At 43.2% G+C, this 144,179-nt stretch overlaps 1 protein-coding gene across 2 annotated transcripts; it reads left to right on the forward strand.

The window, feature by feature from the left end:
* The first annotated feature begins 7,728 nt into the window (after nucleotides 1–7,728).
* Nucleotides 7,729–111,873, forward strand: LOC147438400 (Methylthiotransferase). 2 transcript variants are annotated; one of them, XM_086487698.1, is made up of 11 exons: nucleotides 7,729–7,907; nucleotides 7,983–8,021; nucleotides 109,214–109,305; nucleotides 109,382–109,631; nucleotides 109,702–109,821; nucleotides 109,899–109,974; nucleotides 110,050–110,258; nucleotides 110,378–110,486; nucleotides 110,616–110,708; nucleotides 110,787–110,947; nucleotides 111,025–111,873. In XM_086487698.1, the coding sequence occupies exons 1-11, from the start codon at nucleotides 7,773–7,775 to the stop codon at nucleotides 111,631–111,633; spliced, it is 1,893 nt and encodes a 630-aa protein (XP_086343824.1). In that variant the 5' UTR covers nucleotides 7,729–7,772; the 3' UTR covers nucleotides 111,634–111,873. The 2 variants fall into 2 exon arrangements, with proteins under 2 accessions (XP_086343824.1, XP_086343825.1); XM_086487699.1 differs by lacking the exons at nucleotides 7,729–7,907; nucleotides 7,983–8,021 and having other exon boundaries at nucleotides 109,211–109,305; nucleotides 109,377–109,631.
* The last annotated feature ends 32,306 nt before the right edge of the window (nucleotides 111,874–144,179 follow it).

Genomic DNA, 144,179 nt, shown 5'->3' on the forward strand with positions numbered 1-144,179 from the left:
ATGTGGTGCACGCAAGCTAGACTCATGTATATGGAGGTGCTAAACTCAATGTAATCAATCCAGAAAGGGGAGTTAGACTAAAGCCTCACTAAAGCTTTGCGAAAAAGCTTTGAACTTATCATGAGGCAAAGCTTTTGTGACATAATGATAATGTACCTTAATGAGCTTTTTGTGAGTATGGAACATTTGGTTCCTCACAATTGCCAAAGCACTCTGACTGTTAGTGTAAGTAGTGGTGGTAAACTACCGTCCAACACCCAAGTCAGTCTAAAGGCGTATGAGCCAAACACACTCAACCATAGCAGTGAAAGTTTCCTTGTACTCAGCTTGTACTCAATTTGAAATAGCCAATATAAGCTGCTTCTTACTCAATCAAGATATGCATGAGCTAATGAGCATGATAAAAAACCAATATTGGACACGTGTGTCATCGCAACTAGTCCAATCTAGGTCTAAAAAAGCATGTAAATCTGCTAGTAATGAACCCCCCTTTGGGATAAAACAACCCAAGATGTATAGTGCCATGCAAATAGCAAAAGATCCGCCTAATTGCCTTCCAATGTGTAGACTCTAAGCTATGTATAGATCTAGTCAGTTGTGCGACTACAACTGACATTTGCCCTTGCAATGCATATATAGACGAGGCAATCAATAACCTGCTATAGAGTCTGATCGAGGAATATAGAAATGTTTTTGCTTGGTCATACCAAGACCTTAAGGCAGTGGATCCTGACATTTGTCAAAATACAATTTCCCTTAATACGACGATCGATGCTAGACCAAGTAGATAATGCCCCTATAGTTATCATGAGTCACGTGCTAGAAAAATCAAGGAGAAAATAGACAAACCAAAAGAAGCAGAGTTCATCTATGAGATAAAACATGCTAATTGAATCTTGTCAATTATGGTTGTGCCCAAGAAAAACAAAATATTAAGAGTATGTGTCAACCTCAAGAAGGTGAATTTTGTAATCACCTAAGACAATTATCCTCTTCCTATAATTAACATACCAAAAAGAGTGGTTCGTAAAGAAGCTTATAGCTTCTTAGATGGCTTCTCAAGATACAATTAGTTGGCAATCAAACCTGAGGATCAACATAAAATAGCTTTTGCAATTGAATGGGGTATATATGCCTATGGAGTCATGCCACTTGACTTGACTAATGTATCAGCTACCATTCACGGATTGATAAGCCACGCATTCAAAGAATATCTATAGATATTCTTAGAGATGTACATGGATGACCTATGCATTCATTCTTTGTTAAGAAAAGACCAATATCTTTTAAATGTGTTTGAAAATTACAAAATTTACATTATTTGTCTGAACCTTGAAAATTGTGTCTTCATTGGTTGTTTAGTCTCTAAGAACCAAATTTCCCACAGACTTTGAGAAAATTAAGGTGATTGTAGAATTACCTAAGTCTATGAGAGTGAAAGAGGTACATGTCTTTATGCGCCATTGTGGATATTATTGATGATTCATATACATGTATGCAATAGTTTCAATATCTCTTTACCAATTGATTACAATTTTTTATTGGACAGAAGAATGTGAAAAATCTTTGTTCCAAGTTAATAAATTCTTGACTTTTCCTCCAATTTTGAAATCTCCTAATTGGACAAAGATTTTTCATGAAACCTGTTTATTTAGCTCAAGTGCATATCCAAAACACTGTTCTCTAATGGGAAAGTGCATACCCCTAATGTAGCTAGGTGTATATTGGCCAAACATGAAGATGACCATTTGATAAATATGTAGACAAATGGATACAATGTTGTGCTAAACCATCACAAAATCATTTTACTATGCTCCAAACAATGGTAACACCTAAGTGATGTAGCTATGTTGTAGAATACTTAACGACTCAAACCATTCTAAAGAGATTGAGTAAATCAAGGATCAAATCAATTGAATCGGAAGCCAGACTGTGAGTTGATTTTTAATCATATCTACAAAAGGGGTTAAAATGGAAAATTAAGAATGTATGCTATTGAAAGTGGAAATGTACCAATACTTGAACGAGCATATCCAAGTCAAGCAGTAGGTTGTTTTTATGACAAAGCAACCAAAGCAGTAATGGTTTAGCTATTTGGTGGCTTACTATGTTTATGAATATCGAAGCTTATGTTAAAAGATGTGATGAATGTTAGCCCACCAATGTACCTATACTAAATGAAATGAAATGCCTTTACGACTTATGATGGGGGCAAGAGATTTCAAAAAATGGAGAATCAACTTTGTGGGTTCCATAGGTCCACCTACCTATAGAACACATGCAAAACATATTATTACTGCTATTGATTATCTCACTGAGTGGGTTGAAGCTAATAAAGAATGGAAGCTCAAAAAATTGCATAGTTTTTATATGAAAACATTTTATGTGTGGGATGGGAATGGAGCAAGCTTTAAAGGGATTTTTTCCCCAGATTTTTGCTCAACTGAGCAATTAAAAAAAAAAGGCTCGCTTTGCTCCAAAATCAGTTTTTGGAGTGAGCTTTCTCTCTCTCTCTCTCTCTCTCTCTATTATATATATATTATATATATAGAGAGAGATGTCCACATATATACATATACACACACACACACACACATAATGTGTGTGTGTGTGTATATATTCCTCTCTCCCCCCTTCTCTCTTTCTCTCTCTCTCTCTCTCTCTCACACACACACACACACACACACACACACACACACATGTGCAAGTGGGAGAGAGAGAGAGAGAGAGAGAGAGAGAGAGATTAAGAAAAAAAGTTCGCTTTGAAAAGCTCGCTCAAAAAACTGTTTTTTAAGTAAACCGAGTTTTTTTTTTTAAATTGCTCAGTTGATCAAAAATTTAGACGAAGCTCCCTCGAAACCTCAACTCCTTTATGTGGTATGGGTTACTAATTGAGATAGTAAACAATTGTGAAACCCATTTTTTCAATGAGATGATTGAATATATTTTGAAAAAATCCATACTAATTCATCAAAAATTAGCACCGTGCCATCCACAAGCAAGTGGACAACCTAAAAACACAAACAAGATCTTTTGTGTGATGCTTACTAAAATTGTGTGAATATGTAGGCCAGATTGGCACCAAAAGCTACATCCAACTTTAAGGGCATATTGGGTTGCATACAAAGTAACCATTTGCACAATGCCATTCAATAAGGTCCTTGGCCTTAATGTTATATCTCTCTTGGAATTCTTAAATCCTATTGTATAGGTAGCCACACAGTTAGAATGGATGGGACATGAACTATCGAAAGGATTGAGTTATCTTGGAGAACTTGATGAAACATTACTTAGAGCTGTTGCAAGAATATACACCCAAGAATGCCACATGAATTCCGTGATCAACAAAGAGTTTGCGATAGGAGATTACATCTTGGTATACACCTTAACACAACATGCAGAAAATTTGAAAAGCAGGGGAATGGATTCTTTTTTATTCACTTTATATGACCAAGTAGCTCCATTAACCTTGCTACATTAGAGGGAGAACAAACGCCTAACTTGACTAATGGTTGCAGGCTTAAGAAGTACCAGCTTTCAATTACGTTGAAGATACTATATATATATATATATATCACTCTATATCACCAAGTAGTTACATTAAACTCACTACATTAGAGGGAGAAGAAACACCTAACTAGACTAATGGTTTCAGGTTTTAAAAATACCACACTTCACTTACATCTTATATGCTAGCATATGTTGCTAAAGAATGGAAGATTGAACAACAAAAATAAGTTCATGAAGCTCAAGAGGAGGCAAAAATCCACATCCTCAATCACAAAGTTGACTTCCAACCACCATGGCAAGAAGTTCCGAGACAAAGCTTGCCACTGCTAGCATCACTTTATGCAATTCAAACAACAAATGATTGGATAGGAGGAATAGATGCCAAAGTCATTGTACAATCACCTGACGAATCTTTTAGAGCTTTGGTGGATACTGGAGATATAGCAAATGTCATGAGCTATTCCACTTATTAGAGAATGACTACTAAGCCACTAAATTATGAGTAACTAGAGATAAAAGCACCCAACAAGGGAATCTTAGTTAGTCTCAAATGTGCAAATATCAACATCCTTACTACTAGTCAAAATTATCCACATCAATTTCACATTATGGCTAACATTGACATTAGTGAGCAAATTGTGTGAGTACCTTGGATGTGTACGTATCAAGCGACACCAAATTGGTCAAAGGACACCTTACAATTTGTTCACAATGTTCTACCACAAGAAGTATTGTTGGCTATAATGGATAACATATGACTGGTATTAAGAGTTAGGACAAGTTCAAAAACCTACAGTAGTGTACATCCACCACAAGTAAGGAGCATGCAAAGAGCTAAGCAAATGTGGATTCCCAAATCCAAAACCCTAGTCAAAAGTCAAACTCTTTACATATAGCCATGAAATTTGCAAAATTTGACCCAAAGTCCAAACGAGTGATCCAATTTGAAAAAGATCACTACCTAATGGCCTATTAATCATGTTGATCCAAACCCAACTTTCAAAGTTGATCTAGTGAAATATGATGGATTATGATTCATCACCTTCAAGGTAGTTTTCATCTGCCAGAATGTAGACTCATCCCTAGGGCTAATTTAAGTCAATTGGTGAAGTTTGGTCAAATCTGGATTATGTTACCATGTATATGTGGTAGTGATGTGTGTGAACACACTTAGGACCGTCGGGGCATTTTTTCCCTCACTAGGAGGCTTTTTCCTGCGTGCATTGTATATACGCACATTACTCTAGGGCTATCTATCTTTCCATTGCACACTAAGTTGTACACTCTCTGTTGTGTGCCTTGAGCTTTCTTCGTCTTCTCCAAGCTGTGTGTTTTCCTGCAACCCTAATTCCAACAATTGGTATCAGAGCAGGTTGCTTAATCGGCAACAGCTCCAGCACATGCCTGTTCACTTTCTCCGATTTCTGTGAGCTTTGGTGAGCGTCAGCGAGTCGATAAATACTACAGGAGATCTCAAAGAGCTTGGTATGCTTAGATTTTTGATTCGGGCTCATTTTAGCCTCCGTTTCCACTACAGACAGTGCTACGCAAGCAATTTTGTCATTTTGTGCAAAATTTCTGTCAGTGCCATTTTCTGCATAGCAGGTCCCTTACAATCTTCTACGGTTTGTGCTATATAGCACGTGTTGTTCCCGCTTTGTTCCTCCTCTTTTCGGGTAGTTTTCACATCAGGTGCAACATTTGCCATGGTTGACACAACATATATGTGTTCAAGATGTTTGCTGCCGAGGAAAGATTGGATGGGGAGAATTACCCTATGTGGGCTTATATGATGCAACATGTCCTTGTGTCAAAGGGTGTCTGGAATATTGTGCAGAGCATTGATGTACGTCCTGGTTGGAGGGGTTTTCCCCCGTGCATTGTATATACGCCCATCAATCTAGGGCTATCTATCTTTCCATTGCGCTCTAAGTTATACACTCTCTGTTGTGTGCCTTGAGCTTTCTTTTTCTTCTCCAAGCTGTGTGTGTTTTCCTGCAACCCTAATTGCAACAAATTAAAACTCATTGTTCCTACACATATGAAAACTACGTGATGCATGGATGACAACGGATTTTTGCTGTGTCTATTGGAAGATGCCCTATCATTGTACATACACTGCGTAGTGTCTTACTTTTTAGACATTTATTATGTCTACTTTTTCAACAACATGGCCAAGACGGTCATTGAAAAATGCTCCTATCCTCAAGCATGTCATGGATATAGACCACATGGAGGTGTTATATCTACCTAATCTCTCTTGTCAAAATTTAGGCAACATGCCCAATCTATGCCTTTGGGCATTTCATGGAGCGGATGTTGGAATATATTTTCTCAGATTACATTTTCTACTATTTCAACATACGAGTACAATTACCACTCATGAATATCTACGTATTCCATCAGGACAAATGTTTACAATAAAGATATAAAGGTTTCAAGTTTTTAATATCTACGAGACATAGTCATGAAGTCAGTGTCATCAACCATGTTTGGGTGTATTAGGCATGAATTTTGATGCTATTCAAGAAAAAAAAAGCTTCCTCCCTAATCATATAAGGTGCGTTAAAGCCAAAATCCAAGAGAATATTCTCTTTGAGCCTTGTGGTCATGATTAGATACCATTACATTCTTTATTGGTTTTATGTTTCACATGTTGAGACATCTTGTATAATAATTTTGACCAAAGCAATTTAAGACTATAGAAAATACAAATCCTTATGTTTGGGTTTGCTAATAAGAATGGATGAAACATCAAAGTGCTTATTGTATATGTTACCCTAGCTTAATCCTCGTCATTGTTTTACAATTCACTAAAATCAATAGTTTATGAATGTTTAGTGGTATGGGACTTTGAACCCGTATAGACTGATTGATTGCAGATGCAACTATGTTTCGATGTTTTGTGTCTTGATTTTCCCTTCTTACTTGGTCTTCAAAAAGGTTACCAACCATTTTCACTTGGGCTATCAAGTTTTACATAAATGACATGATGAAAAGAAGACGCTTTGATGCATGAGTTAGTAATCCCATCTCATGGGTTTATTGAAGCGCTCAAGCTTCCATACAAAGTTTGTGTTTTGCTTAAAAATTTCCAAGCTTTAGATGCGCTTGAATTGTGAGACATGGAGTGTGGATATACTTGTGAGACATGGAATGTGGATATACTCACCTCATTGTGATAAATTGATGATTTCTCTTTAGAATCTTCATCAAATATGATCGGTCATACCGTAGGAGTCCATAAGAGTCGGGAAATTAAATTCGAACGCACGTGATATGAGCAACTTTGGAAAAGGTTATGTTATTATTATCACTTTGGAAAATTTTCTGTCAGGGAAGGGCATTCGAGCCTCCTCACTATCTCACACGGGCATGGGCTGGATGGGATCAATGGCCCACACCCATTTCGGGGATCGGGTGCGATATGAGCCGTCCGATGCGACTTGTGTAAATTCGAGAAAATAGGTAAATTTGGGTGCACCAAAAATTGTAAATTCGGGTGCCCTCGCCCTCGCCCCCCCTCCCCCTCTCATCCCTCGGACTTGAACCCCGGACGCCACCTTTGCAAGCCTATCACCTTAACCATCTCACGTGCGCGTGTTCGTCGAAAGCAATGGGAAAAGGGGGAGTTTTATGATAAACCCGTCGTTGTGTAAATTCGGGACGGCTTTAGTAAATTCGGGCAAATGGGTAAATTTGGAGCGCGCCGGAGATCAACGGCACATGATACCTGCACGCTCCCCAAAAAAAGCGTGGGCCATTGATCCCATCCAACCCATGCCCGTGTGAGATAGTGCTGAGGGAATTCGAGGGAGGACTCAGTTCCCATAAGGATGGTGTCACACTGGGACGGGCGTCCCCCCTTCTTTCACGAGCATGGCTGTCCCTTTCATGTCACATTTGGCTTTAGTTAAAAAAGTGTCCATCAGTTTCAACAAACTAGCTTTGGCCACTTGGTAGAGCTACCGGCTCTCACGCTGACGCGCAGAGTTCGAATCGAATCGTTGGCATTAGCGCCTTGCTTTTTGTCAGATGGCCGCACCTTTAGAAACTTGGGCGGGCATGCAAGGCCGTCCCTCTGACAGGGTCTCGCGGCCATGTTTTACTTTTCGCCCCAGCCAATATGTGGGCGCCATCTCAGCATGGGACGCTTTTGCCCGCCCCAGTGTGACACCAGCCTAAGTGTAGCACATCAGCTAGAGAGGAGTCACATTTACCCTCGTTTGGTGAAAAGACTCAACGCTCGTTAGCTGTCGGAGATGGAGGACATAGAAGACATGGTGCTGGAGAGGCATGCAGGGCTGCGCTTGCCTTCGCGAACGGTCCTCTCGAAGCCACGCAGTGCGGTAGTTGCCAAGGAAAATCTTCCTCCACCAGGCGTTCCTGGCGTTCAGGTGGGCTCTCGTTGATTCTTATCGCCAGTCTTCTCTAAACTGTCATTGTTTACTTGGCTATATATTGTCTTGCAGACCATCTATTTGAAGACTTTTGGCTGCGCTCACAACCAGGTCCGCCTTTTTTCTTAAAACACGAGAGAGAGAGAGAGAGAGAGAGAGAGAGAGAGAGAGAGAGAGAGAGGATTTCATTAATGTCTTTGAAAGGCCAAACTATGCTGTCTAGATGGACTCCCTGTTGAGTGGGGGACTGGGGGTGGTGTGGATCTCTGAAAGAATGTGGTGATTTGTGTCTGATGCCCTCCACGTGGTGTTGTCCGGGCCTGTAAAGAGAGCTCTTTGTGTCATCGAATGTCCAACATAAACCTTTGAGTGCTAAAGAGTGTAGAGAGAGGAAAGGGACAATGGCTCGTGTTTGTGTGTGTGTGTGTGTGTGTGAGAGAGAGAGAGAGAGAGAGTTGCTGGGCGAGCTCTATCTGTAGGCATTTTTGTTGCCACACTACCCGTATCTTGCCGTTGCAGAGGTTTTAACCCCTTTCGTTATCCTTTGTTGATGTGGCTTTAAATAACAAATTCTGCCTAAATTGCCGTGCACTTGCCACCAATAGAATTTTGTTGCCATCTATGCTTTATGCTGCATGGGCCAGCCACCTGTGTAGGTTGTTCTCGCTGCCTGTTAGCTACCCATTTACCACCTTCAGCCTTTGCTGGTTTCCGAAAATTCCGTCTAGTCTGCCTCTACCATCTTCTATTCCTCCCCAAACCTGCTCATTGTCAGAACTTGCAGTCCGAAGATGGTGGATAAAGCCAGCGAGTGCAGAACGTGGAAATCGATATAGTTGCCACGTCAGCATGTCAACGCAATTAGTCCCAGCTTTAGTGCTCTAACTTTTTAGGGTTTTAGGCACCTCGGCCGGTGCTCCATAAGTTCTTTAAGTTGGTGGGTTAGGTTTTTTAAAATCCTTTAGGCCCCTTGGCCACAACAACTTCAATTCCTCTGGGTTCTTTAACTCCTTGTTCTCTGAAACCGGCCCGTAGGGCGGTAGACGTAGGCTTTAGGACACAGAGAAACTTTGCAAAAGAAAACCTGTAACGGGAATTGATACTTCAAACTTTACTTTAGACTTTAGGATACAGAGAAACTTTGCAAAAGAAAACCTGTAATGGGAATTGATACTTCAAACACATACGGCTTGGAAGCTAGAGTGCTACCAAGCAGACGCCAACACCTGCTGGCCCAAAAGATTGGCGCCCCTTTTGGTATTTATTTATTGTATTCAAAGAGGGAATAAAACCATGTGATTTCCTACGAACTGTCCCGCATAATCCGGGCTGAAAATGACCAGTTCTGGCCCGATTTCGGCAGCATAACTGTACGAGGACGCTTCACAGTCAGTATCCCCACACAATAGATGACTTTCCCGACGCATACAAACACTTTGCAAAACCTGGCGAGAATCTGCAGCACGCTGAATTCTCTGTTTTCTGTCCTGAAAATGTGCCAAATCACCTGTACAGCGGTCCCCTCGCATCCTCGGACCTCCTGGGGGTACTAGGGACCGTTTAGGGCCGAAACTCTGTAGCCAGTCGCATTCGTAGCAAGTCCTCGAGCTCCCGCATCTGTAGGGCTACTTGTCCTTTGAATCAGACGAGATTTCTCACGTGAAACCTCTCCGAATTCCCATGTACATGCAGGGGATTAACAACTAGCTAATCCAGTACTTGTGCAAGAGGTTCTTGCCTCGGCAATCGCGCATGAAACCCACACAACTGTACATAGGTCAAATGAAGAGCCCTCTTGTGGGGCATCACATAACTGCACGGAGGAGAGAGAGAGAGCAGTGAATGCTGTGCAAGGCTTTAGTTCTTGTACTTCACTGTACATAGAGGGTAGGCAAGCACACAGTAGCTTTGGTACCTGCAACAATCCACCATACGACTGAAAATGCAACCCACGTTTAATTTGTAATGCTTCTCTCTCTCTCGTAAACTGTGCCGAGTGGCACTCATGCATTGATTCCCCGCTATGGACCTTCTGGTCTAAAAATATCTCAACCGGTTGCTCAGTTGACTTAGCGGCTGAGTAATGAAATGTTTATCTCGCCATTTTGGAGCTAATGACGCAAACAAATTTCGTGGCCCAAAATAGCAGTTTTCTAAGTTTTAGGAGATGCTTCCATTGGACTCTCAGTGGTCATCTGACCATCTTTCACCACTGGGACCACGTCCAAAAATGTAATGTAGCCTAGTTCTCGGGTGATTTTCTTTTGGTGACCCCACCTTGGCAGTGTGTCTCCATTTAGTTAGTTTCCTAGTATCCACCAACTTATTAAGTGTGGCGAGGGGACCTAAATGACTTTGAACTGAGCCTAGACACCCTTTTACTACTGGAATTCCAGTGCCGACCAACTTCCCGTCTGCGGGTGAAACTACCGTTTTACATTGGCCATACAATGTCCGGCCATTTGCAACTTCAAAAAGAGGGTCTCAAAAGTTAAACGAAAATCATCGAAAAGAAACCAACAACTAAGGTTATTAGTTGCCACGTTCGTGACAGTAATTAGCCATTGCCACGTCCTCGTGACACACCCTCCTCTTGAAATCGCAAACGTCCTTGATTGCGTGCCATATATACATGCCATCGATGATCTTGTGTTGTTAGCACGCTTTTATCATTGCATGTACCCGCAAGAAAGGTCATAACACATAGATATAAATGACTTAATGAGACCTTCATACTTTTGTCATTTCCATCTATGATAGAAGTGAACATTATACGTTTAACACTTCTATTACACTGAATCCATATGTATATTTGATGTACTAGCTCTGTCTGTCACGTGCACATCTAACCCTATGTGCATGTGGACAAGCTACTTCATGACAAGGGTTCAATTAGCTTAGGAAGTGTTCTGGCATCTTTGTGAGTCTATTCGCAGGCCGTGCATGTCCAGGCTCTTAGAGTAGATGCATATCCTCTGGTTGCACACAGCATGATCATCAGCATTACCATCAGATTCCATCAGGAGCATTTTACAGTGCACAGAACCTATTTTCTCTATTTTAGCCATTTTTCACTTATTATTAATAAGTGACTTTGTTGGGAAACTGGGTAGGGCAAATTGGCTAAGGATATATATAAGAAAAGCTAGCGCTAGCACTTTTCTGGCAGAAGAGGCAGTAGATACCATCTGGGAATGCACCTTCTCAGCAAGACCAACAAGAAGTCCAGCGTTTTCTCATAAGCTGCATTACCCAACGTTTTCAGCTTGCAGACCATCTTCAAGCCTTGGCGTTTTTGGACAAGTAAGATCGCCAAGGGCTTCTAGATTTCAGCCAATGCTAGCGCTTTGCTCCATTGCAGATTGCTAGCAGAATTCAGCCAAGTACCAGTCTCAGCCAGCGTTTTTGGGATCATCCACTAACGCAACAAACAGATTCAGCCCGCTATTCGCAGATTTCAGCATTTGCGTTTTCAACGCGTCATCGTCGCATCATTGTCATCGCCATCGTCATCGACATAGAGTCAAAATTAAGCAGATACAAGATTTGCAGATTTCAGTCCCTAGCGTTTTAGTTTTCAGCATGTCTCGTCGTCGCCATCATCGTCGTCGACATCGGCAGCAAGACCATTGCATTTAGACCATTGTAGAGATTTGTGCAATCAATAGCAAGGACTTCTCTCGCCATCAAGAGAAGGGCCCTTGGAGGAGGGTTTGACAACATTCTGGTGTCATATTCTTCTCTCTCTATCTCTCAGTCTCAACACCTTCATTCACAGTGTTTATCCACTTTGTTTGTGATCATTTGCACTCTCATTAAAGGAACGGAAGGCTCTCCCTTCCGTAAGTAAAAGGAACCCTTGAGCACAGTTTGAAGCACTCATCTTGAGCAAAGTTCCAACATTCACATCTGCTGCACCTTACATTGGTATCAGAGCTTTGGCAGTGTTCTGTATCACTCAAGGAAAGAACCACAAGATTTTTTTTTTGCTTGTTGCGGTCGTACGTAACCCAAGTCCACTTGGGAGTGTCGATTCCTAATCGTGTTTTTGAAGAGTGACAGGAAACCCAAGAAAGAATGGCTTATCCAGCCTCCCCTTGTTTCTCTTTTCACTCATTGAGAGCGGACCGTGCACTTAGCGGCCGGCCAATCAACGTAAGGTGGGAAAAAGCAACCTTGGTGTGAGCGCAAGGCCGCTAAGGGGTGTGCCCGCGAGAAAGAGAAGAGCTTGGCTAAGAGAAGATCCTTCTCTAACACAGATTGCAAGCTAAAGAAGAACCTCAAGAACTCAAGACCCTCAAGAACCACAAGAACCCAAGTTCCTCGTGAACTTAAGTACCCAAGACTTCAGTGTATGGTCATCACCTGAAGCGGAATGGATACTTCGCATGGAAGTGGTGAAGAAGAATTTCCCCCATCAGAAAGAGCCTACATTTTTGGGATGTCTCCTAGAGTTGCGTAGTCGTCGTAAAAAAGGGTTGCGGTGACTAACCACTGATATGTATGATTGCATGTAGGATGAGAGAATCATTCTAAATGCATTGAGGTATATTTGTATCTTGAAAGCTTGTGCCATGATTGCGCTACTCGATAACCCACTAAGGTGGCAAAAAGGTTTTCATCTTATAGTCACCTCAACTACAATTGACATTGGAAAGTTTTTTGGGTAATTTTTTGACTAACGTTTTCATTAATCCAGGCAAAGCAGGTAGACTCTGACAACTTCATAAAGCCTCCAAAGGATAGTGCAAAGGTCTATCACATGAGGTAGTTAAATGAAAGGTAAGTCTATGGTTTTTAATTAATGGAAGGAAAAAGCAGAAGACTAAGGTTAGATCAACCCTACCGTATTTAGAAAGTTGACTGTAGACCCTCCCCCTTCCCCATCTATGCCAAGGATTGTACCAAATCCTATGGAGGCTTTGGTCAAGACGATGATGGAGACGATGTTACAAGAAGAAGCGCAACGCGCTGCCTTGGAGTGCAAGCGCGAAGAAAGAAAGGAATCCTTGCATCTCTTTTTGCAGGATGATCTTCCACCCCGTCTCCCACCCGAGCGGCCGGAGGACCATCGCATCGAGCTTACGGAGGGGGGCACAGCTTGTCAGTAAGGCTCCTTACCGTTTGAACAAGACACAGGAAGAAGAGTTAAGAGCGGCAACTCACGGAGCTGGTGGCTAGAGGATCCATACATCCTAGTGCAAGTCCTTTTGCTGCTCCTATTTGTCACGTGACACATCCAACCCTATGTGTCCGTGGACAAGCTACACCATAACAGGGTTTCCGTCAGTCTAGTCAGTCTAGATTAGAAGTGATCTGGCACTTTTTGTGAGTCTATTCATAGACCGTGCATGCCCAGTCACTTAGTATAGATGCATATCCTTTGGTTGCACACATCATGATCATCAGTATTCCCATCAGATTCCATCACATTCCATCAGGGGAATTTTCCTGTGCATTTAGCCTATTTTCCCTATTTTTGACATTTTTTACTTATTAATTTAAGTGACTTTCCAACAAAAGTAGGCAAGGCAATTTGGGTAAGAAAATATATAAGCAAATCAAAGTTAGCACTAAATGGCAGATGAGCCAGGAGTACAACAGGCCTTTGGCAACAGGTCCTTCCCTCTCTCAGCAAGAACCATCAAGAACCCACTAGCCCTAGCGTTTTGCTTCATCGCCAACCTCTCCCTTTCCCTTGGCGTTTTTTCCAGCAGATGCCGATTTCAGCCCTTACACCTAGCGTTTTCAGGACCACCCGCAGGCTGCCCATTTCAGCGTTTTCACCATCCAAAACGCAGCACCGAAACAGCAAATTCAGCATCCAAAAACGCAGCCAAACTCAACGTTTTTCTCAGCCCAAACCTGCGTTTTTCAGCAGCACCAAAACAGCCTCGAAATCAGCGTTTTCCCTCGCAGCATATTTCAGCAGTTAGCGTTTTTGGACAGCAATTAGAACCATCCCATTTCCAGCCCTATTGTCGTCATCGCCATCCCGGTTGTCATCGTCGATATAGCCTAGATCTGCATCAGTTTTATGCATCAGCATTGTACCGTTTGTGCAATCAATTGTAGACCACTCTCGCCAACGAGAGTGGGGCCTTTGGAGGAGGGTTTTACGTCGTCTTTGGTGTCGTATCTCTCTTCTCTCTATCTCTCAGTCTCATACACTTGCACACACAGTGTCCATTCACTTTGTTTGTGATCATAGGACACTCTCATTAAGAACGGAAGGCTCTACCTTCCATAAGAACAAAAGCAACCTTGAGCACAGTTCGGAGCATGCGTCTTGAGCAAAGCGCAAACATTCATTCCGTTGCACCTTACATTGGTATCAGAGATTTGGCAGTGTTCTGTATCACTCAAGGAAAGAACCACAAGAATCACAAGAAATTTTTTTGCTTGTTGCGGTCGCACGAACCTAAGTTCACTTGGGCGTGTCGATTCCTAATCGTGTTTTGAAGAGTGACAGGAATCCTAGGAAAGAAGGGCTTGTCCAGCCTCCCCTTGTGTCTCTTTTCACTCATTGAGAGCGGACCGTGCACTTAGCGGCCGGCCAATCGACGTGAGGTGGAAAAAAGCAACCTTGGTGTGAGCGCAAGGCAGCCAAGGGGTGCGCCCGCAAAAAGGAGTAGAACTCGGGTGAAGAGAAGATCCTGTCAAACACGGTTTGCAAGCGAAAGAAAACTTTAAGAACCTCAAGAACCTCAAGATCCTCAAGAACCCAAGTTTCTCGTGAACTTAAGAACCGAAGTTCATAGTGCATGGTCGTCACCCGAAGAGGAATGGATACTTCGCATACAGGTCATGAGCATGAGAGAGGCGATGAAGAGTTCTCCCCACCAAGAGATTTTTCCGACCCTCCCCCTTCATCTACGCCACGAGTTGGACCAACCTCTATGGAGGTGATGGTCAAGTCGATGTTGGACATGATGGCACAACAACAAGAAACGAATCGAGTTACGTTGGCACAACTAGCAAGCAAAGCAGAACAATAGGAAGCTAAGGACCGCGAGCGCGACGAAAGAAACGAAAGAATTGCCGCACAACAAGAAGCAAATCGCATTGCTTTAGAACGCGAGTGCGACGAACGTAAAGAAAGAAAAGAACAAAGAAAGGAGGAAGCGGTAGCACGAAGCGCGGCCTTGGAGGCCGAGCGTGCCACTCAAAGAGTGGCCTTGGAGATCGAGTGTGAGGCTCAAAGAGAACTACGCACGCAAGAGTTGATTCGACAAGTACTTGCCTCAAAGTCCGAACTAGCCAAAGATCGTGGGAGTTCCTCAAGTGGCGTAAGCCACGATGCAGATTTCAACAACCCAGCCAGAGGAAAGTTGACTTTCAGTAAGTATGATGGTAAGATGGATGCTACGGTTATTCATTCTTGGTTGCATCAATTTAATGCTTATTTTGCAACAACTAAGAAGAAGGGAATAGCAAGGCATTGACGACAGCTATGTACCTTGCCGGTGATGCCATGAATTGGTACCATGCATGGCAAGAGGCACAGTTAGCCGCGCACCTAGAGGAAGCAGACGAACTCACGCCCCTTTCCTTCAATTGGGTTGATTTCCAAGACAAGCTAAAGGCGCGGTTTATGCCACCTCAGTAGCTCGCACGATTGCAGGACGATTGGCGTGCTCTCCAGCAAAATGGTATGCCGGTTATGTCTTTTGCTAATCGTGTTTTGAAGCTAGGTACCCAATTACGCAAGTCGAATGATGAACGCAAAGAGGCATTCCTTTATGGATTGGACGAGTATATCAAGTACGATGTCCGGGTGCTCGATCCAATCGATCTCAACAAGGCGGTAGCGATTGCTCTCGCACAGGAGATGAAGCACAACAAGGGAAAGCCTAAGGAGAACAAGACTTCCACAAGTACCTCGCAGACTTCTCAGAACCCTTAGAACGGTAAGAATGGTAAGAATGGTAACTCTTCTAACCAATCTTCCAACAGTCTCTCAGAAAAGAATTCTTCCAATGAATCTAAGGGTAAGGCTAACACAATTGCTAAACCTAAGCTTACTCCATATGAAAAGGTAGCACAAGGAATTGTAGGAGGATACATCATGTCGGAAGAGCAAAGCACTTATTCTAAGGAAGGTCGTTGTTTTCATTGTCACATTAAGGGTCACATACAAAGAACATGTCCTAAGCTTGAATCGAATAAATCTAAAGAACCCATAGAACCCACTGCCTTTGTCAATGCAATTAATGATAACACGAATGTGCCCCAAGTTTCTCATGACCCTCTCATTGATGATTCTCTCATTAATGTTATGGTCATATGACGGGGCAGCGTTTTGTCATATTGTTTGACCCAGGTAGTATGCATGATGTGATAAGTCCTTTTCTTGTTGAGAGAGCCCGCCTAGTTGTTAGTCACAGATCTCCTATCGAGGTCTTTGGCTTTGTTCCCGGTATGGACGCTCTCATCACGGACGAGTGCCTCGATGTGTTGTTTACAATTCAACAAGCTGCCTTTACTAGGAGATTTGTTGTCTCTCCTCTCTCAGGATGTGATATGATTTTGGGCATTCGATGGTTTTGTGATGCTAACCCTCTCATTGATTGGGAGGCTAACACTTTCACTCTCAATGCCAAAAGTGATTCTCCCATTGTCATTCATGGAGAGGACATTGTTCATTCTCCATCTCTCATTGCTAATATGCAGGACAAGATTGAACGAATTCATGCGAAGGAGACTCTCTCAGTCTCTTTTTCTCCAAAGCATGACACACAGGATTTGCATGATTGTGAGCAGCATGATGATTTGATTAACAATGATCAGCATGATGATTTGGATGATAAAGACAAGCATGATGATTTGCATGATCAAGGTGTGATTTCTGACAAGCATGATGATTTGCACGATCAAGATGAGATTTCTCACAAGCATGATGAGTTGCATGAAGAAGATGTGATTGTTCACAAGGATGATGTGTTAGTTGATGCTCTTTCTAGTGAAGCTAACCTCGTTGCAGATTCGATCAATCACGAAGGATCGATCTTGGCTCTCGAGCCTAGGTCCAAAGAACCCTCACAGTAAGTATTATGTGTTCGCATGATTAGTACGCACGCATTGTTCGAGTGTTTCATTCGTGATCGTTTCTTGTATTTTAGTCAGCATCTTTATGTGATCCCTTTTCCTAGGCATGACATATTGTATGTTGAGCACGTTTCTCTCATGGATGAGCACGAATGTATGCGGAGTTCTCATGAAAAGCTGAAAAGTATGTATGTAAGGACGTCACATTCCATGTCTCTTCCTTGGTATGACACATTCGTAGAACGAGCACATGAAAGTAGAGGCACCAAGCATGGGCATTTTCGTTGTGAATTGCCACAGTTGATTGCTCTAGATCATAAGAGAAAGATTCGATCTCATTGTTTGCGTGTATGTGGTGAACGGTTTGGCATTCCGTCTATTGGTTCATTTACAATGCATGCACAGTCTTTACAGAAGACAAGATTTTTTCCACTCACTTTACATGGAATGGGTATGTTCATGGTTTTGTGTTGTAAATAATTTCAGGAATTTTCAGCCATGGAGATATTTGATGAAGGAAGAAGCACGACTCTAGATGAAGTTGAAGCATTGAAGGAGCCACAAAAGACTTTGTGTCGCTATCGGCGCGGCCCAAAGAAGCAAGCGTTGCAGACCTTTATGAAGTTCAAGTACCGCACGACCCACACATCAGAGTGGGTCGGTGAAGAGTCCCTTCCAGAATTCCGGATGCTATTTGCGATCTCCCTCGACGCCATACAGTTCGGTACTAGTACCTCACTTTGAAAAGAAGGGGATGTCACGTGACACATCCAATCCTATGTGTCCGTGGACAAGTTACACCATAACAGGGTTTTCGTCAGTCCAGTCAGTGTAGATTAGAAGTGATCTGACACTTTTTGTGAGTCTATTCATAGACCGTGCATGCCCAGTCACTTAGTAAAGATGCATATCCTCTGGTTGCACACAGCATGATCATCAGTATTCCCATAAGAATCCATCAGATTTCATCAAGGAAATTTTCCAGTACATTTAGTCTATTTTTCCTATTTTTGACATTTTTCACTTATTAATTTAAGTGACTTTTCAACAAAAGTAGGTAGGGCAATTTGGGTAAGAAAATATATAAGCAAACCAAAGTTAGTACTAAATGGCAGATGAGCCAGGAGTACAGGGAGTACAGCAGTCCTCTGGCAACAGGTCCTCCCCTCTCTCAGCAAGAACCATCAAGAACCCACTAGCCCTAGCGTTTTGCTTCATCGCCAACCTCTCCCTTTCTCTTGGCGTTTTTCCCAGCAGATGCCAATTTCAGCCCTTACACCTAGCGTTTTCAGGACCACCCGCAGGCTGCCCATTTCAGCGTTTTCACCATCCAAAACGCAGCAGCGAAATAGCAAATTCAGCATCCAAAAACGCAGCCAAACTCATCGTTTTTCTCAGCGCAAACCTCCGTTTTTCAGCAGCACGAAAACTGCCTCGAAATCAGCGTTTTCCCTTGCAGCAGGTTTCAGCAGTTCAAGGTAGGATCCGTACGTACGTACCTTACCGTACGGTACGGTACGTCCGTACCGTACCGCACCGTACGGATCCGTACTGTACAATCATTTTTTTGTTGGGGAAAAAACCACAGCCGGTCTGCAAAATTGAGTTCGCCCATCAATTTTTTGTGTGCAAATTGGCAAATCATGATCAATGTGAACTTACAAGTTCTCTACAGTAACTAGTTTGTTGTGAAACTGCAAATTTTAGGTTGTGTATATTTGAGTTGTATCTGTTCTTGTCACTTCAATGTTGATTCATTGAATGTCGAGCAAGGAGTCGCGACTTGCTTCTGGTATTTGTATGAAACCTTTCCCTTGGTTTGTAGAATAGTGAACTAACATGCTTGAAGTGATACTCGTGAAATTTTTATCAAGTATGGACCGTATTGTAGGTTTTTGGCTTTTAGAAAAAAAAAACATACGAATTTTACGTACCTAACAACTCTATCCATTCGGTACTACGTACAAGACGTACCGAATACGTACCGTACCTTATGTACCTTACCACCTTGCAGCAGTTAGCGTTTTTGGACAGCAGTTAGAACCATCCCATTTTCAGTCCTATTGTCATCATCGCCATCCCGGTTGTCGTCGTCGACATAGCCTAGATCTGCATCAGTTTTATGCATAATCATTGTACTCGTTTGTGCAATCAATCGTAGACCACTCTCGCCAACGAGAGTGGGGCCTTCGGAGGAGGGTTTTACGTCTCTGGTGTCGTATCTCTCTTCTCTCTATCTCTCAGTCTCATACACTTGCACGCACAGTGTCCATTCACTTTGTTTGTGATCATAGCGCACACTCATTAAGAACGGAAGACTCTACCTTCCATAAGAACAAAAAGGAACCTTGAGCACAGTTCGGAGCACTCATCTTGAGCAAAGCGCAAACATTCATTCCACTGCACCTTACACTATTTTATTTGTCCACAAGAAGGATGGTTCGTCTCGTTTGTGTGTTGATTACAGGGCATTGAACAAGATGACCGTCAAGAACAAGTTTTCGATGCCCCCCATTGAGTATATCCTTGATAGGCTCAATGGGGCAAAGGTTTTCAGCAAGGTCGATCTTAAAAGTGGATACCATCAGGTAAGGGTATTCAAAGGCGACATCTACAAGACCGCCTTTCGCACGGAGCGAGGGTAATAAGAGTATATTATTATGCCTTTTGGATTGACAGGTGCCGTGGATATAATTAATCGTCTCATGGTAGGCCGTTTTGGCGATATGGTTGGTGTATGTGTGTTCATCTTTCTTGATGATATTCTCATTTTTTTTGCATCATGGGAACAATATGAAAAGGATATAGAAAGGGTATTAACCCGTTTGGATGAGTGTCAGCTGTACATTGCAGCTAAAAAATCTGAGTTTTTTCTCACTGAAGTTACTTATCTGGGTTATATCATTTTTGCAGAAGGCGTCAAGCTAGACCCCACGAAGGTGGAACATGTACGTAATTGGGATTTGCCCAAAACTGCATATAATGTGCGTTCTTTTCTTGGTTTATGTCAAGCATATAGTTCGCACATAGAGAATTTTGCACGCATTGTTGCACCCATGACTGATGTTTTGAAAGGGGTAAAGACTCACCGACAGCGCGTGGATTTACCGAAAGCAGTCATTGAGGCTTTCGAAGTTCTCAAGGTTGCGGTGACAGAAGCGCCATGTCTTATCCTTGCCTCTTGGGATGACCCCTTTGATGTATGGACGGATACGAGCAATGTCGCCATAGGCACTGTGCTTCAGCAACATGGTCGTACAGTAGCTTTCCTTAGTCAGAAGCTCAATAGTGCAGAAAAGAACTGTTCAATTTATGATAAAGAACTTTTGTTTGTCATTCACTCTCTTGTGCATTGGAAGCATTTTTTTTATGGTAGAGGGTTTATAGTTCGCACAGATCACCAAGCCCTGAAGTGGCTCCAATCTACGCCTAGTGCACATTGGAGTGATTGCCAAGCACGATGGTCACAATTTTTTGAGCAATTTAGAGGTTTGATTAAGTATGTGCTTGGAAAAGCTAACCTTGTTGCAGATGCGTTAAGTCACAAAGAACAGATCCTGGCCCTTGCGTCACGATCCACAGATTCTCTTCAGGGTGTGTCTTTCGATAGCATGAAGAACCAGTATGCGGATTTCGAGTTTGGTAAGCAATGGTTGCAGCCTCTTGCTTTCCAAGGGCCAAGCAACTATCTCATTCGTGATGGTTTGTTATATTTTCGTCACCGTCTATGTGTGTTGCCCTCTCTCTGGACAACCATATTGCACGATGCACAGTGGGCACAGGGGAATGAACACCACTCTGGAAAAAATAGAAAGATTCTTTTATTGGCCTAAAATGCGGAAAGATGTGTTTCGTTATGTCACACAGTGTACTATTTGTCAAAAGGAAACAGGTTCAAGGTCTCTTGCTTCCGCTGCCTATTCCCGATGGACCTTTTCAAGATATTTTCATGGATTTTGTGACTAACCTTCCACCTAGTTTGCATTCAAGGAACACTCAATGTTTGATCGTTTCAGCAAGTTTTGCATGTTGATTCCTTGTAAAGTCACAGTCACCGCACAAGATGTAGCACGGTTGTTCATTAAGCATTGGTACCCCCTCTGTGGTTTGCTAAAATCGATTGTTTCATATAGGGATGTTAAGTTCACGTCCAATTTTTGGCGTGCACTCTTTGAAAATTTTGGCACTAACTTGAATTTTTCATTGGCTTTTCATCCATAGTCAGACGGTCAGACAGAGATTTACAATCAGTTGGCTTTTGATGTTTTAAAGTCATATGTGCATGATCAGTAGTCTCATTAGGAGCTTTATCTCCCATTGGTTCAAGCTATTTTGAATGACTCTTTTTCCTTTGCCATTGGTCTAACTCCGTATGAGGCAGCTTTTGGCCGTCCGTTCCAGTCATTGTTGACTCGCTCAGTCAGCCAAATGTCTGATGCCAATGCTGAAAGACAGTTGCTGGATGAGATTTTCGAGAGTGGGAAGCTTCGGCTAAGCAAGGCTCAGGAGTCTTACTCATGACAGGTCATCAAGCATCGTTAGGATGTTTCGATCAAGGAAGGAGATTGGGTGTATTTAAGAATCATGAAGCAACGTCTTAAGCAAGGTGGGAAAGAAATGTTCTAAGTTGTCTTTTAGAATTAGAATGTATGGTCCATTTCTTGTCATTAAAAAGATAAACGAGGTTTCAATGAAATTGCAATTGCCTAACTCATGGTCAATGCACAACGTTTTCCATGATTCTTGGTTGAAAGTGTTTCAGGGAACACCTCCAAAGGACATTTCAGAAGAAGAAGAATCGGAGATTATCGATGAAGCTGAAGTCATGGAGCCTGAGCAAGTGTTGCTGCATCGGTTTCGCCATGCTTCAAAGAAGCAAGTGAGACAATACTTTTTGAAGTTCAAGGATCGAGGGACCCACGAGGTAGTGCGGGTCGATGAAGAGTTTTTCAAAGATTATCCCCAATTGTTGGCAGCCTACAAGGAAGCCATGCAGATCGGTACCAGTACCTCACTTTAAAAAGGAGGGGATGTCACGTGCACATCTAACCCTATGTGCATGTGGACAAGCTACTTCATGACAAGGGTTCAGTTAGCTTAGGAAACCTTTGTGAGTCTGTTCGCAGGGCGTGCATATCCAGGCACTTAGAGTAGATACATATCCTCTGGTTGCACACAACATGATTATTAGCATTACCATCAGATTCCATCAGGAGCATTTTACTGTGCACAGAACCTATTTTCCCTATTTTAGCCATTTTTCACTTATTATTAATAAGTGACTTTGTTGGGAAAGTGGGTAGGGCAAATTGGCTAAGGATATATATAAGAAAAGCTAGCGCTAGCACTTTCTGGCAGAAGAGGCAGCAGATACCATCTGGCAGTGCACCTTCTCAGCAAGACCAACAAGAAGTCCAACGTTTTCTCATAAGCTGCATTACCCAGCGTTTTTAGCTTGCAAACCATCTTCAAGCCTTAGCGTTTTTGGACAAGCAAGATCGCCAAGCACTCGCAGATTTCAGCCAGTCGTAGTGTTTTGCTCCATTGCATATCACTAGCAGAATTCAGCAAGTACCTGAATTCAGCCAAGTACCAGTTTCAACCAGCGTTTTTGGGATCATCCACTAATGCAACAGAACTTGCAGAGTCAGCTCGCTATTCATAGATTTCAGCATCTGCGTTTTCAGCGCGTCGTCGTCGCATTGTTGTCATCGTTGTCGTCATAGAATCAGAATTCAGCAGATACAAGATTTGCAGATTTCATCCCCTAGCGTTTTCACTTTTCAGCCCGTCTCATCGTCGCCATCATCGTCGGCAAGACCATTGCATTTAGACCATTGTAGAGATTTTCGCAATCAATAGCGAAGACTTCTCTTGCCATCGAGAGAAGGCCCCTTGGAGGAGGGTTTGACAACATTTTGGTGTCATATTCTTCTCTCTTTATCTCTCAGTCTCAGCACCTTCATTCACAATGTTTATCCACTTTGTTTGTGATCATTTGCACTCTCTCATTAAAGGAACGGAAGGCTCTTCCTGCCGTAAGTAAAAGGAACCCTTGAGCACTCATCTTGAGTAAAGTTCAACATTCACATCTGCTGTACCTTACACTGTCATTACTCCTCCTTTGAACATGTTGAGTTGGGTCATACGTAGGCTGTAACCCAAAGGCCTTAAGGTAAAGTTGCAATACATTTGGTGACTCTGACAGCTCATGCTCTTCCATCCACTTGTATCCATAGGTGGATAGTTCTTGAACTTCACCAGCGTCTTGCAATCTGTCCCTTAACTTTTCTTTCTTTATGTGTCAATCTGCTCTTGAACCAAAATTTCATCAAGTTCCTCAACTTTTGGCTGGTCCTCATCTTGCATATCTTCTGGCACATCACCCACAAAGGGTCTTAGAAGACTCACGTGAAACGTAGTATGAATCTTCGAAGCGTCAGGCAATTTTTAGTCTGTAAGCAACATCCCTGATCTTATAAAGCACTCAAAAAGGCCAATAGTAACGCATGCTGAGCTTTGGAAATAACCTTTCCTTGCTCTTCATCTTCTTTAACCTTGCCTTTTCAAACTGTAAAAGTACCTAATCACCAGGTGAAAACAGTAATTCACGACGGTGACGATCAGCAGCCCTTTTCTGCTTTGCGTGAGTCTTCTCCAAGGCAACTTTGATTTTCTTATACATTTCATCCACGTTCTCAACATATTGATCTGCCTCAAAGATCTTGTCCTTTGCATGCAAAATGGGAGGAACCTTTTTGCCACCTTCAATAATCTCAAAAGTTGCCTTGCCTATGGACGAATGCACCGTATTGTTGTACGCATACTCGAGCATAGGTAAATACTGTTTCCACTTGCCCTTATTATCTGACACATAGCATTTCAACAGATCCAAGACAATAGAATTAGCCTCTTCTGACTGTCCATCAGTTTGTGGATGAAACGAAGACGAGAACTTGAGCGTAGTGCCCATGTTCTCAAACAATCATCTCCAAAATAAACTTGTCATGCGAGGATCACAATAATCGACAATCGATTGTGGCATACCATGGTACTTAAAACACATTGTACATAAACAACCGTGCCATTTGGTCAAATTTTATCTTCTTCCTGACAGGAATAAAATGGGCCTGCTTGCTGAACCTGCAAATAATGGTCCATATACCATCATTCCATGTCGGTGTTCTTGGAAGATCAAAGATAAAGTCTATAGCAATGCTTTCCCATGGCTTATCCAGAACCGACAGTGGCTGTAACAACCCTGGTGCCTTTTGCCTCTCAAACTTGACCTTTTGGCAAATCACGCATGCTCGCACAAAGGCATCACATCTCTTCTCAAAGTAGGCCAACAAAAGAACGTCTCTATGGCTTTAACTGTTGCATCAATACCACGATGCCCTGCATATGGTGGGACATGACTTTCTACCATGACCTTATGTCGTAATGGCCTAGTGACACAAAGTCTGCCATGCATCATCATAAAATCATCTTTGAGGAGGTAGTGTTCATGATGTTGCCCCTCTTGCAACTGTTCGAAGATCCTTGCAAAATCTTCATCACTAGCATACTGTTCTTTCACGTCATCAAGCTTATCATGATAAGGAATTGACACAGCTGAAATTTGTGGCTTCCTTGATAACGCATCAGCCACAACATTCTTTTTGCCTTCCATATGCATAATCTAGAATGTTTGCCCATCGCATATACTTTTCGGATAGCTTTGACTATGTCAAGAAGTATCACAAGGTCTGATGATCTGTCTGGACAACAAAATCAGCACCTAACAGGTAGTGCTTCCAGCTAGAGAGCGCATGAATCACGGCCAATAACTCTTTCTCATAGATTTTCACGGTCTTTTCTGGCCCTTGCAGGATTCTGCTCTCATAAGCTACTACCCGACTATCTTGCATTAGCACTGCTCTGATGCTATTGCCACACGCGTCACACCGGACCACAAATGACTTCCTGAGATTTGGTAAAACAATCACGGGATCTGAAGTCAACTTTTCCTTTAAGAGACTGAAAGCTGAAATCTCTCTTTGGATCCATCTGAAAGTGACCTCTTTCTTTTGCAAAGCGTGAAGAGGTGAAGCTATCTCTGCAAAATTCATGATAAACCTTTTATGCTATTGCCACAATCTTTAAGTCTGGCCATGTCTTAATAGCTTCAACCTTTGCGGGATCCATTCGGACACCATCCTTTGACACTATGTGGCCAAGAAAGTGGATCTCTTCCAAGAAGAATTCACTTTCTTAGGATTGACAAGTAACCTGTGACTGTGCAACTCTTCGAACACAATGATCAAGTTACGCCTATGCTCCTTCATTCTTCGAGTAGACTATCATGTCGTCAAAGAATGTGCCAATAAACTTTTGGTGCGAGCGAAAAATCCAGTCTATCATTCTATTGAACGTTGCAGGAGCATTTGTAAGACCAAATGGCATCACTAAGAAATCATAAAGACCAAATGTCGTTCTAAACGCAGTCTTGTGCACATCCTGTGGCCTTATACGAATCTAATGGTACCCACTCTTAAGGTCTATCCTGCTGAAAATTGTAGCACTCTCTAAACGGTTAAGAATATCATCAATCCTTGGGATAGGAAACCTGTTCTTGATGGTATTCTTGTTCAGCGCATGGTAGTCAATACACATGTGCCAAGAGCCATCCTTCTTCTGCACTAAAAGCATTGGGGACCAGAAAGGTGAAGATCTAGGGTGAATGTAAAAGCTCCTCTACTTGGCCCATAACCTCTTTTTGCTGCGCCGCACTAACCGTGTAGGGAGGTTTGTTTGGTGGGTTACACCCTTGCACCAAATCTATTGCATCCTCAGGCCTTTTCGGCGGCAATTACAACAGTAATGAATCAGAAAAATAGTCATTAAACTCTTGCAAAAATGCTGACCTTTCTTTATCTAACACATATAAATTTGATTGACAATTATCTGAAACATCACGTGCAAAGATCAAGTACACAGAGAGATGATTTTCAATTAGAGGAGTGATAGCCGAAGCAGATACAATAGGGACTGACTCCCCTTTGAGCTTTACATCCAAAACATGAGTTTTGTCCCTATGCTGAAGGGTGATCGTTTTGCTGAAGACATCCAACACACCATGTACTCTGATCATCCATGGGATTCTCAGTAGCGCATCACACCTGTCAGGTGACACATCCAACCCTATGTGTCCGTGGACAAGCTACAGCACGACAAGGGTTCAGTCAGTCCAGTTAGTCTAGATTAGCAGTGATCTGGCACTTTTGTGAGTCTATTCGTAGACCGTGCATGCCCAGTCACTTAATATCCTCTGGTTGCACACAACATAATCATCAGTATTCCCATCATCAGTGGAATTTTCGAGTGCATTTAGCCTATTTTCCCTATTTTTGACATTTTTCACTTATTAATTTAAGTGACTTCCCAACAAAGTAGGTAGGGCAATTTGGTTTAGAAAATATATAAGCTACCAAAGTTAGCACTAAATGGCAGATGAACCAGGAGTACAGCCAGCCTTTGGCAACAGGTCCTCCCCTCTCTCAGCAAGAACCATCAAGAACCCCGTAGCCTTGGCGATTTTCCCTCATCGCCAGCCATCCTTTCCCCTTGGCGTTTTTCAGCAGATACCCATCGCTTTGCACTCTTGCATCTAGCGTTTTACAGAGCTTGATCGCCCACTTTATCCCTAGCGTTTTCAGCACTGACCCGCATCAGATAAAGCAGCGTTTTCAGCACCAAAACACAGCCTACACAGCAGCGTTTTCTTCAGGCAAAGCTGCGTTTTTCAGCAGTATAAAGACAGCCTCGAAATCAGCGTTTCAACTCGCAGCAGATTTCAGCCTTGAGCGTTTTTGGACAGCAGTCAGAAGCTTCCAGTTTCAGCCCCGTTGTCGGTCTCGTCATTCCCGTCACCACCGTCGACATAGCCTAGATTTGCATCAGCCACATGCATCAACATTGTACCACTTTGTGCAATCAATCGCAGACCACTCTCGCCAACGAGAGTGGGGCCTTTGGAGGAGGGTTTTACAACGTCTCTGGTGTAGTATCTCTCTTCTCTCTATCTGAAAGGAACGCGGAGAAAGGATCTCTAGGCTACACGGACCGCCTACAGATACGCGTCGGACGAACCACCCGACCATAGCCACGGGGCCGGCGTTCGAGGACATAGGCGTGTACCTGTAAGACCGAGCGTCCCATACCACCCGGCCTCACCTCCTCGAGGTTACCTCGTGCACTCCTAGCCTCGCGGGCTAACCACTGGCACTCTGCCAGTGGGGGTCGATAATTGCAAATGAGGCCTTGGTCTCCCTTTTATAATAATGGCCGGCCACACTGGCCGTGTTCACACTACGTCCGTCCAGACACTGGACGCCCATCTCGACGGCATCTGGGCTAGATTCCCTCTCTCGTGAGCGGGACATAACATACTTTCCCACTTACGAACCATTGATGTCCTCATCAATGAAGTGGGGATATTGAGCCTTCAAAGCTCTAACAGGTTCCCAAGTAGCAAACCTTTCAGATTGACCCTTCCATTTAATTAAGTACTCGTCATAAGTCTTTTGGCGCAAATGACGGGTATGATGATCTAAAACTGCTTTTGGTTCGCGAGGAATATACTCAGTTTGCATATCTTACCATACATTTTCCTCGATAGGCACAACAACGTCGGCTTCGCCAATTTCACTTTAAGGCGGTTGACATGAAACACTGGATGTACACTAACATCCGAAGGAAGAGCCAGTTTGTAGGCAACTTGGCCAATTTTCTTTGTGATCAGGAACGGACCACAATATGTAGTTGAAAGCTTATAATGCTTTCCTGTTCGCATAGTCTTGAAATCCTTGGGTATCTTCAGATAAACCCATTGTCCCACATCTAGAGTCATTGGAGATCTCTTTTGATTAGCATAAGTAGTGACTCGGTCACGAGCCGTTCTTATACTATCCTTAGCCAATTCGAGCATTTCCTGCATGTCATATAGGAAATCACGAGCTTGGCGTTCCTTGACTTTCTCTAAGCCAATAGCAATTGGGGATTTAGGCTCAAATCCATACATCAGCATGAACGGGCTAAATCCAGTAGCGGAATGCTTGCTACTATTATAGACAAACTCTAACTGTGGAAGATACCTTTCCCAATCAGATTGCCTATGAGAGACATAGGCTCTCAACATGTCCTCTAACGTCTGATTCATCCTCTCAGTTTGTCCGTCGGACTTAGGATGGTCAGAAGACGACATACTCAACTTCGTCTGAAGGTGAGCAAAGACATCTCGCCAAAATCGGCCTGTGAACTTAGTATCACGATCACTGACGATATCTTCTGGGAGACCATACAGCTTATAAAGCTGATCGACAAATAAAACCGCCAACTCATGGCTTTTTACTGTCGACTTCGTTGGTATAGACTTCGCCATTTTTGTGAGTCTATCGACCACAACCCAAATAGCGTCATTGCCCCGACTAGTATTTGGAAAACCAACAATGAAGTCCATGGAAATACTCTGCCACTTGGCATCTGGGATTTCCAATGGATGTAGCAGGCCAGCTTTCCTAAGGCGCTCTGCCTTATTGACCTGACACTGAGCGCATCTCTTCACATAGCTCTCTATGTAAGAGCACATTCTTGGCCAATAGAAATATCGCTTGACCAAAGCCAAAGTTCTCTGGATGCCTGGGTGCCCAGTGCTAGGAACATCGTGGCATTCTCACAAAATCCTTTGTCGAATCTCATCGATTTCCGACATGCAGACTTTACCATTTCTGAACAATAGTCCACCTCTAATGGAATATTGTCGCTGTCTCGTCTCTCCAGCACGACTCACTTGGGTCTTTGGACCACCCAAGCCTGTATGCGAGTCATGCCCCGCTTCGACCTCGTTCCATATCTTGCCAAAATGGCCATCGGAATGACATAGCCCTTGGAGAGAGAGATAGAAATCCGTCGAGATTTCAGCCATAGACAAGGCATTGACCTCAGGAATTTTGCTGAGCGCATCGGCAACTCGATTGCTGGATCCTTTTCTATAACGGATCTCAAAGTCAAACTCTTGTATAAGCTCAACCCATCTAGCCTTCCGGCCTCTGAGATCACCCTGATCACAGATATAGCGCAAGGAATGATGATCTGTCGATGCAATAAACGTAGAGCCATACAAGTAGTGCCGCCATTTCCTCAGGGCGTGGACTATGGCGTAAAGCTCCTTCTATACGTTGGATAAGTATCTCAGCGTCAGAAAGTTTCTTACTTTCAAACGCAACAGGACGTCCATCCTGATATAATGCCGCACCAATAGCATAATCACTAGCATCTGTTTCAACCACAAACGGTTTGCTAGGATCCACAATGTGCAATATTGGCGCAGTAGTCACCAAGTGCTTTAGTGTGCGAAAGCTCTCGTCGAGACGCTCATTCCAGACAACAGGGGGATTACCTTTACGATGAGGACCCGAGGTCTTCGGCCCTTTCATCCCTCCTTTTAAAAGTTGCGTAAGTGGAGCAGCAACTTTAGAGTAATCCTTGATAAACTTGCGAAAGAATCCAGTAAAGCCTAAAAAGGACTTTACTTGGCGTATATTCTTCAGAATGGGCCAATTTCTCACTTTATCCAATTTTTCAGGGTCAACGCGAATTCCATCGCGAGTAATGATGTGACCCAAGTACAGAAGCTCTTTCTTGAAGAATTCACACTTCGAAGCCTTAGCATAAAGCTTCTCAGTTCTCAATACTTCGAGAACAACGCGTATATGCGCTAGGCAGACAAACTTCAGCTGTAGATCAAGATATCATCGAGAAATACAACAACGAAGTTGCCTAAAAATGGTCTCAGCAGATCATTCATCATCTGCTGAAACGTAGCCGGAGCATTGGTCAAACCAAAGGGCAAGACCAAAAACTCGTAGTGACCATAACGCGTATGGAAGCCTGTCTTAGGAACATCTTCCAGTTTGATTCGTATCTGATGATAGCCTGATCGTAGGTCTATCTTCGTAAAATACAACGCTCCATGGAGCCGATCTATCAGATCGTCCATGCGCGGGAGCGGATACTTGTTCTTGACAGTGAGTTTATTCAACCCCTTGTAATCCACGCAGAAGCGCATAGTGTTATCCTTCTTTCGAGAAAGTAGCACTGGCGCTCCCCACGGGGATTTGCTAGGCCGAACAAAACCCCTATCGAGATAATCCTTAAGCTGTCGTTGAATCTCGTCCTCCTCGGTTTCACTAAACCGATAGGGTTGCTTTGAGAAGGGCTGACTACCACCTACCAAGTCAATGCCATGATCTACTCCTCTCGAAGGCGGCAAGCCAGGAGGTAGATCATCAAGAAAAACATCCTTGAAATCAGTCATGATTTCTCGGATAAGGTTGGATTCGTCGGAATCCTCAAGTTCAACAGAAGAACATGAAACATTTTTATGAAATTCAGTGACTGAAGTACCAAGCACTAATGAATCAAACCAAGCAGATGGTACACATTGATAAAAGTCAACATCAGAAGACTTTGTTTCTTTATACATTTCCAAAGCAGTAACAAATGGTATTGCAAAACCATTATTTACAGACTTCTGATTACAAAGCGATACAGATACATGAGGCATGTTTTGCTTAACAAAAACAAGAGAGTGATGTACATAGTCTATATACAATGAGTCTTGTTTATCATAAAACCATGGAATTCCTAAAATAACATCCGCTCTGTCCAGGCGCATGATGTGGAAATCCAGGTTCTCTTTGTAATCAGCCAGCTCGAGCGACAAGTCTGGAACCATCCGATTCCATACATCCGTATCCACGCCACGAGCCATCTTCACGCGATACTCATGGTCACTGTCTCGCGTCCGCAGGCTCAGTTTCTACACCAATTTTGCATCCACAAAATTGTGTGAGCTTCCATTATCAAAGAGTACGGTCACATCGTGACCATTGATCTTGCCGGGGAAACGGAGAAGATCGTGCTTATCAAACACTTTGGTGCTAAAAGTACAATTAGTGCATGAACTGTGCGCTAAATGATGGATTTCAACTTGAACAACATCAGAGTTACGTGAGATCTCGTGAATCTGAACCGAAGGACGACCTTGCGGTTTCTGTGTCTTCTTCTTCTTGGGGCAATCCTTGATTTGGTGACCCGTCTGGCCACATCCGAAGCAAGCCCCCTTCTTCACTCCATCCATCAGCAACTGAAGCATTTCTGGCTTTCTTCTTTTCCTGAGAAGATCTCGGCGGTGATTTGGACTTAGGCTGGAATCGGGGTCGCTTCCTCGAAGCACCCTCACCGGATTGATGGTTTGCAATTCTTTTCTTCTCATAATTCGCTCCATTTATCAAATGGAACGTCCTTGCCTTTGCCACTGTATCCTCGATGTCGGTCGGGGCTTTATCCTTAATTAAGGCCCAACGGTAGTCCTCATGCAATCCCAGCAGATACATGTGCACAACGTGCGTAGAATCCACCTTGCAGAAGGTGAGCGCCTCTTTGAAAGCCGTCGTATACTTATCAAAAGACAGAGTTTTCATCGAAAGACTCTGCAGTTTGGCATAGGCTTTCAAAGGGTCCATTTTGGCGAAATCCCTCTTGAATTTCACACAAAAGTCAGCCCATGTCGTAGGCTTCTCTGTCATGTCACGCCACCAGGTAAGCGCATTACTGCGCAGATAGAGAGGAATCGTTTGAATCCTCCGGTCATCATGCTCCCCATGGAGATCAAAGTATGTGGTCCACTGGTGCAGCTAGTTATTTACGGCTAGTTCCGTACACTCTTTCTCTTCGCCCGAGAAATTCGTAGTTTTGTACGGAATTGTGGCAGTCGGACCACCCTGCGAACGCCCAAAAGCAACAATCTGCATCCGCAATTGTTGGAGATGGGTTTCCCCCTCGGAAATACGCGCAGTCGTCGACTGAGCCATCTTTTCGAGAGTAGAAAGTCGGAAACTGAGCCCCTGTACGACCCCTTCGAGAGAGGCCAAGCGAAGGTTCATCTGAATATTTGCGTTTTCCAGAGCGGTAACACGCTGATCGAAACTCTGGAGAGTGCTTGTAATCCATGTGAATGGAATTTGGATGTTACTTGGTGCGTCGTCACACTGCACATATGAGCTGGAGGAATCCATAGCGAAGTGCGTGAAAAAACTGGAAAATTCACGCGAAACCGAGCCTTTTCTGCACTTTTCGGTCGCAAAAAGTTGAAGTTTGAAGAGCTCTACGCGTCGGCGTGAGCGTCTGAACATGAGCAGGTGATGGCAGGAGCGCGGGAGCGCGAGCAAGTGAGAGAGAGGAGTGGTGGGAGAGAAGCAACAGAGCCCAAAAGTGAGTTTTTTGCAACTTATGAGTTTCTGTAAGTGAGCTTTTAATAAAACACAGGTTTCAGACTTGTTTTTTAAAAAACTTAAGTGTCCTGGCCCTTCTTAAATTAAAAGGATCACTTAAAATAAAAGTGACTTAATAAATTGGAGAGGGCAGTGTAGAAAAGAGTCCAGCGCTGGGAAAAAAAAAGGATGCGCTGAAGTTGTCGCGTGGAGATTTCACGAAGGAAAGGGCCCGGTGTGTGGTTGCTCGTGGCCAGCACGCACAAGGGGTGCCAATAGGAGCCAGCGTTGCAAGTGAATTCCACGCTAGCAACTTGGTAGTCACTCACTCCTTGCAGAAAAAAAACCCACGCTACAGAGAGAAGGGTACCTGCAGAGAAAGCCACGCTACAGAGAGAGGTATCTCTCTCTCTCTCTCTCTCTCTCTCTCTCTCTCTCTCTCTCTCTATGCTTCGCACAGAGAACTTACAGAGAGATTGAAAGAGTTACAATATGCTGAATTTTAATACAAAACAAGGAAATTAAGGGTAAATACACTGATTTTTAACAAAAACCAGTAAATTCAATAAAAAATCCACTGATTTTTAGCACTTTTCCCTTTTAAATCACTGAATTTTATCAAAAATCAGCGAGCAGTCTGTTAAATTCACCTGCAAACATGCTCAAGAGAAGAAAAATGATTAATTAAATAACCATTTCGTCGAAAATTGCATGAAACAAAGACTATCCGACTCGAATCTATCCGTAGGTGTGCACACAGTCTCTCGTGCAGCCAAGCCGGCTCTGATACCATGAAACGAACGCGGAGAAAGGATCTCCAGGCTACACGGACCGCCTACAGATACGCGTCGGACGAACCACACGACCATAGCCACCATCCGACAGCTCCCCCGTGCTGGGGCCAGCGTCCAAGGACATAGGCGTGCACCTGTAAGACTGAGCGTCCCATACCACCTGGCTTAACCTCCTTGAGGTGACCTCGCGCACTCCTAGCCTCCCGGGCTAACCACTGCCACTCTGCCAGTGGGGGTCGATAACTGCAAATGAGGGCTTGGCCTCTCTTTTATAATAATGGCTGGCCACGCTGGCCGTGTTCACACTACGTCCGCCCAGACACTGGACGTCCATCCCGACGGCATCTGGGCTAGATCCCCTCTCCCGTGAGCGGGACATAACACTATCTCTCAGTCTCATACACTTGCACGCATAGCATCCACTCACTTTGTTCGTGATTATAGCACTCTCCATTAAGAATGGAAGGCTCTCCCTTCCATAAGAACTAAAAGGAACCTTGAGCAAATATGGATCACTCATCTTGAGAAAGAACAACATTCATTCCGCTGCACCTAACATTGGTATCAGAGCTTTGACAGTGTTCTGTATAACTCAAGGAAAGAACCACAAGAATCACAAGAATTTTTTTTGCTTGTTGCGGTCGCACGAACCCAAGTTCGCTTGGGCGTGTCGATTCCTAATCGTGTTTTTTGAAGAGTTGACAGGAATCCCAAGAAAGAAGGGCTTGTCCAACCTCCCCTTGTGTCTCTTTTCACTCATTGAGAGCGGACCGTGTACTTGGTGGCCGGCCAATCGACGTGAAGTGGGAAAAAGCAACCTTGGTGTGAGCGCAAGGCCGCCAAGGGTGCGTCCGCAGAAAGGAGTAGAACTCGGGTGAAGAGAAGATCCTTCTCAAACACGGCCTGCAAGCGAAAGGAAACCTCAAGATCCTCAAGAACCCAAGAACCCAAGAACCAAGACTCTCAAGAACCCAAGTCCCTCGTGGGCTTAAGAACCAAAGATCATAGTGCATGGTCGTCACCCGAAGCGGAATGGATACTTCGTATACAGGTGATGAGCATGAGAGAGGCGACGAAGAGTTCTCCCCACCAAGAGATTTTTTCGACCCTCCCCCTTCGCCATCTACTCTACGAGTTGTACCAACTTCTATGGAGGCGATAGTCAAGTCGATGTTGGACATGATGGCACAACTAGCAAGCAAAGCAGAACAACAGGAAGCTAAGGACCGCGAGCGCGACGAAAGAAACAAAAGATTTGCCGCACAAGAAGCAAATCACATTGCTTTAGAATGCAAGCGCGACGAACGAAAAGAACAAAGAAAGGAGGAAGCGGTAGCACGAAGTGCGGCCTTGGAGGCCGAGCGTGCCGCTCAAAGAGTGGCCTTGGAGATCGAGCGAGAGGCTCAAAGAGAACTACGCACTCAAGAGTTGATTCGACAAGTACTTGCCTCGAAATCCGAACCAGCCAAAGATCGTGGGAGTTCCTCAAGTGGCGCAAGCTACGATGCGAATTCCAACCATCCAGTCACAGAAAAGTTGACTTTCAGTAAGTATGATGGTAAGATGGATGCTACGGTTATTCATTCTTGGTTGCATCAATTTAATGCTTATTTTGCGACAACTAAGAAGACAGGAAATAGCAAAGTTTTGACGGCACCTATGTACCTTGCCGGTGATGCCATGAATTGGTACCACGCATGGCAAGAGGCACAGCTAGCCGCGCACCTAGAGGAAGCCGACGAACAAACGCTCCTTTCCTTCAATTGGGTTGATTTTCAAGACAAGTTCAAGGCGCGGTTTATGCCGCCTCAGTACCTCACACGATTGAAGGACGATTAGCGCGCTCTCAAGCAAAATGGTATGCCGGTTATGTCTTTTTTTAATCGTGTTTTGGAGCCAGGTACCCAATTACGCAAGTCGGATGATGAACGCAAAGAGGCATTCCTTTATGGATTGGACAAGTATATCAAGTACGATGTCAAGGTGCTCGATCCAATCGATCTCAATAAGGCGGTAGCGATTGTCACCAGCGTGTGACTACTATCTATCCTTTTTGTTGATTTCTTTCTTATTATCTATTTACTTTCACTTTTTGGAAACACCCCTCGGGAAATCTAACTGCCCTGCATTGCATAGCTAGTGTGGAACTGTCCAGAGGGAGTCCAGGCCTGAGGGCAAGAGAGCACTAAGGTTGGACAAGGACTATGGTTAGCCAAGTGGGGTCATTGACTAGCCAAAGTGGAATCCTTTGCTACAGAGGCTACATTTCAGTTTTGGATGTGGCCGCAGTGTACAAAGAGGGTCGGATGACCTAGAAAGATACAATGGCAGCATCTCCTAAAATTTAGGGAACTGCTATTTTGGGACCTGAAAATGTCTTCGCGTCATTACGTGCAGTTTGACATGGGGATCATTTTGTTACTCTGTGGCCAAGTCAACAGAGGCTGCAGGTGAGATATTTTTAGACCCGAGGGTCTAAAGCGGGAAAATGCACAAATGAGTGACACTTGGCACTCTGAGGCCAGTTTACTACTTATAGAGAAGGCAAAAACGTGATTTATAGCTGGGAGGCTCATTTTGCAAGTCTCTGTCACAGGTTAAGAGCTATGGAGTGCTTGCTTTCCCTCTTATGCACAGTGCGGTGCCAGGAGTGATGCCCTGCACGCTACGCACTGCCCTCTCTCTCCCCTTTGGCAGTATGTTATGCCCCTCTAGTGGGCTCTTCATTTGACCAATGTACAGTTGTGTGGGTTCATGCGCGATTGCCGAGGCAAGAGCCTCTTGCACAGGTACTGGATTAGCTAGCGGCTAATCCCCCCGCAGGTACAGGTGAATTCGGAGAGGTTTCACGCCAGAAATCTCATCCGATTCAAAGGGCAAGTAGCCCTACAGGTGCGGGAGCTCGAGGACTTGCTAGGGATGCGACCGGCACGCGAAACGGAGCCCGAAACAGTGAATTACAGCCTGCTGTGTATTTTTGCAGGTTTAGGGTTTTGGCCCTAAACGGACCCTAATACCCCCAGGAGGTTCGGGGACGCAAGGGGACCGCTGTACAGGCGATCTGGCGCATTTTCAGGACTGAAAACAGAGAATTCAGCGTGCTGCAGATTCTCGCCAGGTTTTGCAAAGTGCCCGTATGCGTCGGGAAAGTCAGTCAATGTGTGGGAATACTGACTGTGAAGTGTTCTAGTACAGTTATGCTGCCGAAATCAGGCTGGAACAGTGGAAATTCAGCCGAGTTTGTGCGGGGCAGCTTGTAGGAACCACAGCGTTTATTCCCTCTTTTGAACAATAAAGAAATACCGAAAGGGGCGCCTAAGTTAGGGGCCAATCTGGTGTCTGTCTACTCATACAGGTGCAATCTAGCAGCCTGTATCCCTCTCCCCTTTGTTGTGTCTTGAAAGTACAGGTAAAATAGACGACTAATAATGGGTGAAAGCTAAATCAAGGTTTAAAGTAAAGTCTACCGCCCTTTTCGGATTGAACAGGCCGGTTTCATGGTTCCATCGACGGGATTAAATCACTTTTTCCCATAGAAGTGAGCCTTGGGCAGTTTTCGGCTTGAAGACACAGGGGATCATAGACCAGACACAGGGAAAGACAAAGCTACGGCTGAATCAGAAAAAGGACCAGCAAAGAAATGGAAAAGACGTTTTCCTCGCAAGTCAGAAGAGCAAAAGAAGGTCCTGAGGACAGAGAACAAATGCTTTATATGTGAGCAGCCTGGCCACATCGCTTACAACTGTCCTACAAAGAAAAGGCCAGCTGATTCTGAAGACAAGGAGGACAGGAAGGGAAAGAAGCCCATGGCTGGTCTAGTGCCAGATATGGTGGGCGACAAGCCAAATTCAGATGCAAGTGAGCTTTGCAGAGCATGGGGAAAGGTTAGGGATCAAACAGTGCTTATCTTCTTTGATCCAGGTGCCAAAGCCAACTTTATTTCCCCAGAATTGGCTTCAAAGTTGGGAATCAGACCTGAAGAGATGGGGTATACAGCAGAGGCAGGTTTGGCATGTCCTGGCCATACAGAGGCTGTGACACCCATCATTGGAAAGTTGCGTCTACATATCCAGTCCTATGTAGATGCTGAAGAATTTTACATCATGCCACTGGACGGATGTGATGTGTTGTTAGGTATTCCTTGGTTGTTTCGTGTACAGGGAATCATGGATGCCTACAACAAAAAGATCACTGTACAGAGCAGGGGAAAGACTCACATTCTGGATGTAAAGCTTAAAGGGGAGTCTATTCCTACTGTATCAGCTTCTGCTATTACTTCTGTAATGAAAAAGCATCTTTCTGCGTACTTGGTTTTTGCACGTGAAGTGTCAGATTGTGATGAATCAAATTTATCTGTGCTAGATAAAGAAAGGTCAATGTTTTTACAACAGTATAGTGACTGTTTTTCCGATTCATTACCGTCTCAATTACCGCCAGAGAGACCCGAGGACCATGCGATAGATTTGGTGCCAGGCAGTAGCCCACCAAATAAGCCTCCATACAAGGTTAGTGCGGCTCAGCAGAAAGAGATAATGGGCCAAGTACAGGAGCTGTTAGAAAAGGGGCTGATTCAGCCCAGTTCATCTCCATTCTGTTCTCCAGTGTTGTTGGTGCAGAAAAAGGATGGCTCATGGCGTATGTGCATCGACTACCGTGCACTGAACAAGAATACCATCAAGAATAGGTTCCCTATACCTAGAATTGATGATATTATGGACAAATTAGAAGGAGCAGCTATGTTTAGCAGGATAGATCTAAAGAGTGGGTATCATCAGATCCGCATTAGATCAGAGGATGTGCACAAGACTGCTTTTAGAACAACGTTTGACCTTTACGAATTTTTAGTGATGCCCTTTGGTCTCACAAATGCTCCTGCTATGTTTAATAGGATGATGGACAGAATTTTCCGTCCACACCAGCAGTTTGTTGGTACATTCTTTGATGACATGATAGTCTACTCAAAGAATGAAGAGGAGCATAGGCATCACTTGGCCATTGTGTTCAAAGAGCTACGCAGTCATAGGTTGCTCATCAATGCAAAGAAAAGTGAGTTTTTTCTGGAAGAGATTCACTTTCTGGGACACATTGTCTCAAAGGATGGTGTCAGAATGGATCCTGCAAAAGTTGAAGCAATCAAGTCATGGCCAAATTTGAAGACGGTGCATGATGTCCGAAGCTTTTTGGGACTATGCTCCTATTACAGAAGGTTTATCCGAAATTTCGCTGAGATTGCTTCACCTTTACATGCTCTTCAAAAGAAGGCAGTCACCTTCAGATGGACACAGAAAGAGATTTCAACTTTTAATCTCTTAAAGGAAAAGATGACTTCAGATCCAGTCATTGTGTTGCCGGATCTTAGGAAGTCATTTGTGGTCCAGTGTGATGCCTGCGGTAGTAGCATTGGTGCTGTGCTAATGCAAGATGGCAGGGTAGTAGCCTATGAGAGCAGAATTTTGCAAGGGCCAGAGATGACCATGCAGGTCTATGAGAAAGAGTTACTGGCTGTGATTCATGCGCTCTTAAGTTGGAAACACTACCTGCTAGGTGCAGACTTTGTTGTCCAAACGGACCATCAGACCTTGCGATACTTCTTGACACAGACAAAGTTATCTGAGAAGCATATGCGATGGGCAAATATCTTGTCCATGTTCCATTTTCAGATTGTGCATGTGGAAGGCAAGAAGAACGTTGTGGCTGATGCCTTGTCAAGGAAGCCACAAATTTCAGCTGTGTCGATTCCTTATCATCATGAACTTGATGATATGAGAGAACAGTATGTAAATGATGAAGATTTTGCAAGGGTCTTCGAGCAACTAATGGATGGACAACGTCATGAACACTATCTTCTTAAAGACGGGTTCATGATGATGCATGGCAGATTGTGTGTCACAAAGCCATTGCGACGCAAAGTTATGGAAGAGAGTCATGTCCCACCGTATGCAGGGCATCGTGGTATCGATGCTACAGTTAAAGCGGTAGAGACATTCTTCTATTGGCCTACATTGAGAAGGGATGTGGATGCCTTTGTGCGAGAATGCCTAATATGCCAAAAGGTCAAGTTTGACAGGCAAAAGGCACCAGGGTTATTGCAACCACTACCTATTCCAGATAAACCATGGGAAAGTATTGCTATGGATTTTATCTTTGATCTTCCGAGAACGCAGACAGGAAATGATGGTATTTGGACCATTATTTGCAGATTCAGCAAACAGGCTCATTTTATTCCTGTCAGGAAGAAGATAAAGCCAGATCAGATGGCACGCTTGTTTATGAGCAATATTTTCAAGTATCATGGCATGCCACAGTCGATTATTAGCGACCGTGATCCACGCATGACTAGTTTGTTCTGGAAAGGCTTGTTTGAGAATATGGGTACCACGCTCAAATTCTCTTCGTCATTTCATCCTCAAACAGATGGGCAGTCAGAAGAGGCAAATTCTACTGTCCTAGATCTGCTCAAGTGCTATGTGTCAGAGCATAAAGGAAAGTGGGAGCAGTATTTGCCATTGGTGGAGTATGCATACAATAATACAGTGCATTCATCAACTGGCAAGGCACCCTTTGAGATAGTTGAAGGTGGCAAGAAAGTTCCTCCCATACTGCATACAAAGGACAAGATATTTGAAGCAGATAAGTATGTTCAAGACATGGATGAAATGTACAAGAAGGTCAAAGTGGCCTTAGAAAGGACTCAGGCAAAGCAAAAGAAAGCAGCTGATCGTCACCGTCGTGAAGTGGTATATTCACTTGGTGATTGGGTGCTTCTACGGTTTGAAAAGGCAAGGTTAAAGAAGATGAAGGGCAAGGAAAGACTGTTTCCAAAGCTCAGCATGCGTTACTATGGGCCTTTTCAAGTGTGCGACATAATCAGTGATGTTGCATATAGGCTGAAATTGCCTGACAGTTGGAAGATTCACAATGCGTTTCATGTGAGTCTTCTCAGACCCTATGTGGGTGATGTGCCAGAAGATATACCAGCTGAAGATCAGCCGGAAGTCGAGGAACTTGACGAAATCTTGGTCCCTGAACAGATTTTGGCACACAAAGAAAGGAAAGTGAAAGGCAAGGTTGCTAGGCGTTACTTGGTAAAGTTCAGAAACTATCCACCAATGGATGCTAAGTGGATGGAAGAAGGTGAACTTGCAGAGTCACCAACTGTGTTATCACTCTACCTGGAAGCCTTCGATTTGCAACCTACCTTGACCCCTTGAGTTTCAAAGCTACATGGATTGTCAGTGTGACAATGGCTTCTGAAACAAATGATGTACATGGTATTTAAAGTGAGCTCAAATCAAATACCTGTTACATGAATGTTAGAGCTGTACAGATTGTCAGTTTGGCAATTGCTCTTATGGAATGTCCAAAAGTTTGATTAGTGCTATAGAAGTGAGTATTTCTTGTCAGTTTGTCAAGGATACAGTGATTGCTTCTATTGAAGAGTACATGTGTAACTGCATTCTTAAACTGTCGGTTTGGATATGCTCGAAAGTGTTACGGGATCCAACGTGTACTATAAGACAGTGGCAAAATGTGCAGCTACCATTTTGTCATTGGAAAGTTAGTGACTCAAAGCAATGGCAGAGTGCGAAGCTACCACTATGTCATTGGGACAGGGTTCACACGCAGGCAATACATGAGTCGACGAGGTGTTGAATACACCAGGGTTGACAATGAGCATGTATGTGTCGTATATGTGTCGACAGGTGTTGACAGTAAGCATGTACGACATAGATGCAAACGAGGACGTTTGAGATTTCAGGAGGGGGGTATGTCACCAGCGTGTGACTACTATCTATCCTTTTTGTTGATTTCTTTCTTATTATCTATTTACTTTCACTTTTTGGAAACACCCCTCGGGAAATCTAACTGCCCTGCATTGCATAGCTAGTGTGGAACTGTCCAGAGGGAGTCCAGGCCTGAGGGCAAGAGAGCACTAAGGTTGGACAAGGACTATGGTTAGCCAAGTGGGGTCATTGACTAGCCAAAGTGGAATCCTTTGCTACAGAGGCTACATTTCAGTTTTGGATGTGGCCGCAGTGTACAAAGAGGGTCGGATGACCTAGAAAGATACAATGGCAGCATCTCCTAAAATTTAGGGAACTGCTATTTTGGGACCTGAAAATGTCTTCGCGTCATTACGTGCAGTTTGACATGGGGATCATTTTGTTACTCTGTGGCCAAGTCAACAGAGGCTGCAGGTGAGATATTTTTAGACCCGAGGGTCTAAAGCGGGAAAATGCACAAATGAGTGACACTTGGCACTCTGAGGCCAGTTTACTACTTATAGAGAAGGCAAAAACGTGATTTATAGCTGGGAGGCTCATTTTGCAAGTCTCTGTCACAGGTTAAGAGCTATGGAGTGCTTGCTTTCCCTCTTATGCACAGTGCGGTGCCAGGAGTGATGCCCTGCACGCTACGCACTGCCCTCTCTCTCCCCTTTGGCAGTATGTTATGCCCCTCTAGTGGGCTCTTCATTTGACCAATGTACAGTTGTGTGGGTTCATGCGCGATTGCCGAGGCAAGAGCCTCTTGCACAGGTACTGGATTAGCTAGCGGCTAATCCCCCCGCAGGTACAGGTGAATTCGGAGAGGTTTCACGCCAGAAATCTCATCCGATTCAAAGGGCAAGTAGCCCTACAGGTGCGGGAGCTCGAGGACTTGCTAGGGATGCGACCGGCACGCGAAACGGAGCCCGAAACAGTGAATTACAGCCTGCTGTGTATTTTTGCAGGTTTAGGGTTTTGGCCCTAAACGGACCCTAATACCCCCAGGAGGTTCGGGGACGCAAGGGGACCGCTGTACAGGCGATCTAGCGCATTTTCAGGTCTGAAAACAGAGAATTCAGCGTGCTGCAGATTCTCGCCAGGTTTTGCAAAGTGCCCGTATGCGTCGGGAAAGTCAGTCAATGTGTGGGAATACTGACTGTGAAGTGTTCTAGTACAGTTATGCTGCCGAAATCAGGCTGGAACAGTGGAAATTCAGCCGAGTTTGTGCGGGGCAGCTTGTAGGAACCACAGCGTTTATTCCCTCTTTTGAACAATAAAGAAATACCGAAAGGGGCGCCTAAGTTAGGGGCCAATCTGGTGTCTGTCTACTCATACAGGTGCAATCTAGCAGCCTGTATCCCTCTCCCCTTTGTTGTGTCTTGAAAGTACAGGTAAAATAGACGACTAATAATGGGTGAAAGCTAAATCAAGGTTTAAAGTAAAGTCTACCGCCCTTTTCGGATTGAACAGGCCGGTTACAGCGATTGCTCTTGCACAGGAGATGAAGCACAACAAGGGAAAGCCTAAGGAGAACAAGACTTCCACAAGTACCTCGCAGACTTCTGAGAACCCTAAGAACGGTAAGAACTGTAAGAATGGTAACTCTTCTAACCAATCTTCCAACAGTCTCTCAGAAAAGAATTCTTCCAATGAATCTAAGGGTAAGGCTAACACAATTGCTAAACCTAAGCTTACTCCATATGAAAAGGTAGCACAAGGAATTGTAGGAGGATACATCATGTCGGAGGAGCAAAGCACTTATTTTAAGGAAGGTCGTTGTTTTCATTGTCACATTAAGGGTCACATAAAAAGAACATGTCCTAAGCTTGAATTGAATGAATCTAAAGAATCCACAGAACCCACTGCCTGTGTCAATGCAATTAACGATAACACGAGTGTGCCGCAAGTTTGTCATGATCCTGCCATTGATGATTCTCTCATTAAATGTTATGGTCATATGACGGGGCAGCGTTTTGTGATTGTTCACAAGGATGATGTGTTAGTTGATGCTTTTTCTAGCGAAGCTAACCTCGTTGCAGATTCGATCAATCACAAAGGATCGATCTTGGCTCTCGAGCCTAGGTTCAAAGAACCCTTACAGGAAGTATTATGTGTTCACATGATTAGTACGCATGCATTGTTCGAGTGTTTCATTCGTAATCGTTTCATTCGTGATCGTTATGGTCATATGATGGGGTAGCGTTTTGTGATTGTTCACAAGGATGATGTGTTAGTTGATGCTTTTTCTATCGAAGCTAACCTCGTTGTAGATTCGATCAATCACAAAGGATCGATCTTGGCTCTCGAGCCTAGGTTCAAAGAACCCTTACAGGAATTATTATGTGTTCACATGATTAGTACGCACGCATTGTTCGAGTGTTTCATTCGTGATCATTTCCTATATTTTAGTCAGCATCTTTATGTGATCCCTTTTCCTAGGCATGACATATTGTATGTTGAGCACGTTTCTCTCATGGATGAGCACGAATGCATGCGGATTTCTTATGAAAAGCTGAAAAATATGTATGTAAGGAAGTCACATTCCATGTCTCTTCCTTGGCGTGACACATTCGTAGAACGAGCACATGGAAATATGAGCACCAAGCATGGGCATTTCCGTTGTGAATTGCCATAGAAGATTCGATCTCATTGTTTGCATGTATGTTGTGAATGGTTTGGCATTCCGTCTATTGGTTCATTTACATTGCCTGCAGAGTCTTTAGAGAAGACAAGATTTTTTCCACTCACTTTACATGGAATGAGTATGTTCATGGTTTTGTGTTGGAAATGGTTTCAGGAATTTTCAGCCATGGAGATTCTTGAAGAAGAAAGAAGCACGACTATAGACGAAGTTGAAGCATTGAAGGAGCCACATAAGACTTTGTGTCGCTTTCGGTGCGGCCCATAGAAGCAAAAGTTGCAGACCTTTATGAAGTTCAAGTACCGCACGACCCACACATCAGAGTGGGTCGGTGAAGAGTCCCTTCCAGAATTCCGGATGCTATTTGCGATCTCCCTCGACGCCATACAGTTCGGTACTAGTACCTCACTTTGAAAAGGAGGGGACGTCACGTGACACATCCAACCCTATGTGTCCGTGGACAAGCTACAGAACGACAAGGGTTCAGTCAGTCCAATCAGTCTAGATTAGAAAAAGTGATCTGGCACTTTTGTGAGTCTATTCGTAGACCGTGCATGCCCAGTCACTTAGTATAGATGCATATCCTCTGGTTGCACACAGCATGATCATCGATATTCCCATCAGAATCCATCAGATTTCATTAGGGGAATTTTCGAGTACATTTAGCCTATTTTCCCTATTTGTGACATTTTTCACTTATCAATTTAAGTGACTTTCCAACAAAAGGAGGTAGGGCAATTTGGGTAAGAAAATATATAAGCAAACCAAAGTTAGCACTAAATGGCAGATGAGCCAGGAGTACAGCAGGCCTTTGGCAACAGGTCCTCCCCTCTCTCAGCAAGAACCATCAAGAACCCCCTAGCCTTGGCGATTTTCCCTCTCACAGTCCCTAGAGTTTTTCCTCATCGCCAACCATCCTTTCCCCTTCGCGTTTTTCAGCAGATACCCATGGCTTTGCACTCTTGCATCTAGCGTTTTACAGAGCTTGATCGGCCACTTTATCCCTGGCGTTTTCAGCACTGACCCGCATCAGATAAAGCAGCGTTTTCAGCACCAAAACGCAGCCTACACAGCAGCGTTTTCTTCAGGCAAAGCTGCGTTTTTCAGCAGCATAAAGATAGCCTCGAAATCAGTGTTTCAACTCGCAGCAGATTTCAGCCTTGAGCGTTTTTGGACAGCAGTCAGAAGCTTCCAGTGTCAGCCCCGTTGTCGGTCTCGTCATTCCTGTCACCACCGTCGACATAGCCTAGATTTGCATCAGCCACATGCATCAACATTGTACCACTTTGTGCAATCAATCGCAGACCACTCTCGCCAACGAGAGTGGGGCCTTCGCATGAGGGTTTTACAACGTCTCTGGTGTCGTATCTCTCTTCTCTCTATCTCTCAGTCTTATACACTTGCACGCACAGTATCCACTCACTTTGTTCGTGATCATATACTCTCCATTAAGAACGGAAGGCTCTCCCTTCCATAAGAACTAAAAGGAACCTTGAGCAAATATGGATCACTCATCTTGAGAAAGAACAACATTCATTCCGCTGCACCTAACAACACCCTTCCAATGGGATGACGTAGAACTCTTCAGTGTCCACGTACGTCTGAATATATAGACGCAGTTTTCCAATGATGGGAGTAACACACTCTGAGTGGCCAGGACATGCCAACCCTGCCTCTGCCGTGTACCCCATCTCTTCAGCTCTGATGCCCAACTTCATAGCTAACTTTGGTGAGATAAAGTTTGCTTTGGCACCTGGATCAAAGAAGATGAGTGCCGTCTGATCTCTGACTTTACCCCATGCTCTGCATAACTCGCTGGCATCTGTACTTGGCTTGCCACACACCATATCTGACACCAAACCTGCCGTGGGCTTAGGTTTCTTTCCTTTCTTATCTTCTTTATCATCCGAATCAGCTGGCCTTTTCCTTCGTGACAATCTGCAGCAAAGTGACCAGGTTGCTTGTATACAAAGCATTTATTTTCAGCCATCAAGACCTTCTTTTCCTCGAGCGACTTGCGCACAAAAGGCTTCCTTTTTGACTTCTCTGCCTGCGCTCTAGAAGTCCCGGCTGAGTCCTTATCCTTGTTGTCCTTTTATGACCCCTGTGGTGCTTCGAGAGCTGTTTTGACAAAGGGCTTCTTTGCTGAATTTTTCTTTTGCTGCCCCCCTTTTGCGTTGCCCGGGAACCCATTGTCCTCTCCCATCAATTAGGCAAGACCAGTGTTGACAACTTCCATAAGTTGAGTGAGGGTAGCCACTTTGTTCTTTGTACAATAATCTCGAAGCCCTTTAGGCAGTCCACAACATTTCTTCTCAATCTCATCTGTCAGTGGCACAAACCGATAGGAGGTTACTTAGAGCAATGCTTTGCAAAACCTCCGATTGTACTCTTTAGGCTCAAGTAGCCGCAATGAGTTGGTGCCAATCGGTCATGACATCGGCTTCAAATTCATTTGACACCCACGCAGATGCAAACAATTGTTTGAAGTATACCCATATGGCGGGTGCCTGTCCTTGCATCAACAATGTCGTCCACCATGTAAGCGCATTGTCTTTCAAGAAAGTGACAACTTTCTTGACCTTAGAGGCCTCTGTAAAATTCCCCCCTACATTAGTTGTATCAAATTGCTGGAGGAAAGTAATAGCCTTTGCTTTATCCTCAAAGCGGCTGAAAGTGCTAAACTTTACAGCTGCACCATCTTCTTTGTAAGCTTTTGGTTTCTCCAGTGCCCCCAAATTGCCATAGGGAATTGCCTGCAACATGGGCACTATGATAGGGATCATCGGCACGTCTTGGCCATTGACATTTTGTGTCATAGGTGCCATATCTGGCTGCTATCCAAAAAAACCTGCTATGCCAAAATTGCCCTGTGGCACCCCAAACTGGCCCTGGTTGCTCTGAAAGCCTTGCTGCATGCCAGTGCTACCATACATGGGGAAGTGACCATTGGGCAAGAAGTTGTCCAAACAAGGGTCCACAAATAGAATTATTTGTATGAACATAGATCCACCCCCGAAATAAGCAGGATGTACCGTGGGTGGTGGAAAAACTTGATGCATTCCTTGGAAACTCGTTCCCTGTCCCAATAACACAACATGCGGGCCTGTGATTCCTACGAGCTGTCCCGCATAATCCGGGCTGAAGATGACTTGTTTTGGCCCGATTTCGGCAGCATATCTGTACTAGGACGCGTCACAGACATTATCCCCACGCAATAGATGACTTTCCCGACGATTACGGACACTTTGCAAAACCTGGCGAGAATCTGGAGCACACTGAATTCTCTGTTTTCTGCTCTGAAAATGCGCCAAATCACCTCTACAGCGGTCCCCTCGCGTCCCCGGACCTCCTGGGGGTATTAGGGACCATTTAGAGCCGAAACCCTAAACTTGCAAAAATACACTGTAGGCTGCATTTCCCTGTTTAGGGCTCCGTTTCGCGAGCCGGTCGCATCCGTAGCAAGTCCTCGAGCTTCCGCACTTGTAGGGCTACTTGCCCTTTTAATCGGACGAGATTTCTCACGTGAAACCTCTCCGAATTCACCTGTACCTGCGGAGGATTAGCAACTAGCTAATCCAGTACCTGTGTAAGAGGCTCTTACCTCGGCAATCGCGCATGAACCCACACAACTGTACTGTACATAGGTCAAAATGAAGAGCCCTCTTGTGGGGCATCACATAATTGCACGGAGGGGAGAGAGAGAGTAGTGAATGCTGTGCAAGGCTTCAATTCTTGCACTTCATTGTACATAGAGGGTAGGCAAGCACACAGTAGCTTTGGTACCTGCAACAATCCACCGTACGGCTGAAAATGTAGCCCACGTTTTATTTTTATTGCCTCTCTCTCTCTCTCTCTCTCTCTCTCTCTCTCAAGTTGGAAAATGCCCAAAAATATGCCAAGTGGCACTCATGCATCGATTCCCCGCTTTGGACCTTTTGGTCTAAAAATATCTCAACCGGTTGCTCAATTGACTTAGCGGCTGAGTAATGAAATGTTCCTCTCGTCATTGTGGAGCTAATGACACGAACAAATTTCGTGGCCCAAAATAGCGTTTCCTAAATTTTAGGAGATGCTTCCATTGGACTCTCATTGGCCATTTGACCATCTTTCACCACTAAGACTACGTTCAAAAATGCAATGTAGCCTAGTTCTAGGGTGATTTTCTCTTGGTTGGACCCCACCTTGGTACTGTCTCTCCATTGAGTTAGCTTCCTAGTATCCACCAACATATTAAGTGTGGCGAGGGGACCTAAATGACTTTGAATTGAGCGTAGACACCCTTTTACTACTGGAATTCAAGTGCCGACCAACTTCCCGTCTGCGGGTGAAACTACTGTTTTACACTGGCCATACAATGTTCGGCCATTTGCAACTTCAAAAAGAGGGTCTCAAAAATTAAACGAAAATCATCGGAAAGAAACCAACAACTAAGGTTAGCAGTTGCCATGTCCTCGTGACAGTAATTAGCCATTGCCACGTCCTCGTGACATTCTCTCGGCCATTTCCTGAGTTGGGCACTTGTTAGTACCTCGCCGGATCCATCCTGCATGCATGACATGACGTAAGCCAAATTCACACCTAGACACACGTAGTGAGCGGACATCAGGCTCATCTCTCAGTCATAGAGCCAATACGGGCTCACTCCGAGCGTGGAAGCCTGCAGTCAACGGGCTAGCTTCTGTCACAAGGGCTCGTGTCCCATATCACCAAACCCACACCAGACGGGTGTGCGGGCAGAGTTGTCAAGGGCCTAGAGTGTAAGTGTGGTGATCACACAAGATCTCACAAATGAGATTCAAGTTCTATTCATAGGACTTCATAACCAAAGGGCTAGGTTCACACTGGCCGAACATACTGTAGACGCCCATCTTGACGTCTGGGGACGTAACACCTGCCGCTTATTTTTAATTGTTGTCCTCAACAATTTCTTAACAATCTACTGACTTCCAAGTGGCTTGGAATTCAGGACGATGCTTCCACTTGATTAAATATTTAGGGTACGAAGACTTGCGAGACTTGCGGACCCTTTGATCTAGAATCGGTTCGGGTGCAAGTGGAATATAGCGGGTGGTATGTGAAGAATTGTGCTATTACTTTATATGTGTTTACTATATTTTTGAGCAGAACTAGAAAGATAACTTTGACAAGAGACTTAAGAGTCTGTGTTTGATTGCTTGCTTGTGTGCTTGAAAACCGAGTGCAATGGGCTCCTTTTATAGAAGATGAAGAGCCACAAATAAAATGACACGTCTCATGGTGAATAGACATGACTTTAGGCGTAGAGACACATCGTTTGGACGAAGAGCTGCAACTTGGGCGAATAGTCGCAATCGTAGAGCGAAAAGGTGTGACTCGTTGTCGAAGGAGTGTGGCTTTTGGCGAAGAGGCATGTCTCTTGAGCGAAGGGTTGTGACCATCCAAGCGTAGAGGTCCTCCTTGGTATGGCACTTCGCATATCTGCATCCATGAGTAAGTGTATATGATGTAACTTAGTAACAATCGTGACATTTCCTCCCTCTTTAAAATAAAACCCAGGGGTATTTGTAGAAACTCTGGGAGAAGGAAAATGTATTTCTGCTTGCTTTTGCATCCAAGCTCTATGTGTTAAGTCCCACGTCATGGCACTATTATTGACCATAACTATTTTACCAAATGAAACTGATCATATTTGCAACTTTATTATTGCCTTTGTCAAAGTCATTTGTAACTTCGAGCTTTTTCCAAGAAAAGATTGAATCTTTATCTGCATCATGTGAAACTATCGGTAAACTGACTTGAGTTTTTTGTTGAGTGATGACCATTGGTTGGAAATCTGTAAGGTATTCCATTGGTTTGTCTGGAACAGTAAATCCTCTTGAAGGGATGTCGTAGATTGAGACAGAGTAGCGTTTTAAGGGAATCAACATTGAAATCCGAGCAGTAAAAGGGTGTCTATGCTCAGTTCAAAGTCATTTAGGCCCCCTCGCTACACTTATAAGTTGGTGGGTACTAGGGAATTAACTCAAAAGAGGCAAATTGGACACATGGCGGCTCCAGGTCATTCTGCCAGATCTGCATGAAGAGGGGGCCCAAATTGAGAGAGGAGGCTGATTTTGTTCATTAAGTGCTACTGTGTGTGTGAGTAGTGGGTGCAGGTGATCACAGCTTTAGTGGAAAGCTTGCCTTCTCCCTTGCTCTATGTAGCGCGATGATTTACTCTCGCGCATCTCTCTCTCTCTCTCTCCTTTGCACATATGGTAATGCCCCACTAGTTGGGCTTCTTAGATGACCATGTACAATTCTAGGGGTTTATGTGTGTTTGCCAAGGCAAGAGCCTTCTGTACTGGAAACGGATTAGCTAATTGCTAGTCCCCTTTAGGTACACACAATTCCATTATGAAGGAATGTGAAAACGAAGAGTTTCCTCTTGTGAAAACTCGTCCGATTTGAAAGGGAACTGTCCCATTGCGTGCGGAGCACTTGAGACGCGTAGGCGTGCTTGTTCCGCTCGAAATGGTCCAAAACAGAGAATTATAGCCTGTTGTGTTTTTCTGCAGGTTTGGGTTTTGCACCTAAACTGCAAGAAATTGCTAGGGGAGCCTCGGAAAGGCCTTGGGATGTGTGTACAGGCCAATAGGCACCTAAGAGTGGCAAATGCTGAAATTGACCTGCAGCTCACAGAAAAGCTTCCATACTGCAAGGGAAAGTGTCCTTGACGTGTATATTTGACCTACAGGGATATTTGCCCCGTTATGGTAGCGAAATTGGGTCCACAACCTGGAATTGCAGCCATGGACAGGGTTGCACAGCTTGGTGAGGGTTAGGTGGAAGCGTTTGGATTGTTTATTTGCAAGGGGAGTCTTCGGAAAGCATTGGGTGTTTGTACATGACAATTTAGAGAGATTTCCCCACGAGGAATCTCGTCTAATTCAAGGGGCAAGTGACCCTACAGGTGTGAGAGCTCGAGGGCTACCCAGAAAAGTGATCAACACGCGGATCGAAGCGCAAAACAGAGAATTCAGCGAGCTGCAATTTCTCGCCACGTTTTGCAAAGAGCTCTAAAAGTGCGTGGAAAGTCTATGTTTGCTTGGGATTTTGTCCGAGGAGACTTGTACTGTGGTTATGTTACCGAAATCGAGTTGGAGTAGAGGAATTTCAGCCTGATAAAAGTGGGACAGCTGGTAGAAGTTTATAAGTTTTCCTCAAGTATAATAAGGATAATGAAATATCGCAAGGGGCGCCAGTCTTTGGGGCAAAAGGGTGTCGTTGTTTGCTTGGGAGCGCTCTAGCTATCAAGTTGTGAAATGTCTTGAAGTGTTGAATTCCAGTCACAGGCTTATTCGTGAAGTTCCTTTGTGTCCTAAAGTTGTAAAGTAAAGAATTTTGGGTGAAAGCCAAAGCCTACTGCCGTACGGGCCGGCTTCAATATCCCTGAAATCCAAAGGAAAATTAGTGACTCTATTCCTTTTAGATAATCTGTGACAAAGAAGCGGGAGACTCCCCTCTTGTGCAGTCCCATCTGCATCAGATTCAACCCTGCTAATCCACGGGATCTTTCGGAGTAGACGCAGCTAAACGGAAAGCCTCAAGGTAAAGTTCCAAAATCTGAGGAGTATGTGCTAGGTCCTCCTCCTCCATCCACTTTGCATTCGCCGGATAGTTCTTAAATTTCACTAAGAACGGCCGAATCACTTTACCTTTCACTTTTCTTTCCTTATGTGCCAAAATTTGTTCTGGAACGAGTATCTCCTCGCTCTCTTTCATTTCAGGTTGCTCATCAGGCTCCGTCGGTCCCCAAGTAAAGGGAACTGCTTTCTCAGTCAACATATGTAAAGGAGAAGCTATCTCTGCAAATTTCTGAATGAACTGCCTATAATATGAGCATAAGCCCAAAAAACTTCGAACTTCATGAATGTTCTTCAAATCAGGCCAATTACGAATGGTCTCAATTTGGCCAGGTCCATTTTTACCCCTTCTGTTGAGACGATGTGTCTCAAGAAGTGTTCATGTTGCGCTCGACTACTCTGTAAGGTGGCCGGTTTGGTGGTGTACTACCGGGAATCAAAACAATTGTATGGTCTTTAGGATGTGGGGGCGGTAACTCGCATGTTAGGCCTTCAGAGAAACAGTCAGCCTACACATACAAAAATTCTTGCAGTTCCTTTTCTAGATCAGACATATTTGACCTTTGTTCACCATTCAGTTCTTTCAAGAAAATCGAGTAAACAAAAAGATTGGATTTTATTAATTTGGAAACGGCCGAAGCCGATACAAGTGGGACGGACTCGCCCTTCAACTTTACATCAAGTTTAATCTTCCGCCACTCCGTGTCGCGTGTTGTCTCTCTCTCTCTCTCTCTCTCTCTCAGTCCAATTGTATTTGAAGTGCTTAAAGTTGTTCAGTCTGTTCTTTTCTATTGGCACGTGGTGTCCGCCTTGCGACAGTGGTATCAGAGCATCAGGCATGTGCTTTTCTGAAAGCATACCGGTCCTACAGAAGAACAGACAGAGCAAAGTAGAGACTTTTGGAATATATTCGAGGTATCTTCTCTCTCCAACCCGGACTTATTAGCCACTCCCACCCTTACTTCATCGCGCATCGGGCGCGCTCCCGTCTTCATCGCAGTGTCTTACAGGTCATAAGCCAATTAAGATCACTTGCAAGAGAAGGATCCAGATTTGTTTCAAGTCATTGTTTTTTCTCAGAAGCAGTGCCATGTAAATGTTGATGTCTACAGCTACCAAGCAGCATACTCCAAGTACTTGGCAAGCTTTCAAGAAAATTTTTGCCCGAAGTTATATGGTTTCTGACATCTTCCTTTGGAGTGCAACTTTTGGCAGAGTGGTGTATCTTGAAATGCTTGCCATGGAAACCCTAGCAGATTATAACTTGAAGTTTCTCGACATCTCCCAGTAGATGTCTTTTCACGATCAGATGACCTTGGAGGTCCAGTGCGATTGCTATCTTGGGACTACCATCGCCGCCAAAGAAACACTGTTTGTCCAAGAGCTGATGGACCATGCTGTGCTCGGCTACGACCTTATCGAATGAACCTAACCCTAATTTTTGGTGCAAGTTTCAGGATGGAAAGTCAGTCGACTTTCCAGCTCGACTGATGTCGAGATTGCTTTTTAAGTTTGAGTTCTGTTTGAACTTGTTTGGTGATCTTGTTTGGAATTTGTTTGAAATGGATTGTATCTGTTTTGAACCTGTTTTGGTGCCGATTTGAATTGTTTGACTCTAGTTTGATTCTGGTTTCAATGATTGGTGATTTTACTCCCGGGTGGAGAAGTGAGAAATATTGTTTTGGTTTGAACCTCGGAACGACGCAGGCCGATGCCTGGGGAGCGTTTCGTTGTATGTTTGGAAACCTCCGAACGACGCAGACCGATACCTGGGGAGCGTTTGGTTGTATGCTTGTAAAATAATTGTTGTTGTGACTCCCGGCCCGGACCTGGATGGTTATGCGGGAGGAGTATTAAGAAGTCTGAGCAGTGGTTACTCTCAGCACCTCCAAACGACGCAGGCTGCGGTCTGGGGGGCGTTTGGTTGTAAAAGGCCTCTATATCTCCCGGCCCGGACCTTTTTAGGTTATGCGGGAGGAGTGATAAGGGAGTCGTTGAATATCTTCTGGCCCGGACCTTGTTAGGTTATGCGGGAGGAGTGTTCATCGGCGGCTTTATGTTTCTATGTCTTGTAACATGCATATGTAAGCATTTGTGTTGCATTGTGATGTGCCAATCACTGAATATTCCTAATTGGATGAGATTGCCTGGGCATGTAATTTTAGTGCATCAAGACACCCGTGGAAGATCAGTATGGTCTGGGGCTAATTTTACTACGCCGGAATATCAAGAGTTCCGATCTGGACGAAAGCAGAAGCTCACTCCTTGATCAAAAGAGCAAAAAGGAGAAGCTAACTCCTTGATCAAACAAATGAAAGGAGAAGCTAACTCCTTGATCAAAAGAGCAGAAAGGAGAAGCTAACTCCTTGATCAAAAGAGCAAACGGATTGTCCCTCTTAATGTCCCTCGGAATGACCCTCGAAAATTTTTGAGCTAACTTGAGTTGTTTTGCAGATATGATGTAATCGCGCCTAGAGAATGGAGCCAACTTACAGATGTGGCCGAGGGGCCTAAACTGTCACAAAGTGATGACGTGGCTGTCGAGAGCAAAAACCCTAACCCTAATTTCTACCAAAAACCCTAACTCTGAAACCCTAATTTTGGAAAACCCTAACCCTAAAACCTGCAAACCCTAATTCTAATGCCAAAAACCCTAAAATTGTAGAAACCCTAACCCTAACCCTAACCCTAACCCTAACCCTAACCCTAACCCTAACCCTAAGGGCAGCATGGAGATTTCCGCGTTTTGCGTTGGTTGATGACATGGCAGGCTGTATGGATTTCCGTGATTTACGCTGATAGCTTTTTGGCTTTGCTTTTGGACCAGAAGCTTTTGAGTTTGAAGGCTTTTCACTGTAATTGCTTTTTAGGCCAAGGGCCTTTAAATATGAGGTTAGGGCTCATTCTCTGGCATATGCTTCCTGGAGAAGGTGCAGAGTCTGGAGTACCGGCTTGTACTGTGTTGATGCAATATAAAGAAATACCGAAAAGGGCGCCAAGGTTTGGGGCCAATACTCTTTGGGGTGGAATTCCGCCACTCCGTGTCGCGTGTTGTCTCTCTTTCTCTCTCTCAGTTCAGTTGTTATTTGAAGTGCTTAAAGTTGTTCAGTCTGTTCTTTTCTATTGGCACGTGGTGCCCGCCTTGTGATACCCGTAGTGGGACGGGAACCATTGAACACAGAAACATCGAATTTTTGTTACCTCTCCTCGAAGGATACGTTGCTATCCAGAGAAAGTTTGGAGTAAGGGAATTCAATCTAACTCCTTAGTTTTTGAATAGAAGACCCTCAAACTTTAAGTGAGAGGGCAATGTTTGAGGAACTCATAAATTGTGTATGGCTTTTATGCACGAGATATGTATGTGTCTAACCAGGACAATTATTCTCGAGTATTTATGAGAGTAGGATCAAGTTGGAACATTGTTCTATGAGATGAACTGGTTTGCTAAACCATTCGGAAGGTCAACTATTGATCTGGTATCTGGTAGTTCTCCAACAAATTACGTGCTATTACGGTAGGACATTATGAAGGAACCATTCTGAGTTTTCAAGAAAAGAAAAGCTTTTATCAAGCTGGAATACCCTATGAGCCTACACTCCTTACCCGGTAAGGGAAAATATGGAAGTGCTTTTCGCACAAGTGAATGAACACTCTCTTTACGAGGGAAGGAACAAGCAACGGCTACGGCCTGTGCTCGAGGACCCCAAGGATTGAAATCATGATTTATTTGATGAGCGGGTTTTGCTCTAAGATCGAGTCAAGGGATCATCAGGTTGAGCGTCTGCGCTCTAAGGATCTTACGAAGGGAAGGTAATTTCCAAGGTTCATCGAAACTCTAACACAACTTAAGAATTATGTACACCTTTGGGTACATGGATAACACACGAAGATGCAGACCTATGCCAAGGTGGGTCATCTACTAGTCGCTTTTTTTTTTTTTTTTTCTGTTGAACGGAATGAGATGAACCAACTTCCTTTTCAGGATCTGGACGGGAATTTGTTATACTATCTTGAGCGCCTTTTTGCGTGCAAGGATATTCCGACAGGAGACTCTCTATTTGAGATGTGTTCGGTAGAAGGAATTTGAGTTTCTCTAGGAGAAGAGGTTTTCTGATGGTCGTCGATCATTGAGCTATGTGCTTTTACCTTACAGTAGCAACTTGCGGTATATGTTTCTCCATGAGCAGGTCAAGTAGCATTTACACGTGCTAGAATAAATTCGAACTATTACAATATCATTCGCCAACCATTTTAAAATGGTAAGAATTACCTTAACCACATATGGGAGAACATCATTGAGATCTAAAGTGGGTTCGCCCTTAAAAGGACCGAGTTTGAACTTATGTTCACATAATGGTATGGCTAGAATTTCATCTGCCTAAGATTTTGCAAGTCGTCATTGATGCTTGCAAGGTGAATCATTTTTTTTAACGATTTTGCAAGGGAGCGACTCTAATGCGCGTCGGGAAAACACTGCTGGTGGTAATAACTCGCACGAGGAAAATATCGAAGTGCTGCTGTGCACAAGGAATCTTTGGATTGGAACCGTTCGCCTACGTTGAGCGGTGGCTCGGAACAAGATCCTTCTTTAAGGTGATCGTAGACTGTTTGTGAAAGAAAGACATCAAGATTAATACTCTATGATTTGAGCATTCCCTATGTGTGTCACAAAGTGATGACGTGGCTGCCCGACTGTTGAAACCCTAACCCTAATCTGTAGAAAAACACACAGATATGATGACGTGGCACCATACGGCAGAATCCATAAAATGCGGCGCGTTTCACGCTGGACTGGCAGTTGGAAGTTCTACGCAATTTTTTGGGCAGTTTTTGAACTTTGCTTTAATTTTCAAGCAAGGCTTATGAGACAAATTGCTTTATTTTTAAAAAGATGGCAGCTTTTGGGGCTTTGCTTTTGGCATCCCTTGTAAACAAATAAATAAGTGGTTTGGGCTCCCACTCTGGAGAGCATCTGGAGGCAGAGTCTGAGAGTGAGACCCAACCGCACTCTTGTACTTTGAACTCAGATTAATACAAAAAGAAATACCGAAAGGGCGCCAGTCTTAGGGGCCAATATCTCTAGGCACGGAACTCCGCTGGGCCAGTGTAAATCAATTGTGAATTGTGAATTGTTTTGAAGTGGTTATTTGGTACTGTTGCGGTAGATTCTTGACTTGGAGTGTCCAAGTCCGTTACAGTGGTATCAGAGCACGGCCAATTTCTCTTCTACGGGAAATCCGATCCCAAATTTTTTTTCCGCGGCACCTATGGCTTCACGCAAGGATCAGTCGACTCCCTCTGCATCCGGAGATGCGGCAAGGGATCACAATGAAGATTCCGGCAAGGAGTATGGCCCGCCTCGGCCTACTCACGTGGAGCGTCGAGAGATGGAGCGCTTTCGTCAATTGATCGGCGATGCAACAAAGATGATGCTCAATTTTGCGAAGGACCCAAAATTTGCAAAATATATGAGCGAGACTTCTTTTCAGGAAGTGCACGAGCAGTGGCAGAAAACCACACCGCCACCTCCGAAACCAACTCTCAAGAAACCTTCTGCTCACAAGAAATATTCAAAGAAGGAATTAGAAGAGGTGGTTGATGCACGGATTGCTCAGCTTTTTGACGTGCAGAACAAAGCTAAAAAGCACGGCAAAAAGCAAAAGAAAGGCACTGACTTTCCGGGTTATTTTGGTCGTCAGTCGACATTTGAAAAGGCAAAGAAACAAAAGAAGCGTGTTTGATTTGAAGAAGTACACAATTCTTCTTCTTCTTCTTCTTCTGACAGTTCTTCTAGCTTTTTCTGATTCGAGCGAAGAAGACCGAAAATGCAAAAAGCGAAGCAGAAACAATGTTCGGAAAGGGCAAGAAAAAGGCAAAGAAATCTAAATCTCGCCCAGTGAGTGACAGTTCTACAGAGGACTCGTCTACAGACAGTTCCGACTCTGACGACAGCAACTTTTATGCAAAGAAGAAGAATTTTTTTAAAGCCAACCAATATGACTTTCTGGAAGACAAAAGCAAGAAAGTCCGAGAGTTTAAGGAAGGTGGACAGTGAATCAAATTTGACACTTTTTCAGGATACAAAGATGCTTCGAAGGCTTTGTCTTTTGTACAATAGTTTGACATCGCTTTTGCGGGAGGACGCTACTCAGAGCACTCTAAGATTCGGAGAGCTGCCCCTTACTTTAAGGGGAATGCTCGAACTTGGTGGTCCACGCTTCTTTTAAACAAGACTGCGCCAATTAAATGGCTAATTTAAGAAGCTTTTTATTTCATTCTTGGCTAACTCAAGTGTATGAACGTGATATACGAGCTACTTGGAACCATCTTCGGATGACCAAGAAAGATACAGTGGACGCTTATTGCGAGAGATTCTGGAGCTCTTTTCTACCTGTCTCTTCATTCAAGACGATCTCGTTCAGAGAACAGATTGAGCGGTTTACCTTGGGTCTACCTACAGAGATCCGAGATCACTGCTTAGAACAGAAGTCAACTTCTATTCAGGAGTTGATGAGTCATGCGAAACGGGGTTTTGCCATTCACTCTGGCAGTCTGACCTACCCCACTGATGAGGTCATGTGACAACGAGCCGAACAAACTTCAGCAAATGAAAGTAGAAAGAGAAAGAGAAACCCAGAAAAGAAAGATGCACGACCCAAGCTTACTCCTGAGGAGAGAGCTCGCTTCATCAGGGAGGGGAAGTGCTTTGGATGCGGGGGACATGGACATATTTCCGCAAAGTGCCCTAAAAAGGCACATAAAGAACAAAATGACAAGGGCGACGAAAGTTCTGAGAGTTCGAGAGCAGTTGAGGAACGTGGAAGAAAAGGCAAGATGAAAACAAGACCGGTTCCAAATTGTGTGGGTACTGATCCCGACACATTGGACGAGAGTACAGAACTTTGCCGAGCTTGAGGCAAAGTGAAAGACCAAGAGGCCCTGATCTTCTTTGATGGAGGAGCCAAGGCCAACTTCATTTCACCGGAATTGGTGGCGCGGCTCGAGATCACTCCCGACCGGATGGGACCACTTGCGGAGGCAGTTCTAGCGGCACCTGACATGGACGTAGCCATTACACCTGTCATTGGCAAACTTCGGTTGCATTGTTAGGGGTATTCGGGGCATGAGGACTTTTACATAATGCCTTTGGAAGGTTGTGATGTTCTCTTGGGAATTCCCTGGTACCACAAGAACAACGCCGCGGTCGACTGTCGGGCGAGGAAAGCGACATTGACTATAGAGAAGGGCAGAACCATTGTACTTGACATTAAACTGAAGGGCGAGTCTGTCCCTATTGTATTGGCTTCGGCCATTTCTAAATTAATGAAATCCAGTCTGTTTGTTTACTCGATCTTTATGAAATACTTGAGTGATGAGGATAGGTCAAATATGTCTAAACCTGATAAAGAACGCCAAGGTTTTTTCCACTCTCATGCTGATTGCTTCTCAGAGGGCCTACCAGGCGAGTTACCACCTGCTTGTCTTGAAGATCATACCATTGATCTGATACTTGGAAGCACACCATTGAACCGGCCACCTTATCGTGTGAGCCGAGCACAGAATGAAGAGATTATGAACCAAGTGAAAGACCTCTTGGAAAAGGGTCTTGTCCAGCCTAGTACTTCACCGTATTGCTCTCTAGTGTTGTTGGTTTTGAAGAAAGACGGATCTTGGAGAACGTGCATCGATTATAGAGCTCTCAACAAAATCACCATCAAGAACAGATTTCTGGTTCCTAGGATTTATGATATACTTGACAGATTACAAGGATCCTTGTACCTTAGCTGGATTGATTTGAAGAGTGGATATCATCAGATCAGAATCGCACCGGGGACGTCTACAAGACAGTTTTTCGGACGACTTTTGGGTTATTTGAGTTTTGGGTGATGCCTTTTGGCTTAATTAATGCTCCTGCGACATTTAGGATTTTTCGAGAGTTCAGGCTATTTGTTGGCAGTTTCTTTGACGATATCATTGTTTTCTCCAAGAATGAGGCAGAACATAGAGATCATTTGCTTTAGGTCTTTCAGGCATTACGAGATCACAAGTTAGTGATTAATGCAAAGAAAAGTGAATTTTTCCTAACTAGAGATACACTTTTTAGGACACATTGTGTCAGCAGCAGGAGTGCAAATGGATCCGGCCAAGATAGAGACTATGCGTGAGTGGCCCGATTTGAAGAATGTCCATGAAGTTAGAAGCTTCTTGGGACTGTGTTCGTACTACAGGCGGTTCATTCGAAAGTTTGCAGAGGTTGCTTCCCCTTTGCATATCTTGACACAGAAAGGAGTCCCTTTCTCGTGGGGACCCACAAAGGTGACTGCCTTTCAGACTTTAAAAGAGAAATTGACTACGGGACGAGTTTTGACTCTGTCGTACTTGCAGAAGTCATTTGGAGTATTCAAGGTTGCATCCGTACGTACGTACGGATCCTATCCGTACCGTACATCCGAATCATATGGTTCAGTACGTACGGATAGATTCCGTACACTTTTTTTTTTCACCCTCTCTCTCCTGGTGGGTCCCCCAATCCTATTTCAGTCATCATCATCATCTTTAGAGTCATATTTCAGCCCTGTTTCAGCTGAGTGTGCGGTTTTTAGTGCTTACTAGTTATTAGAGTCGGGATTCCAGACTTAAGTCTTGGATTTATCATTTTCATGATTTATTATGTATTTATTTTGATGCTCTTAGTTTTATGTGACCATGATAGCAGACATCTGATACTATTTGTTTGTAGACATTGATCAATGGTTAGCTAATCTCAACTTTGCCTTTTCATCGTTCAATTAGTCGTGGACTCCGTTTTTGGTATTTGTAACGGTGTACTGTTGATTTGTTAGTCTTTATTTGAAGTCTTGGTGAACACATAAGTAAATATATGAAGTACTCTCAGTTTTAGGCTTTGTGGAAAAAAGGACGAATTTTTACGTACCTAAAAACTCAATCCATTTTGTACTACGTACCTTACGTACCGAATTTGTACCAAACATTACGTACCTAACTACCTTGAAGTATATTGTGATGCTTGTGGTCGTAGTCTGGGTGTGGTCTTAATGCTAGAAGGCCATGTGATTGCTTACGAGAGCCGATTGTTCTCAAGGCCGGAAATGACAGCACAGATTTACGAGAAAGAGCTTTTGGCGGTTATCCATGCTCTTGCTCAGTGGCGGCATTACCTACTCGGAGCGGATTTTACTGTCTTTAATGACTATCAGAGTTTGCGCTACTTCTTGTCACAGAAGCAGCTATCGGAAAAGCAGATGCGGTGGGCGAACATCTTGTCACAGTTTCACTTTCAGATTGTCCATGTTCAGGGACAAAAGAATGTGGTGGCAGACGCTTTGTCTCGGAAGCCGTTGGATTTGGGTATTTTCGCGAAACATCATAGGAGCTTCGAGGATATGGTCGACCAGTATGCCACATATACAGATTTTGCAGACGTTTTCACACGGATACGGGATGGGGAGACAGTAGAGGGATATTCCATTCCTTGGTGAGAAAAAAAGATGTTGTGCGTTACACAGCTGGTGAGGAAAAAGGTTATGATTGTCACCGCGGCATTGCTACCATCATGAAAGGGGTAGAGAGATACTTCTTTTGGCCGAGACATCAAGAAGGATGTGGAAGAGTTTGTGCGCAGTTGCTTGGTATGCCAGAAGGTCAAGTTTGACAGGCATAAAGCACAGGGATTGTTACAGCCTTTGCCCATACCCACCCGCCCCTGGGAAAGTATTACAATGGATTTCGTTTTTGATCTCCCGAGAACACAGAGTGGTCACGATAGTATCTAGACTGTTATTAACAGATTTAGCAAGCAGGCTCATTTCATTCTGGTGAAGAAAACAGTCAAGCCGATCACTTAGCGAGACTGTTTGTGCCCCAGATCTTTAGATTACATGGCATGCCTGGAACTTGCGGCGAGGATTTGGACTAAAATTCTCAAAACACTACTGCTTTGAGCTGGATCTGCAAACCGCCATGGTACTCTATTCTCTTCTGCGATACTCTTCGACGAATCTTTCCATACATTGTGAGTTGTAAATAACAAACGTGGATATGTACAAGCGTTCGGTAGTTGTGAGCTTGCGAGGGATGCCCTTGCCACATAATACCTCATCTGACAATGTACGAGACTCTTCCATTGTCCATCTCCGAGGAGTAGCTATGTCAACACGCTCAAGCTACTCTAAAAGATAATACATGCACTCTCAAAGCACCCATCCTTCGGCCATTGAACCCTCTGGTCGTGCTCTTTGGCGAACAAGCCCCTTTAAAAATCCCATAAATATTTCAACCCAAAATAGAGTCCAAGGAGTGCTAACAACACCTACAATCTCTATCTCATCCACGAGATGAATGAGCACGTGGACTTGGATATCAAAAAAGGATGTCGATAACTCTTTCTCTGCCAGATAAAGGAGCCCAATGCATTCCCTTTTCTTTTGCGGTATTGACCTTGTATCAATCTCCTTAGATGTGATCCATCTATTAAAAAAAATAGAAGAACAATGTGAAAAATGCTTATTAAAAGTACATATATAAACATCCGCAAGCTATACAAATACCTTGCTAGCTTCCCTAAATGATAGATAATATCTTGGATACCACTCGTTAAGCAACCATCAATAACAAGGGGGAGAACATGCTATATGTATCAATTTACAATCAAATTAGTATCTCTTGGTTGGAGGAAAGAGTTGTTACGATTAAACAAATATTGTATTACCTTGATGAAATTATGACAATCATGTGTCTTCAAGTTCAAAAGACTTGTGTCATCCACAGTGAATATATTCTTCAATGAGGCACCATATCTCGTAGGTGTGCAGATAGATCGTATTCTTTGATTAATTGTGTCAATATCTTTAGAGATAAGCACCCATGGTGCATGTGCATATTCTTTTCGATCCGTCTCTTCATCAACATGGGGCCACAAGTTGTGTTTGTAATTTTGATCTTTTAAGTCGTTTTGAGTTGCTTCTGTGTATTTTCAAACCAATAATATGTTTCTCACCTTGACATGATAGTATTGCCAATGTGAGCTAGTTTCTCACCTTGACATGATAGTATTGCCAATGTGAGCAATCCCAATGAAGCTAGGTAACAAAAATGGCCAAGAAGTCCAAGGACTAGTGCCCACAAAATGGGAAATGAATTCAATCCAAGGTGCACCCCCAGGGTGGGTGCCAAAAACAAGGGGAGAGTCACACAACTAAGATAAAAATGCAGGCTAACTTGTTGTAGCTATCACAGAGTTAACAAATCACACAAGAATTGCCATGTGACGAAGTGTCATAGCAAGAAGGACCCTTAGAGCCCATTGTATCAGAGTCTTCATCACATACTAAAGTAAATTGCCCATAGTTGATCAAAAAAAATAAAAAGGAACTAACCACAAGTCGAAACCTACTTAACCATGCCAACCTTCTGCCTACTCACAAGTAAGATCAGCTATATGGTCTATTCTATGTGGAAAGCAACCAATCATTGTATATATGATTGATGACATTGACATTGGGGCATACCCTTGATAGGGTATCATTTTTCTCTGATGTCATAAACGCTTTGAGCAAGGGAAAGAAACCAAATAATCCATGGGAAGGGGGGAGAGCACTAAAGAGGTTGACTAGTAGCAACAAGAGGTCCGTTGGAAGGAATTCATCAAGGCATATCACAATTTTTTACTGGGAAGGAGGATTGAAGTGATTGTAGTGAAGTTTTGATTAGAAACGAAGTGCTTCGTCCTTGGGCATTGTCGAAAGGATCGAATATGATGTAAGTTGTTCCTTTTGGATTGCTTCAGTATGATGGATTGGACCGTCACAATCGGACCATGTAGCCTAGCAAGAACTTAAACCAGCATAAAGATGTCAATTCGAGGATGTAGCCGACCCAGTTAGTGCATGGAAACGTCAAATGCAATGCCCCAACGGCAAAGCACTGAGGAGAGAGGTGTCACTCTCGAGCAAGGAAGCAACTAAGTGAAAAATTCCTAAATCTATCGTGCGGTTTCAAATGGTTGTAGAAGTGTTAAATGAATTCCAAATGACATGAAACTTGAGATTTGGGGTCTCTAGGCTATAGGCTATAGTTTCCCAACATCAAAACCTGCAAAAGTCACAGTCGGGTAGGTGAGCAACCACAATTGTTGCCACCTCTCACCTTCACCAAAAATGATGAATTAAGGGTCGTTGCCTCCTCCTAAGGTCTACTTACCTCTATCCATGCTTAGTTTCACTTAAAACACCATTAACAACTCGAAACAAGCACTTAAACACACTAGGCGACTTAGAGCTAAAACCGCTCATTGCATCACACACACACACACACACACACTCAAACATAGCACATTGGACATCTACACAATGCCAACAGCAAGAGGAAGCATTACATGAAGTTTCATTAGCAATGCTTTCCCATACAAAGAGTAGTGAGTGCGCAAGCATAGGTGTACTCTTCACTATGTAAGCTCCAAAGTAAAAACATTTCTAATAATTATAAATTTTGGCTTTTATACCCAAGGTTAAAATTGGATATCTGGCTAGAAAGGGATAATTACTTCAAAAATGTGATGGACTAGGGCATCTAACCTCTTCATTATTTACAAAATTATTTGGAAATAATCAAACTCTTTAGGATTTAGAATTTACAGCGTCGGCTTAAGTGGAAAATAAATGATTAAGAGGGAAAAGGTTTTACATGCCCATCCAAAATGGCGTGATTGGGTTCTTTGCTTCAACACTCCCCCCTCCCGGCTTCTTGTCGTCCTTGATAAGATTTCGTTCTTTGAGCATGGGCTTTCTTTGCTTTCGTTTATCGACGTACTGCTAGAATGCTAGCATCATTTGCTAAACTTGATCTTCTTCCTATGGCTTGTAGATTCTTGTTAAAGGGTTTTCTCATGCGTGGAGGGTGTAGGCCACAAATCTGAGTTTGATATCTTTGCAGATTGGCATTTTAACATTGTGAAATCCATCTCGACATAGCCCGTATAGAATGCCTCCTCGAAGGTTTGCATATAGTGGCTTGGAAGGAACATAAACCTGAGAATAGACCATAAATTACCTTCATCTTGAGGATATCATTCAAGTTGAATATCAATCCTTTCTATCCCTCCAAGAATGAAGTCTATTTTACTCTGGTGGCCTCTATATTTTTGAAAGTGTTGATACATGCGGAGAGCATGTAGTAGATCTTCAACATCATCTTCCGTGCTATATCTAGCTTTCCTTGAACTAGTCTGATCATCTGCTTGATGGCCTTCCTCAAGTAAGCGAGTGAAGGTGCCTCTCTTGGTTTGGGGAAGACCAGGTAGGGCATGTGGGGTGAGAGACAAGCAGTTGCTCAAAATCAGCCCACCTTCTCCTCCTAATGATTGGACAGTATGTTGAGTCTATTTGAAGGTGGGTTGGAGCAAAACAGTTTACTATGATTGCCTGCTTGTTCTTCCCCATGAATTCAACTTTCCATTCCGGTCTGGCTTCTTTAATCTGTTCAATGATCCATTCCGAAAGATCAGCCTCTTTGTAACTCCACTCAGCATCTGGTAGGAGTTTTGGTAGCAGCTCTTTCTTCTTCTCTATTGTCAGCCATTTGAGTAGTGGATAGGGAAGTTTTGGCTTAGGAACCTCCTCTCGTAGCTGCTAGTGATGTTTTTTAGTAAATCTGATTTCAATAAGTGATGCACGTAGCGGAGGTTCCTGGCCACAACTTCCCTAGTCACTTCCTAGTGCTTCTTTGGTAGATGTGAGTACTCTTGAGGTAATTTGTGGGGTTCATTTGAAGTACCCACATCTATCGGGCCTTTAAACTATTTGTTCTCCTGCTCTCTCTCTTTTTCAATGTTCTCAAAGTCAGGCCCTATTTTCGAGGGTCCTTTCTCTCTGGGAGGGATGTTCTACAACTACTCTACCATTGATAGTTGCTTTCTTAAATCCTCCACTTCCTTCATGAGCATCTCAATGCTTTCGTCTTTTGCTTTTCCCTCTTCTGTCATGGCATGCTCTTATTGTGTAGAGCTTCTTCCAATCTAATTCTTGTTGTCTGAGAAACTTCTAGTGCTTGTTGCAGTTTTGTGATCTGCTTCTTCTAGATGTCAGTTTTCTCGAAGCTACTCGTCGAGATGAGCAAAGGATCTTTTGTAAATGCCTCTAGCTATTTGTTCTAATAATCTATCCGGCCTCTAAGTACATCTATTGGTATCCTTTGCTTTTGAGCAAGTGATGTTGACTCTTTGGCACTCTGGTGGGCTTGTTGATATTGATGTCTCCTTCGGACTGAAATTGCCTTATACTTAGAGGATTCACAATGCATTTCATGTGAGTCTCTTGAAACCTTTCAAGGGTGATGTGCCTGATGATGGGGAGCCTGATGAGCAATCTGAAGGGGAAGAAAACGAGGAGATCCTTGCTCTTGAATAGATTTTGGCACATAAGGACACAAAGAATAAAGGTAAAGTCCGAAGGCGGTTCTTGGTTAAGTTCAAGAACTATCGTGCATTGGATGCGAAGTGGATGGAGGAGGAGGACCTAGCAGATACTCCTCAGATTGTGAAACTTTACCTCGAAGCTTTTGGTTTAGCATAGTCTACTCCATATGGAACCCAGAATTTAGCTTGGCCGGAGATTTGGTGCAGTAGGATGCACAAGAGGGGAGTTACTCCGCTCCTTTGTCAACAGATGCCTTGATTTTGATACTAGAGTCACTGATGTCTCTTTAAGCTTCATGGATATTAAGAGCTGACAATATTTTGCTGTATGACTTTATGAAATGGAATTCCTGAATATGAAACTGATTTGTTCTTGACTTGTTTTTAAGTGCAAGAACTGATAGACGAAATGATTGCAGCATAGCATTTTGGTCTAATTGATCTCGAATAGACATGGTTGCAATAGGGGTTAGTCAATCGGACATCGATGAGGTCCGACTAGATCTCGATGCGATTGCTAGCTACACTGCCGATAAATCATGGTCTAAGATCCGAATGAATGTTGAATGTCATGTGATGTCTAGTGCAGAATCTCGGAAAACCCGCATACATGATGACGCGGCACCGTACGACAGAATCCGGAAAACGCGGCGCGCTTCACGCTGGACATTACGACATAATTTTCGCCTTTTGCGCTGGGAAAAGCAGTTGGAAGTTCTACGCAATTTTTTGGGTAGTTTTTGAACTTTGCTTTAATTTTCAAGGAAGGCTTATGAGACAAATTGCTTTATTTTTAAAAAGATGGCAGCTTTTGGGGCTCTGCTTTTGGCATTCCTTGTAAACAAATAAATAAGTTGTTTGGGCTCCCACTCGGGAGAGCATCTGGACGCAGAGTCCGAGAGTGAGACCCAACCGCACTCTTGTACTTTGAACTCAGATTAATACAAAAGGAAATACCGAAAGGGGCGCCAATCTTTGGGGCCAATAGCTCTAGGCACGGAACTCCGCTAGGTCAGTGTAAATCAATTGTGAATTGTGAACTGTTTTAAAGTGGTTATTTGGTGCTGTCGCGATAGATTCTTGACTTGGAGTGTCCAAGTCTGTTACAATCTGGGAGGACACAAGAGATTTAATACCCTCTGGACTAACAACGCAGGATCATGCGCAAGGACAGATACCTAGATTGATTTCTAGGAAGATTATTCTTCTTGAATTTGAGAAGACGGAATCGAGTTAACAGTGTCTCGGATAAGAAAACTTTGGATCTAGAGGAAAAACGCGGAAAGACGTTCGGCAATGTGCAAGGGATCTTTTGATCAGAACAATTGACCTACCCAAAGCAAAGGCCTGAAATAAGAACTTACTTTGGTAAGATGCGCACTTTGTCTACCACAGGAAGATTCACATGAGCTTAATGCACTCGACATGCCCTATATGGGAGGACACAAGAGGTTTAATATCCTCAGGACTAATAGTGCAAGGTTATGCGCAAGGATAGAGACCTAGATTGATTTCTACGAGGATTATTTTCTTGGGATTGAAAAGGTGGAATTGAGTTAATAGATTCTCGGAAAGACACGAATGAGAAGTTCTTACATGGATCGTGAGTTTAATGAATGGTGATGGATATCCTCGAGGTACTAGATGAAAGACATGAAACGGTAAGGTAAGTATTGAATGATTATTTTTTGTTTAATTTAATTTTTAAGTTCTCTTTTGAGAAAGGACTAGCTCAACTCACCATTGAACAAGATTTGGAGTCTTTCCTGTTTCTCCCCGACAGTTCAGTTGGATCTCTACAGTTGAGGACAATTGTTTATAAGTGAGAGGGATGTTGCTAAATTGGCTTTATTTGACAGAAAAATAATTCTAAATAAATTATTGGATTTATAAGTGAGAGGGTTTTCTCGCTTGGAACACCACAAAAAATAATTCTAAATAAATTATAAGAATTTTAAGTGACAAGGTTTTTCTCATTAAAGACACTTGAGTACAGAGTATTCCTAGTGCATCATTCAGAGTAATGTGTAACAAACTTGGATACCTCGAGTTAAGATTCTACCTCGACACAGCAGAGTTTCACTTCAAAACAGTTCACAAAAGACGACACGGCCCGGTATAGTTCCGTGCCAAGAGGTATTGGCCCCAAAGACTAGCGCCCCTTTTGGTATTTCTTTTTATATTAATCTTTGAGCAAAGTACAACTCCCACGGGTGCTCGCTCTCAGACTCTGTGTCTAGATGCTCTGCAGAGTGAGCCCCCTTGGGTTCATTATAAATGTTACAAGGGATGCTAAAAGCAGAGTCCCAAAAGCTTCAGACTCAAAAGCTATAGTTCTCAAAAGCAACTGTTTTAAAATCAGCCAGTAAAACTGCTAGCACTAAAAAAATAGATTTCTTTACAACTGCCACGTCAGCTTGTCATCGTAAATTCAAGAAAATTTGTACAGCATGTCAGCAGATTTTACGAGATGTCCGTATGGTATTGCCTCGTCAGCCTATCGGCGCGTTTTGCAGGTCCGTACACTGCTGCCACGTGGCATTTTTGCTGTCAGTGTGTGAGTGTGTCCGGGGTTAGCCACGTCACTAGTTTGTGACATAATGACAGGAGCACTGTGAAAGGGAATATCTGTAAGGCCACTAGGAATGGGTGCTTCTGATGCGTCACATCGGATGGGTGACAGGGAGCATCGGACAGAAGTATTCGACCTTCTGAGAACAGACAACTCTGATGCGTCATAGGATGGGTGACATAGAGCATCGTGAAGGAGATTGTACCGTAAGTTCAGTAGGAAACAACTAGGTGATGTGTCTTCCTGATGCGTCACAAGGTGGGTAATAAGTGCATCGGAAAGAGAGTATCCATAGTCAAGAGGAAATTGTCACAAAGTGATGACATGGCTGCTCGAGAGGAAAACCTTGACTGTTGCTGAAAACCCTAAATCTAGAAACCCTAACCCTAAAACCTGCAAACCCTAAATTCGACCAAAAACCCTAAAACAACCTTGACCCTAACCCTAACCCTAACCCTAACCCTAGAAGGGCAGCATGCTGAATCCCGAAAATTGCGGAAAAGCAGTGCTGACGCGGCATCGTACGGCAAGGCCCGGAATTTGCGCTGGTTGAATTTGTGTGGCTGCTTTTTGGCTCTACGTAATTTGGGATAGAAAGAGAGAAGATTTGCTTTATTTTAAAAAAAGTTCAGGAGAGCTTGAGAGAGGAAAAAAAGAGCCTTTGCTTTTATTTTTAGGCTTTTGATATGAAGCTTTTGGGGCTTTGATTTTGGCATCCCTTGTAAAACATTAAATAAGTGGTTTGGGCTCCTACTCTGCAGAGCATCTGGACGCAGAGTCTGAGAGTGAGACCCAACCACTCTTGTACTTTGAACTGATTAATACATAAAGAAATATCGAAAGGGGCGCCAGTCTTTGGGGCCGATATCTCTAGGCACGGAACTCCGCCGGGCCAGTGCAAATCTATTGTGAACTGTGAACTGTTTTGAAGTGGTTATTTGGTGCTGTCATGATTGATTCTTGACTTGGAGTGTCCAAGTCTGTTACAGTGGTACCAGAGCACGGCCGATTTCTCTTCTACGGGAAATCCGATCCCAATTTTCCGCGGCACCTATGGCTTTACGCAAGGATCAGTCGACTCCCTGTGAATCCGGAGATGCGGATAGGGATCGCAACGAAGATTCCGACAGAGAGTATGGCCCGCCTCGGTCTACTCAGGCGGAGCAACGAGAGATGAAGCGTCGTCAATTGATCGGCGATGCAACAAAGATGATGCTCAGTTTTGCGAAAGACCCAAAATTGGCAAAATACATGAGCGAGACTTCTTTTCAGAAAGTGCACGAGCAGTGGTAGAAAACCACAACACCACCCCCGAAACCAACTTTCAAGAAATCTTCTGCTCACAAGCAATATTCAGAGAAGGAATTAGAAGAGGTGCTTGATGCACGGATTGCTTAGCTTTTTGACGCGCAGAACAAAGCTAAAAAGCACGGCAAAAAGCAGAAGAAAGGCACTGACTTCCCGGGTTATTTGGGTCGTTAGTCGACTTTTGATAAAGCAAAGAAACAGAAGAAGCATGTTCGATTTGAAGGAGTACCCAGTTCTTCTTCTTCTTCTTCTTCTGACAGTTCTTCTAGCTCTTCAGATTCGAGCGAAGAAGACAGAAAAGGCAAAAAGCGAAGCTTCGGAAAGGGCAAGAAAAAGGCAAAGAAGTCTAAATCTCGCCGAGTGAGTGACAGTTCTATAGAGGACTCGTCTACAGACAAGTTCAGACTCTGATGACAACAACTATTATGCGAACAAGAAGAAGTTTTATAAAGCCAACCAATATGTCAGAAGAAGCGTGTTCGATTTGAAGGAGTACCTAGATCTTCTTCTTCTTCTTCTTCTGACAGTTCTTCTAGCTCTTCAGATTCGAGCGAAGAAGACAGAAAAGGCAAAAAGCGAAGCAAGAAACAACGCTTCAGAAAGGGCAAGAAAAAGGCAAAGAAAGTCTAAATCTCGCCCAGCGAGTGACAGTTCTACAGAGGACTCGTCTACAGACAAGTTCAGACTTTGATGACGGCAACTATTATGCGAACAAGAAGAAGTTTTATAAAGCCAACCATTATGACTTTCTGGATAATAAAAGCAAGAATGTCGGAGAGTTTAAGGAAGGTGGACAGTCGATCAAATTTGACACTTTTTCAGGAAACAAAGATGCTTCGAAGGCTTTGTCTTTTATACAGCAGTTTGACATCGCTTTCGCGGGAGGACGCTACTCAGAGCACTCCAAGATTCGGAGAGCTGCCTCTTATTTTAAGGGGAATGCTCGAACTTGGTGGTCCACACTTCTTTTAAACAAGACGGCGCCAGTTAAATGGTTGAAATTTAAGAAGCTTTTTATTTCTTCTTGGTTGACTCAAGAGAATGAACGCGATATACAAGCTGCTTGGAACCATCTTCGGATGACCAAGAGAGATACAGTGGATGCTTATTGCGAGAGATTCTGGAGCTCTTTTCTACCCGCCTCTTCATTCAAGAAGATCTCGTTCAGAGAACAGATTGAGCGGTTTTCCTTGGGTCTACCTACAGAGATCCGAGATCATTGCTTGGAACAGAAGTCAGCTTCTATTCAGGAGTTGATGAGTCATGCGAAACAAGGCTTTGCCATTCACTCTGGCAGTCTGACCTAACCCACTGATGAGGTCATGTCACAACGAGCCGAACAAACATCAGCAAATGAAAGTAGAAAGAGAAAGAGCAACCTAGAAAAGAAGGATGCACGACCCAAGCTTACTTCTGAGGAGAGAGCTCGCTTCATCAAGGAGGGGAAGTGCTTTGGATGCGGGGAACATGGACATATCTCCGCGAAGTGCCCCAACAAGGCACTTAATGAACAAGATGAAGAAAGGCCAGAAAGTTTTAAAGTAGCTGAGAGACGTGGCAGAAAAGGTAGATAAGAATAGCAGAACTAGTACCACATGACGTGGGACATGAACTGAATCAAATGAATGAAAGTACAAACTTTGCCGCTTTTGGGGCAAAGTGAAGGATCAGGAAGCTCTTTTGAAGGAGCCAAGGCCAACTTCTTTTAACTTGGAATTGGCGGCTCGATTTGGAACTACAAGTGACAGGCTAAAGCCACAGGCGGAGGTAGTTCAAGTGGCACCCGGATGAGATGTTGCTAGTACACCGAGCATTGGCAAACTTCGTTTGCAATGATAGGGTGTTCAGGGCACGCGAGTGACGTTCTACCCTTGGTTCCAGAAGAACTACCCCGTGGTTGACTATCGGGCCGAGAAAGCGACTTTGATAAATGAAGGGTTCAGAGATTGTACTTGATAAACTTCAGTTTCTTTACTCATTCTTTTGGGAGAAAATTGAACGATGGATAAAGGTCGAATATCTTTTGACCTGAACAAAAGAACGCCAAGATTTTTCTCCACATTCATGCCGATTGCTTTTTAGAGGGCTTGAAGATTATACCATTGATCTGATACCTGGAAGCACACCATTGAACCGGCCACCTTACCGTGTGAGCCGAGCACAGAATGAAGAGATTATGAACCAAGTGAAAGACCTCTTGGAAAAGGGTCTTGTCCAGCCTAGTACTTCACCGTATTGCTCTCCAGTGTTGTGGGTTTTGAAGAAAGACGGATCTTGGAGAATGTGCATCGATTATAGAGCTCTCAACAAAATCACCATCAAGAACAGATTTCCAATTCCTAGGATCGATGATATACTCGACAGATTACATGGATCCTTGTGCTTTAGCAGGATTGATTTCAAGAGTGGATATCATCAGATCAGAATCGCACCGGGAGACGTCTACAAGACAGCTTTTCGGACGACTTTTTGGGTTATTTGAGTTTTTGGTGATGCCTTTTGGCTTAACCAATGCTCCTGCGACATTTAAGCGGATAATGGACATGATTTTTTGAGAGTACAGGCTATTTGTTGGCACTTTCTTTGACGATATCATTGTTTTCTCCAAGAATGAGGCAGAACACAGAGATCATCTGCTTCAGGTCTTTCAGGCATTACGAGATCACAAGTTAGTGATTAATGAAAAGAAAAGTGAATTTTTCCTACCAGAGATATGATGAGTGCGCGGCGGTGTGTGCAAGTGAAAGAGCACGCGAGGAAGTGCAGTGTGTGTGCAGAGAGGGGAGGCGAAGGCCAGCAGGAGAGGAAGCGCTAGCAGAAGAGAGAGGGCTCACGTTTGAGGGCTCACGTTTTTGGGGAAAACTCAATAAGTTAGTTTTGGGTTTTCCCACTTTTATTATAAGTGACCTTACCTTTAAAAAATGTGTCCAGGTTCATATTGAACTTGGACAAAGTATAAAAATGTACAAAAAGGGGTTATTTAGGCCTTTAACTCAAGAACCTTAACCAATGTAATAAGGCCATCCTCAAGCACTTCTCGTATGAAGTGATACCGCACATCAATATGCTTTGTGTGTGCATGAAACATGGCGTTCTTTGCCAGACATATAGCACTTTGGCTATCACAACCAAGCATAGATGCCTTGGCAAGCAAGCCAAACTCACTGCATAGGCGTGCTAACCAAATAGCTTCTTTGGAAGCCTCAGTGGCTGAAATATATTCAGCCTCTGTAGTAGACAATGCAACAATCTTTTGCAATCTAGAACACCATGAAACAACACCTCCCGCAAGAGTAAATACATAGCCACTTGTGGATTTCTGTGTATCCACATCACCAGCCATGTCAGAGTCACAAAATCCCTTCAACTCCATTGGTCCTTTACCATAGCAGAGGCATTTGTTTTTAGTCCCTTTCAAGTACCTCATAATGGACTTCATTGCATCCCAATGCAACCTGCCTGGATTAGCCATAAACCGGCTCACAACTCCCACTGCATGGGCTATGTCAGGCCTAGTAGCAACCATAGCATACATAAGTGAATCACAAGCTGAAGCATAAGGCACACTTTGCATGTCATTGGCTTCTTCCTTTGACTTGGGACAATCATCCTTGGAGATTTTAACATATGGCTGTAATGGCACACCAAGAGGCTTTGCTTCAGCCATGTTAAATCTGTCCAGCACCTTTTCAATGTACTTTTCTTGCGACAAATACAATAGGCGCTTGTTTCTTTGCCGTGTAACACGCACTCCAAGTATACGTTCAGCTGCCCCAAGGTCTTTCATTGAAAACGCAGATTTCAGCTGCCCTTTAAGAGCATCTACAGTGCTTCTTTTCTTTGCAGCTATCAACATATCGTCTACATAGAGCACAAGAATGATCGGGCTGCCATCCTCATCACGTTTGGTATACAAACAATGGTCTGCATGGCTTCTTTTGTACCATGTTTAAGCATGAAGCGATCAAACTTCTTGTACCACTGTCTACATGATTGTTTCAGTCCATACAAGCTTCTATTGAGCATACATACCAAATGTTCCTTGCCAGGGATGACAAAACCCTCGGGTTGCTTCATGTAAAGCTCTTCTTCCACATCACCATGCAAGAAAGCGGTATGTACATCCATTTGGTCCATTTCCAAATCAAGAGCAACCACAATGGCAAACAATACACGCAAAGTGGTCATCTTTACAATGGGAGAGAACACTTCCTGAAAGTCTATGCCCTTGGTTTGAACATATCCCTTTGCCACAAGCCTTGCCTTATACTTGGGTTTTGCATCAACAGTTCTGATTTTATACACCCATTTGTTAGGAATACCCTTCCTTCCTTTGGGCAATTCAACCAAATCCCAAGTATGATTAGCATGCAAAGCTTTAATCTCTTCCTGCATAGCAAGCTCCCACTTGTCGCTGTGCTCACATGTCTTTGCCTCTTTATACGTAAGAGGCTCTCCCTCATCTGTCAACATAATGTAATGCAAAGAGGGGTCATATCGACTCACAGGCCGTCTTTGACGAGTAGACCGCCTCACCCAATGATCCACATTATCCGGCAATGGGTTTACATCAGGTGGCACTACAAAATCATCAACAATGGGCTGTTGTACATCATTTTCAGCATTGTTTCTTGGTTGCAAATGCCCTTCAGGAGCCTCAATTTGCTGTCCAACAGCATCTGGCTCAAACACCACTGGATCATCTACATTTTCAGCCATTTGTGGTGCATCTTGAGGGTCAAAAATAGGCCTAACAGGTGGGTGGTCATGCTGAAATTTCACCCTTTTATGGTCATGCTTTGAGGCACAATTGTTTTGAAGCAGCCTTGCCTCATTAAAAACAACATCCCGGCTGCGTACAACCCTTTTGAGCTCAGGTAACCAAATCCTGTAACTCATTTCGCCTTCTTCACCATATCCCATGAGGAGGCCTTTAATGGACTTCGCATCTAGTTTACTCCTCAACTCAAGTCTAACATGCACAAAAGCTTCGCAACCAAAAATGCGTAAGTGATCATATGAAGCAGGCTTGCCAGACCAAACCTCTTCAAGGATGTCACCTTTCAAAGACATGTGAGGGGATCGATTGCATATATGCACTGCAGTTTTCAAAGCTTCTCCCCAAAATCCATGAGAGAGATTAGCTGTGGACATCATGCATCTCACCCTCTCACAAAGTGTCCTATTGAATCTTTCAGCCACACCATTAGAAGAGGGGCTGTATGGTACAATAAGCTCCCTCTTAATGCCCAAATTTTCACAAAACTTGTTAAATTCAGCACTTGTGTACTCCCCCCCATTGTCTGTACGCAAGCATTTTAGCTTTCTACCTGTTTGGGTGGTCACAAATGCATGAAATCTCTTAAACGCAGCAAAGGCTTCATCCTTAGACTTAAGCAAATAAACCCAAATTTTCCTAGAATGATCATCAACAAAGGAGACAAAATAACATGCACCACCCATAGACTTAGTAGGCATGCTACATACATCGGAATGTACAAGATCAAGCACACAAGATTTACGAGAGACACCCGAGTAATAAGAACGCTTTACTTGCTTACCATATTGACATTCATTACAAAAGTCAAGCTTTGTGCCTTTCGCGTCAAGCTTGTTCAAAGTACAAAGCTTAGAAAGGCCCTTTTGGCTCATATGGCCAAGCCTCGTGTGCCACAACTCCATGTGAGAGTTAATTTCAGCCAATGCAATAAACTTGCCCAACACGGCCTTTCCATGCATGCAGTAAAGTGTCCCTTTCTTTGTGCCCTTTACAATCAGCCTTGAGCCTTTAGTCATTTTCCATGACCCTCTCTCAAACAAGATGCTGTAACCATGCATATCCATCCGACCAACAGAAAGCAGACTCTTCTTGATTCCTGGCACATATCGAACATCATGCAAGACAAGCTCATTTGTGCCAATACCCTCAATGGAACATGCATGATTGTTTCCAAGGTATACATGGCCACGCTTGCCCGCATCAAAAGTAGAGAAACACTCCTTGATAGGAGTCACATGAAATGAAGCACCGGAATCAACAATCCAAGTCTGGGACAATGCATCATTGACAATCAACAAAGCATCAATAAGATCACCAAGAATAAGATCACTCTTGGTGATCTGCATGTCCTGTGAATGAACATTTAGAGAGGCATCAAAGTCATAAGCATAATCATCTGACAAAGTGGCACACAAGATGTCCTTTACATCTGACAGCTCCTCAATCACGACACTAGAAGCCACATTGGCCTTCTCTTTGTCCTTTGAGCTATCCTGTGCATTTGCCTTGACTTTCTTCTTCTCTTTCTTTTTGTCTCCACCATTCTTTTTCCTTTCTAACTCAGCTTTATAGTACCTGCAATCGGGTTTCTTGTGACCTTTCCTGCCATATTGATAGCAAGTCACATCACCCTTGCCTTTGCTTGCATTTCCCCTTTCTTTACTCTTACTCTTACTCCTTTGTGCATAAGCATTCTTCTTTTCTGTCCTGCCTCTAACCATGTTGGCAGAGCTGCCTCCCTCTCCACTTGCTTTCCTCTTGATTTCTTCATTGAAGATAGAACCCCTAACACCATCAAAGGTCAAATTGGGGTTATTGGACAACGAAACCACCAAAGTTTCCCATGACTGAGGTAAGGTCAAGCAAGAAGATAGCTTTCAGCTCATCATCAAAAGGAGGCAAGCCAGAATCCTGTAAGTGCGACAAAGTACCTGCGAATAATGACAAGTGCTCTGTCGTGCTCTTGGACTCATCTAGTTGAATGCCAACAAGTTTTCGTATCAAGTACGCCTGGTTGACAGGCGTATTTTCATACATTCCCTTCAACTTCTCCCACACATCAAAAGCAGTCGTGAGACCTTTCACATCAATGACGGTCTCATTGGTCATGGCCATTTTAATGTGTGTAACGGCCTTCCTGTTCATGCTAACCCATGCTTCATCCGTCATATTCTGTGGCTTCACCTGTTCAAGTGCCCCTTCGCAATCCTTAAGAAATAGGATTCCTTGAATCCTGTCTTTCCAAAGATCAAAACCTGTACCATCGAACCTCCTAATCTCGAAGAGGTTCTTCACATTCGAAGAAGATGAGGCCATAGCTGCACGAAATAAGAGGGATAATACGCTGAATTTTTGGGCAAAATGCGCAAAAATCGGAGTATAGCCTCACAGAGACGTGCACTACAGCTCCAAATGGTCATAGGAGCAATTTGGGGCAAAATAGGTCGATTTGGGCACAAAATTCAATTTCTGAAATTTATGCGCAGGAAATTTCAGCGAGCGAATTTGTGCTCGAAAATAACAAATTTAGTTGTTTTTAGCCTCAAAAGACATACACAAGACTAATACATAGCCTTTAGAAGCATGTAAGCGCAAAAGCCCCAATTTGTAGCATCAAAATTGCATGAAATTGAGCCACAAATGGTCATACATCGACAAAATTTGTCAAATGTGCGTGGATTGCATCTATTTGCACTTTCCCCAATGTAATCGCACCATAAAAACACTTGCAAAAACTTGCGTAAATCTGAAATTTGCTTAAAACACGTGTTTTAGGGCTTGTTTTTCAGCAATTTCAGGGTTTTCGGGTAGCAGGGACTCAGCAAAAGTATTCCCACACCTTAATACATCATTTGCAAAACCTGTATTTTGCTGTCATAACTTGTAATTTTCTGTTTTTGACTTAATTTCAGCTTGTTTTAGGTCAATTTGGTTGCCGGGAGCTCTCTAGTGTCCGGGGACGAGTCCTTTGGCGACAAAATTGCAAAATCTCGCATGAAAGTTGACCTTCTTGGCTGAAATTCAGCGTTTGTAGGTTTGGGGACAAACCCTAATCGGGCTCTGATACCAGTTGATGAGCGCGCGGCGGTGTGTGCAAGTGAAAGAGCACGCGAGGAAGTGCAGTGTGTGTGCAGAGAGGGGAGGCGAAGGCCAGCAGGAGAGGAAGCGCCAGCAGAAGAGAGAGGGCTCACGTTTTTGGGGAAAACTCAACAAGTGAGTTTTAGGTTTTCCCACTTTTATTATAAGTGATCTTTAAAAAATGTGTCCAGGTTCAATATGAACCTGGACAAAGTATAAAAATGTACAAAAAGGGGTTATTTAGGCCTTTAACTCAACAAGATACACTTTTTGGGACACATTGTCTCAGCAGCAGGAGTACAAATGGATCCGGCCAAAATACAAACTACCCGCGATTGGCCCGATTTGAAGAATATCCATGAAGTTAGAAGCTTCTTGGGATTGTGTTCGTACTACAGGCGGTTCATTCGAAAGTTTGCAGAGGTTGCTTCCCCTTTGTATATCTTGACACAGAAAGGAGTCCCTTTCTCGTGGGGACCCACAGAGGTGACTGCCTTTCAGACATTGAAAGAGAAATTGACTACGGGGACCAGTCTTGACTTTGCTGGACTTGCATAAGTCATTTGAAGTATATTGTGATGCTTGTGGTCATAGTCTGGGTGCGGTCTTAATGCAAGAAAGCCATGTCATTGCTTATGAGACCCTATTGTTCTCAAGGCCGGAAATGATAGCACAGATTTATGAGAAAGAGCTTCTGACGGTTATTCATGCTCTTACTCAGTGGCGACGTTATTTACTAGGAGCGGATTGTAGTGTCTTTACAGACCATCAGAGTTTGCGCTACTTCTTGTCACAGAAGCAGCTTTCGGAAAAGCAGATGCGGTGGGCGAACATCTTGTCACAGTTTCATTTCCAGATTGTCCATGTGTAGGGACAGAAGAATGTGGAAGCCGTTGGTTCTGGCTATTTCCACGATACATTATAGGAGCTTCGAGGATACGGTCGACCAGTATGCCATATATACAGATTTTGCAGATGTTTTCACACGAATACGGGATGGGGAGACAATAGCGGGATATTCCATTCGGGATGGCTACTTGATGAGAAAAACCATGTTGTGCGTTACACAGCCGTTGAGGGAAAAGGTTATGACTGAATGCCACTGTCCACCTTTTACGAGTCACCGCGGCCATAGTTACATGGGACGGCGGGTCGGGGTCGGGAACGGGGTCGGGACGGCAAAAGTCAGGAAACGGGGACGGGGGTCGGAACGGCAAAAAAAAAAAGAAGAGTTTTTTTGGCATTTTTTGACCTACACACATGCCACACACATAGAGCATCACTTTGACCATAAATTTACACTAAATAGACCAAAGAACACGAGTCATATAGGCTGAAATGTGCTAATAAAACATCGATGATCGATGGATACAAAATGAGAAGTGCATGCCACAAGGGCTCAAGAGTCAAAAAGCCTAAAGGACTTAGGAGAAGCCTGAGGCCTCAAGGATAACAAAAAGTACAAAGGGCTATGTAGTAGGTAGAGTCGTAGACTCAAGAGTCTAGACTCGAGAGTCGAGTGATCAATGATCATCAAACTCAAGAAGTGCTCGCCTGCTGAATCTCCACATCGTCGTCGTAGTCGAGGTCGTCCGCAACGTATGAGGGCTCCGGCTCGGGAGGCTCGCATTGAGGCTCGAAATCCTCCTCTAGCTCCTCCAAAAGAGTATCGGCCATAGATGGATTCTCTTGTGCCATCTCCCACTCAGTGAAAGGATCTGCCTTGTGTGTGATGCTCTTGGCAAGCATGCGCAAGTTAGCGCTCACAAACACCAAATCATTGGCCCTCTGAACGCCAAGGCGATTCCTCTTCTTAGAGGCAATGTGGCTGTACACACTCCATAGTTGCTCCAAGCAACTAGTGGTACATGCTTGGCTAAGGACACGAACAGCCAAGCGCTGCAAATGTGGGCCATCTCCTCCATAGTCCTCCCACTACAAAACCGAGCCAATCTTGTTGCGATCAAGCTGTGCATCTACACATCCATAGGAGCCCTTCTTTTGCCTGTAGTTGAGTAGCTCGTCTCTAATCTTGCGCCTAATGGTGCGAAGCCTCTCCGATGAAGGTGGCACATAAGAGGAACCATATTCCCCTATTTTCGTAACCATGGTTCGAAAGTATGGAGACCTATCCACACAAAATAGAGCATGTTGCGTTAGTATGGAGAGTCGAGAAATTATAACCCATTATGAATACAAAATGGAAGATTGCAATGTGCATATGCCAAGGGAAACTCACCGCGAAGCATGGAAGGCAATGTGGTCGTGGAAGAAGAATCGGGCAACCGACCTATCTACCTCTTCCTTCAATTTAGGATTCCAATTTTCGTTGAGAGTGGTTTGGCGATGCGGAAGGGAAGAGGACGGTGTAGATCCATGGCTCTTGAAGGTTCGAGAGATGTCGTCAAGGTTGGCTTCCCTTTGCTCTCGCGGTGTCGCCGTGGTGGAGGGATCAACGGCAACAAAACGGCCCCTCTTGGCCGCTTCCGCAACCTCATACACCGTGAGTTTCTCAAGAAGATCCAACCTCTTCTCGGGAGCTACATGAGGGCAAAACTTCACCTCGTGACCGGGTTCATGAAGAAGATGGGCTCGCACTTTGTTTGAACCACCCGTTCTCTTGTATGGACATAGCTTGCACGTCCATGGTCTTGCACCGCCACCTTTGCCACGCGAGCTAAAGTCGACTTCATCCCACCACGACCACGTTTGCACGGCGGGCCTCCTTCGAGAAGAAGCGGCTTGAGAAGTGGAGTTGGCTTGAGATGACATGATGGTGGAGAGACTCGAGAGAGTAGAGCTTAGAAGTTAGAAGGGTTAGAGGAGAGCTTGTGTGGAGAGAGAGTAAAGGAGAGCTTCAAAGTGGGTAGAAGAGGGAGAGGAGAGCTTCAAAGTTTAAACTTGAGCCTTGAGCTTGAGGGAAATGGAATGAGCTTGAGCCTTGAGCTTGAGGGAAATGGAATGAGCATTGAGCATTGAGACTATGAGTATTAAGAGGCCCAAGGGAGCCTTTTATAGCCTCCCAAGGGCCAAGGCTTAAAAAATATGGCAGTTGGGGCTGCACAGAGCCGTTGCAAACGGTCAAAAACGGTCACTTTTTTGAATCCGACCCAGGCCGACCCCTGCCGTCCCCGTCTGGTCCGTCCGGCCCCGGCCGTCCCCGGTCCGTCCCCCCTGCGACCCGCCCGTCCGGCCCGTTTTCCGTCCGTCCCTCGGCGTTCCCAGCCGTTCCCGGCCCGGTTACGGCCGTTCCCCGGCCCTAGGGCCCGTCCCCCCCGTCCCCTGTAACTATGACCGCGGCAGTGCTACCACCATGAAAGGGGTAGAGAGATACTTCTTTTGGCCGAGACTCAAAAAGGATGTGGAAGAGTTTGTGCGCAGTTGCTTAGTATGCCAGAAGGTCAAGTTTGACAGGCATAAAGCACTGGGATTGTTACAGCCTTTACCCATACCCACCCGCCCTTGGGAAACTATTGCAATGGATTTCTTTTTGATCTCCCGAGAACACAGAGTGGTCACGATGGTATCTGGACTGTTATTGACAGATTTAGCAAGCAGGCTCATTTCATTCCAGTGAAGAAAACAATCAAGCCGGATCACTTAGCGAGACTGTTTGTGGCCCAGATCTTCAGGTTACATGGCATGCCTGAGACTATTGTCTCTGACAGGGACCCCAGATTTACGAGTTTGTTTTGGAAGGCAATTTGGGAGAACATTGGCACGCGGTTGCAGTTCTTGTCATCGTTCGATACGTAGACTGACGAGCAATCTGAGATTGCCAACTCAGTGGTTTTAGATTTATTGAAGTCTTATATCTCGGATCAGAAGACTCAATGGGAAAAGTACCTACCTTTGGTGGAATTTGCCTACAATAACACGATACACTCTTCGACGGGGAAGGCGCCATTTGAGATTGTTGAAGGTGCTACGAAGGTTCCACCCTTCCTAAGCACGAAAGATAAGATTTTTGAAGCGGATGAATATACGCGAGACTTAGACACGGCTTGTGCCAACGTTCACGAGGCTTTGCAGAAATCTCAAGAACGACAGGAAAAGGCAGCGGATCGCCTTCTTCGCGACTGGAAATTGAAGGAGGATGATTGGGTCCGCTTACGTTTTGAGAAGGCACGCCTAAGAAAGAAAAAGGGAAAGGGGAGGTTTTTTCCAAAGCTTAGTATGCGATACTACGGACCTTTCCAGATTACTGAAAAGATAAATGATGTCTCCTTCCGACTGAAACTGCCTTATACTAGGAGGATTCACAATGCATTTCATGTGAGTCTCTTGAGACCTTTCAAAGGTGATGTGCCTGATGATGGGGAGCCTGATGAGCAACCCGAAGTGGAAGAAAACGAGGAGATCCTTGTTCCTGAACAGATTTTGGCACATAAGGACACAAAGAATAAAGGTAAAGTCCGAAGGCGGTTCTTGGTTAAGTTCAAGAACTATCTTGCATTGGATGCGAAGTGAATGGAGGAGGAGGACCTAGCAGATACTCCTAAGATTGTGAAACTTTACCTCGAAGCTTTTGGTTTAGCATAGTCTACTCCAAATGGAACCCAGAATTTAGCTTGGCCGGAGATCTGGTGGAGTAGGATGCACAAGAGGGGAGTTACTCCGCTCCTTTGTCAACAGATGCCTCGATTTTGATACTAGAGTCACTGATGTCTCTTTGAGCTTCAGGGATATTGAGAGCTGACAGTATTTTGCTATATGACTTTATGAAATGGAATTCCTGAATATGAAACTGATTTGTTCTTGACTTGTTTTTAAGTGCAAGAACTGATAGACGAAATGATTGCAGCATTTTGGTCTAATTGATCTCGAATAGACATGGTTGCAATAGGGGTTAGTCAATCGGACATCGATGAGGTCCCGACTGGATCTCGATGCGATTGCTAGCTACACTGCCAATAAATCATGGTCTAAGATCCGAATGAATGTCATGTGATATTCTGTGATGTCGTGTGATGTGACTGTCGATTGGTACATGTGCTAGATGTGTGTTCCTAGTATGTAGGTACTAACAGTCAGTGTCTGCTAAGACGGTTTATGGCCTCTGTCTCTTTTGCAGGCGTAAGAGGGGGGTATGTCGCAAAGTGATGACGTGGTTGCCCGTGAGGAAAACCCTGACTGTTGCTGAAAACCCTAAATCTGGAAACCCTAACCCTAAAACCTGCAAATCCTAAAATTTGCTAGATACCCTAAAACAACAGAAACCCTAACCCTAACCCTAACACTAGAAAGACAGCAGGTTGAATCCCGAAAATTGCGGAAAAGCAGTGCTGGGGTGGCATCGTACGGCAAGTCCCTGAATTTGCGCTGGTCGAATTTGCGTGGTTGCTTTTTGGCTCTACGCAATTTGGGATAGAAAGAGAGAGAAGATTTGCTTTATTTTTTAAAAAGTTCAAGAGAGCTTGAGAGAGGAAAAAAAGAGCCTTTGCTTTTATTTTTAGGCTTTTGATCTGATGCTTTTGGGGCTCTGCTTTTGGCATCCCTTGTAAAACATTAAATAAGTGGTTTGGGCTCCCACTGTGCAGAGCATCTGGACGTAGAGTCTGACAGTGAGACCCAACCACTCTTGTACTTTGAACTGATTAATACATAAAGAAATACCGAAAGGGCGCCAGTCTTTGGGGCCAATATCTCTAGGCACAGAACTTTGCCGGGCCAATGCAAGTCTATTGTGAACTGTGAACTGTTTTGAAGTGGTTATTTGGTACTGTCGTGATTGATTCTTGACTTGGAGTGTCCAAGTTTGTTATAGAAATTCTGGACTGTGTTAGAATTGTGCACCAAGAAAAGCAAGCACTTCAATGAAGATGGGCTCAGAAGAAACTTTGAGGAAAAAATGGATGCTTTCTGAGAAAGCGGGTTGCTTTTCGGGAAAGCAGATCCTTTCCCTCGAGGAAGTCTATGTCTGCATTGCAACTGTGCATGTGATTGCATCTACGGATGCCTGGGAAGTGCTGTGAAAGCATTGTTTTTAACTCATAAGGTTTTATTGAGTTTTTGGGCAGTTTCAGACTATTTTTAAAATACACCGATTGCCCACTTAATAAGTGGGCAGCCATCTGATAAATAAGGCAACAGATCAGCCAACGTTCTCTCTCTCTCTCTCTCTCTCTAAAATTCTCTTCTTCTTGTCTTCTCTCTCTCTCTCTCTCTCTCTCTCTCTCTCTCTCTCTCTCTCTGGCAGAACATCGCAAAAAAAAAAAAAAAGTCACGTGACACATCGCAACCCTATGTGTCCGTGGACAAGCTACACAACAGCAGGGTTCAGTCAGTCCAGTCAAGTTTAGATTAGCGGTGATCTGGGACTTTTGTGCGTCTATTCGTAGACTGTGCATGCCCAATCACTGAGTGTAGATGCATATCCTTCGGTTGCACACAGCATGATCATCGAAATTCCCATCAGAATCCATTAGCATCAGTCAGGGGAATTTCCCAGTGCATTTAGGCTATTTTCCCTGTTTTTGGTATTTTCACTTATTATTTTTAAGCGACTTTCCAACAAAAGTAGGTCGGGCAATTTTGCTAAGTTAATATATAAGCAAACCCAAGTTAGCACTTTCTGGCAGAAGAGGCAGCAGGAGCTTCCCGCTCAACAGGCAACTTCTCAACAGTACCCCCTCAGACACTCAGACACTCTAGCGTTTTTGGGATCCCCTCTCTTGCAAACCCTAGCGTTTCCAAGCAGTAGATCGACCTCCCTTCAGCCATTAGCGTTTTCAAGTATCGCCAGCAGAGCCATCACCTTGGCGTGTCCCCACCTCAGCCTATCGCCCTCGAGCCTCTCTGCTCAGTGTTTTGACATCAACATTTCAGCCCATTCACTAACGCCTGCAACCAGCCTTTCTAGCGTTTTTGTTCATCATTGGAAGACCTCTCATTCCAGCGTTTTTCAGCCTGGGATATGCCTGCAAGACCAGCGTTTTCAGCCTACGACAAGGACAGAAAAACGCAGCCAGATCAGGGTAGAAGTTCAGCGTTTTTTTATCTTCTCCTAAGCCCCGAATAAACCAATCATTTTCAGCCATGAAAACAGCGAGAAAACAGTCATTTTCAACCACCAAGACAACCCCGAATTCAGCCAATAGAAGATCATAGATTTCAGCCTAAGTCGTCGTCATCACCGTCGTCGTCATCGACATAGTCCAAGTTGCATCAGTCCATTGCATACGCATTGTACACCTTTGTGCAATCAAAGTAGACCACTCTCGCCGACAAGAGTGGGACCTTCGGAGGAGGGTTTTACAACCTCTCGGGTGTCGTATCTCTTCTCTCTCCTCCTCTCAGTCTCATTCACTTGCACGCACAACATCTACTCACTTTGTTCGTGATCATAGCATTCTCCATAAGACGGAAAGCTCTCTCTTTGCCTAAGAACTAAAAGGAACCTTGAGCAATAAAGATCACTAATCTTGAGAAAATACAACATTCATTCCGCTGCACCTTACATTGGTATCAGAGCTTTGGAAGTGTTCTGCATTACTCAAGGAAAGAACCACAAGAACCACAAGAATTTTTTTGCTTGTTGCAATCGCACGAACCCAAGTTTACTTGGGTGTGGCGATTCTTAATCGTGTTTTGTTGAAGAGTGACAAGAATCTTAAGAAAGAAGGGCTTTTTTAGCCTCCCCTTGTGTCTCTTTTCACTCATTGAGAGTGGACCGTGCACTTAGCGGCCGGCCAATCGACGTGAGGTGGGAAAAAGCATCCTTGGTGTGAGCGCAAGGCCGCAAAGGGGTGCACCCGCAGAAAGGAGTAGAACTCGATTGAAGAGAAGATCCTTCTCCAACACGATTCGCAAGCGAAAGAAAACCTCAAGAACCTCAAGAACCCAAGACCCTCAAGAATCAAGAACCTCAAGAACCTCAAGACCCTCAAGAACCCAAGTTCCTCGCGAGCTTAAGAACCCAAGATCATAGTGCATGGTCGTCACCCGAAGCGGAATGGATACTTCGCATAGAGGTGATGAGCATGAGAGAGGCGACGAAGACTCGTCCCCACCCGGAGATGATTTTTTTAAGCCTCCCCCTTCGCCATCTACGCCACCAAGTGCACCAAACCCTATGGAGGCAATGGTCAAGCAGATGATGGCCATGATGGATAGACAAGAAGCAAATCGCCTTGCTCAGGAACGTGAGCGCCTTCCTCAGGACCGTGAACGCGACAACAGAATTGCAAGAATGGCCGCAGACCAAGAAGCCAAGGACCGCGAGCGCAACGAAAGAAACGCAAGATTTGCCGCACAACAAGAAGAAAATCGCATTGCCTTAGAACGTGAACGCGACGCAAGAAAAGAAAGAAAAGAACTACGAAAAGAAGAAGCGGCAGCGCGAGCCGTAGCCTTGGAGGCCGAGCGTGAAGCTCGACGAGAGCTACACACTCAAGAATTGCTTGCCCAAGTCCTAGCCTCGAAGAGCGAATCACCCAAAGACCGTGGGAGTTCGTTAAGTGGCGCAAGCCACGACGCGGATTCCAATCATCCAGTCACAGAAAAGTTGACTTTCAGTAAGTATGACGGTAAGATGGATGCTACAGTTATTCATTCTTGGTTGCATCAATTTAATGCTTATTTTGCGACAACCAAGAAGACAGGAAATAGCAAAGTTTTGACGGCAGCTATGTACCTTGCCGGTGATGCCATCGATTGGTACCACGTATGGCAAGAGGCACAACTAGCCGCGCACCTAGAGGCAGCCGACGATTTCACGCCCCTATCTTTCAGTTGGGTTGATTTCCAAGACAAGCTCAAGGCGCGGTTTATGCCACCTCAGTACCTCGCACGATTGAAGGACGATTGGCGCGCTCTCAAGCAAAATGGTATGCCGGTTATGTCTTTTTCTAATCGTATTTTGCAGCTAGGTACCCAACTACGCATGTCGGATGATGAGCGCAAAGAGGCTTTTCTCTTTGGATTGGACGAGTATATCAAGTACGATGTCGAGGTACTCGATCCAATCGATCTCAACAAGGCGGTAGCGATTGCTCTCGCACAAGAGATGAAGCACAACAAGGGAAAGCTTAAGGAGAACAAGACTTCCACAAGTACCTCGCAGACTTCTCAGCACCCTCAGAACGGTAAGAACGGTAAGAATGATAACTCTTTTAACCAATCTACCAACAGTATCTCATCAAAGAATTCTTCCAATGAATCTAAGGGTAAGGCTAACACAATTGCTAAATCTTAGCTTACTCCTGATGAAAAGGTAGCACAAGGAATCGTAGGAGGTTACATCACTTCGGAAGAACAAAGCACGTATTTTTAGGAAGGTTGTCACAAAACGGGAGCGTACACGAGCACTTAGAAAATCTGAAAATTATAATTCTTTGAAAACATGAGAGAAAGGAGAAGATCGACACAGTATTGGGGACCAGAAGATGGTCTGGTCCCCCCCCGTTAAGAGTATTCTTTTATTCAGGGAGAATTCTTATACAAGCACGAGAACCCGAGGAAACCCCTCCGTTCTGTAATCTTAGACCCGAAGGTCGTGCTTTCTCGTAAAGGGGCTTGGGCAGAAGGCCGTTCCTTCCCGTAAGGGACTTAAGCGCGAAGCCGTACTTTCCCGTAAGAGGCTTAGGCGTGAAGCTGTACTTCCCGTGAAGGGCCTTCCCGTAAGACGGGAGATTCCTGCAAAACAAACCACACAAAGCAACAATTCTCAATGCGTATCAACACATTATACCTGTCGCTCCTTGCTCGGAGAATCGACCTCCGTACTCAGTCGTCACGCGAACACTTGCAGTTTCCGTCGCTAGTCTCTGCTCCAGAATCCTAGCGCTAGTGCTTTTGAGCTGCTTCCGGCTCCCTGAAACTGAAATGCTGGCTACCCTTTTATAGGGTCTGGCACTCGGCAGGAATAGAGCCGAAAAGCGGAGTCCCGGCGCCCTAGAGAGAGGAAAGAGAGAGATTAAAACCGGCCTGTTCAATCCAAAAAGGGCGGTAGACTTTACTTTAAACCTTGATTTAGCTTTCACCCATTATTAGTCGTCTATTTTACCTGTACCTTCAAGACACAACAAAGGGGAGAGGGATACAGGCTGCTAGATTGCACCTGTATGAGTGGACAGACACCAGATTGGCCCCTAACTTAGGCGCCCCTTTCGGTATTTCTTTATTGTTCAAAAGAGGGAATAAACGCTGTGGTTCCTACAAGCTGCCCCGCACAAACTCGGCTGAATTTCCACTGTTCCAGCCCGATTTCGGCAGCATAACTGTACTAGAACCCTTCACGGTCAGTATTCCCACGCATTGACCGACTTTCCCGACGCATACGGGCACTTTGCAAAACCTGGCGAGAATCTGCAGCACGCTGAATTCTCTGTTTTCAGCCCTGAAAATGCTCCAGATCGCCTGTACAGCGGTCCCCTTGCGTCCCCGAACCTCCTGGGGGTATTAGGGTCCGTTTAGGGCCAAAACCCTAAACCTGCAAAAATACACAGCAGGCTGTAATTCACTGTTTCGGGCTCCGTTCCGCGTGCCGGTCGCATCCCTAGCAAGTCCTCGAGCTCCCGCACCTGTAGGGCTACTTGCCCTTTGAATCGGACGAGATTTCTGGCGTGAAACCTCTCCGAATTCACCTGTACCTGCGGGGGGATTAGCCGCTAGCTAATCCAGTACCTGTGCAAGAGGCTCTTGCCTCGGCAATCGCGCATGAACCCACACAACTGTACATTGGTCAAATGAAGAGCCCACTAGAGGGGCATAACATACTGCCAAAGGGGAGAGAGAGGGCAGTGCGTAGCGTGCAGGGCATCACTCCTGGCACCGCACTGTGCATAAGAGGGAAAGCAAGCACTCCATAGCTCTTAACCTGTGACAGAGACTTGCAAAAATGAGCCTCCCAGCTATAAATCACGTTTTTGCCTTCTCTATAAGTAGTAAACTGGCCTCAGAGTGCCAAGTGTCACTCATTTGTGCATTTTCCCGCTTTAGACCCTCGGGTCTAAAAATATCTCACCTGCAGCCTCTGTTGACTTGGCCACAGAGTAACAAAATGATCCCCATGTCAAACTGCACGTAATGACGCGAAGACATTTTCAGGTCCCAAAATAGCAGTTCCCTAAATTTTAGGAGATGCTGCCATTATATCTTTCTAGGTCATCCGACCCTCTTTGTACACTGTGGCCACATCCAAAACTGAAATGTAGCCTCTGTAGCAAAGGATTCCACTTTGGCTAGTCAATGACCCCACTTGGCTAACCATAGTCCTTGTCCAACCTTAGTGCTCTCTTGCCCTCAGGCCTGGACTCCCTCTGGACAGTTCCACACTAGCTATGCAATGCAGGGCAGTTAGATTTCCCGAGGGGTGTTTCCAAAAAGTGAAAGTAAATAGATAATAAGAAAGAAATCAACAAAAAGGATAGATAGTAGTCACACGCTGGTGACATACCCCCCTCTTGAAATCTCAAACGTCCTCGTTTGCATCTATGTCGTACATGCTTACTGTCAACACTGATGTATTCAACACATGTCGACACATATACGACACATACATGCTCATTGTCAACCCTGGTGTATTCAACACCTCGTCGACTCATGTATTGCCTGCGTGTGAACCCTGTCCCAATGACATAGTGGTAGCTTCGCACTCTGCCATTGCTTTGAGTCACTAACTTTCCAATGACAAAATGGTAGCTGCACATTTTGCCACTGTCTTATAGTACACGTTGGATCCCGTAACACTTTCGAGCATACCCAAACCGACAGTTTAAGAATGCAGTTACACATGTACTCCTGAATAGAAGCAATCATTGTATCCTTGACAAACTGACAAGAAATACTCACTTCTATAGCACTAACCAAACTTTTGGACATTCCATAAGAGCAATTGCCAAACTGACAATCTGTACAGCTCTAACATTCATGTAACAGGTATTTGATTTGAGCTCACTTTAAATACCTTGTACATCATTTGTTTCAGAAGCCATTGTCACACTGACAATCCATTTAGCTTTGAAACTCAAGGGGTCAAGGTAGGTTGCAAATGGAAGGCTTCCAGGTAAAGTGATAACACAGTTGGTGACTCTGCAAGTTCACCTTCTTCCATCCACTTAGCATCCATTGGTGGATAGTTTCTGAACTTTACAAAGTAACGCCTAGTAACCTTGCCTTTCACTTTCCTTTCTTTGTGTGCCAAAATCTGTTCAGGGACCAAGATCTCGTCAAGTTCCTCGACTTCCGGCTGATCTTCAGCTGGCATATCTTCTGGCACATCACCCACATAGGGTCTGAGAAGACTCACATGAAACGCATTGTGAATCTTCCAGCTGTCAGGCAATTTCAGCCTATATGCAACATCAGTGATTATGTCGCACACTTGAAAAGGCCCATAGTAACGCATGCTGAGCTTTGGAAACAGTCTTTCCTTGCCCTTCATCTTCTTTAACCTTGCCTTTTCAAACCGTAGAAGCACCCAATCACCAAGTGAATATACCACTTCACGACGGTGACGATCAGCTGCTTTCTTTTGCTTTGCCTGAGTCCTTTCTAAGGCCACTTTGACCTTCTTGTACATTTCATCCATGTCCTGAACATACTTATCTGCTTCAAATATCTTGTCCTTTGTATGCAGTATGGGAGGAACTTTCTTGCCACCTTCAACTATCTCAAAGGGTGCCTTGCCAGTTGATGAATGCACTGTATTATTGTATGCATACTCCACCAATGGCAAATACTGCTCCCACTTTCCTTTATGCTCTGACACATAGCACTTGAGCAGATCTAGGACAGTAGAATTTGCCTCTTCTGACTGCCCATCTGTTTGAGGATGAAATGACGAAGAGAATTTGAGCGTGGTACCCATATTCTCAAACAAGCCTTTCCAGAACAAACTAGTCATGCGTGGATCACGGTCGCTAATAATCGACTGTGGCATGCCATGATACTTGAAAATATTGCTCATAAACAAGCGTGCCATCTGATCTGGCTTTATCTTCTTCCTGACAGGAATAAAATGAGCCTGTTTGCTGAATCTGCAAATAATGGTCCAAATACCATCATTTCCTGTCTGCGTTCTCGGAAGATCAAAGATAAAATCCATAGCAATACTTTCCCATGGTTTATCTGGAATAGGTAGTGGTTGCAATAACCCTGGTGCCTTTTGCCTGTCAAACTTGACCTTTTGGCATATTAGGCATTCTCGCACAAAGGCATCCACATCCCTTCTCAATGTAGGCCAATAGAAGAATGTCTCTACCGCTTTAACTGTAGCATCGATACCACGATGCCCTGCATACGGTGGGACATGACTCTCTTCCATAACTTTGCGTCGCAATGGCTTTGTGACACACAATCTGCCATGCATCATCATGAACCCGTCTTTAAGAAGATAGTGTTCATGACGTTGTCCATCCATTAGTTGCTCGAAGACCCTTGCAAAATCTTCATCATTTACATACTGTTCTCTCATATCATCAAGTTCATGATGATAAGGAATCGACACAGCTGAAATTTGTGGCTTCCTTGACAAGGCATCAGCCACAACGTTCTTCTTGCCTTCCACATGCACAATCTGAAAATGAAACATGGACAAGATATTTGCCCATCGCATATGCTTCTCAGATAACTTTGTCTGTGTCAAGAAGTATCGCAAGGTCTGATGGTCCGTTTGGACAACAAAGTCTGCACCTAGCAGGTAGTGTTTCCAACTTAAGAGCGCATGAATCACAGCCAGTAACTCTTTCTCATAGACCTGCATGGTCATCTCTGGCCCTTGCAAAATTCTGCTCTCATAGGCTACTACCCTGCCATCTTGCATTAGCACAGCACCAATGCTACTACCGCAGGCATCACACTGGACCACAAATGACTTCCTAAGATCCGGCAACACAATGACTGGATCTGAAGTCATCTTTTCCTTTAAGAGATTAAAAGCTGAAATCTCTTTCTGTGTCCATCTGAAGGTGACTGCCTTCTTTTGAAGAGCATGTAAAGGTGAAGCAATCTCAGCGAAATTTCGGATAAACCTTCTGTAATAGGAGCATAGTCCCAAAAAGCTTCGGACATCATGCACCGTCTTCAAATTTGGCCATGACTTGATTGCTTCAACTTTTGCAGGATCCATTCTGACACCGTCCTTTGAGACAATGTGTCCCAGAAAGTGAATCTCTTCCAGAAAAAACTCACTTTTCTTTGCATTGATGAGCAACCTATGACTGCGTAGCTCTTTGAACACAATGGCCAAGTGATGCCTATGCTCCTCTTCATTCTTTGAATAGACTATCATGTCATCAAAGAACGTACCAACAAACTGCTGGTGTGGACGGAAAATTCTGTCCATCATCCTATTAAACGTAGCAGGAGCATTTGTGAGACCAAAGGGCATCACTAAAAATTCGTAAAGGCCAAACGTCGTTCTAAAAGCAGTCTTGTGCACATCCTCTGATCTAATGCGGATCTGATGATACCCACTCTTTAGATCTATCCTGCTAAACATAGCTGCTCCTTCTAATTTGTCCATAATATCATCAATTCTAGGTATAGGGAACCTATTCTTGATGGTATTCTTGTTCAGTGCACGGTAGTCGATGCACATACGCCATGAGCCATCCTTTTTCTGCACCAACAACACTGGAGAACAGAATGGAGATGAACTGGGCTGAATCAGCCCCTTTTCTAACAGCTCCTGTACTTGGCCCATTATCTCTTTCTGCTGAGCCGCACTAACCCTGTATGGAGGCTTATTTGGTGGGCTACTGCCTGGCACCAAATCTATCGCATGGTCCTCGGGTCTCTCTGGCGGTAATTGAGACGGTAATGAATCGGAAAAACAGTCACTATACTGTTGTAAAAACATTGACCTTTCTTTATCTAGCACAGATAAATTTGATTCATCACAATCTGACACTTCACGTGCAAAAACCAAGTACGCAGAAAGATGCTTTTTCATTACAGAAGTAATAGCAGAAGCTGATACAGTAGGAATAGACTCCCCTTTAAGCTTTACATCCAGAATGTGAGTCTTTCCCCTGCTCTGTACAGTGATCTTTTTGTTGTAGGCATCCATGATTCCCTGTACACGAAACAACCAAGGAATACCTAACAACGCATCACATCCGTCCAGTGGCATGATGTAAAATTCTTCAGCATCTACATAGGACTGGATATGTAGACGCAACTTTCCAATGATGGGTGTCACAGCCTCTGTATGGCCAGGACATGCCAAACCTGCCTCTGCTGTATACCCCATCTCTTCAGGTCTGATTCCCAACTTTGAAGCCAATTCTGGGGAAATAAAGTTGGCTTTGGCACCTGGATCAAAGAAGATAAGCATTGTTTGATCCCTAACCTTTCCCCATGCTCTGCAAAGCTCACTTGCATCTGAATTTGGCTTGTCGCCCACCATATCTGGCACTAGACCAGCCATGGGCTTCTTTCCCTTCCTGTCCTCCTTGTCTTCAGAATCAGCTGGCCTTTTCTTTGTAGGACAGTTGTAAGCAATGTGGCCAGGCTGCTCACATATAAAGCATTTGTTCTCTGTCCTCAGGACCTTCTTTTGCTCTTCTGACTTGCGAGGAAAACGTCTTTTCCATTTCTTTGCTGGTCCTTTTTCTGATTCCTCAGCCGTAGCTTTGTCTTTCCCTGCGTTGGCCGACTCCTGAGTCCCTTTTGGAGCCTCATTGGGAACGTGCTTCTTGGCTGAATTTTTCTTGCCTGATCCTGCCTTGACGCCAGTGTTAAATTCACAATCTTCTCCCTTGAGCAAACCATTGCCAGTGTTTGCTACCTCGATGAGCTGCGTCAAAGTAGTGACTTTTGTCTTCGTGCAGTATTTTCTCAATCCTTTGGGTAGGCCACAACAGTATTTTTCAATCTGTTCTGTCAATGGCACAAACCTATAGGAAGTTACTGGAAGTAGAGCTTTCCAAAACTTCCGATTGTAATCATCCAGATTTCTGCAAGTGGCAGCATTAAGCTGGTGCCATTCTGTCATGACATCTGCTTCGAAATCATCAGATAACCATGCTGCTGCAAAAATCTGCTTGAAGTAAATCCATGTGGACGGAGCTTGCCCTTGAAGCAATAAAGTTGTCCACCATTGTCCCGCATTCCCTGTCAAGAAAGTGGCTGCCTTGCGGACCTTTGAAGCCTCTGTAAAGTTTCCCCCTGCATAGGCCTTATCAAACTGCTGGAGGAATGAAAGAGCCTTCTTCCTGTCATCAAACCCTGTAAAGGTCGTGAATGACACACCTTTGCCACCTTCTTTGTACGGAGTTGGCCTCTCCAGCGGCGTTAAATTGTCATATGGAAGTGACTGAAACATGGGAACACTAATAGGGTTCATCTGTGTTCCTTGGCCGCTATTAACTTGACCTGGAAATGCCATATTTGGCTGCTGATTTGTAATTCCAGCCATGCCAAAATTTGCTTGTGGCATCCCAAATTGTCCCTGAGTGCTTTGAAACCCTGGTTGCATACCCATGACACTGTACATGGGGTTAGGCATCATCGTTTGAGCACCCGCAAACACTGTTCCTGGCGTATAAAACTGATTTCCAGGTGCATGACCAGCCATGCTCTGAAATACCGATCCACCTCCAAAATAGCCAGGGTGTACTGAAGGTGGTGGGAAGACCTGTTGCATAGCCTGTAGGTTGCTTCCCTGCCCATTAGAACCAGCTATAGGCTGCTGAAAGGTGGCGGGCTGAATTGGTACAGCTTGAAAAACTGGCATCTCAGCCACCTGTTCTTGCACCTTAGGCACAGGTTGTGGAGACTGCATGTTCTCCGTCAAGTGTACAGGTGTTTCCATTGACTGTGCGGTATGAATCACCTGTGCTCGAGCCTTAACAGGCTTTTGAATATGATCCAGTGACCCAACTTGCTGAGACGGAACAGGAGGTTGCAGAAAGGCTAAAAACCTCGGATTCTGCATTACTTGTGTGAACATAGCCACAGCAGTAACCAACTGGGTCCTGAATATATCATCATCAGTCTGTGGTGGTCTTGAGGACTCACCCACTTCATGTGTCTGTTGACCCTGTGAAGAGGAAACCTCTTCAGTCACATCATCTGGTCTGTCAGCCATAATTGCAATTCCCTGTGTCTGGTCTATGATCCCCTGTGTCTTCAAGCCCAAAAACTGACCAAGGCTCACTTCTATGGGAAAAAGTGATCAAATCCCGTCGATGGAACCATAAAACCGGCCTGTTCAATCCAAAAAGGGCGGTAGACTTTACTTTAAACCTTGATTTAGCTTTCACCCATTATTAGTCGTCTATTTTACCTGTACCTTCAAGACACAACAAAGGGGAGAGGGATACAGGCTGCTAGATTGCACCTGTATGAGTGGACAGACACCAGATTGGCCCCTAACTTAGGCGCCCCTTTCGGTATTTCTTTATTGTTCAAAAGAGGGAATAAACGCTGTGGTTCCTACAAGCTGCCCCGCACAAACTCGGCTGAATTTCCACTGTTCCAGCCCGATTTCGGCAGCATAACTGTACTAGAACCCTTCACGGTCAGTATTCCCACGCATTGACCGACTTTCCCGACGCATACGGGCACTTTGCAAAACCTGGCGAGAATCTGCAGCACGCTGAATTCTCTGTTTTCAGCCCTGAAAATGCTCGAGATCGCCTGTACAGCGGTCCCCTTGCGTCCCCGAACCTCCTGGGGGTATTAGGGTCCGTTTAGGGCCAAAACCCTAAACCTGCAAAAATACACAGCAGGCTGTAATTCACTGTTTCGGGCTCCGTTCCGCGTGCCGGTCGCATCCCTAGCAAGTCCTCGAGCTCCCGCACCTGTAGGGCTACTTGCCCTTTGAATCGGACGAGATTTCTGGCGTGAAACCTCTCCGAATTCACCTGTACCTGCGGGGGGATTAGCCGCTAGCTAATCCAGTACCTGTGCAAGAGGCTCTTGCCTCGGCAATCGCGCATGAACCCACACAACTGTACATTGGTCAAATGAAGAGCCCACTAGAGGGGCATAACATACTGCCAAAGGGGAGAGAGAGGGCAGTGCGTAGCGTGCAGGGCATCACTCCTGGCACCGCACTGTGCATAAGAGGGAAAGCAAGCACTCCATAGCTCTTAACCTGTGACAGAGACTTGCAAAAATGAGCCTCCCAGCTATAAATCACGTTTTTGCCTTCTCTATAAGTAGTAAACTGGCCTCAGAGTGCCAAGTGTCACTCATTTGTGCATTTTCCCGCTTTAGACCCTCGGGTCTAAAAATATCTCACCTGCAGCCTCTGTTGACTTGGCCACAGAGTAACAAAATGATCCCCATGTCAAACTGCACGTAATGACGCGAAGACATTTTCAGGTCCCAAAATAGCAGTTCCCTAAATTTTAGGAGATGCTGCCATTATATCTTTCTAGGTCATCCGACCCTCTTTGTACACTGTGGCCACATCCAAAACTGAAATGTAGCCTCTGTAGCAAAGGATTCCACTTTGGCTAGTCAATGACCCCACTTGGCTAACCATAGTCCTTGTCCAACCTTAGTGCTCTCTTGCCCTCAGGCTTGGACTCCCTCTGGACAGTTCCACACTAGCTATGCAATGCAGGGCAGTTAGATTTCCCGAGGGGTGTTTCCAAAAAGTGAAAGTAAATAGATAATAAGAAAGAAATCAACAAAAAGGATAGATAGTAGTCACACGCTGGTGACAGAGATCGCTAGGCTTGGCGCTTTTTAGAGAGAGGAGAGAGAGAGAGATCGCAAATCAGCCCCCTGCCTTGGTTTTAGCGTTGGCTTTTTTTTTTTATAAGGGCCTTGCTTGCTTTATTTTATTAATAACAGGGCTGGTCACTTTAAAGTGACCGGCCACTTTATAAAATAAAGTGTGAACGTGTTCAAACTTTAAAAACTCACTCAGTTAGTTAAAATAATGCTACACAGACACATTCCAGGCGTCCCCGGGTGCAAGACACGACACAGACTCGCTGAAAACATCTGTCCTCCCGCCACTGTTCCTGCTTTTCGTAAAAAGCTTCATTGAACCCATCTTTATTCTTGTGCTTGCGTTCTTACGCGTATTTTCTTACTCAGTTCGGATTTCCTCCTTAGCCTACGGGATGCCCCCTTACTGATGCACCAGTCACCCATCATGTGACGCATCAGAGGCACTCGTAACCCGACCCTTTTCACCGAACTTACGAAAACTCCTTCGCGATGTTTACCGTCACCCATCAAATGACACATCAGAGTTTATCTGTTCTTGATGGCAGTTTCTGTAGCTACAATCTTTTAACAGTTCTTAGTGCACATAATAAAATATCCTAAAAAAAGAGATTTAATCATTAAAAATAAGAAAATAGTCGAAATAGCAACATCCCTCTTGCTTCTAAACAGTTGACCTCAACTGTAGTGCTTGGACATATACCTCCAGTATCTCGGGATAAGTTGCTAATTCCTCCTGCGTCATCCACTGAGCATCTAGATTCGAATGTTCTTCAACTTAACCAAATACTTCCGTGTTATCTTTCCGGATTTGAGAGACCGCTCCTGATGACTTACTATCTGCTTCGGTTGGAGTATTTCTTCTGTTTCCTCAACCTCAAGAGGTTCCTCAGCACTAGGCTGGCTTGGAGGCGGTCCCACATACGGCCGGAGTAAACTGACATGGAAAGCATTATGGATCCTCCAATTAGGCGGTAGCTCTAATCGGAAGGTGACATCATTCACTTGCTCAGTGATCTTAAACGGCCCATAATAACGGGTAAAAAGTTTTACCACCTTCCCCTTATGAGACGCTTGTTTCTTAAGTCTTGCCTTCTCAAACTTGAGTAAGACTAACTGTCCGACTGTTAAGTCGAGATTCCTCCTGTGCTTGTCTGCAGCTTTCGTATGCTTTTCCTGAGAGCGTAGAATAGCTCTCCTAACTTGCCCGTAGGCTGTGTCCAAATCTCGGACAAATTCATCTGCTGCAAAGATCTTATCCTTAGTTAAAAGGATGGGTGGAAGCAAAGGCTTACCATAGAGAATCTCAAAAGGTGCTTTCCCCATCGATGAGTGTATGGTATTGTTATACGCATACTCGACAAGAGGCAAATATTTCTCCCAGTCAGATTGCCGGTCTGACACATAAGCTTTTAACATATCCAATACTGTGGAATTGGCTATCTCACTTTGCCCGTCCGTTTGAGGATGGTAGGCAGATGAAAAATTCAGCTTTGTACCAAGATTATCCATCAAGGCACGCCAAAAATTTCCTGTCATGCGAGGATCTCGATCGCTCACAATAGACTTAGGCATTCCGTGATGCTTAAAGATATGTGCTAGAAAGACCCTAGCCATATGATCTGCTTTTATCGTTTTCTTGACTAGTATAAAGTGTGCTTGCTTGCTAAACCTGTCCACAATGGTCCAGATCGCGTCATTTCCAGTCTGAGTTCTAGGGAGGTCCATGATGAAGTCCATGGCAATACTTTCCCAAGGTTCATTAGGCACAGACAAAGGTTGTAGCAACCCAGGTGTCTTATGCCGATCATACTTCACTTTTTGGCAAACCAAGCATTCCCTGACATACTTATCAATGTTTGCTCTAAGGCTAGGCCAAACGAAATATCTTTCCATTGCTAGGGTCGTAGGGAGAATACCCCGATGTCCCACATAAGGCGAAGCGTGTGCTTCATCCATGATCTTCTTTCTTAATGGTTCCGCCACACATATGGCCTGATGGTGGTAGAGATAACCGTCCCGAATGGAATAGGGAAACTCATTCTCTCCACGATGTAGCTTTCCCCAAATGGTGGAGAAGTCTGTATCATTCGGATACAAATCCGGTAGTGCTTCTAATTCTTGGTGATACACCGAAGTGATAGCGTTCACCCTTGGCCGCCTAGACAATGCGTCTGCGATTACATTCTTACTCCCAGCCGTGTGAAGGATCTGGAAGTGAAATATAGACAAAAAGTTTGCCCATCTCACTTGCTTTTCAGATAGTTTCCTTTGCGTAAGAAAATAACGCAAACTCTAGTGATCAGTCTTGATCACAAAATCCACTCCTAGAAGATAGTGCTTCCAGTTGGATAAGGCGTGAATCACAGCCGTGAGTTCCTTTTCATAGATTGATACATGCAACTCTGCATCCTTAAGCCGTCTGCTTTCGTAGGCCACTGCATGGCCTTCTTGGTTTAACACTGCTCCGATGCAATCGCCTGAAGCATCGCAATGAACCTCAAATGGTTTCCTTAAGTCAGGCACTATCAAAATAGGTCCATGGCTTAGCAAGTACTTGAGCCGATCAAAAGCTCCTTGTTGTCTCGATCCCCATCTGAAAGGAATCTTCTTCTTTGTCAAATCATGAAGTGGTCCTGCTACATGAGCAAATCCTCGGACAAACCTTCGATAATATGAACATAATCCCAGAAAGCTACGTACATCCTGTACCGTAGTGGGAGTAGGCCAATCTTCTACCACTCGGATCTTGGCAGGATCCATACTCACTTGATTGTGAGAGACTATATGGCCGAGATAGTGTATCTCTGAGAGAAAGAACTCGCTCTTCTTTGCATTCACATGCAACTCATGCTTTTGCAATTCTTGAAACACTAAGTCCAAGTGCTTCCGATGTTCCTCTTCTGACTTAGAGAAGATGAGTATGTCGTCAAAGAATACTCCCGCAAAAGCTCGATACGGGCTGAAAATGCGGTCCATCATGCGATTGAACGTCGCAGGAGCATTGGTCAAGCCGAAAGGCATTACGAAAAATTCATATAGTCCAAAGGTTGTGCGGAAAACAGTCTTATGGACATCCTCAGGGGCGATCCGTATTTGATGATACCCACTCTTTAAGTCTATGCGACTAAAGACACTTGCACCTTGTAACTTATCAAGTATATCATCAATCCGAGGGATCGGAAAGCGATTCTTGATTGTGATCTTGTTTAAAGACCTATAGTCTGCGAAACGTGCCATCTTTCTTCTGCACCAGTAGAACTGGAGAGCAGTAGGGTGAAGCACTTGGCCGTACTAACCCTTTCTCTAGAAGCTCGTTGACTTGCTTCAAAATTTCCTCTTGCTGAGCAAGACTTACCCGATAAGGGGGTTGATTGGGAGGCGAGCTACCCGGTATGAGATCTATGCGGTGATCTTCCGGGCGTACCGGAGGGAGTTCGTCAGGAAGTGTTTCCGTGAAACAATCCTTGTACTTTTCAATAAATTGAAGACGCTTAATTTCCAGACTAGAGAGAGTCCCTACTAGTTTTATCCTGTGCAAAAATCAAGTAAGCAGAAACACACTTCTTCATTTCTTTCTTAATGGAGATATGGCTTACAATTGGGAACTGGCAATCTCCTGCATCAGCTTGAATCTTTATTTTCTTACCCCCATGATCAAAAGTGAAGGTCTTTTCCACATAGTCGGGAATAGGTGTCATGTGGAAGTGCCATGGCATACCCAAGATGATATCACATCCCTCGATGGGTGCCATCAAAAATGATTCGCGGTCCTTGTACTCGCTAATCCGAAGATTGAGCTGTCCTTGCACGGGAGTTGCATTGGTTGTCAACCCCTCGAATGCCGATCCGGATGTAACCGGTGTGCCAAGCTGAGCCGGTGTGAGGCACAATCGTTCCGTAGTATCCAGGGAGATGAAGTTATCCGTGGATCCTGGATCATAAAGAATCAGTACTCGTTGGTTGTTCAAAGACCCCCAGCCCTTTAGAAGTTGACGCTTCCCTTTCTCCATTTCTGTGTTTCCGTGAACATCTGGAATTGAGTTCGAGCTTGGTGGTGCGGGTTCCTTCCTTGCTTTCTCTTGCCTCGTAGAGGCTTGCTCTTGCCGTTGCTGCCTTAGCGGGCAGTCCGGTTTCATATGTCCTTTCTCGCCACAGTAGAAGCATCTTCCTTCCTCTCTGAAAGTTTGAAGTTGAGTAGGAGAAAGATACTTAGTTCGCTTGCCAGTGCCCTCTGGCTTCTTAGAATGATCATTGTCCCTAGATGGAGGACGTTTTCTTCCTTGGCCCCCTTGGTCATCGTAGACCACTCTTTGTCTTGCACGGTAAGTGCTATGCTCCATCTTTCTGGGCGTCCCAGTTGAGTGCAAATCCTCAGCAATGATTGCTGACTCCATCATCCTTTGAAGAGTATCATGCGGATACACCTTTATACTCTTTCGAAGCTGCAGTTGGAGACCCGCTTCGAATTTTCTTTTCTTTTCCTCGTCGGCAATCTTCATGAAGGGAGTGACCTTCAGAAGAACCGACCAATACTTGTCCACATAAGCCGTTACCCTTTCATGTTCCTTCTGGGCAAGCTAGTCCCATTCCTTCCGTATGTCCTGCTCGAAGTCAGGTGGAAGAAATTGTTCATAAAATTCAGATTTGAAGCTCTCCCAAGTTCTGGCCTGAGAACCTTCCAGAATCTTGGCTAACCACCAATTACTTGCCGTTTCCTTGAGGTGCATCCCCACATGGCGTAATTTGGATTTTTCTGTGAAGTGCCCATTGGTAAAGGCGACTTCAAACTGTCTGATGAAGGACAGTGCTTTGGAGATGTCTCTCTGTCCGTTGGAGGTTTCGAACTTGATGTCCTTGTCGCCTGATTTGAAGACTCTCATGCGATGTTGAGACTTGCGACCTTGCTTCTTGAATCGAGGCTTATCTTTAGGTTGATGTATGGTAGTGGCAGTAGTAGCTGCTTCCTTCTTCTGACGAGATGATCGAGAAGTAGAAGTATAATCAGGAGAGTAAGATGGAGATGAGATAGAGATGTCCTTGCTCTCGTCTAGCAGAGAGAGCGCTTTTTCGTGGCCTTTCCTTGAAGTAGGCCGTTCATTCCGATCCGAAGATCCTTTGTGCACCTCGGCACGTTCTTCTTCTCTTGCCTCCTGTGGTCTCACGCCAATAGTGTTGTCTGGATGCTTAGCTGCATCAGTTCCATTCGTTTTCTTCATTCCGCCCAAAAGCTTTTGGACGTTTGGCAACAGTAAGATTTGTTGCAACTCCGCAAGCTGAACTTGCACTTGTTGAAGCTCCTCTTCAACGCTTCTCCCTTGGCTTGACATGGTTTTTCCCGTTCTTCCCAGAATCGTCCTTCTTTGCAGAGGAAGAGAGGAGTCCGAGCTCTGATACCACTGTCACAAAACGGGAGCGTACACGAGCACTTAGAAAATCTGAAAATTATAATTCTTTGAAAACATGAGAGAAGGGAGAAGATCGACACAGTATTGGGGACCAGAAGATGGGCTGGTCCCCCCCCCGTTAAGAGTATTCTTTTATTCAGGGAGAATTCTTTTACAAGCACGAGAACCCGAGGAAACCCCTCCGTTCTGTAATCTTAGACCCGAAGGTCGTGCTTTCTCGTAAAGGGGCTTGGACACAAGGCCGTTCCTTCCCGTAAGGGACTTAAGCGCGAAGCCGTACTTTCCCGTAAGAGGCTTAGGCGTGAAGCCGTACTTCCCGTGAAGGGCCTTCCCGTAAGACGGGAGATTCCTGCAAAACAAACCACACAAAGCAACAATTCTCAATGCGTATCAACACATTATACCTGTCGCTCCTTGCTCGGAGAATCGGCCTCCGTACTCAGTCGTCACGCGAACACTTGCAGTTTCCTTCGCCAGTCTTTGTTCTAGAATCCTAGCGCTAGTGCTTTTCTGCTGCTTCCGGCTCCCTGAAACTGAAACGCTGGCTACCCTTTTATAGGGTCTGGCACTCGGCGGGAATAGAGCCGAAAAGCGGAGCCCTGGCACCCTAGAGAGAGGACAGAGAGAGAGATCGCTGGGCTTGGCGCTTTTTAGAGAGAGAGGAGAGAGAGAGATCGCAAATCAGCTCCCTGCCTTGGTTTTAGCGTTGGCTTTTTTTTTTTAAAATAAGGGCTTTGCTTGCTTTATTTTATTAATAATAGGGCTGGTCACTTTAAAGTGACCGACCACTTTACTTAAAGTGACCAGCCACTTTATAAAATAAAGTGTGAAATTGTTCAAACTTTAAAAACTCACTCAGTTAGTTAAAATAATGCTACACGGACACATTCTAGGCGTCCCCTGGTGCAAGACACGACACAGATGCAATGTAGACACAGATTCCTCGCGGGAAAACATCTGTCCTCCCGCGACTGTTCCTGCTTTTTGTAAAAAGCTTCATTGAACCCATCTTTATTCTTGTGCTTGCGTTCTTACGCGTATTTTCTTACTCAGTTCAGATTTCCTCCTTAGCCTACGGGATGCCCCCTTACTGATGCACCTGTCACCCATCATGTGACGCATCAGAGGCACTCGTAACCCGGCCCTTTCCACCGAACTTACGTAAACTCCTTCGCGATGTTTACCGTCACCCATCAAATGACACATCAGAGTTTATCCGTTCTTGATGGCAGTTCCTGTAGCTACAATCTTTTAACAGTTCTTAGTGCACATAATAAAATATTCTAAAAAAAGAGATTTAATCATTAAAAATAAGAAAATAGTCCAATTAGCAACAAAGGTTGTTGTTTTCATTGTCACATTAAGGGTCACATAAAAAGAACACGTGCTAAGCTTGAATCGAATGAATCTAAAGAACCCACAACACCCACTACATCTGTCAATGCAATGAATGATAACACGATTGTGCCCAAAGTTTCTCATGACCCTCCCATTGATGATTCTCTCATTAAATGTTATGGTCGTACGTCGGGGCACCGTTTTGTCATTGTTTGACCCAGGTAGTATGCATGATGTGATCAGTTCCTCTCTTGTTGAGAGAGCCCGCCTCGAGGTTAGTCCGGGATCTCCTATCGAGGTCTCTGGTTTTCGTCCTGGTATGGACGCTCTCATCACCGAGGAATGCCTTGATGTGTTGTTTGCAATTCAACAGACTGCCTTCACTAGAAGATTTGTTGTTTCTCCTCTCTCAGGATGTGATATGATTTTGGGCATTCGATGGTTTCGTGATAATGATGCTCATGAAATTTGCGGCTAACACTTTTAACTCTCAATGTCGACAGTGATTCTCCTATTGTCATTCATGGAGAGGACGTTGCTCCTTCTCCATCTCTCATTGCTAATATGCAGGACAAGGTCGAAAGGATTGGGGATAAGGAGATTCTCTCAATCTCTTTTTCTCCACAACATGACACATAGGATTTGCATGATTATGAGAAGCATGATGATTTGATGGATAATGATTTGCTAAATGATTTGGATGACAATGACAAGCATGATGATTTGCATGAAGAGGATGTGATTGTTCACAAAGATCATGTGTTAGTTGATGCTTTTTCTAGCGAAGCTAACCTCTTTGTAGATTCGATCAATCACCAAAAATCGATCTTGGTTTTCGAGTCAAGGTCCACAGATCCCCCACAAGAAAATTCGATAGATCCCGAAGAAGCGATCTTGGCTCTTGAGCCTTGGCCCAAAGAGCCATCACAGGAAGTATTATGTGTTCGCATGATTGATACGCACGCATTGTTCGAAAGTTTCATTCGTGATTGTTTCCTGTATTTTAGTCAACATCATTATGGGATCCCTTTTCCTAGGCATGACATATTGCATGTTGAGCACGTTTCTCTCATGGATGAGCACGAATGTATGTGGATACTTCATGAAAAGCTGAGAAGTATGTCTGTCAGGAAGTCACATTCCATGTCTCTTCCTTGGCATGACACAGTTTCCAAACGAGCACATGATTGTATGAGCACCATGCATGGGCATTTCCGTTGTGAATTGCCACAGTTGATTGATTTCGACCAAACAGAAAAGATTCGAACGCATTGTTTGGATGTGTTTGATGATGGGTTGTCACTCCGTCTATTTGTTCATCTACATTGCATACACAGTCTTTAGAGAAGACAAGATTTTTTTCCTTCACTTTACATGGAATGGGTATGTTCATGGTTTTGTGTTGGAGATGGTTTCAGGAATTTTCAGCCATGGAGATTCTTGAAGACGAAAGAAGCTGGACTCTAGACGAAGTTGAAGCAAGGAAGGAGATTCAGAAGACTTTGTGTCGCTTTCGGCGCGGCCCAAAGAAGCAAGCGTTGCAGACCTTTATGAAGTTCAAGTACCGCTCGACCCACACAGCAGAGTGGGCCGACGAAGAGTCCCTTCCAGGATTCCGGATGCTGTTGGCGATCTCCCTCGACGCCATACAGTTGGTACCAGTACCTCACTTTGAAAAGGAGGGGATGTCACGTGACACATCCCAACCCTATGTGTCCGTGGACAAGCTACACCACAGCAGGGTTCAGTCAGTCCAGTCAAGTTTAGATTAGTGGTGATTTGGGACTTTTGTGAGTCTATTCGTAGACCGTGCATGCCCAGTCACTGAGTGTAGATGCATATCCTCCGGTTGCACACAGCATGATCATCGGAATTCCCATCAGAATCCATTAGCATCAGTCAGGGGAATTTCCGAGTGCATTTAGCCTATTTTCCCTATTTTTGGTATTTTCACTTATTATTTTTAAGTGACTTTCCAACAAAAGTAGGTAGGGCAATTTTGCTAAGTTAATATATAAGCAAACCCAAGTTAGCACTTTATGGCAGAAGAGGCTGCAGGAGCTTCCCGCTCAATAGGCAACTTCTCAGCAGTACCCCCTCAGACACTCAGACCCTCTAGCATTTTTGGGATCGCCCTCTCTTGCAAACCCTAGCGTTTCCAAGCAGTAGATCGACCTCCCTTCAGCCATTAGCGTTTTCAAGTATCGCCAGCAGAGCCATCACCTTGGCGTGTCTCCACCTCAGCCTATCGCCCTCAAGCCTCTCTGCTCAGCGTTTTGACATCAACATTTCAGCCCATTCACTAACACCAGCAACCAGCCTTTCTAGCGTTTTTGTTCAGCATTGGAAGACCTCTCATTCCAGCGTTTTTCAGCCTGGGATATGCCTGCAAGACCAGTGTTTTCAGCCTACGACAAGGACAGAAAAACGCAGCTAGATCAGGGTAGAAGTTCAGCGTTTTTTTATATTCTCCTAAGCCCCGAATAAACCAATCATTTTCAGCCATGAAAACAGCGAGAAAACAGTCATTTTCAACCACCAAGACAACCCCGAATTCAGCCAATAGAAGATCACAGATTTCAGCCTAAGTCGTCGTCATCACCGTCGTCGTCATCGGCATAGTCCAAGTTGCATCAGTCCATTGCATACGCATTGTACACCTTTGTGCAATCAAAGTAGACCACTCTCGCCGACAAGAGTGGGGCCTTCGGAGGAGGGTTTTACAACCTCTCGGGTGTCGTATCTCTTCTCTCTCCTCCTCTCAGTCTCATTCACTTGCACGCACATTATCCACTCACTTTGTTCGTGATCATAGCATTCTCCATAAGACGGAAAGCTCCCTCTTTCCCTAAGAACTAAAAGGAACCTTGAGCAATAAAGATCACTAATCTTGAGAAAATACAACATTCATTCTGTTGCACCTCACAAAAAACTTGAAAAACGTCCACGATCTCTACGCGAGCAGCCATTGCTCTACTATCTTTGCCATGGCCAAGGAGGAGATGCTGCTGCAGATTTCAGGCGCAAAGAAGACGTTGCCGGTGATGCCCATGGCTGCCCTGCTGAGTGTACTAGATGACGCCAAGACCGAGTGCACGAGTTCCCTCCCAAAGAAGTGCGTACGGAGCGTGTTTCCACCGCGACCAGCTGCTGTTTTTCTCTGTTTTCTGCCCATAACGTTGTAGACGGGGCTGATTTATGAGAAGGAACCTGAGAACACACCTCTTTTATGTGTAGGATTAGAAGAGAAGATTTTCTATGTAGAGATCTCTTCCGGGGAATTGCTTTTCGAGAACCAAGTTGCGTTTCGAGCGACGAGACTTTGAAGGTAACGATTTTCATGTTATGAACTCTGAGTATTTGTTTGCAGGTGTACTTCCTCTGCGTGAGGGAGTAGGAGCAGAGGAGGCATGAGCCTGTGCAAGAGAAAAGCCCTCTATGGAACTAGAGCCAGATCAGCCCAAGGGTTTCGTACCCGAGTTTGGGAAGTAGATCCACGGATTGGAGAGAGGTAGCCTCTCGAGTTGTGATCCGGAAGTCGAGATTCCCAAGTAAGGACTCCGAGTCTGGGAAAGCAGAGTTGTTCTGCGGGAAGAGGACTCTGGAAACAGAGTCGGAAAAGAGTTGCAGGGATGCCATGCCCCGAGTGTGGAAGGTGAGATCCAAAGGCGAGAACCTTGATTCTCGAGGATTTGGAATAAGGAACAGAACTTCCTTGGAATAGGGTTTTGCCCTAGGAATAGGAAGCCGAGGCTTCCGGGAACCATCAAGTCTTATTCTAGAACGAACGTGGTAATACGTTCGGTTCAAGTATTTGTATAGACTTCTCCTCAGTAATAAAGATACTATTACGAGGGGGGGGGGACCAGCCCATCTTCTCGTCCCAAGTATTGTGTCGATCCTTTCACTCTCTCTCTCTCTCTCTCTCTCTCTCTCTCTCTCTCTCTCTCTGTCTCTCTATCTATTTCTCTCTATATCCTCTGGCTTCAATAATAAGTGATAAATTCGATTTATCCGAGTCTATTTTATATTGCTATGCGCTCCTGTTTGTGACAGAATAGCGTGCAACTGTCTCCCCACTCTGTATCCGATGAAAGATGTTTGCAAAAATCAGGGTCTGTGGCGTACTGATCTACCATATCCTCGAAGCTTCGATGATGTATCGAGGAAATAGCCAAAACCAAGGGCTTTGGAGACAATGCATCTGCCACCAAGTTCTGTTGTCTTTGAACATGGACTATCTGGAAGTGGAATGTGACAAAATGTTAGCCCACCGCATCTGCTTTTTCGAAAGTTGTTTCTACGATAAGAAGTAGATAAACTCTGATGGTCTGTAAAGATTGTAAAGTCGGCTTCGAGTAGATAGTGTCACTATTGTGTAAGAGCATGGATAACTGCCAACAACTCTTTCCGTAAATTTGTGCAACCAATTCAGGACTTGAAAACATCTTGCTCTCGTAAGCAATGGCATGGCCTTCTTGCATCGAAACACACCCAGGTTGCAACCACAAGCATCACAATAAACTTCAAATGGCTTTTTCAAGTTTGGCAAGACCACCACTTGTCCATTTGTCAGCTTTTCCTTGAGAGTCTGAAAGGTTGCGATCTCTATCCATCTCCAAGTAAAAGGAACTCGTTATTGAGTGAGAATATGTAAGGGAGATGCAATCTCTGCAAATTTCCGAATGAAGCGTTGATAATAAGAGCAGAAGCCCAGAAAACTTCGAACTTCATGATTTCAAATCAGGCCAATTACGAATGGTCTCTACTTTTGCCGGGTCCATCTTTACTCCTCATGCTGAGATGATATGTCCCAAAAATGGTATCTCTCGCAAGAAAAACTCGCTCTTTTTTGCAACGATAACCAATCTATGTTTTCACAGTGCTTGGAAAACCTGTAGCAAATGGTGTCTGTGTTCTGCTTCATTCTTGGAGAAAACAATGATGTCGTCAAAGAAAGTGCCCACAAATGATCGATACTCTCGAAAAATCCTATCCATAATTCAGTTGAATGTCGCCGGAGCATTTGTAAAGCCAAATGGCATAACCAAATATTCGTACGAATCAAAAGTTGTCCGGAAAGCTATCTTGTAGACATAACCCAGAGCAATTTGGATTTGATGATATCTACTCTTCATATCAGTTCTGCTAAAACAAGTGGACCCATGCTGTCTGTTGAGTATATCATCGATTCTAGGGGTAGGGAATCTGTCCTTGATGGTGATTTTATTGAGAGCTCTATAGTCGATGCACATTCTCCAAGATCCATCTTTCTTTAATACTAGTAGCATTGGTGAACAAAAAGGTGAAGTACTAGGCTGGATGAGACCCTTTTCTAGAACTTCTTATACCTGATTCATTATCTCTTCATTTTGGGCTTGGCTAACTCGGTAAGGTGGTCGGTTTGGTGGTGTACTACCGGAAATCAAATCAATTGTGTGATCCTCAGGACGAGGAGGAGGTAACTCGCTTGTAGGCCTTCAGAGAAACAGTCAGCTTGTGCATGTAGAAATTCTTGTCGTTTCTTTTGCTAATTCAGACATATTTGATCATTGTTCATTATTCAGTTCTTTCAAGAAGATCGAGTAAACAAAAAGACTAGATTTCATTAATTTGGAAATGGCTGCCATACAAGTGGGACGGACTCGCCCTTCAACTTTACATCGAGTACAATATCTCTGCCCTTCTCATTCTTCAAAGTACCTTTCCTGGCCCTATAATCGACCACGGCGTTGTTCTTGTAAAACCAAGGGATTCCTAGGAGGATGTCACACCCTTCCAAAGGCATGATAAAAGTCCTCGTGCCCTAAATACTCCTGACAATGCAAAGGAAGTTTGCCAATGACAGGTATAATGGCAACATCCCGTCTGGGTGCTGCTAGAACAGCCTCCTCTTGTGGCCCCATCCGTTTGGGCGTAATTCCAAGTCGAGCCGGCAATTCGAGAGAAATAACATTGGCCTTGGCTCCTCCTTCAAAGAAAATGAGGGCTTCTTGATCTCGTACTTTGCCCCATGCGTGGCAAAGTTCAGTGCTTTCATCCATCTGGTACGGGTGGGTCCCCACACAATCTGGTACTAGCCCTGCTTTCGTCTTTCCTTTTCTTCCGCGTTCTTCGGCTGCTTTGAACTCTTTGGCCTATCTTTTGATTGTTCTCTGTGCGCCTTTTTGGGGCACCATGCGGATATATGCCTTTGTTATGCACAGTCAAAGCACTCCCCTCTTTGAGGTACTCGGATTTCTGTTCCTCTGTCAGTCGGGGACGTATATCCTTCTTTTTCTGAAACTTCCCTCTTCTTCTGTTATCATTTATCGAATTTTGTCCGGCCCTTGGTGTCAAAACTTAATGAGTTGGATAAGTCAGATTACTCGAATGTCAAAACTTGATCAGTTGGATAAGTCAGATTACCCGAATGCATAGCAAACCCGTGCTTAGCATGTCCCATCATTTGCTGTTTTGTCAATAGATGTATTTCTCCAGAATATGTGTTCTTAACTGGCTGTTGTTCATTGTTTGTGGGTTAAATGTTTCATAGAGGTACACCCTGGGCCATAAACCTGATGTGGTGGTGTCTGCTTGGTTCAGAGTGACAGTGAGTATATGGCTGGACAGCTCTCTGCTTATGGCTACACCATCTTGGAGGAACCGGAAAATGCTGATTTGTGGTTAATAAATACGTGAGAACCCCTTGCTACCTTGAAATTTTTTTGTACAATCAGCTGTGTTTATCTCTTTCTGTCATGTTTAGGACAGCTGTACAGTGAAATCTCCAAGTCAATCAGCTATGGAAACATTAATTCGAAGAGGGAAAAAAGCCAAGAAACCTTTAGTTGTAGCTGGGTGTGTGCCTCAAGGTAGTAAAAATCTGAAAGATCTGGAAGGAGTGAGCATCGTCGGTGTACAACAGATTGATCGAGTTGTAGAGGTGGTAGAAGAGACTTTGAAGGGCCATGAAGTACGACTTCTTCGTAGGAGTTCCCTTCCTTCCCTTGATATGCCTAAGGTAAAAAAATATCCAATAATGATAATGGGCTTAAACTGTTCCTAATGTCATCAAAGTTTATGTACGGCAGGTAAGGAAGAACAAGTACGTGGAGATTCTACCAATAAATGTGGGCTGTTTAGGCGCTTGCACCTACTGTAAGACTAAGCATGCACGTGGTCATCTCGGAAGCTACCCTGTTGCAACCTTGGTAAGATCTTTTGTATTTTGTGGAAAATTGTTCAGATGCCAAATCCTATCGTCTGTAAAGAGATTATTTGTCAATAGGTAGAGAGGTTGAAGTGGGTGATTGCTGATGGTGTCAAAGAAGTATGGCTTAGCAGCGAGGACACGGGAGCTTATGGTATGTGAGGAACACACGATTCGCTTCCTTGAGAGGCATTGAGTTGATAGTTTGTTGTTGAACACTTGCTTGCAGGACGTGATATTCAAGCCAATCTCCCAACTCTTTTGCACGCACTTGTAGCAGAGCTGCCCAACGATGGATCTGTCATGTTGCGCATTGGAATGACTAATCCTCCTTACATTTTAGAGCATCTGGAAGAGATAGCAAATATTCTGTGTCATCCATCGGTCTATACTTTTCTCCATGTTCCTGTCCAGTCAGGGAGTGACAATGTGCTTAATGTAAATCCATCATAAAACTTTTCTTGCTGAAAAGATTTTTTGAAATCGTTTGTTATAAATTTAGCAATTCAGGTATGATGAATAAAGCAAGAGTATTATTATTTTGCACATTCATCCAGGCAATGAAGCGAGAGTACAGTGTCGGGGCATTTAGAAGAGTTGTCGACACATTGCTGAAACTGGTGCCTGGAATGCAGATTGCCACGGATATAATATGTGGTTTTCCAGGTTTGCATCCCGCTTCGGCACTTCAGCTAATACTGATAGGAGTCTTAAATCATGGGTCGTTTTTACTTTGCATGCCTGCTGGTGCCCAAATGCTGAGTTAAATCCTTAATGTTTAGCAGTTTTCTCCAGGTGAAACTGAGGGCGATTTTGAAGAAACTATTAAGTTGATTGAACAGTACAGGTTCCCACAAGTTCACATTTCTCAATTTTACCCGCGACCTGGTATGTTGATATCTGAAAAAAGATTGGGTTTAGCTGTGAGAAAGAAGTGGTTGACTTGCTTGCATCTAATCAATTAAGGGACGCCTGCGGCTCGCATGAAGCGCATACCTACTGGAGATGTTAAGAAGCGGAGCCGCAAGTTGACGTCACTTTTTGAGTCATTTTCACCTTATAATGACCTAAAAGGGAGGGTGGTAAAAGTGCTGGTAACTGATCTGGCAGCTGATGGTATCCATCTGGTATGGCTCAAGTTCGATAGAGTGCTGTGAGTTAATTGTATGATAGCATGCCAAGTGTCCTTTGTATCATGATGCAGGTGGGCCATACAAAATCGTATGTCCAAGTCTTGTTACCTGCTGATGAGGGCCTACTTGGAAGGTCTGTACATGTCAGAGTTATCTCGACGGGAAGATGGTCGGTGATGGGTGAACTAGTTCTGTCTGAAAATAAGCAAACACCAGAGGGTCTCAACCTAGAGGTGGAAGTTCACAGCAATATCACAGAACAAGTGATCTCTAATGAAGGCAAAATGTTACTATGTGACGAAAAGGGCAATGAAGCATGTGCGAAGCAGCCTGTCTCCTTGTGCTTATGTGAAGCACTTGTTTGTGAAAAGGAGGATTGCTGCAACCAAGGTTTTGTGAGTGCCTCTCCAAACAGCTGCTCTTCGTCAGATTGCAGTTATCAAACTTCTAGTATGGCTGGCAAAGGTGTATCTAATAGTTTGGTCAGACGAACACCCTCTTCCACTTTTGCGGCAGTTACAAAGACACAGGCAAAGGAGATTAGTCATGGTTTGAAGCCTGAACCCACCCAAAGCTCACTAAGAAAGTCACAAACTTTAGATTGGCTTCTGCTAGCCTTCTTTTTGCTGAGCGTGACCATATTCCTTGTTCTATGCTTCTGCAAGTTGAAGTTGTTTTAAACTGTGCAGGTGGCAACATGCCTGGTTGTGTATCAAATTTACCTACGTCTTTTTATCGCGTGAGTTTTAGGGGGGCGACATGAAGGATTGTATCTAATGAGACGGCTGGACTGGCTCCGAGGTGTTTGTTGCCGATGTAGAAAGATGCCGAGCAGTTTCAAATGAATGGGGTATAATGTTTTCTCAGGTGTTCAATCACACTGGGCACTTCCAACAACAATGCGTGCTTTGGTGCTCAAATGCAGATGTAGTGATTTGTCAGGGTCCAGAAACTTGAGCTTCTTGTGAGTTCAAGTTGGGTAGGTTGGGTCCTGAATAGGTAGGTCTTTCTCGTCCGTCCATAAGCGTTGCTGGCAGTAAATCTGGACATCAGCTTAATGAGTAAGGTTTTGAAGAAATAAAGTGATTGCTTCCTATCAATGGCAAGCTGGGTTATGTTTTAGTTCAAAAACAGGGTAATTCCATGTTATGGAAGTTGGTTTTTGTTTTCTGAATAGGGGCTTGTATTCGTGTTGAGCCTGTGTGGAGGTAACAGACGTCTCTTCTACCTTGTGCATGAAATGGCCTTCTGTTTGAAGTCTAAGGTGGAACTTATTCTTTTCAAAAGAGAGAGCAATCAAGCAGTGCTCGAAACAAACGTGTTGTCATAAGCTTGGAAAACCTTCAGGGGGGAAATTGTTGTACTGGAAGGTTTTGAACTAAATTTTTCCAACATTTTATTCTTCCTTTTTAATTTTAAACTAGAGGTAAACTTTTAAATTGTAGGTGGGACGTCCATTTTATCAATGGGGATTTGATTTTAACAGTGTCTCTAATCATACAATGTTATTCCTGGACTTCATATGACACTGGACTTGGTGGGAGCTGGGCAGGGGAGTGTATCATCTTCTTCATATCTCAACAGCAATTCTTACTAGCTTTAACCAAGAGAACAAATGGGGCCATAGCCTTATAAATGATATATGTGGGTGCAACTGAAACCAAGTCCTTTGATGACTTATGTCCTGATGTGATTTAGTTTGTGAAATTTCCTTTCTATCTGTAAAGATGTGATAATTTTGTGGTCAAGTTCCAACCAAGCTCTAAATGAGTAAAGTGCATTGTCATAAGTACAACTCGGGACGAAACAATTTGCAATTTGCAGATTAGGTTTATGGGGAGAACTAGGCCTATGATGAGTGTAAAGTTCAGTAAAAGGACAATTTTCTGATATTATGCTTATTAGAGAGAGAGAGAGAGAGAGAGAGAGAGAGAGAGAGAGAGAGAGAGAGAGAGCAAAATTCTGCCTATTCCAATTTTTTAAGAAATTGGACACATACAATATTGGCTCGACTGCTTTCAATTAGCTAGAATCTTTCTAGATCCACCTGGAACACGCTTCACTTGGATAATCACACAATTGATTTGATTTCCTGTAGTACACCACCAAACCGACCACCTTACCGAGTTAGCCAAGCCCAAAATGAAGAGATTGGGAGTGAATTCAATGCCCAATGCTTCACGAGGTTGGGAGTGAATTCAATGCCCAATGCTTCACGAGGTTGGGAGTGAGTTCAATGCCTTTGGATAATCAAGTGAAGCGTGTTCCAGGTGGATCTAGAAAGATTCTAGCTAATTGAAAGCAGTCGAGCCAATATTGTATGTGTCCAATTTCTTCACGAAGCATTGGGCATTGAATTCACTCATTGCCCAATTGCCATCTTTGGGCATTGAACTCACTCCCAACCTCGTGAAGCTCTACCAAGCGCCGCCTTGACCACTTGGACAAGAGCCCATGTTGCCAAAGGTGCCTCCTAGTTTTTTGAGAAAAAAAAAAAACCAGCAACAGCACCTTGGCAGGCTGTCATGTGGCGCTATTGTGTCTCCTTGTCCTCGCCCTCTTTGGAGCTTACCCCGTCTGCCCATATGCCTTGTGTGATTGCACGTGCCCCTCGCCCGTGGTTTTGCTCGATTGTGCGCATTCTTTTCCCTCTCGTCTCCTTAGCCTTCCCTTTTTGAGAAAGCATATCGCTAAGATTCCCTTTAAAGAAAGCATTTTTCAAAATCATTAGCACATATTGGTATGCAAGACAACCTTGCATTCACTGATTATTCATGTTTTATCACTCTTATTAGGCCTTGACAAATTAAAGTGCACATGTAGACTTCACTCCCTGCCTAATGGCAAAGTGCTAAGGCAAGTGGATTGTGTGTTGCTTCATGAAATGTATATAAAGCTTGCATAGAGCTACTCAAGCCTCCTGGTCCTTGTGATTGTCAAGGTACAATTGTGCATGCTATACCATTGTGGAAAATATAAGTAGAACCATATGTTTGCTCTTCTTCAAACATCGATGTTTATGAAAGCATTTAAGGTGTCCCAAAGGCACAAGGAATATGCACTTACTTGCATGTGTAATGAGGCAGAGTTTTCAAGCTTTATATGGAGCATCGTATTATGGCATGAAAATACATAAATGGCATCGACCCCCCATAGAGTGGACGCTTATGTTCTTTGTTTCCTTCTCAAGGAGTTAGTTCTTCTAGTGAATTTTTACTCGCGAGAATGTGACTACAAGATGCAATCTAGAGACCTTTCATGCACATATAGTGTATGTTGTTTTCTCGACTTGTTTCTTCCTAGTGCTTAAATCTTTCAAATCTAGTCTTCTAAAGTTAAAATTTATTCTGAGATGTTTGAAAAGCTCTTTATCGTCAAAAAATATTGCTATGAGAATAGAAGTTCACTAACGATTTTTATTTTTAGTGCATCTAAAATATTGCATTGGTGAGAAATATGATGTATTGCGTGTTTACCATGTGTTCAGAGGTGGATGACGAGGACTCAAGCTCAATATAGAACAAGTCTATTTAGCTCTTTGTTCATTGGAAGCTTGTCTTAAACCACACAAATTCTATATTTAATAAAGTACTTTACTTCTTATATGAAGCAGAATGTACCTCTCCTTGTAAGCTTGTTTTTTTGAGTTAACTAGCAAAAGAAAATACATGTATGAGGGAGTAGCTAACTAGTTCATGATCTTCTTCTCATTCTACTTTGTTTTTTGTTTGCGCTCTTTGCATATCATTGATTTGTCTATATGTCGTGACATACAATTGTGGTATCAAGCCACTGTTTTTATTAACATTCACATAGATTTTGGTTATCATCAAATAAGAATGCATACCTCTTGGCATTTGTAAGATTGTATTTTTGTTGCATGATGAATAGAATCTTGCTTAATCGTCAAATCAAGTGACTATATTCTTTGATGATATCTAAATTTAATAAATCTCATGAAGAACACAAAAAGCATTTGCATCGTCTTTAACAAATTGCGTGAGAATCATTTGTATGCAAACTTTGCACAAACCTTGTGAGATTTTTTTTTTCAAAATAAAATTAAATATCTAGGTCACAAGAAAGGTTTTCTACTATTAAAGATTGTTCTACTACTTGAAATTTTCACAATGTTTGATGTTCTTAGGTCTTCCTGGTTATCTTGTAAACTTTTAAAGAATTTCTCGTTGATTGCACTTCTTCTCACATGAAAACCAACAAAAGGGCTTTTGATAAACTTAAAACACATGCTCACATTTGCAAGTGTACTTCATCTGCTTCATTAGTTTTAAAATCTTTCTTGTTAGTTGCTACAGATGCTTGTGGGTGAGGAATAGGTACTACTTTAATGCATAATGATCAGCCAATCACTTTTTAGCATTATAAATTGAAACCAAATGAAGAAAATGTAAGTACTTATACTTTTAATGAACACAAGTATCTTGATCCCTTCACTACATCAAGCCTAACTACCAAGGAAGCCTTTTTTGAACTCGTGTCCAACTTGTTTTATACGACAGCTCTATCTGAATCCCCAATCGGCTGACTTTGGCACCTCTTAATGTTGGTTGTTTAGGACTAAGATGTTGATTGTTTAGGACTAAGAGGTAAGGCTTCTCCACCCCTTTCAAGTTGAGCACCACAAAAGGTTTAGAGGAGAAGCTAAGTCTAAAGTCTATTATGGAAACTAGTTGTCCCTCACCATCCCCACTATAGGGGCCCATCTACGATCAACCACCTTTACCTACAAAAAAATTGTTAGTTGTTAACTGCTTGCAGACTAATTTCAATACTAAAATTGATCTAAATACTCCATATATGTCGAGAAGCAGGGACTAATACGTGCAACGTGAATTGTTCAAGGCATTGTGTGTATATGTGCTATGCACCTCTCTCATGATTGAACGAAAGGAAGAAGGAAAACAATTGAACACAAGATACTGTTCCAGAACTTTGTCTATGGTTTCTCATGAATGACTCTGCATACAACAAAAGTTGGCGCTTTGAATCCAAGCATGGTCTTCTGAACATGCACAACAATTGCTAACACTAGTGATTAGCAAATGCGTGTTAACGGGAATACTCGTTAACAATCGGCACTCTCAAAGGTTTCAAACTTGTTTGAATAGAGTTAAAACCCCCTTAAACCCACCTTAAACATATAACAAGATGGGATTATGCTTCTTCACACCGTTCACTTAGGATCTTCAATATCACCTTTGTCATCAAGAGGTTGTGCAGCACAGGCATTAGCTTGTTGTTGTGGAGTCAAATTCTATAGTATGCTACTGCACAGGAGGGGGAATTAGGACAGTAACCCAAACAAGCGCATGGACTACACATGTGGTGGTGTAGTGATTATAGTACCGCCGCTCTTGCATAGAAAGATCAAAATACAAAATGCTATGACACATTTTTTTTTGAAGTATTTCACAACCAAGGCAAATAATGACTAGGATCATTGGGCATCAACATTGACAACATCATTATCAATATTGTATATGATCATAGCATTCTGTAGAATTTCCTTTACTTTTTCCTTTATCTTTGTCAAGAGCTATACATGTGCTTTTACAACACTACTCCACACTCAATCACAATGTTTAAGCTCACTAATCAATTTTTTGTTCCTTGCTACCTTTTAACTGCATTTGTTAGGAATTCAACTTTTTCGACAGTTTTGCAACCTAGTCATTCCGTACTTGCTATTTCCTATACTATCTTGTGTGCTACCAATTTCCTTTGTGCACCTCTATTGCATTCTTGGCTAGCACTTGCACCACAATGTTGATCTCTAGCTAGTCATTAAATATAGATTAAGAAGCACAATCCGCATTCCAACATGACAAAGGTGTCACCTGCATTGTCCACATCCATTTCCTTGATCATCAACCTATTCCTTTTGCTCTTGGATAAGCTAGGTTGAATTCATTGTCAAAGGTCCCTTTTGACATATCAGCCTCATTGCTTGTTTGCTCATTCTTCTAGTCTCGCTATTGCCCTTGGATAGTAGGTTTGAGGTTAACAAAAGCATGGGCATGACTAGTGGCATTTTCATCTTTTTAGTGTTTTTCTTTGGCCTTGAAATTGGAACATACGCTTATACATGGGAGGAAAATCATTGGTGTGGGTGAGCAAGCGCACATACTTAAGCAGCTGCTCTTGTACATCCTTGGCATGCACTATTTGTAATTTTTTCACAGTACTAGGATCTATCAAAACTTTATGGAGGATTTTAGTTGTTGAAATCCTAGCACACAAGACATTACACTGCTTGCAATGGGCCTACATTGAGTACAGCCTTGTGAGCAAAATTCATATAGGTTGTATCAAGCCGCTACTAGATTTGATCCGTCTTTGCTACCTTCTTTTGAGTAATAGCCACGATCTATTGCAAAGCTTGGAGGTCAGCTTGCATTTGGGCACATTCCTTGGCATGCTAGCTACTGTTAGCTTCATGCTTCCTTTGTGCTCCATAAACAGGGTTTCAACATGAAGATAGCAAGCTTTGGTGCTACTTTTACAATCCTCCAAGTGTTCACCCAATTCCTATTATGGCAATATTGACCATTGAGATCAACTGGGCCAAAGAGGTTTTAAATAGTCTCTGTCACTTGCAAAAGGCTCTCCATAACAGAGTGTCATTGACCATGTGCAGGCTATGGATGGGATTGGCACTAATGTAATTTTTGGTGATGGCAAGTCAAATTAGTAAGGACTAAGTAACAAAGACCTGCCAAAACACTCATCGTATGACGAGCTAAAAGGGGCTCTGGTAGCTACCAATAGAATCTCGTTGCTACACGTGGTTGTTGTTGTTATTGCTGCCTAGAAGAGAAGAGCTGGATTGTCTACTTGAAAATTGAGCTATAACAAGCAAAGTTTGCAGTGTGCTAGCAACAAAGTTACTAGTTTCGTCTTGCAAGTAAAAGCACTCGCGCAACATGCATTTGCATAGTGACAACAGTGGTTGAAATGTCAATTGTGTTGACATCTGTAAAGAGAAATACGTCTTCATGAAGGCTGAGGATGCATATCTTCACCTTTGCCAAAATGTTCGACTCCTTCGTGCCAAATCTAGTTGTAGGTCTAGCTTGCTTGGTTGTCTTTGCAACCTTTTTATGCTTGGAGTGTTTATCATGAAAGAGCTTGGGAGATTAGATCAACAAGAGTATGAGCAACTAATTGTTCTAGAAACACTTCTATCGCTTTTGAGACTGGCTCAACCTCGCATGTAGATTGCTAGTCTTTGCTATCTCCTTCGGCCTTTGTAACAAAAAGCAAGAAATTTCTTAGGAATTTGGGCAACTTTAGGATATATATATTCATATTGCATCAAACAAAAACCCTAAATTGAAATTCAAGGATAGTATAGACCTAGCTAGGGCATGGAAACATCTCACGCAAGTGAGAGATTACAATCCATGGAGATGTGGAAGAGGCTTTTGTGAGCATAGAAATAGGTAGAAGAGAAGCCACAGCATGCTCCCCCCCCCCCCCCCCCCCCCCCCCCCCCCCCCCCCCCCCAACACACACACACACACACACACACACACACACACACGGTGTTGTTCTTTTCTTGTTTACCTTTGTAAGGAACTAACTGCACTAAAGATCTTTCCTCACTTGAGAATAACAATTTATAGATTATACATGTATGGTGAACCTTGTCTCCTTTTAAAACAATAATGATATGATGTTTTAACAAATTTTCATGGTCTCTTGGTTTAGACTTTGAAAATTTTGGCATTAAGGAGCATTATTGTTTAACTTTCTCTTTAAACATTATAGTACTTGTTTCAAATTTTAAAACTCTGAGTAATATAGAATATTACTTGGTTGAAATTGGACTTACCTTTTATGCCATATCATATCATCATACCTTCTACCTTGGCTTGATCTTCGATGTTCTCGAGGCTTTCCATGTAGAAGAAAACTTTCCAAATTTATGACCATCCTTTTAATACATAATCCTCAGGATGACACAGAAGACCTACCTCCTTTCATGCGCCCTTTTCCATAGGGATACTCGACCATATTCATAGCAACACCTCAAACAATGGGGCGTTTGTTGACTTTACCCTACTTTTCCAAGCCTACATATTCCATGGTTGGGATTAGACACCATACCATGATACTAGTTCAGTATTAGAAACCTGTAGGTTTGTGAACATTTAAGGGTGACCGTGCAATACATTATGTATTCTCTTTCTCAATTATTTTAGCTTTGACTCCTATAGCTCAAGCTGACCCTACGCCTTAACCTGGCTTCCATTCAATATTATGTATCCATGCACCTCTAGCTATATGGGCTAATGCTATACAATTTTCCACTATTTAAAAATATGAATCAAGTAGGTATTTTATGTCGCTATAATGGGCAACATAATCTCCTCTTGGGCATAGCCAGGAACCATTTTAATGGCTCCCCCATAGAAGCTTCTCGTCTAACCACCTTCAATCTTCATTTGCTATGGTAAATGAGGTTGAAGGTCTAGACTAATCATAATTTAACACCATCTTGCGTGCTATCAATAACTGGCTAATACATAAGTGTTAGCCTAAACCGCACCATTACTGTTAGGGCTCCGTCTCTGAATTTTGCATGAGCAATAGGCCTCACATGGCTTTTCTTAAGAACTTAAATTCTCCACTGGCTTGGACATTTGGTCGAGGCCTTGGATTGATCACTATAATTTCTATTTTGTTTGCACACATCTTTGGCTATTCATGGATAAGGACCTAGGTCTTCAAGTCAGCCTATTCATTTTGAAGAATCTCGTTGTACTCACGGGCATATGGCTTGGCAGCCTTTTGTTTTTGTAGCCATGTGCATTGCCTCGTTCCTCAATCAGATATGTTTGTATGTGAGCTATACTTTGTAAGAATCTCCACGAGCGTATGGCCTTGTTGATCAACTCCTCTTCTCATATGACTGGGAATGCTGCTCGATGACAACCTCTCAAGGATCACCACCTTGACTTCTCTTGCTATTATAATAATAGGCCCTTTGTACGCATGGTTAGCACTAATTTTGTTTGGGCTACGAAGCTTACACTCATTTATATTGGTTCATCCTGTTGCGGCCTGGGCATTTTTCTTTGGCCACTTAAAAGCTGGTCATTCTTTTATCAAGGAAGTCATGCATTTTAGTCATTGGCGCGACTAGGTACCCGCATCTAGTCAAGTTATCGTTTCTTGCGTGAGTCGCTTTGCAGAAAACATTGCTTAGGACCTACACAACATGTCACATGGAGGTGTATGGTCTACTTTACATGCCTTATCTTTCGGATTTTCATCTAGCCGTTGTTTAAAGCTATGCTTAGGTTTAATAATTTTCTCTTTGTTTTATTGAAAACTCTCTTGCGCTTTACATTTGATTCCACGTGCAGTCCAGAGAACACTATGCGTTCTCCATCTTCATGGTGCCCTCGCTTTAGTTTTAGAAAGTGCTTTGCCCTTTTCAAAGTGTGGCACCCTTTCAATCTGTTGAAGCAAAGAACCCAATCACGCCAACTTGGACGGGCCTGCAAAACGTTTTCCTTCTCAATCATTTATTTATTGCCTAAGCCGGTGCTGTAAATCCTGAGCCTGGAAGAGTCTACTTAGTTCCAAATAATTTTGTACTTAATGAACAGGCTAGATGCCCTAGTCCATCACATTTTTGAAGTAATTATCCCCTTCTAGCCAAATACCCAGTTTTAACCTTAGGTATATAAGTCCAAAATTTGTAATCATTAGAAGATCTATTTTTATTCTGGAGCTCACGTAGTGAAGAGTATGCCTACGCTTGTGGACTCACTACTCTTTGTACAGGTAGGCATTGCTAATGAAACTTCATGTGTTACTTCCTCATGCTCTTGGTAGGGATTTCATAATCACGTGATGATTGCTTTTTTTTGGGTAATAACACTTGTGAACATGTTATTAACAACAAATTTCCGGTTTGGGGTGACTTGGGAACTGGCCAAAATCTCGTTGGGTTTTTTGCTTAGCTTGGCGGGCCCGTCGAGTATCTTTAATACCCGGCGGTATCGATCGAGGTCGTCAACAATAGGCTCTTTGGGATATATCAAATGTAGGCATATCGTTGGTAACACGGCTAAGTTTTGTCTATATGCAATTCCCTTTCCCTTAGATTCGGACAACACCTTGTTAGTAACGCAACAAAATGGTGTCGTTCGATAGTGCATGGTGTATGTTTTCTTTATTCTAGCATATAGTCGGTAACGCGGCCAAAAAATGTTGTAGATTTGTTTTGTTTGCCGGTTATGCGGCTTGTATTGTTTTTATGTGCGTGATTCATGTGATAGGCCTGAGTATTTCTTGGATCATAGATTTGATATTATCTTCCTCTTCAATTTGATAAACCTCTACAATTTATGACATATCATGTAATCTCTCTCTATCTCTATATTCAAAAAATAAAGATTCACACCACGCAATCTCTCTCTCTCTCTCTCTCTCTCTCTCTCTCTCTCTTTCTCTCTCTCTCTCTCTCTCTATTAGTGATTATGAACCTGTAAAACAATTGAAAACACTACTCTTATTAATTCACTGTATTTCTCTTTACAGCACTTTCAAAATATAAAATAAACCTCAAAATTGTTTTCTTTTTTTGCAACATGAAGTATTTATAAAGATTGATTCAAAATGTTGTGTGGATCTCTCTCTCTCTCTCTCTCTCTCTCTCTCTCTCTCTCACTCTCAAGATATAGATCAAGTTAAAAATCCCTAAAAAGCTACTCTTTGTTACTCTATTTTCAAGATTTCAAAATCATATGTAGTGCAACCAAACAATAAAATCATTCCATGAAAATATTAAACAATTCCAAACAAACATTACATTTGTTTATCTTTAAAAATTTAGGAAACTACTCTAAATGCCTTCTAATATCCACTCTCCCTCTCTCTCTCTCTCTCTCTCTCACTCATTTTAGTGTTAATGGATAGCAATGTTATGTTTTGTTTGATGTACAATTATTTATCTGGTCACTAATGTCTGACACTTTGTTTTTGTTTTTATTTTGAAAGATATGGATGCGTATTAAGTGTCTGTTGGTGTAATATTTCTTGAAGTATAATTAATGGTCTAGTTACCGTTGTTTGACTCTCATTTTAGGGTAAATGGATAGCAATGTAATGTTTTGCTTGATGTACAATTAATATTTATGGTTGCTATTGTGGGACACATTGTTTTTGTTTTTATTTTGAAATATATGGATGCGTATTAAGTGTTTTGTGTTGTAATAGTTGTAGCTCTTGCTATCTTTGCGACCACCATGCTTTCCGCAGACAAGCAAAAAGTCAGCTTGCATGCCCTACGCACAAAATAAGTCATTATAGTGCCGCAAAATGCAGATGAGGTCATAAGGAAAGTCAATGAGTTTGATATCCTCATGCGAGATCTTGTTGAGCAGATTTTAGAAAATACATTGTGTCGACTCTGAAGAGAAGGCAATGCAGAATTGTGTGAAAGGTAGAAGCTAGCCGACTTTGATTATCAACATAGAACTCGCACCATTTTGAGAAGTATGCGAGTTGCGTACGAGGATTTAAAAAATTTGGTGCCAGCTTCTGCTAATTTACGTCGACGATAGCTATGGGATGCAATATGAAATGAGCAAAAGGTGAAGAGAGAGCACATGAGGGCATTAGATGCAGAGTCACTTTCAAAAAGAGTGCGCATCACCCAAGACATAGTCATTGCATCATCCGAGGAGCCAGACATTATAGGGACAGGGACTATTATGCACACTGTTTACAACTCCATGTGCGCACATCTCATCGGCATTCTGCACGAGGCATTGATTGAAGGACAAACAATCGGTTCAAGGGCCTTTGATGAAGTAAAAGAGTACAAAGTTTGACGGATTCCTTTTCTTCTTGAGCACATAACATATTGTGGGAAGTTGTACAAGGGAAATAGCAGCTTCAAGTTTGAGAGCTTTCAAACAAACCAAGGCATGCAAGTATTTGCACCGAACAATCATCAGGTGCATTGCTTTCACGAATGAGTCGCCTTGGATTACAATTTTTGCATACTATAATGGCGGCTCGCTCGGCGACATACTCTTGAAGGTGCCCTTCAAATACAGTGAATTTGTCAGAGCGATGTATCACTTGGATCAAAGGTGGAAAAAGCCTCCCCCTCCCGACATGCAACTAAGGCGAGAGCAACTTGCCAAAGTCAAGGAGGTAGTGATGAATATGTCCCACATTATGCATGCTCTGGTGGATGGCATGGTAGGTGCACATACGGCGGGCATTATTCACACCGACCTACGCTCATTTAATATAGTGTTGCACTTAACTAAAAATCTGAAGGCACGCATAGGCATCATTGATTAGGGACTTCTCCTAAGAGCACTCAAGAAGTGATTTTTGCTTAATTTTGTATATGAGGCAGACAAAAATCCAGAAAAGGTGGCACATGCTCTATTGCTGATTGAGAGCGACAAAAGCGAGGATGGATGGTGTCGGAGTTATATGATTCCCTTCTTGAAGATGCCTATACTCCGGCAAGCAATGTATACACTCTGGGATACTTACTACAAGTGCTATATGATTTTTGAAAGGCTGTACAGGATCTCTGGATGGGCGAAAGTACCCACTAAAAAGCCACCATGGACGCTATATTTTTTAGAGCAGCCAAAAATTGGATGTTCTTATTGAATCGGGAAGAGAGAAAATCTATGATGCAAGTGGCAGAGTTTTTTAGATCATTGAAAACTGAGCCAGCCAGGACGCAATGCCCACTAGCCCACAAAAGATATGATCAAAGAGATATGGCTGTGCCCAAAAGGTGAGATCAAGAAGGGAAGATGGAAGGTGTCAAGGTTCCAAAATATTGACATCAAACTCAACGTTGAGCGAATCTTCATGGAGGTGTATGGCCATCCGCTCCATAATGTAGATGCACCACTCTAATCCCTTAAAATACTTTATATACATTTTATACTCGATAAGCGAGTGGACTTCACTGTATGGCCATCCGCTCCATAATGTAGATGCACCACTCTAATTTGTTAAAATACTTTATATGCATTTTATTCTCGATAGGCCAGCAGACTACATGTCCAAAGATGTCACCATTAGCACCCATGATACTCATGAGGAGACAGTGCCATTCACATGAAAAGAGCTTGCTCTTATGGTGGAAGGGGTTGGAATGGAGTTGAGAAAGGTTAAAGAAATCATGGGGGCAAAGCTCACAACAAATGAGCAAGAAACAGTGAAACTATCGGAAGCTGAGACCCGTCCCCCAACCACCGCAAGGGTTGAAGTGCAACTTAACATGCTTAGTCAAGATGTGCAGGGCCTTTCTCAACGTTTAAATCCTACACCAAGGCAATCACATCTCCCATTTTTTAATGCAGCGTGAGGTTGTGACCATCTCAAATTTGGTTAACAGTTCCTCCACCAACCAATGTCCCATATGCTACAAAGCCTTCAATGGTTGGAGCATGTGGAAAATATTACCATCTTATGTGCTTGGTGAGGAAAATACAAAATATATCCACATGCACATTCTGCGGTTCAACAATTAATGAAGGCCTATATACCATACTTGGCATGCCCGAATACAAACCACCAGGGTTGTAAGAGGCAACTCCTAGAAATCTATTCCAAGATAAAAACTAATTGTACTCTTTTACTAATGACACTGTTTCACAAAGTCAATGAAATTGTTGCTTAATCTTCATTGTTATCATTTTCCAAGATTCTATCATCTATGTCTACTTTGTTGCATGCTTGATTGAGCTTGTTTTCCTCTAGCTCAAGGCTTGTGCACAAGAGGTCCAACGTCAAAGTGTTTGTCTTCTACATCATTGCAATCATAAATTCATCTAGGAATATCTTCTTCATAATCTTCGCTTTCAATGTGCCGCAAAGTTTTTCATTGCAATACATGTAAACAAGTTTATCTGCACAATCCACAAGAAGTCGATTGCAAGGTAGTGCTGTGAATATATTTGTACATGCTCCAAAAATTTTTTGAGCTTGAATTCGAAGAACACTGGCTTAAAACATTCATCGCAAGATTACACAACAAAGCATAGTGTTCTCCACCATTCATCATCCACCATTTCTATGGAGGATGCTCTTTTGCCATTTGTTGAACAAGAGAGTTTGAAAATAGACCTTCTCTCAATCGAAAGGAGGACATTTCTTTTATGCATCTTACATGATCATCAACATTGGCATAGAAAGTATTTAATTGTGTAAAAATCATGAACCACTTCAACATTTTACATCAAGTCCATATTCCAATATTCAAGATCTAGCATGTAAGCAGCATTGTGTAATGGTGTATGCGCTCCAATCCATCTAGCATGAAAGTACTTCAAGAGGACTTTCCTTTGTCGACGAGAGAATGGAACACGCCAATGCTTTTTCACCACCGACTGCTCTAATTTTTCAGGACACTCCAAACTCCTTTCGACAGTCCACCATTGCATCCATACTTTTTCGAGACTGGGCGCCTTCTAATCAAGATTGCATATGGCATACATAACAGGCATCATTACATGATATGCATCCATCACACTACTCCACCAAGTTTTTTACGTAAGCGCTGTTCTTAGAAATTGATTTTCTCTTTCACTTTTCCGTTTTGCTCGCTCTCCCAGTCATGAAATGCCATACATGTAAATATAGTTATGACAACATATTTTTTTTCAAAGAAGAGACTCAAAAGTGTAGAAGTGAGTGCAAAATCTAGTCTTTGCAGGTAGTTTTAACATAACTGACGTGCAAGGTCATAAAATTTCTAGTACTCTTTGTTTTTTGAGCATAAATCTCACAAGTTGGTGAGGAGTATCAACAATAGAGGCAAACAACTTGGTACCATCACTTTTATACCAATTTTTTAGTACAAGATGAAAACCAAGTGTATTGCACCCGGAAGGAAAAACATGCCCATATCGTCGCTTCAAGAATCTACTGACATTCTTGCAATTCTTTGCATTGTCCAACACAATTTGGACTACATGTTTAGCACCCGCTTCCTCTATCAGAGAGGCAATTGCATCAGCAGTATAAACCCCAGACTTAATCGAACCATGTGAATCTACAACAGGAACAAATGTTTCACCTCTAGGTGAAACGATCATTAAATTAATTAGTGGTTGTCTTTGTACACTGGACCAATTGTCGCTAACTATGGTACATCCAGAAAGCTCTATATTGCTAAGAATTATCCTTTTCACATTTTCTTTTACTTGAACATAGCTTTTCTCCAATATATAATTTTACATAGCATTGTACATGGCCGATTAAAACCCTGATCCAAACTCACCAATTTTCTTCCATGCTCTCTTCTGATGCTCATTGTCCACCATCATCATAGCACTTCCTAAAAAGTAAATCGCTTCAGCAAAGAGCGAGTTGTGCATAATTGAGTAGACCACTACTAGCTTTCTTGCAATGAAGTTTGACGCATAAACACCTTTCCCAGGTCCAAATGACGCTTCGATGAAGATGCACTGGATAGATTGCTTTCTGGTTGCACATTGGGATTCAGAATGCAAGTTGACGATGCTTTTGGAGTCTGTTGGTTGGAACCATATGTTCTTTGATTCTTTCTTTGAATTTCTTCCCTCAAGCATTTGACCACTGGAGTTGCACTCAGGTGGCTGTTGGAATTACGGTTGCAGAGAAACGCACACAGCTTAGAGAAGATGAACGAAGCTCAAGGCACACAATAGAGAGGGTGTTACTTAGTATGCAATGGAAAGATAGATAGCCCTAGAGTGATGGGCGTATATACAATGCTCGGGGGAAAAAACCTCCTAAAGAGGGAAAAAATGCCCCGACGGTCCTAGTGTGTTCACACACATCACTACCACATGTATGTGGTAACAAATCCCCCCCTGGAGTGATGCGGTGAATGAGAGTTGGCACATGAGTATAGGGAAGTGCCATGCCCTAAGGACATGATCAGTCCACAAAGGGGAGTAAGCCCAAAGCTTTGCGGAAAGCTTCAAGCTTCTCACAAGACAATGCCTTTTTGAAAAGATCTGCAAGGTTGTCATGTGTTGGCACATAAGCCAAGCTGATCTCTCCTGCTGAGAGCCTCTCCCTGACATAGTGGTAATGCACCTCAATGTGCTTTGTGTGAGCATGAAAAACTGGGTTCCTTGCAACTGCCAATGCGCTCTGACTGTCAGTGTAGATAGTGTTGGCAGTGTCCTGTCCAACACCCAAATCAACCATAAGGCGTCTGAGCCATACACACTCAATCGTAGCTGTGAAGACTGCCCTGTACTCAGCCTCACAACTCGAAGTGGCCACAGTAGGTTTCTTCTTGCTCAACGATGATATACTTGAACTGCCAAGCATGAAACAAAAACCACTTGTGGACACTCGTGTGTCAAAACAACTAGCCTAATCTGAGTCCGAAAAAGCATGTAAGTTTGGCGGCAATGATCCCCCCTTGGGATAAAACAAGCCAAGATGTAAAGTGCCACTAAGGTAGCGGAAAATCCTCTTGACAGCCTGCCAATGCTTACACCCTGGGCTATGCATAAATCTGTTGACCTGTGAGACTGCAAACTGAATATCTGGCCTCGTGTTGCATACATAAATGAGGCACCAACAACAGTTTGGTAAAGAGTGACATCAACAAGATCACCAGCATCATGTAGACTCAACTTCACACATGTTTCCATGGGAGTGGCAATAGGTTTGTAATCCTCAAGTTCAAACTTACATAGCAATGTATCTATGTAACTTTTCTGACACAAGGCAATACCACCATCACACTGCTTAAACTGTATACCCAAGTAATGATGCAACAGCCCCAAATCTTTCATCTTGAAAGTAGCATTCAAATCAGCCTTAAATTCAGCAATATGTCTCTCATATGGTCCAGTTATCAGCAAATCATCGACATAAAGAACCACATGAGAATTACATCACCCTCACGCTTTACATACAATGCGCTTTCTGTTGGACTGTTATGAAAGCCTCGTTTAACCAAATGAGTGTCAGCTTTCTCATACCACGCACGAGGAGATTGCTTCAACCCATACAAAGCCTTCTTACATCTGCACACTTTGTCCTCTTGTCCTTTTATGACAAAACCGCGAGGCTGCATTACATAAACTTCCTCAAATATGTCACCATTCAAGAAAGCAGTAAAAATGTCTGATTGATGTACATCCCAACCAAAATGGGCTGCCAATGCACATAGAAAATGCACAGTAGTCATACGAAAAGTGGGAGCAAAAGTCTCTTCATAATCTATGCCTTTTTGCTGTGCATAACCCTTTGCAACAAGTCAAGCCTTATGGCGATCGATCTCACCATCCAGCTTGCGTTTCAACTTGTAAACCCACTTCGTACCAATGGCCTTTTTGCCAGGAGGCAAATCACATAAAGTCCATGTGTCATTTTCTATAAGTGCATCATATTCTGATTGCATGGCAGCCATCCAATTTTTTGAATTCTATGCTTCATCAAAAGATAGAGGCTTCTCAACATCATGTAAGCTAGACACAGCCAAAGCATAACAATCTGATGCATAAGATGCATGGCGAGAGCCTGAACGAGTACGACTAGACAAAGGTGCATCCAATTTACTGTCACACAAAGTGTGCACTAGCCATTTTGGCATACCTCTAGCCTGCTCATTTTCAGCCCTTTCCTCATCAAGTACATCATGTACATCTGCATCAGTAATAGGTTGATCTGTAACATTTTCAGAAACCCCCATAGGCTGTACATTTGCCTCATTGGAAATTACATTCGTATTTCCACCACTGAAAAAGAGGCAACAAAGTGTCATAAATGTCCTGTGAGCTTACATTACTGTCTCTAGTACATGACAACAAGGGCTGAACAGAATCTTCCACAAACACTACATCCCGTGAAACCAGAATACGCTTTGTTTGCGGATGATATAACCTATAACCTTTGCTTTCAGCACTATAACCAACAAAAATACATTTGACAACCTTATCATTAAATTTTTCTGTGCTGTGTTTGTGGCACCAAAGCATATGCCAAACAACCAAAAACACGCATGTGCTCAATAGAAGGCTTTCTATCATGCCATGCTTCATATGGAGTAATAGACTGCAAAGCTTTCGTAGGACACCTGTTAAGTACATAAGTGGCACACATGATGCCCTCAAGCCAAAAAGAATGCGGCAAAGCTTGACTTTTGACCATACATCGTGCCATTTTCGTCAGTGACCTGTTTTTCCTCTCAGCAACACCATTTTGTTGAGGTGTATAAGACACTGTGCGTTGGTGTTTTATCCCACGACTAGCCAGAAATGCATTAAATTCATGAGACATATACTCTCCCCCTCGATCGGAATGGAGGGTGCCCATAGTACATTTCGAGACATTTTCAGCCATAGCCAAAAATTGTTTGAAGCACATAAAAACTTCGGACTTCGCTTTAAGCGGAAATACCCATGCATGCCTGGAGTAATCATCAATGAAAGTCACGAAGTAAAGGTAATTGCCCAAGGACGGAGTTTGCATGGGCCCACAAACATCACTATGCACAAGCTGCAACCTGCATGTGGACCGAATTGAACCAATCCTTTGGAAACTTAGAACGCTGCATCTTACCCAAAATACAGCCTTCAAAAACATGTTTGACAGGTGCTTCAAGAGGCGACAAAGAAGTAACCATATCAGATTTCTGCAAGCGCAGCAAACTGGCAAAATTCAGATGACCAAAACGTGCATGCCAAAGTTTTGCATCTGAAATAGCCCTTGAATCTGCAACAGCATTTGCAAAATTTTGTCCACACTTGTCATACAAAGTGAGCTTATACAGCCCACGGCACAAAAGGCCAGATGCAACAATTTCATCACCAAAACTGAGATCATGAACTGTACATCTGTCATCCACAAATTTGACTACAAGTCCAAGTCTAGCAAGTGCGGATACAGACAAAAGATTCTTCTTGATCCCAGGTACATAAAGTGCATCAACAAGTGTGAAGGAATTGCCATTTGCAGCAGTAAGCAAAATCTTTCCAACTCCCTGAACCGGATAAGAGGCATTGTTGGCACAAGTGACTAATTCCCATGAGGGACAAACTCGAGAGAGGTAACAATTCACGATGTGAGGTAATATGCTTTGTAGCACCACTGTCGAAATACCACACATGTGAATCTGCAGCAACTGACAAGCATGCATCATGGACAACAAGATTGTAAGTGCACTCTGTGCTAAAAGCCCATTCTACATCAACATCAGCAACACAATCTCCTTTTATAGAAGAATCAACAATGACTGGATTTGTAGTGGAACCAGCATTTACAGTGGAACCACCCTCTTTCTTCTTAGCCTCTTTGGCCTTCAACTTAGGACACTGCTTGATCAAGTGATCATTAGCTTTACAATAATGGCAACGCATTTTCTTTTTGCCCTTATCACCAGAATTTCCAGACAAAGTGCTGCCAGCAAAAGAATTAGGAGCAGAAGTTTTTCCACTCGCAGCAGAACCATAAGAAGTGGCTGCATTGCTGTTACCACCTTTCTTTGAGAAGCAATAAAAGCATGTTCAACTGCACGCTATCTAGTCCTGTTTTTTATGGAAAGTAACTCTTGCAACAACAATGTGCATAATGCATCACACTTGACAACTTCTGGATTTCCTTGGGTCATAAGTCTCCAAGTACTAGCAAAAGTCTGGTAAGAATTTGGTAAGGCATCAAGAGCAGTCTGCACAAGGGAATTGTCTGAAATAACTTCACCTGCAGAAATAAGTTGCTCATTGATATCCTTGACACTAGCAAGGAAAGTGTCCATATCATCTTTTTCATGCATAATCTTTGACTCCAGCTCTTTACGTAGCAAAGCAATTTTAGCCTCATTGCGACTTGTATAAAGACCAGCCAATATATCCCAAGCCTGTTTTGCAGATTTTGTTGAACGGATGTGAGGAACAATGGTGCGCTTCATAGAAAACGCAATTAATGCATGAGCCTGTGCATCCTTTATATCCCAACGAGCTTGTTCTATTGTAGGCAAAACAACTCTAATAGCAGCAATCCTTGCAGCAAGACCTGCATCATCCTCAACATTGCCTACATCCTCAGAACCAAGACGTACATCAATGCCCTGCACAATATTCCAGACACCCTTTGACACAAGAACATGTTGCATCATATAAGCCCACATAGGGTAATTGTCGACGTCCAACCTATCCTCAACAGCAAACATCTTGAAGACATCTATGTTGTTGTTGTCAGCCATGATAAATGCTGCACCTGATGTGAAAACTGCCCGAAAATAGGAGAAACGGAGCCGGAACAACACGTGCTATATAGCACAAACCATAGAAGACTATAAGGCACATGTTATGCAGAAAACGGCACTGACAGAATTTTTGCACAAAATGACGAAATTGCCTGTGCAGACCTGCCTGTAGTGGAAACGGAGCCCGAAATGAGCCCGAATCAGAAATCTGAGCAAACTAAGCTCTTTGAGCATGACCGAAATATTTGTCGACATATGAACGCTCGCCAAAGCTCGCTGAAACCGGAGAAAGTGAGCAGGCGTGTACTGGAGCTGCTGTCCCGGGAGGATGCAACCTGCTCTGATACCAATTGTTGGAATTAGGGTTGCAAAGAAACTCACACAGCTTAGAGAAGATGAAGGAAGCTCAAGGCACACAATAGAGAGTGTGTTACTTAGTATGCAATGGAAAGATAGATAGCCCTAGAGTGATGGGCGTATATACAATGCTTGGGGGGAAACCTCTCCTAAATAGCGAAAAAATACCCCGGTGGTCCTAGTGTGTTCACACACATCAATACCACATGTATATGGTAACAGTGGCTACATGTGAGACCCACATTTCTTGGGTCCACCCAGAAAATGTTCCCTTAGTCTAGGTGCCCCCCCATATTTTGTTGTATGGCATACTTACGCTCCCAATCTATGAATCGATCACCAATATTAATTGCATATTTCCACTCTATCCCAGGTGCCTTTTTTTTCTTGCTAGTTTGAATTTGAGTTTTATCACTAGGTCCAACGTTTCCTTCCATCTCAAATAACCTATTCAAGAAAGCATGGAACAATGAATACATAACTAAAGTAACAACAAAAATACTCATGTATTACAACAATGTACATCGCCACACAAACATACAATGATTTCAATGATAAAATGTAGCAACACAACAATTTAAAACTAGTTTAAAAATTCAAAGTCAAATATATAGACCTACTTAAATTTTAAGTGTCGATAGTTTTAATGTTCACTAAAATATCCACATATATTAACCTTTGTAGATGTACATATATCAATTTTTATTAAACCTCAAGCATCATAGCATGATAAATGCAAGTAATCTTTATACAATATAAATGTATGTTTTCAAATTAAGAATCATGAAATTGATAGCATACATACAATGCACATTGCACACCTAATGAAGGATGTATTTTGTTCCAATTAAGGATACTTTACACCAATCAAACCACGGATCTATGTCTGCCCAATACTCTAGTATAAGACAATAGACCCTTGCTTAACGTGGAACATATCAAATATCAAGAGCCAATACTAGCCCCTAAGCAGGACTCTTGGGTCCATCAAATTGTTTATAAAGCAGCATGAGGGAGCAAGCAACATGTAAATTACTTGTGTTGCTCAAATACAAACAAGCTCAAGTGCCTCCAACTTCGTTCCTAAATCTCTGCAGGTATCAGCTACAATCCCCACTCAGCCCACACTTCAAAGAACTAAACTAGTGGCTCAGTAGCCTTAGGCGAGCCTATGAGGAAAAAAGAATGTTCCTAGAATAAGGACCTTCTTTCCAAAAGGATCCTCCTAGCCAATCGGGACTTCTAAACACTCCAAATCTTTCTCAAAAAGCAAAAAATGTGCCTAATCATCCGCTCTATATAGTGATGACATAGCCCACCGGGCTTTGGGTTTGCCCTGTGGGCCCAACGGGCAAAGCCAAAGACGGACAAGTTTACAGTCAGAGCAGGTTCAAGCCGGTCATTGCAAAAGTTGTGTGAATATAGATGTGATGAGAACATAAATTATGTTATTAACACATGTTATTAATGTGTTCACGCATTTGTGAGAACGTTAATGAAATCCTTGGCTCTTGGCATTGTATACATGTCCAATGTGCTATGTTTGAGTATGTGTGTGTGTGCAATGCAATGACGGTTTTAACTCTAGGGTTTCTACTGTGTTTAAGTGCTTGTTTTGATTTGTTAATGGTGTTTTGAGTGAAACCAAGCATAGATAGAGGTAAGTAGGCCTTAGGAGGAGCCAAACAACCCCTCATTTGTCATTTTTGGTGAAGGTGAGAGGTGGCAACAATTGTGGTTACTCTCCTATCCGACTGTGACTTTTGCAGGTTTTGATGTTGAGAACCTATTGCTGATAGCCCAAAGACCCCAAATTTCAAGTTTCATGTGATTTGGAGTTCATTTGACATTTCTACGACCATTTGAGTGTGTGTTAGACCGCATAGGAGCCTTAAGCATTTTCTTAGTTGCTTCCTTTCTTGAGAGTGACACCTCTCTCCTCAAGAAGTGTATATAGCTTGAGAACAAAGTGTGATAATTGAGGAATTATTGCTTGAACACTTGCATGCACTCTAGTAAAATATATCTTTGGCTATTGTTAGAGTCACTAGTTGGGAGTTAGAGCAGGTTTTGTACTAATTGACTAAGTGGACTTAAAACTTTGGACAAAATCCAAAACGTGATCATTTTAAGTGATACATGGTGGTATTGGGAATCCCTAGAGATAAGGAAATCACAGAAAGTGACTAGCATGGAAACAGACCTCAATGGCAACTACCACAGTTGTTGCCACCTAAGACATTTTCACATCCAGAGCAAATCAACAAGGTCCCTAAGACCCATCCTTACCAGATCCACTTCCCATAGGTCAAAAAGGTTAAAAAATTGGATAGAACCATCCAAAATTGCTTAAATGACCAGGCTCGGGGAGTTAACTTGACTTTTGACCTGACAAATTTCAAAATTATAAGTGACACATAGATGCAAAAGATTATACAGGTGATTGGGAAACCACTAGAGATGCTAGAAGTAAAAAAACTTCCAAATCCAGCTACCACAATAGTTGTGATCTATTCCAGAGTGGGACCATGTTGGTGCTATTTGGTTCCTAACAGTGCAAGGATCCCAAATATACCTTCCTTGACTCATTTGGACCAATACAAGCCCCTCTAATCACCCAGAAACTAAATTTCAAAGGCCAAATCTTGATAAGTGATCCCACATGCATCAAAAAGTGTGAAAAGATTCACCAGATAGTGGCCAACCAACAAGAATTGATCAGGCTCAAAAATTCCACCAGTGTCACCAACCGCGATCGTTGCCATTCGGTTTAGCTGGAAAATTTGACCATACCAGCCTGTAGGCCATCTTTCCAAGTTTTGAGAAATACCTTGGTTGAACCAAACAGACTCCAGAATCGCTGTCAAAGACCTTGTTAAACATTAAGATATGAATTGTCAAATTATTGACCTCAGTTTCATAAATTTTACAAATTTTGAATTTAGCAAAGGTTTCGGAGAGAAAATTAGACTAATCACTAGTTACCAATTGCAAAAGATGCACAAGGAGCTAGTTGACATCACAGGTAGGAGGTTGGGATTTTGCAAGAGTCATGTCTATCTTTATATATATATTTGTGATTAGGCAAGTATCTTCTAAGAGAAGGTAGAGTAACGATGGACCACGGATGTCTAGTGTCAATAGAAGAAAGTGTAAATCAAGCCAAGATAGATCCTTTATCTCCAATTATAGAAGAGAGTAGTGATACTAACACCTCTTCCGACAGGTCATATCACCCTAAACCCTAAACCTCCCAAAACCCTTTGATCACACCGAAACAGATGACAATCTTCCTAAAGGGAACAAATGCCCATGGAGCCCTAGTTTACGTGGATGCTCGAGGATGGAAATGTATCTGCATTGAGGAAGGACCTGCTAGAGGATTAGAAATAATCCTAGTAAATGATGATGGTGATAGATTTTGTGATGAAGAGGGAAACCACTACCTCATTGTCAAAGACCCAGAAAACTAGAATCGGTATGGAGACAACGTGGCAAAAGTAAAGATCGTTATGGAGACCCAATAGCTACCTCATAAACTTAACCTTCTTGGAGCCTTTTATATTCATGAAAAGAGAGTGGAAAAAGTGGCTAAAATTCATGAAAATATTGGGATTTACAAGCATGGGGATGGGAGGATCATCTATTACTACCGTTGCATGGAACCCCATGTGAATGAATTAAGCAAAGACAAAGTCTTGTACTTGTTTTCTTACGACACGATAATAAGAACCAATATCATTTTTGTCAATAAGTATGGACATAAATATGAGCCAATCCATCTAGGGGATGTAGGAAGAGTGATAATATCAGAATTGTTAACACGGGCTTCTGAAGAGAAGCAAAATCCCACACATACCCCTAGAAGATCCACAAATCCCTTCTCAGAAGACTATGACACCATGTTGCATACCATTGGACAACCATTGCCCAACCCTCAAAACCCACAAGCCACACCGCTATCATTTCAAGCATGGCTCAAACAGTATGCACCACAAGAATAGAACACCAACAAAAGTGGTTATCAAGCAATGTCAGGGCTAGGAGCACCACCAATACGACCATTCCATTAGTAGTATATACCAAGATGAGAGTAGAGCAAGAACGTCAAATCCGACCAAGACAGAAACACCACATCAAGAAATAGAACGAGAAGAAAGGGTTCAAGGAGAGGAATGACCACCTGGTAGACCAGCTAGGATTCATGGATTAGGAGCACTCCTAGGAGAAGAACACTTACCATACCCTAGGCCGGAAAGAGCTCACAAAGGAGGACTGGAAGACCCTATGCTTAGATTGATAGATCAGCGTAGGATCATACCATCTTAGGTCTAGAAGTGGGTAAACAATAAAATTTCCAAAAACAAAAATCCCAGGGATCACGTGGAAGCATTTGTGTGCTTCATTAAAGCTGAGGAAGTCCTAGACTTTCTTACGCAATTTTCAAGATTTGGACTAACTCTAAAAGAGGATGCCGCCACCTGGTTTGATTCTGTAGAACGTAGGGATTTTGAGTCAATCGAGGAGGTGTTTCACGAGTTTACAACATCATTCACAAATCCAAAAATTCAAGCAAAAAGAAGGGGAATCCGTACAAAAAGCAGCCTTACGGTTGAACAAGCGTATTGGGGAGATCAAGGGTCTGTTCAATCTTTAGACAGCCAACCCCATTCGCTAAGAACACTGCTGTCTTATATGGGAGAACATGAGACCAAATCAGACGTGGTCATAGTCCCATCATAGAGACTCTCTTCCAAGAAATTCATCAACTCTAAAGGGCTGATAGACATTTTGTCAACACCACCGACATGCACAATAACATTAGCTAAGCTGCTAAGAATACGGTTAAACATGTGGATGATGGTAGAAATCTGTATGGAAAAGTTTGATGTGAAGGACCCTTCAATACAAATTCAAGAGGGAATCTGAGAACTAGAAAGGACTCACCTCACCACTAGGCCGGTATCGTTAAACAAAGTTGGAGAATATTGTGAAGGAGAGGATGGCAACATGACTCTTCTTGTGGAATTTCAAGATGTAACCACCATGGCAATTCTTGACAGTGGAGATGGAGTAGCCATAGCTACAAAAGAAACCTAAAAGAAATGGGAAAAACCAACTTTAAGAGCAACACAAATGAAACTCTAGCTTGAAGATGGATATATGGAGAAACCCCTAGGGCTTCTAGATAAAGTAATTACTGCCTCTTGCGGAATTGAATATGAGCATACATTTGCTATTGCCGATTGTGGCAAGAAGAACAACTACACCATCATACTTGGAAGACCATTCATGAGATAGTTATAAATGGTTGAGGATTGGGGGTATGACCATATATACCTAAGAAACAATGAGAATAAACCTAAAAGACCATAGTTACAAGGATATTACAAGAACACCTATTGAGGAGTTTGATTCAGCCACACTAGCCAAATCTGAACTTCCAGCATGGTTATGTACATAGCTTGAGATTATGGAAGCTTAAAGTGCAATGAGTGTATCCTAAAAAGGGTTTTAGAAGACAAAGACTACATCCTAGAGCCCTTTCCAAAAGAAGAACTAGAGCCTTTAGGATGGGAATACATTTTGGATACTTTGGATGTGTGCGCAGTGGACGATGGTCCCACAACCAAGTTCTATGACAAGGATGACTATGCCATGATCCCATATTACATGGTCAATGTAGTTGAGGAAGAGGGTGAGAGTCAAGCCTAAAGAACCCAAAATAAGAAACAAGACAAGGACGGAGAGGAAGAGTTGTTTTACGACTCTCTATAGTATTTCAAGTATGGTAATGACGCATATGAAGAATGCTCTGACAACCCAAGCGATCAAGAAGAAACCATAATGGATGTCAGATTTTATGACTTTCCAAATCAAAAACCTAGGCGACAAAAATGCTACATGAAGAAGAAAGCCTTAAACGTGGCGAGAGAAAATACAATGCCAAGAGTAAAAGATAAAATGGGATTCCTGATGCTTCTAAAGACAGAGGATTGTGTAAAAGACAAAATCTCAGGTCAAGTTCACAAAAGTAGAGGACACAAAAACAAAAGAGGGTATTATTAGCTTGAGGAAGCAAGCTCAAAATATTAAAAGTGAAACAAAACAAAAGAACCAAGGATGGACGAGTTCGGAGAATCAAAATGGACCAAGGTCGAGCATAAAAAGAAATACAAAGAACTCAAGAGAACATTGAAAGAAGTATGGATAACAGAGATAGAAATTGATGAAGGAGAGAGCTTTGAAAAGGAAAATATGGATGTCCCTTCCTACTATAAAAAATTCACTATCCAAGGCAAGATAATAATGATGACTGAACCGATAAGGGAGAAAAGAGGAAATAAATACTAGGGACATATTGTCTTTGGGATTGGTATATCTACGGTGAACAAGATCAAGGTGATCGTGGAAATGCCAAGGCCAACTAATTCCAAACAGGTACAAGCCTTCATGGGATACTACAAATACTACCAATGGTTCATATGCATGTATGCAGTCATTGCATAACCCTTGTATAGGTTGATAGTTGTCTTTGATTGGAAAAAGGAGTGTGAGGAGTCATTCAAAAAACTTAAGGATGCGCTTATATCAGCACCATTACTCAAAGCACTAGATGGGGGTAGAATATTCCATGTTCACATTTGATGCCTCGGCATTTGCAATAGGCTGTATCTTGGCTCAACCAAGAGAAGGAACAATGGATTTCCCAATCTGTTATGCTAGTCGATAGTTGAACAATACAAAAAAGAATTACACACCCAAGGAATGAGAAGGGTTAGGAATGATACATGCCATAAAGAAATTTAGGCATTATCTTTTGGCTAACAAATTTTTCTTCTTAATAGATCACCAAGCGCTCTTGTATTTGGTAAACAAATCGTGCAATATAGGAAGAATTGTTTGTTGGTTCATCATATTGCTTGAGTTTGATTTTATGATTGTAGTAAAGAAGGGAAAAATGCTCCTTAGAGAAAATCATCTCTCTAACTTATCCAATGGCAAATCACCCAAAGGAGTGGATGATGATATACATGACGCTTTCCTCTTCAACATTGAGATGGTTCCTAAGTGGTCTCAAGAGGTAGTCAATATTTTGACTTATGGTGGCGAGTTTGATAAAACTAAACAAACCCATAGGCAACATACGATTAGGTAGGTTAAAAAAATTCAGATTTTAGGTGGACGCTTGTACCATCTAGGCTCTAAAAGAATATTGCAACTATGCATTAGTCGAGATGAATATGGGTGTTATCTCATAGAAGCCCATGTCCAAGACATAGCCTTCCATCGTTCCTAAAAGAAGACACACCAGTGTCTAAAGCAATTAAGAGTGTATTGGCCTGATATGCATGTAAGTGTACATAAATATGTTTCAAATTGTACTACATGTAGGAACAATCCACCAGTGGAATATGCCACATTGTTTTAGATAGCAATTGAACCTCAATGGAGTCAATACATGGTTGATTACCTGACAACGATGACATTCCCTAAAAATATCATGCAAGCGAGACAAAGAGCCATTGATTGGAAGCTCAAGACTTCAGGTTAATTGAAACTCAACTCTACAAGAGAGGGAAGGATAACCAAATCAGAATATGTGCAACTAAAAATGAATATTTGCTTATCTTAGAGCAAGCACATGGAGGTTAGTGGAGGCCATTTATCAAGAGATAAGACAACTAAAATTGTTTTAATTGCGGGAATATGGTGGCCTACATTGCACATGGATACGAAGGAATATGTTAAGCGATGTGATGGTTGTCAACACACCAAGGTACCTACAAAGAGAGAGGAGATGCCATTACAACCGATGATGGAAGCAAGGGCATTTTCTAAGTGGGGTCTAGATTTTGTGGGACCAATCTCACCATCCGCTTACAAATCCCATGCCCAATATATCATCGTCATCACGGACTATCTCACAAAATGGAATGAAGCAAAAGCCACACAACTAAGCAGATGCTAGGATCACTACACAATTTTTTCATATGAAAATGTCTTTGTAGATATGGATTACCTATAGAGATTGTCAATGATAGAGGCACACATTTCATAAACAAAGCTATTGAAAATCTTCTTGACGAATGCATGATTATTCATAAGAAGTATGCCCCATATCACCCACAAGCCAATGGACAAGCTGAAGCTACTAATAAAACACTTTGAACAGTATTGACAAAATTGTGACCGATTCACGAACGGAGTGGGACTAGAAGTTACATTCTGCTTTATGGACATAGCGAGTGGCCTATAAGACATCCATTGGAATAACATCTTACAATATGATGTTTGGTCTTAATGCCATTGCCAATTAAATTCTTAATCCCAACTTTACGAGTAGCTAAAAAATTAGAGTGAACTGGTCATGAATTGTCATCAAGATTAGATTATTTGGAAAAGGTAGATGAGCTATGCCTTCAAGTTATAGCATCTATCTATGCTCAGAGAAGATGCCAAAAAGAGTCCTTTGACAGGCATATACGGTCAAAAGATTTCAAAACAAGGGATTATGACTTGGTGTATACCCTGAAACAACATGATAAAAAACTCAAAAGGCAAGGGATGGAACCCTTTGTAATCAAAAAATTGTCACCAAGTGGGGCCGTCAAGCTTGCGACACTAGATGGAGAAGAAATGCCTAACTGGATTATTGGATGCAGGTTCAAGAAGTATCATCTACCACTAACCTAGGAGATGCTACATCGGATTCACACATTATTGAAGAAGCACAAACAAAAGCTAAAGAACGAATGGTTAAACAAAGGCTTCTACAACAACAAAAGCAACAGGGAAGACCATTGCAATCAACGCTATTTTCATAAAAGAATTTGAAGAAGAACATTCCTACAGTACAAAAACATTGAACATGAGTCTAATAGACATGCTTTGAGAGTCTCATGCGCTCAGACCAGCCTAGCCATAAACTAACCACCATGGCACAAATCCCTCTTCTTGAAACTTATTCGTTTCACCAAGCCCATTTGGGTTGTGTTTCAAAATGTATTTGCCTGCTGAACATCGATCATTTCAATCAAATCAAAAGCTAGCATCATGAATCTATTCGCTCTTCCTACATGACATGACCCGACAACCTGCAAATTAAGGCACTGATCTCTTGCTTCAACCTCATTGGTCACAATCAAAAGATGTTACTCCAACACAAAACTCCTTCGTGATTAAATCGTTAAGAGTTGTTGGCAATCAACTCACACATGCTTTGTGATATGAGACTTTGACATGGCTATATTTTGGAGCTCTCTCTCTCTCTCTCTCTCTCTCTCTCTCTCTCTCTATATATATATATATATATATATATATATATATATATATATATATATATATATATATATTTATATATTTATTGTGCTCCTTTATGACTCTGGATGATTGGTCTCCACAATGCCTTTTCAAGTTTCCTTTTGAAATGTAGCCAAATCGGCTCATTGAAGACAAATGGAAAAGGCATACTATAATGTCACAAGCTTGCAGTTCAAAAATTTGCTCAAAATTAAACTATTTCAAAATAATGTGAAATACCTATACATGCAAAAAATTCTATAAGCGGACCATATTTGAAAGCAACTCTATGGGTACTCTCACCTTCAAGTATAAATTTTAGAGTAAGTTTTGGTAGGGGGGATTACTAGGGTTATTTTTAAGATTGATTTAAAACTTGAAACGCAAGGTTGAAGGGCCCATAGGACATGAAGTGAATTTTAGTCATCATGTATATTTGCAATGTTGGCAGATCAACCTCAAGCATTAAAGATTCAATCAGCAATTGGACAAGCCTTACCAATTTGCGATGTGAATTCACAAACCTAACGAGTTTGAATGAGGATCAACTTCATCTTTTTGAGGCATTTGGAAAATAAGTCCTTGATTGACCCTTCCAGCTTAGTACTATCCAACAAAATACTTGAACACAAAGCCAAAACTGATCCCTTACCCATTGTCGAGTCACGATATGAGTGTTCGAGAAATTTGTGCCTCAGCTCAATCTTGAGCCGGTTAAAAAGTCAAATCAACCGATTGAAGAAAGGGGGAGAAGGAAAAAATCCGCTTGATTTTTTTCAAAAAAAGAGTTAAATTATAAAAAATACCAATTATTTTGAAAAATTTCCTCTTTGAATCTATTCTAAAGGGCATTTTGTATGTTTGTGAAATTGATTTTCCCTGAACGCTGCACATTATAGTGGGGAATGCGGATAGGAAAAGTGGCATGATGTGTCGCATAAAAGAGCTACTTTTGAGCACTCAAATCACAAAGGGTAGCATTATCAATAGGCCACGAATGTTCTTTAAAATGTAGACTATCAAACTTTCATATTTCCTAATGGCTTGCAAAAGGCAAAAGGTGATGGATCGTAGCTTACATGCTTGTCAATAACAAGGTTGTAACCAAGGGTTGGTGAGTATACTTAAAGACGGTGAAAGATAAAGTCGATCAGAAGTCATAGTATGATCTGTTGATGAAAAAAATAAAATTACCAACCCCAACCCCAACCCCAACCCCCCCCCCCCCCCCCCCCCCCCCCCCCCCCTCGTTTTTTTGTCTCAGCCACTAGATTTAGGACTAACAAGGTAGTCTCATTAAAGACAAGAAGAGCTTTAAGAGAAGCTATGAATATGAAGATCAAGATAATTGAAATGAAAGATTGCCGTTCATCACACATATTCCATGAATGTGATGGTTAAAATGCGTTTTCAGGATCCTATACACTTTATATTCCTAAAATTGAAAAAGGTCCTACTGTCATTGGTATTCACAATAATTTTTCTCATTTCACAAACCTTACTTGTTTTAAATCACTAGTCTCCAACAAACTAAAATAGCAATTACCTTCAATCCTATTTTTATAGGAGGATATCTATGTAAGTAGACATGAACCTTTTAATAATGCACATTCACCAATTAGCAATTGAAACTTGTCAAATTCATACACACCAAATCTTAGAAATTTTGGCATTACGACGGTATGAAAATGAATAATTGAAAAGTTTTTAATCCAACATAGCATCAACATTGCATTGCATCAACATAGCATATACATTACATTGCATCATCATGGTGGGATCTACACATCTTTAGATTCTAGGGAGGTTGAGAATACCACCTTGATTACCTTTCCACTGAAGATCAATTGAATGGTTGAATGCTCAAATCCTTCATAGCAAATTAGTAAGTTAGCAAAAATTAGCCAAGTTAGCAAGGGGTTAGTGTGCAATTAGAGTGTGTAAACACACAATTGGCAAGATACGGTGACAAATTAGGGAATTATGAACACATTGCTTCATGCACACACATCCAAAATCCACAAAAACATAAAACAAGTGCAATTAGTGAGGGAACACATTCGATTATGCCACAATTACACTAGCGTAGGCCATCATCCTCGGCAACGACGCCAAATGTTGGGGGTTCCATTGTTGCAATAGCTCCAATGACCAACAAAATTGTTAATATGGAGGGATGAGCTACCCAGCTAGGGCATCGATCTCCATAAAGGGAGCAGCTAGCTCCGCTTGAATGATATCATGTGATACGAAGGCCTTGCCTCTAATCAGTCAAGAGATCATAGATACCAAGGGCCTCTCCATACTTTTCAACCCCCATATATCATAGTTGATGCCACCAGAGAATCAAGGAGCCATAACTTTGTCCGAAGTTCCTGGAACTGAACCTACGAACAGCACCTCTTCAAGCCTCCTGAAGCCACATAAGCTCTAGTGAATCTAGTCTTTGCTGCTCTCCTTAGAGAATATCTCGGCCCAATGAAGACTACCCCAAGGTAAGTGTATGCATCTGTAAACTCCACAATCTCCTGACCATATGTGAAAGTAGGTGATTTTCTCCCGATACACTGTGGTGTGGTGTTAAACACCATAACGTTGGTTTTACCAAGGTTTATCGACAGTCCACTATCCTCTGCAAAGCTATGTAGTGCATCCAATGTCGCTCCACATCCTATGGTGAGTTAGAGATCAACACGATATCATCAACATATAACAACAATGGGATCCACGTCCCTATCGGGTGGGCACCTCTATCACCTTCTCTGTCAATGTAACCAAACACCTCATCAACATACATACCAAATAGAGTAGGAGACAATGGGCAACCTTGTTTCACCCCAATAGTGGAGTAGACTAAATCGAATACCCCTTCCAGAGTGTGTACATGTCCCATAACTGATCTATATAGAGCCATAATCCCCCAAATCAACACTATGGGCACCCCCATGTCCTGCCGTCTGCGCAATAGTTGAGCTCTTGGTACCATGTCAAATGCTTTACAAAAATCCACAAAGCTGCAATAAACCCGTCTCCCATGTGACCTTTCCTCCTCAATGATGGCCCTAAGTGTCAGAATACGATCAAGAGTGGAGAAACCCCTCTTGAAACCTGCCTGACCCTATGCCCGTACACCCCTCACTCTCTGCTCAATTACTCAATTGCTTCTCAAGAATAAAAGCATACAACCATGCCAATGTGTTTCCAACCATAATAGTGCGGTAGTTCCCAGGCTCTGTAGGATCGCCTGCCTTGAAGATAGGCACAATAGTAGACAACCTCCAAGTCTCAGGTAACCCGTCATACATGGCACGCTTAAACAACATTGCAAGAACCTCT

Source organism: Adiantum capillus-veneris, chromosome 17 (genome assembly GCF_014529385.1).
Source record: "Adiantum capillus-veneris isolate H3 chromosome 17, ASM1452938v2, whole genome shotgun sequence".
NCBI classification, from domain to species: Eukaryota; Viridiplantae; Streptophyta; class Polypodiopsida; order Polypodiales; family Pteridaceae; genus Adiantum; species Adiantum capillus-veneris.

Bases quoted from the DNA above. Each gene is read 5' to 3' on its own strand.
- LOC147438400 (XM_086487698.1), top strand. From the start codon at position 7,773: ATGGAGGACATAGAAGACATGGTGCTGGAGAGGCATGCAGGGCTGCGC. The intron at 8,022-109,213 runs GTCCGCCTTTTT...TGCTTGGTTCAG, and splicing joins TTGGCTGCGCTCACAACCAG to AGTGACAGTGAGTATATGGC. The intron at 110,948-111,024 runs GTATGGCTCAAG...ATCATGATGCAG, and splicing joins CAGCTGATGGTATCCATCTG to GTGGGCCATACAAAATCGTA.